Genomic DNA, 129,145 nt, shown 5'->3' on the forward strand with positions numbered 1-129,145 from the left:
TTTAAGGACTGTACAACCAAATACTAACATGAACATGAAATACAGAAATAAATAATACTTGAACATAAACGCAATTGAATCAAACCACAGACAATTGGTTTAGATTATTTCTAACTGAACCAATGAAAAATCAGCACAGACAATCCCAGCACAATAACTAACCTTTTTCAAATCTGCATCCTTGCAGGCTTTCTCCCAGCAGTCACCTACCGCTGTAAGTAAGTACAGTAAGCGTATGGCAATATTGAAGCAAAATAGGTGTGCAGACAACGACGGTTGAAAATGAAAGCCACTATGCATCAAGAAACAACTTTTTGTTTAATCTGTAAAGCATAATAATAAGAAGAAGAAGAATCTGAAATTTGAGGTTGATTTTGCTCATGGCGATGTACTGCTGGACGGTACAGCGATGGGAGTAAACCAGGTGAAGTCCTTCACCAAGTCTGCCCAGAGTCGGTCTTTTGTGGAGAAGCTTTATGAGAAGCCATTGCATCGTGTGTACAAGCAATGTGTGGAACAGAATAGCAATCCCACAGACTCCTTCGCCTGGATGAAGTCTGCTGGTCTCAAATGTGAAACTGAGGGCTCTCTTTTTGCTGCTCAGGACCAGTCACTTTACAGAGACTGTTCAACACCTTGTCAGTGGATGCCCTTCCTTGGCACAAACAGAATATCTTAAGAGACATGATGGCATAGCTCGTTGCTATTATTATCGTCTTCGCCATTCCTGTGGCTTTGCCTCCGAGGTCCATCCATGGTACGACCCTGAACATGTCCAGGACGTCATGGAAAATGATGCTTTCAAACTTCTGTGGAATAGGCCCATATACAGCCTGAGAAGAATTCCTGCCAACAAACCTGATCTTGTCCTTTTAATTGAATTTTCTGTCCCTTTTGACAGCAACGTGTTTGGCAAGATTCAGGAAAGGCATTCTAAATATGCGGACCTCGCCTTTGAAATGACTCGCTTGCATCCCAAGTACTCTGCCGTTAGGCTCCCCATTGTTCTCGGTGCCCTTGGTTTGGTACCTCCCGATCTCTTGGGGCAGATCAGGAGAGTGCCCGGGTTTTCCCCTGGGAGAACAGCCCTTCTGATACTCTGAGTAATGCAGAAGGCTGCAGTGTCGGGGAGCCTTCATATTCTCCGGAAAGTTCTTGGTGGGTTCGACTAGGCAGCGTTTTCTGGGAGAAGTCCCATTCGCTGTCTGGACTGCGTGTAGAGGGGGCAAGGGCCCTGAGCTGATGATGAGCCTTACTAGCCTGACTGTGCCATGATAACCCGAACCCTCTCTGCTGCATATTATCTTTAATCTGTAAAATAATCAGCTGCTATTACTACTACTACGACTTGCATGGTTCCTATCAAGTATGTTTGTTTCATAGTCTGTTGAAACTGTTGCTGCTACAACTACCACTATTACTACGGCGACAACAATTACTACGACTACTTTCGCCACTACTGCTATTAATAATAACGATGATAATAACCGTGCATACAACGTATTAGGTTTAAGAAGGGTTTATGATGACTATAAATGCATTCGCAGAGCATTTCCAATGAGTTCCGTTGAATAGCTAGTATGTGAATTATCATGACGAATATACGATCGATGAGAGCTTGTATACGGATTTAAACATGGCATGTATCAAACCTTGGAACAGAAAGTAATATGGTATTGCTTAAGCCTGACAATCAAACCCAAGTGCGCACTGGGAACAGACACATAACCCACTGACCTATACCAACTCCCCTCGCGGCATACGAAAATGACATATTAAGTGAAAGTTGTCTACATTGTGAGGAATTACCGTTTAATCCCACAAACTAGCTAACGTCATAACTCGCCCAGATATATCGTAGATTAATGTCTCATTTCTCGTGTAAGCAGCCGATTCCATTCTAGCCTCGGGCCGTGCAAGTCTCGGATCCAGATGAAGTAGCTTAATTTTACAATAGCGACAAAACCTGGCCTGTTTATATTCCGATCACGCTGAGCGAGCGTGGGTTTCGTCCGTGACAACTATCCGAAAGCTCAAGAAATTTAACAGAGAACAATTTATTAGACTATATTTGCTGAAGATAATGTGTCCTTTTCGACATGTTACTTGCGGTAGAGTGTCTGAAAGCTTATAAATGCATCAACATACTGGTACATGCTAGTGATGTGCTGTCTGAACAAACGTTAGTCGCATTTATCCGACGTATCATAGGCAATTCTCGGGTTTCGTTTCCCATTAAAATAGTAAATAAATAATAAAGATGAGTTTAATCATGTAAAAAATATATTTTGCAAATGAACATCTGTCTCAGATGAAGCTCTAAAATGCACGGACAGATGAGACCTGTATTTTTAACTAATTCTTGCTTTTGTAAATGAGTATTTTTACAAGAATGATGAAATGCGTAGTGTAATCCTTTTCAGATTGCTAGCAGATGCAACAGTATCTAGCTGTTTGTGTCGTAATGTCCCTAGCTTGATGAGAAGATCATGTATTCCAAGAATTTAAACAGACACAAAGCTCACCTATCTTGTTCCTGGAACAAATGTAATAGATTTTGAATTACATAATGAAAGGGTTAACAGAATTTGTGTGCTTTGTATTCTGTGACAACCATTATGGTATCCGATGCATTGTAACAATAAGCAACACAACGTTGGGTTTACAGATCTTACGTAAGACGCGACCAAATAGCACACCGAAATACACGCCTCCAATTGAATCATACTGGCCATTTCATCCGTAGATTGCCTCAAAAATATCACGTTCGCTATACAACGAATACCGTTGGATGGACTATTATGCTTCGACGTGAAAGTGGCTATAATGTTTTTAAGAACGGAGGTGCACATTTGCCACTTGCTGATGATTCGGAATCCATCACGCGGACACATTTTGTCTCAGTCACACCACAAACCTTAACTCGCGGCAAACGGTGTATTTTGGGAAAATGCTTCTCACCACCAAGAGCTAAGCTTCCACGTAATTTAATCACGCCTTAAATGTACCGCAATTTTCTTTTATTATTTGGGGGTAAAATGTATTCAATTTCATACATTAATCACAGCATAGCAAATACTATGGCGGTAGACATATATTCTTTCCGAATCCTCCCGTTTAATTGTATTACATATGAATAAGTCATGAGTATCTGAACCAACACTCAGTCGAATACACTACAGAATATTTAACATGACGCAGTCATCGGATCACAGGCTTGTTCAAATCTTTACTCGCACTTGGGAACAGACACAGGTGTCGATTTGGTGTTAATGGCGTTAGACACGTTCGTCCTCTCTGGCAAACACGGCTTGCCTCCATCAACTCCACCGGAGTGAGCAGAGACTGACGCACTCGACAACAATTAGTGGCTAATAACGGGGAGGACAGGGTTGGTGGAGGACGGAGAAGAACAAATGGCGGGAAATTGGTTCAGCTGTCGTCTGCTGGTCAAGTTCCGCACTGTAATGCTGGCAACTAAGGGATCGATTTCTGATTTGGGGTCGCACTACTGAATCTGTCATCCTGTATTGTTGAAACAGAACGCCGGACAGACTTGCCTTCCTTTCAGGTGACAAACGATAACACGTGAACACGTCCACCGATTGATGTTGTTTTCCTGGAGCGGGTCTGTGATGCAGTGCTGGGATGAACAGACGTCAGACAGCTTGGCAAGTCGACAGGCCTTCAGCCACTGGTGACTGTGGCTGGAATTTACTGATTATCAAGCTGTAGGGTATTGCCCTTTAGTTTGATAAGTAACCAAGTATTGGTTGACAGTCATGAAGAACGAACGCTTTAACCACTCGGCCATCAACTCGCCTTTCATCCACGTAGTCACCATGTCTGGTCTGCCATTGGTCAGTCAAACTGATCCCCTTTGGGCTACCTGGGAAGAAATATGCACCAGTACATCATGGTTGTTTCATGAGCTGGCAAAATCGAGCATCGAGTGCTTACAATGTGTATCCTAGCTATGCGCGTGTGAAATCTGGTCTAAAGATTGCTCAAGGATCCCTAACAGAAAACTACGTCAAAAATGACCATAGACCTTAAGAAGAAATATTTACAAAACATTTTAACATATATCTCAGTAACAAACGTCCATTAATGATGTTCAGAGATCTCCATTAGTCGTCCATGAATAGTGTTCACAAATCTCTACAACGAACACCAACTGAGGGTGTTCATATACCTACAGTTTAATGTGTTTAATGACCTCTAAAAATGTAAAACCAACGAGGGTGTGAATAGATCTGTTGAGTCAATACCATTAAGATATATCTATATGGATTGAATCAAACTCCATCAGAAGTTTTCATGCATTTCTACAAGCAAAACTAATTACATGGATCTGTTGTAGAAATAGATTTCTGGAGGGAACACTCATTGGAGCCCCCTTTAGGGGAGTGAGCACCCACTGAAGGTGTCTCGTGGTATCAAGGGGTGGTGTGTGTGTGTGTGTGTGTGTGTGTGTGTGTGTGTGTGTGTGTGTGTGTGTGTGTGTGTGTGTGTGTGTGTGTGTGTGTGTGTGTGTGTGTGCCAACGGCAGCGATCTGTATATTATTCAGTCCAGACCAGACAAACCTGTGATCAACATCCTGAGCATCGACCTCTCATTAAACGGCAATCATGGGTTGTTGAAGATCCATTCTAACCCGGATCTTCACGGATACCATAGAACTGCTGTTGTAATACCGATTAAAAGAGTTCACAGACCTTAACATCCCTGAGACTTGTTCCATATGGATAGAAGAAGCAAATATACCAAGTGTTTATAGGTCTCTATATGCAAAATCAATTAGAGGTTTACATATATGCCTTGGAGGAACGCCCATTAAATGTGTGCATACATCACTGGAATGAATATCCATTAACAGATGATAAAACTCGCTAAAAACAACCACCCATTAAAAGATGCTCATTGATCTCTGGAACGAAGACCAGTGAAAGGTTAACACACACATCCATAATGAACATCCTCTAAATATTGCATACACATCTAGAAGGTACACCCATTTAAGGGTTGCATATTTTGCTCATAGCAGCCCTTGTTAAAATGTGTTGATAGACATTGAGAACCAAAACCAATTAAAGTTCGTCATAGGTGTTTAGAAGAAACGACCATTAAAACGTGTACATAGATATTTAGATATTATATATTCTAAGATGCTTAGCGCTTAGAACAATCGAAAAAAATACATTATCAGACAATAAAGGTATAGTTTTTTGATGACGTAACAATTGAATGACGTTATCCCGTCACTGCGCCATTCTAGTGTGCCCCCTCGTAATCGAACCATTTTACATTACGTCACAGTGTAAGCGACGTCACGATGCATGTCAGTTGTCTTCGCCTCGTACAGCCTCCTACAGTAAACTACTGCGTTGCACCCCGTTTCTTGGTTTGCAGTTGCTTCACTCACCTAACATCACTGGTGGAAACATTACGTTTATGTTTTCTGACGTTTTAAATGTCTCAATTCGACTCGCAAGTTTTCAGCGACACGATAACGTTCGCAATGTTTACATTCCCACAATGCAATCGTGGAATGTCGCTAGACTACTCAGCTTCGTCTGGATGTACTGATCTAAACATACGTTGGTAGTAGAAATGCGACGTTCACATGGTTTACGTTAATCACAGATGTAATTAAAATACTTTAGAGAAGATATTTAATCCGAACGTAAACCGTCATGAAACTGTTTATCATTTGTTTTTCTGGTAACGTTCGTCTTAACGTAGGGGGGGCAGACACATCAATAGAACAGCGCGCCAGCTAGCCCTGTGCGAGGATTCTTAATTTAGGTCACCGACACCGTCGTTTGTTTTCTGCCATAAATTAATCGTAATTATCCTTAGAAAGTATTAAATTTGGCATCTTAGAAAAGAAATACAGTTCGCTCTACCCCCATGTATAGTGTAATAAAACACACTTTCTCCCTGAACTATTATGACGTTAAAGCACTCGGACGCAAGCGTCCTCGTGCTTTAACTATAATAGTTCAGGGCAAAAGTGTGTTTTATTACACTATCCATGGGGGTAGAGCGAACTGTATTTCCTTAATTAAAAGAACACCCATTAAAGGTTTACATAGATGAAGAAACCTGAAGGAACACATACTAAAGCTCGACACAGACATATTAAAGGAAACCCTATCAATGTTTTACTAGAACAAACATCCGCAGAAGGTTTACATAGATACCTAGAACATGCAATAAAGGTTGAACTTTACATATGACTCTAGATGGAACACACATTAAAGGTTAATATATATTTTAATGAGAAGGAAGACCATCAGTGATGTACGTGTTTTACACTGCAGCCAGCATCGTCACAATAGTCTGTCGCCCTGTGCCTGAATTATAATATCTTCCCTCCCGTCCATCTCTGTCTGATAAAGCAATTCATAAAGAAAGTCAAGATTTTCCTCAGGTTCTGAATCTAGCAGTTAGATTGGGTTCTTTTCATATGTAATCACGACGCAATTTTTAATAACAAAGGAAAATAAATGCATTACATAAAACAGGGCAACATACAGATCTTTGTCCTTACTATAAGAAGACAGCAGTGACGATGCTTCTGGACACAAGTGATAATTAGCGCAAACTAGAGCATAACATTCATTTGCTGAAGACAAAGAATGCTCTCCTTGTATTCAAGCATTGCGTGAGAATCACTAAACGTGTCTTGTGCTTCCATTATTAACGATGGAAATTGTAAGGTTATTATGTGTTGAAACGTAACAATGTTCGTCATAGAATCACGAAAAACCGTCAATTTAATATCTTTATGGGGAAGTAAAACATATGTGGGCCCATAAAAATCTCCTCAGCAGACAGTGATCAATGAGAACCTGTGCTCTTGTCTCAGGTTCTCAACATGTTATTTCCGGAATTCTTCTGAATTATGGACAACTTCTGCGAAACAGGGGATCTTTCCATCCGACGGAGCTTCAAATAGAATTATTTTCATCTCTCAGATATGCTTTTTGGCAAAGAAGAAATATTGTTGCAACGTGAAAATCGACTGACAAATAAATACAATACGCTTGAACTCATTTTCGGCACATACAATCAATACATCTAGGCTGGTGCATAACGGTGAATCTATACCCATATATCATTTGAGAAAGTGCTTACAGAATCTAACATAAGAACTAAAGCAGCTGAAAACCTCTTGGCAGATGACAATCTATTACATGACGTCACTGCACGTGCATACCGTGCTATTCCGTCGACGCCAAGCGTACTATGGACACCAGGCGTGACGTGGGTTATTGACAGAAATAAAATACCAAGGAATCATATTTTCTATGATAGTCCAAATGGCATTTTTCTGTAAACCGATCTTGTCATGCTAATCCATTGGCGAATTCCACCATCTTGATTGAATGGATCATTCTTTGTGCAGTGGTCGCTTAGAAGTGCCACCGTGGCGCCTATTATGGTATCAGCCCTGCCTGGTAATTTGATGAGTTTGGAGATGTTGCTGATGGTGCTAATGACAACGGAGATGCTGCCAAGATGGAGATGTGAAAACATAGAGTACAAAAGTGTTAACTCTATAAACTGCTGTCTTACGCTCGAAGAGTCAATTTCCAAAACGGTGTTAATGTGCTTTTGAACGCCACCTTGGACAAAACATATTTGATCAGTTCTAACTGACGTGAAATGAGCTAATAACGCCCGGGTCACGTCATTAGAAGTACAGTTATTTTACAGCAGATATTATGTAAATGAAAGAAGCATGACAGAGTTTTCACATCTTTACCGAGCTGTAAAGGATCAGGTACACAAGTCATCTAAAATTTATGTACAAACATTCATGAAATATTCTGTCAAGGTTTGAACTTTATCATGAATATTTTACACACGTTAGGTATCTTTATTACTATTTTAGATTTTCGGCTATCAAAATTCATTTTCTGCATGTAGGGGGTAATGTAATAATATTTATGAATGAGATGTTTCCTCTCTTTAATGACCTGTTCCTCAGACATGAAGTCCATTGCCAATGTCACACAGTTGATGAAGTGGACATTTTCTCTCAACTATTGGTATTTTTTCTCCACATGCCTGTGTCAAATGGTAAATTGTGCTTGGACCTTCTGAAGTTAAGGGGGCGGTGGGGTAGCCTAGTGGTTAAAGCGTTCACTCGTCACGCCTAAGACATGGGTTCGATTCGCCACATTGGCACAATGTGTAAAGCCCATTTCTGGTGTCCCCCGGCGTGATATTGCTGGAATATTGCTAAAAGACGCGTAAAAATAAACTCGCTCTGAAGTTAAGCAAAGTTCTCCAAACGATACCATCTGCATATGTATTTGGGGCATGTTTGGCAGATACAAACTTAAGTTTGACCTTACAAAGATACGGTGTTGACACACAACTTAACGAATCACGAACTCAACTTAAATTGGATTGATCGCATTCGAATTGCATGGTGTAACATATCTAACATTGAGCTTTTTTTAACAAGGCAGAAAAAACAGGCCAAATTACGTTCACCGAGTGTGTGTGTGTGCCTGCGTGCGTGCGTGTGTGTGTGCGCGTGCATGCATGCGGATGTATGTGTATATGGAGCGCGGTCACTCAATACAAATATCCATATATGTGTACAAGTTAGTCTATTCAAGGTGCAGTACGAGCCTACCGGGTGCTTATTGATGTGATGTATGCAATCCCTGTGATACCTGCATTATATACATCACCAATTATCACGAGATGTAAGTGTATATTTTCCATTCAGTTTAGTCAACTCGGGTGATATTGTTAAGTTCAATGAGCAGCAACTGATAATAACCGTGTCTAGATGTCAGTCTATGTCCTCTGTCCATTGTCTAGACTTGGTAATGAACACAAGGTATGCGGTAGTATATACCTAGTATATAGTCCTAGGTCGTCGTGTCATCTGAGACACAAATTGCCTGTCTGTCTCTCAGACACTAGAATGATTTGGGAAGTCAAGATGGCCTCAGCTGTAGGGAAATAAGGATTGTTCGGGACTCCATTTGGATTTATTTTGTAGATACATGTTTTTTATACCGGTACATTTTTAAATAAGATATCTATATTTTTATATAATCTGCAAAATAATACACCCAAAAGTGGTTTTCCAATGATTACTTTATGCATTATATGAACAATCAACAGAGCATAATAAATTGTTCAAATTTGCCAACTTGTCGTTGTCAAACTGAGCGAGGTTCATCATGACACAATGAAACAATCGAATACCAGGGTGAAGGTCATCTCTTGTCAATATGTTGTATGGCTCCTATGACAGTTCAGAATTTCCTGACATCGTCGCCTTATGGAACTCAGGGCTCCAGATTAGTTTTCAACATCAGGAGTACGTACTCCACATTTTTTCAATACAGGAGTACTGGAAAACAATAAGAGTACATTTAGAGTACTGAATGGAATTTAATGGAGTATCAGTAATCTTGTGTTTCGTTTCATATATGCACCACAACATTGCTATGCTTAAGTAAAAAGGTCAAAAAACAATAAAACAATAATGTTTCAGAAAAATACGTCTGTAAATGATTCTAAGACCGTACACCATTGCCGTGGTGCGTATCTTCTACGTTTTCTAAATTATTTCCTACCGCATCGTGCATATTTTTGTATCCGTACATACGCCGATACTGCCCTTATCTGGAGCCCTGCTAGAACCAATCAGATTAGGACGTTTGTCCTTACAGTGCCTGAGCCAACTGACGTGATGGCAGATGTTGATAAAACATCATATAAATGTTCGAATGGGTTTAGATCAGGAAGCCTTGAGGGCATGTCAGTACATGGATGTTGTAGTTCCTCAAAACAGCCGTTGTCAGTCTTGCCGAGTTAGGTCGGGCGTTGTGTTGCTTGTTGTTTGTTACAATGGGAAGGACGTGTGGTGGAAGAATTTCATCTGTGTAACGTCGTACCGTTAAATTGCCCTGGACGTGTACCGAATATGTTCTACCGGTATGGGGGATAACGGGCTACATCATTACACTCTTGCCACCAAACATTTCCACTTCCTTTATGCTGTTTCGATCCTACGACGTCTATAAAAAAGTCTTCTGTCTGAAGGGAGAAGCATAAAACGCGACTCGTCTATAAACCAAACAGGTCTCCATAGCTGCTGTGGCCATACTCTGTGTCATTTACACCATTGACGTCGTAGCCGACGATGCTGATCAGTCAAAATGACGTATCGAACTGGTCGTCTCTGGCGAATGCCTGCGGCGCCTAGACGGGTGATCTCTGTCTCTGCTGAAATCCTACGCAATCCTGGTATTGCCCCAGCTGTAGATATGGTCGTGGCGAGTCTATCACGTAAGTGAAGAACCCGTATATTAATCTGTTCTGCGCTACAATGCGCTGTGACACAATGTCGACCAGATCTGGGTAGTGGTCACGTAGGGGTCCCCTGCGTCTGACAACGGTGCCATGACCCTGTAATGTAGACTCGCACAAGTCTCTAAGGTAAAAATTGATGGTTTAAGTGATAATTTCTAAAACAAATAATAAACAACAGACTGGGGTCCTTGTCCGCTTATCTAGACTTGCCTCTTCGAGGCATATAATTACTATACACCCATGGGCATAGCGTTCAGTATAGCCTTGGAGTAAGGCTACCCTGTAATTGTGCTTGACCATAAGTGGAAAAATAAGTGTGCATGCAGTCGGTCGATGCCGTTGTTACGTTGAGATTCTGTCAGTCATGGCACGTTTTCACTTTTCACCTGACCGCCTCCGTGGTGTAGCGGTTAGAGCGTCCACCCGCAGAGCGGAAGGTCGCGGGTTCGATCCCCGGCCGCGTCATACCAAATGCCAATGGGCTCGGCATTAATGGGCTCGGAGTCAGTATCTCAGTAAGCGGCATGGTATCTCAGTAAGCTAGCACTATAAAAACCAGCTTAAGTCTGGGCTAGTACAAGCAGCTACACGCACACGCATGCACGTCGTCATATGAGCGAAATATTCCAAAGTGCGACGTTAAACTCCAATTTCACCTCACCTCACCTCACTTTTCACCTGTTGTACAATTGTGATGACAGACAACTAAAAACCCATCATCTTCAACCAACAATTTATGTCGCATGTTCATTTCACGTTTGTGTGTTTCGCGTTTTCCTCACTTATTCGGTATTTTTGGCCGGACTTTATTCTGCCCGAGCAAATCACTCCCGACGCATGCGGACTTGAGAAATTCATATTTGGTGTTCATTTTGAGATTTATTTCTTCTTTTGCCTTTGTGTTGTTGTTTTTTTCTTAATTGCAGAGTGTATCTTACTAAATAAGATAACTATATTTCTATATATATAATGTCAGTGTACCGAATATCGGCCTATTACCGTGGGTTCCAAACCATAATGTTGGCACCTAGTTCGGCTACAGTATCGATGAAAATGCTAAGAAACAATTCTAAACACCCGTTCTTAAATTTTTCCACAGTAAATATATGGCGGGGTGTCGCCCAGTAGTAGAAGCCCCCATTGTGCATACGTGCATTCCTTGACTGTCCTCTGGAGCGGTGGGGTAGCCTTGTGGTTAAAGCGTTTGGTCGTCACGCCGAAAACTCGGGTTCGATTCCCCTTATGGGTACAATGCGTTAAGCCCAATACTTTTTCCCCGCCGTGATATTGCTGGAAAATTGCTAAAAGCGGCGTAAAACCATACTCACTCACCCACTCACTCACTCACTCACTCACGACTGTTCTCCGGTGAAGCGACCGTGAAGATCCGGGGTAGAATAGGTCTTCAGCAACCCATGCTTGCCACAAAAGGCGACTATGCTTGTGGTAAGAGGCGACTAACGGGCTCGGGTGGTCAGGCTCGCTGATTTGGTTGACACTTGTCATCGGTTCCCAATTGCGCAGATCGATGCTCATGATGTTGATCACTGGATTGTCTGGTCCAGACTCGATTATTTACAGACCGCCGTCATATAGCTGGAATATTGCTGAGTGCGGCGTAAAACTAAACTCACTCACTCACTCAGGTGAAGCGCCAGCGCAGCATATTCCGGGAACCGGGCTGAGATTTTGTCAGGCAAACTGATCGATGTGGTATAAGGGACGTAACTCTAAATTACAACATGATCAACTGTGGTTCAATTTATGTACGTATCATCTCTCTTGTCGAGTCGTTATCACAGCTCACAGCTAAAGATATTGGCAGGCTGAGTTTTCAGGTATAACCAATATATATACTAATAACATTTAGATGATTTCTATCCACTGTAATTATGTAAAGTCATTGCTCTGGCTCAATGTTGACTATTTGTGGTGAGGTCATTGGTGGGACAGAGTCACCGAAATGGGGTCAGACCAACGGTATACGTGTGTGTGTGTGTGTGTGTGTGAGAGAGAGAGAGAGAGAGAGAGAGAGAGAGAGAGAGAGAGAGAGAGAGAGAGAGAGAGAGAGAGAGAGAGAGAGAGAGAGAGAGAGAGAGAGAGAGAGAGAGAGAGAGAGAGAGAGAGAGAGAGAGAGAGAGAGAGAGAGAGAGAGAGAGAGAGAGAGATGCACATAATTCCACAGAGTCTTCTCAAGGTAAAATGTAATATCCTGGAATAATCTTTAATAAGGGCATTTGTAATGCACTGAAGTCTGCACCACAGAGGGGCACACTCAAAGCGCTAACAATTATTCATACCCCGGATAAACCAATCTGCCAGTGAGGTGCTGCAAGCATGTATTTTCTTCTATGACGTCAAACCATCGTAAAAGAGAGGTCATACACGATATAATGATAAGGGGCATAACTCCGTTATGGCGTAATACTAGGTCAATGTAACTCAGATCACTTTGAGAAAATGTGTTGTGGATAATGGACGCTATGTTTTCGTTATTTTATATTCATGAGGTGAACCTCACTATTCCAATTCAAAGTTCCCCAATGTGAACGGATGCGCTTTGGTAGTTTCCACAATTTATAAGAAAAGATGACAGCGATATTACATGTGAAAAGCACGAAAAAGCGATTTGAATGGCCTTATCAATATATAAGTTAGTTCTTAGATTCCCATATTCTCCTGTTTGTGTAGATGTAATTTGACTAATTTTGCATCGTTATTACCAGAGTACTAGCCATATCTTCAAAATGTAACGAAATTGCTGAAAATAATACAACATTTTAGTTGGCGTCATGCGCTTTATTTTATGCATTTTTCGCGGCGTTGGAAAAGCAGCTGACATTGATATGCTGATTAGAATATATCTCACTTAATTTCCATTCATTGTATAAAGGTCTAGACTTCTATGTCAGAATTAACATTCTTTAGACAAAACATAAAATGACTGATTTTTCATTTTAAATAGTGTCCTGAATATATCAACAATTAGACAGTTTGACAGCGTATCTTATTGTGACCAAACGCAGCACCTGTTTGGCATCAATTTAGCGTAAATAAAAAATAATATTTCCACAACACCGAATATTTTGTCTGGGATAAAATTTTGTTTGTTTATGATTATGAAGCTATTTCTCTTCATACATTATGCAATGAAAGATGCATAAAGATAGCTTTTATATATGGAACTATATATTAGAATATGGATATAAGATTTTGTCGAATTAACACATGAGATGGTATTTTTGGTTATTTTTCAACAATTTTTCCTATAAGTAGTTAGAGTTTGATATCCTGTCATCACAATATTATTTAATCGAATATGAATTGAATATATTATCGAAAACAATGATAGAGAATCATAAAACGTTGCCAACAAGCTGGCACCTTGCTGATCTATATGCATCATTCTTTTTGTCTATAAAAGCGACACAAAATTATGCAGTGAACAAGACAATTCCTTTTAATATGTGTGCATATACATTTCATACCATATATAAATCATTGTCATTAATATTATCAGTTTAGCATATAAGGTTGAATTATATCACCCGTTCATTAACCTGTTCATATGAAATTGCAATATTAGTCCAAATAAATTGAATATTGTACATCATAGGAACTAAAGTAATTGCAGTTATGGCTACGTTTGATCTTCTAACACTTGTGTAAAGGTTTAAAATGGTGTATTGCAATAAATATGTCAATTTCTTATGTAAATATGATTCAAACAATCAAAAACTTTCAAAGAATAAAACACCGTAAACCCTAAATGCATGTATGATATGATATTGAACAAGGCTAAATGTAGATACTGAAGTCAGTTTCATGAAAAGTATCGAACTATCCGCAAAAATATACATCATAATACTGGCAGTGTAATCGGAAGGATATGGCGATTATGTTTACTCTTGTTCAACCGACCTTCACCTCAAAGAAATTGCCTAATATGTACAACAATGTTGACGTATGACATCACTACCGCTAACCGATTTCTTACAAAATGGTAGCACTTTGCTGACAAAGGGTACACAAGGATTTTCTTGAGGGACCCTTCCACTGATTCAGGGATCGTTTGTACATAAATATGAGAGATGTAAGTAATCAGAATGATTCTGACTATCTGTGTATTGTTATATGTTTTTATCGTTTTTTCACTATCGAAGAGAAAAGGACAGAAATGCAGATAATTACCGTTGTCGATTCTCGCGTGATTTGAAACGTCCAGTCATGGCGTCCAGCTGCACTGCCACGGAAACTTTGACAATTTCTTATGAATTATCAAATCATTGCATTGTATCTATTTATAATTTCCTATTTCTTGCTCACGATACTCTTTCCATGTATATTCTAAAGAGGGTATTGAGCCATTGTGCAAGCAATGAATAGGCGGATGAATGTTGAAAAATTTCAGAAAATGCTGCGCAGTGTAAAATCCGAATTTGTCATTGTTTACATTTCACACAAGCGCAGTCTTTCAAGCACAGCGTTAAGTTTTTCACACCCAATATGTTTCGATCTCACTTTATCTAGACAGTTATTATTGGTGACACAGACCAGTTTCAAATTGATTCTAAAATGTATGGGGAATTCAGTGATGCATTTTTTGAAGCTGAATATGAAATATCATCATTGATGTAATAGAAGTCTCAATACCGGCCTTAAGCAAAGCGTGATTTTGTAAACACTATCAATATGGCCGAAAGCTCTCACGGTGTTAGAGTGTAAGTGCATTTTGAAAACAACCCAACCGATTCTAGATTCATCGGCAGCGTTTCAGAATTATAATTAGAAATCATGTAAAACTGATATCAGTGATCATAAATATCTTATTTTTGATTTAATAGTCATGTGACCGGGTACCAAGACCACACGCCACAACCAATAAAATATGTCAGTGAATTGTTTATATATATGGAAGTTTAATGGTATTTCACCATTTAAAAGTATAATTGCCCCAAGTTTAACGCATGCTTCGGAAATGTGGCGATTTGAAAATGCAAATCTTATTTAAAACATGCATGAAAATATATATCAAAATGTCAACATTTTTCAAACTTCATTATCATTTTATCTCGCTACCCACTAAAATAGAAAAATCCATAAACCCATCCCAAAAATACTGCTACATTATGAGCATGTGTTTTTCACTCAAGATATATCTATTAGAGCTTTGGTTAGAGGCTGGACCTTTATTTGGTCTCGGTGACTAACGGCTGTATCACATTTCATTTATTTTGGGGGCAGTGGGGTAGCCAAGTGGTTAAAGCGTTGGCTCGTCATGCCGAAGACCAGGGTTCTAATCCCCACATGGGTACAATGTGTGAAGCACATTTCTGGTGTCCCCCGCCTTGATGTTGCTGGAATATTGCTAAATGCGGCGTAAAACCATACTCAGTTCATTTATTTTGAAAGATTCAACGACATAAGAATTCATGTTTGAAAAAAGCTGATTATATTTTTGTTTGTTTTTGTCAGTTTGATGTCCAGAACTTTAAGCACAATGGTTACAATATGCAAGAACCTGTCCAGCACCATCACCCTAAATGACGGGAAGTCCATGCCTATGTTTGGTCTGGGGATGTACCTCAGCAAATCGGGCTCTGGTGGCAGTGCTGAGAAGGCTGTCACTCATGCACTGAAAAATGGGTACAAGTTGATTGACACTGCTGAATTTTATGGGTAAGATCTACACCGAAAACTTTGTGACAGTTATCTGTCAATATCTATAAATGTTTATCAATGTCTGTCTGTCTGTCTGTGTCTGGATGGATAGATGTTTATTGAATTTAGACTTTGTTTTAATTTTTTTAAATCCATTCAAAATAACATGATGGTAGTTATCCTAATTTGACTAATACCTACAGTAAAGTCTTTTCTGGTCATATTCACCTAACAGCAAATTATGTCAAATTACCATGTCAGAATCAGTTGCATGTACAAGGGAGGATATAATCCTAGATCATTCTTTCATAGTTTCATGGGGGTGGTGAGGTAGCCAGGTGTTTAAAGCGTTTGCCCATCACGCCAAAGGCCTGGGTTCACTTCCCCACATGGGTGCAAAGTATGAAACCCATTTCATGTGTCCCCTGCCGTGATATTGCTGGAATATTTCTAAAAGCAAAACGTCAAAGCTTCAAATAGAAGGAATCAGGTAATATGGCAATCTTTTGTTGTGGACATTGCAAACTCATTATTCAGAAAATATTTTTAGTTTTTCATGATTTTGTTCACTAAATGTATTTGTAACAGAGGTTGCCGTTTCACCAGGATGAACTTATTTACGTTGTTTTTTTAACATATTTGAGGGACATCTTATATCTTAGGAATGAAAGTGATGTTGGCCGAGGCATCAAGGCATCTGGACTTAAAAGAGAAGATTATTTTGTTGTCACAAAAGTCTGGACCAATGGAGCAGATGTGTGTCGTTCTGCATTCACAACAAGTCTTGAGAAGTAAGTTTGGGAAGCTGATGATCTTTTGTACTCGCAAGAACTGCCTTGTATCAGGATTATTGTATGATACAATATATCATCATGTAATGATATCTTATTTTATCATATATTTCTCAATCGTTATTTGAGAATAATTCACAACAAGGGACCCTTCATCCAGACCATCTGCCCGGAGAGCGGAAGGTCGCGGGTTCAATCCCCGACCGCGTCTTACCAAAAGACGTTAAAATATGGTACTTGTTGGTCCCTGCCTGGCGCTCGGCATTAATGGGTACAACAAGGACTGGTCGGCTCGGAGTCAGTATAATGTGTCTGAGTGGGGTATTCATGCTTCACTGCGGCATGGTATCTCAGTGGGCTAGCACAATAAAACCAGCTTCAGTCTGGGCTAGTACAAGCAGCCGCACTTACACATACACATGCACGTCGCATATGAGCGAAATATTCTCAAGCACGGCGTTAAACCCACTTTCACCTCACCTCACCTCACCTCATCCAGACCAGTTCATTATGTTATTATTCACTAAAGTGATGTCGGAAATAGAAAAAACCTGATTTGTCGCAGTTATATCTACCATTTATGTAGTTAATATGTCAAAGTCTGAAATATCTGTCAAACTAAGTTCAGCTTAACTACAGTCTGGGTGGTAAGGAGATAGGAAACGTAGAAAAAGGACTTTACTGAGGAGAGATTAGTGCAGAAATGAGGAATGCGGTTTTTTTCGAAGTCCAAAGCGACTTATTTGGAACAGACCATGACTTTATGCAAATTATTGAGCGATGATATTGAATTACAAAAGACACTTTTTAAATGCCCATTTCAAAATTAAACTTAGCTTCATTATATACGATAGCTGACGTAAACAATGATAACTTTAATACTGAAACTATTAAGGATGTAGCTACCATGGAGTCCATCACTATAAAAAGAAACAGGTAGGAGGGGTCGTCTCAAACGGTGTGTGAGGACGGGTGTCACAGACGGTGGTTGGGATCAGGCTGGAGGATAGAGATATCAGCTGAGATAAGATAATCCTTTAGGGGAAATAAACTGGGGAAGCAAATGGCATGTCAAAACAATTTACAAACAACATCCAGTCCTATCAGGTGGTCATGCCACCAATATATTTTTAGACATTTAATACGATGGCTGATTTAAGCTTTTCTATAGGTATCCTACTCTTTTACATATCTCAACATAAACTTTATGAAAGAAAGACACATAAGACATTAATCAATAGATGAGACATATTCAACACACATGAGAAAGCATAAAATATCTTAGAGATGACCCCTTGTGCCTGTTGGCAGCACATGCATTTCATGCCAGGTGAGTCGATGGCCCGTCGTCATACCTGGCTGAGCGACCTAATTGCCATCTGTAGTCTGATCTATTGTTTTCAGCAGCTATTGGTATTTTTTCTAAGTTTTGCCCGATTTTACGAGTAAACATGTTTTTCTGGATGTCCTATTACGCATTGCACTGAACGCCCAGTTAGGTCGATGTTGGTTAATTCAACATATGGTATTTGCAATTGTGTAAATTTTATGGAAACGGAGTAACAGCCTAAAAGCATTTTTTTTCTATTTCCGACAGTAATTTAGTTAAAACACAAAAAACAGGACAGTCATTGATGTCTGTTGTAAATGAAAAAAGGAGTCCATTTTGTTCAGCATGTTTATGTGAAAATCGTTCGTATGTTTTACTTTGATCATTATTTGTTTTTCCCATGTTTGTGCAGATTGGATATTGGTTATGTTGATCTATACCTTATCCACTCTCCTGGGCAGGGGAAGATAGTGGAAACCTATAAAACCATGATGGATTTTCAGAAACAGGGACTTGTCAAGTGAGTCACCCTACTGTTACTATTCGTTCATTTGTTCATTTGTTCGTTTCGTTTCAGTTTGTTCGTTCGTTCTTTCAAATGCCATCCCGAACATTATTCCAGTCAATCAGTTACAACTAAGGTAATCTGTTAGCCATCCATAGGTCTACAGTGATCTCTTAATCCCTGGTGATTTAAGAGAGTAGCTTCCCTTTAAGCTTAGGGTGGTCAGGCTCTATGATTTGATATATTGCGTGTCAAAGAGTCCCAAAGGAGGGAATGTTTCGCTTTCTACCTAATCACCGCTTCGCCTGATTGAGACTTGATATTAACTGACTGCTATGATGTCAAATATTGCCAATTGAAACACTGTATTATACTATTCACACTTTGCTAAGGATCAAATCATGGATTCAACAGACAACTATGATGTGGGGTCAAATTTGGTTTAAATATCTAAACTTATAGTAAGCATGGATCCGAGGTTTCAGTATGTCACTGCATCTTGTGGATCCCATACATGCTACTGACAGGTGTTGTGTACTTGTCAATGACTCGTTCCATGATTTGCAAAATGGTTGATTGGTGCCATGAAAACCATTTTTATGGTTTTTCTTGTATCAAGTGCATAAGGTTAGATTACAGTGACTCTTTGCCAAAAGAAAGGGTTACCATATTATTATTTATCCAGTTTCAAAATATGAATCTACGTTTAAGTAAAGTTGTGAATTTTTGTGATCCTTAGCAAAGTGTGAGTAGTATATATTCACTCATTCACATCAACTATCAGATCGATTGGTGTGTCCAACTTTGGAGTGCATCACCTCGAAGGAATGAAAGCTGCAGGTTTGCCAACGCCGACAGTCAACCAGATCGAGCTTCACCCATGGATGAAGAAGAAGGACATTGTCCAGTACTGTCAGGCCAACAATATTACTGTCATGGGTTACTCGCCCTTGGTGAAAGGTCAACGATTTAATGAGCCATGTTTGGTGGAAGTTGCTAAGAGGTATGGAGTGTTTATATTATTTTCCAATATTGTTTAAGTTGATGTGATACATGTATTTTCCCTGTATTTCAGGTGAAATGACGTGTATGATCACCAATGTGATCCATTGGTGTTCATTTTCTATCTCTGCCCAAACAACACAACTAGTTCTGATAATGACACTAATGATACACTTGGTCGAGATACAGTATATGAAGACTCAACTGCAAGGAGAGTTGGTCCATGTAAATATAAGCCCGAAGAAACATGGCTCCTGACAGAAAGCTTACTTGAGAATGCTTGTACATACTGGCAGTAAATAGCATTTCACAATACATTTTCATAAATTTTCATGTTTGGTTGGTTTGTTTGTTGTTAAACACCGCACTCAGCAATATTCCAGCTATAAGGTGGTGGACTGAAAATAATCGAGTCTGGACCAAACAATCCAGTGATCAACAGCATTCGCATCAGTTTACGCAGTTGGGATACAATGACATGTGTCAACCAAGTCAGCAAGTCGGACCGCCCAATCCCATTGGTTGCCTCATACGACAAGCATGGGTTACTGAAGATCAAACCTAACCCGGATCTTCGACAAGCATGGGTTACTGAAGATCCTACCTAACCCGGATCTTCGACAAGCATGGGTTACTGAAGATCCTACCTAACCCGGATCTTCACAGGTCTCTAGTTCAGTGTAACACATATGAAGTCACATATTGCATATTAAGTCATGTATCAATATAAAGCAATACACACATATTAGTGTGTTACACTGTTTCAAGTTCAGTGTAATACACTGATATGTTTGTATTACTTTATATTGATACATGACTTAATAGTACAAGTGACATAGTGTGGTGATGCCCTAAATGACACCCTGAGTCCTGATAGGGTTAAACACCACTTACTATGTATTACTATGCATTACTATGTATTACTATGCATTACTATGTGTTACTAAGTATTTCCATATCCTATAGCTATTTATGTAAGTCACATCCTGTATATATTGTTGAAATACAATGTAACACACTCATTATAAATGTAGACATCAAAACTACTTGTGAAATAGATGACTGTTGAAACAGCTGACAATTATCTCTACTTTAGGCATCACATGCTGTGAAACAGTAGTTCTCACTATCTAGAATGACTGTGTGTTCCCTGACCAATTTGGCATCAGAAGAGTTTAGGCAATAGAGGCAATAGAGAAAGTCCAATCATCTTATTTTAAACGCTTTTTACAGGTTGGGAAGTTTGCTTCAAATAAGGCCATTTTAGGCGATACTGGGCGTTATCCTCTTTTCATTCTCAGCCAAGTTAGAGTGGTTAAATATTGGTGTAAATTACTAAAGATGAAACGACAACGATATCCTTAACACTGCTATAATTTATTAAAAACTCTTGATGATAATGGTAAGACCAGTTGTAACTGAGTTTCAAATGTTAGATCTTTGCTGTTTACTTGTGGGTATTCTTTTGTTTGGATTGAGCAAGACTTTGGTGATGAAGAGTTATTTCTATTTTCATTAAAACAAAGATTACAAGATATGTATTATCACACCTGGCACAATAGTATTTCATCTTCATCCTTTTTATGTCATTATAATTCGATTAAGTCAGCTATGGAACCAGAGAAATATTTGACATCATTAGAAAATAAGGATTTGATAAGAGCCATGTGTAAATTTAGACTTCCCCTACACAATTTTAATGTCAATTTTTCCAGAAGGTATAAACAAGACGATATTGATCAAATTAAATGTGCAAACTGTAAGTTGGGTTTTATTGAAGATGAATTCCATGTATTATTAGTCTGTGATAAATATAAAGATCTGAGAGAGAAATATCTTCCACATATTGAACATGTCCATAAAAACAATATGTTAATGGTAAATTTATTAAACTCTCAAAATCCTCTTGTTAAACATGCAGTTGCAACATTGTTAAAACATATATTTATTGCTAGATAACTATTTCAATTTGTGCTCACGTGACATTATAAATACATTATATATTAACTGTAAAATGGGCCATAGGCCGTATATTACCGAATAAAGTGTCTGTCTGTCTAATACACACATATTAGTGTGGATGAGAGCAATTCACATGCAGATGGTTCCCAAAGTGACATGGAAGTTCAGAATGTATGACGGTAAACAAGTGGCGTTCCATGTTTTTGAATCATAAAAGACTATATATCGGTGATGTTTCAGGTTGGGCAGGACAACGGCCGAAGTTCTAATCCGGTACAGTGTTCAGATGGGTTATATCACTATCCCTAAGTCTGAGAAACCTGAGAGAATATCGGGAAATACCTCGGTCTTTGAGTGGGAGATTCCACAGTCGGACATGGATGTCTTGGTAAATATCTGCACAATATACTCAAGTTCTGGACCCTGTCTAAAGTATGGGAGCAAACATGACCACTTTTGGAGACTGACCAAGGTCCAAGGCTTGGACCACGACAAAAATGGAAATATCATGGATGATTAGTGTCAAGAATAGTTAATTTAAAAAATTGATTAATAATCGTTATAAGTATCACAGACAAAATTCGAATTATCTGTGGTAATATACAGTAATGTATTTGTCAGCCATTGTGCTACTTCCCACAAGTCAGAACTATAGGCTTCGATTATGTTGGAGATATATCATTCAGAATAATGGTGGATAGATATTATTTGACAGGTCTTTACTGACAAGTGAAAAGAAACAAAGGACAGAATATACCTAGGAACTCAAGTTAGTCTATTTTTGAATGAGTTGAGATTTATAGTCACATCGGCAGTATTTCAGCCTTTTTGTGACCATTTTCTGGAGATCACACTCCTGGTTTACATGACTGATTTTTCAAAGTGAAATCATTTTCTTAGTTGACACAAGGGGCGGTGGGTAGCCTAATGGTTAAAGCGTTGGCTCGTCACGCCGAAGACCCGGGTTTCGAATCCCCACATGGGCACAATGTGTGAAGCCCATTTCTGGTGTCCCCCGCCGTGATGTTGCTGGAATATTGCTAAAAGCAGTGTAAAACCAAACTCAGTCAGTCAGTAGTTGACACAAATGAAAATACCTCTGTGATATCAAGTATTGCACTATTATGCAGGTTTTTTCTTTGTAAGACTGAGAACTTATAAATCAACAGATCTTCTTCATACATGACCATTGGCTAGTGATGAGTTTTTATCTACTGCAATCATTGTCATACAAAATTGTATGTATTCATTGTATGTTTCATTGATGAAACTTATTTGTGGTTTACATTACTGTACATTACAATATCATTAACATTATCAGTGTTTTATTTCAGTTTTCTTTGATGCAGTGGTATACTTATATTTACAAGACAAAATAACATACTAAGAAAGTGCCCTTGGATTTGTATGATAGGTATAGGATATTCTATCTGAGAGACAGATAATTCTTCATTTATTCAGATTATGAATTTACCACAATGTATTTATCATTCACTGATCATAAATAAGATATTGTCATGGTAACTGGCCATGAAGTCCTTACGAACCATTAGCTCACTTTCATACCCAATCCACCATTTAATTTCAATTTGTTTGCTTTAGTCTGAACAAGTTATATTTATAGATGAAACATAATGTGTTAGTCATTTCTTTCCAAATATGAATTGACAGAGTCATCACCTATACCCTGTACTGAAGATTCTGTGATCTAATTTACAGAATTCATTTCCTGAGAGTTCCTGCACATGGAATCCGTGTCTGTTTCCATGGAATGGATGATTGAAGCAAAGATGCAAACAGTTTTGGGGGATATTGTAAGCCTGTCCCTCTTGAACTACCTACAGAGTAATACCTACCAGAAGTCACTGCAACAGTTCTCCTTCAGAAGATCCTATAAACAGCTTCCTATGCCATATATACAAGGGTTTTAATTCTCTACACGTTTTCTTCTTTTGCTTAATTCTTATACTCCTGTTATGGTCAGTGTTTTTCCTGATGCGAGTCAGCCAACTTACTCCAGTTTTGATGCTCTTATTAATATTGATTTTTTATATTTCTCTGACTGTGTTATTGTTATGAGACTTTTTATATCTCTTGTGAGGAACTTGTCTTAGTATTAGAGGATCAGAAACTGTGACTGCAAAGTCTTGTGTGATAAATGGAGAGAAAAAATTGAACATTTTAAGAGATGTTTTATTGTACTTGAATGTAAATCTCATCCCTATCAGGTAACTGTACCTCACACCTCTAATATGCTGACTATAACAGAGATCAGTTTGTCAATCTCAGTCCTTGTTACAGAATAATCTTAGCCCTATATTTGTTGGAGTAAGTGAGTATGGTTTTATGGCGCTTTTAGAAATATTCCAGCAATATCACAACGGGGGACACCAGAAAATGGGCTTCACACATTGTACCCATGTTTGGAATTGAACCCTGGTCTTCGACGTGGCAAGCCAATGGTCTTTAACCACTGGGCTACCTCGCCGTTGCTATATATTGGTTGGAAGTACTGGAGTTTTGGTCACTTCAGAACTGAGAGGTGGGATGGCCTAATGTGTGTAATACCTCCAGTGATTGTTTAAGGGACATATCCTTTTCCAGTATATCACAGATGACTAGCTAACTTCTCCTCCAGATGTTGCAATATGCCCCTGTTTATCTTTAACAATCACTGGAGGTATTACACACATTAGGCCATGGTGCGAGGGCCCCTTACAACACAATCTCAGTTCTAAAGTGACCAAAACTCCAGTAATCATAGTTGTTCACTGATAACATTTATATGAGAAATATAATTAAACTACAGTGGAAACCTGATAAGTAAACTTTCAAGGGACTCGCCAAAATTGTTTACTTATCAGGTATTTTACTTATCCAAACTTATAAAACCTGCAACTTTTGGAATGATGTTACCAACTTATCAGGGTAACCAATTCAGTGTATTGTCAACTGCTTGAAGCCAGCAAGCTGTAAGTAGGATGTTTGTTTGATTCCTGCATGCTTGACACCCTGATTTAAGATACTGTTTTCTAACCGTGAGAGAAGTTTAGTTTAAAAGCGGTATTGTTTACTTATCGAGTTTAGTTAACCAGACTCTAATAGTGATAAACTATCATATGATCAGTTATATATTTACTCTGTTTGGAATATTAATATTTCCTATGCTTGACACCTGATTTAAGATCTTCTAAGCAAAAGAGTCATCATATGATGGCGTCACCCTTGAGGGGTCACAAATGCATTCAGTTGTTGCATAATTCAGTAGGTTTTTGTTTGTTTGTTGTTTAACGCCGCACTCAACAATTTTCCAGCTATATGGCGAACTAATTCTTTACCGGATCTTCAGTAGAAAATCAGTAGAAATAGTTGAGATCCCTGTTATTGATGTACATTGGTGCTGTCATGACACAACCAAACACAGGTTTACAAGCATTTGCATGTCATGCCTCTGTCCATGAAACGGATCTTATTGGCTTAACCTAGTCATTGTGCACCAGGATCTTTCAGTCTTAATTTATTAGACCATTTTTATGTCATCAAAACATGATCCTTAGCACACTATCCTTCCCTCAAGGATATGAGGTGAGGTGAAATTGGGTTTAACATCGTGCGTGAGAGTATTTCACTCATATGACGACGTGCGTGCGTGTGTATGTGTATGTGAGGCTGCTTGTACTAGCCCAGACTGGAGCTGGTTTTATAGTGTAAGCCCACTGAGATACCATGCCGCAGTGAAGCATGAATACCCCACTCAGACACATTAATGCCAAGCGCCAGGCAGGGACCAACAAGTACCATATTTTAACATCTTTTGGTATGACACGGTCTGGGATCAAACCCGCGACCTTCGGCTCTGTAGGAGCTTAACCCACTAACATGCTCAAGGATATGAACATCTGAATGACCAATTTTGAGCCAACTGGACTATTTGCCTGTTTGTCATGCATCATCAGAACCTCATAAATCACTGTGCCAATGGTGTGTTATTTGTAGTTAAACATGCCAAAAGTAGCCCATACTAAATATTTTTGGGTCATGATTGTGATGCTGAACACCCACAATCAGCAGATCAGTAAACTGACACTTTTTCAATTTTTCCAGATATGTATAGAAAATATATCCTCTCACAAATACTGCAAACTCGTGCTTATTTCTTGAAAGATTTTATTAGCATTATATGAAGTCCTCCCCATTAATCCAGTGACATTTGATAAAACAACACAATGCGTCACAAGACACAAACAATAACTGATAGGAGACATGGGTCGGGAGCAGCTCATTGTCTGCAGGTTAGCTGAGGCACCATGTTCCTGCCACTGACGATGACAACCAGTCTCATGGGATCTTCACATTTGATCCATGTTGATCAGGCACAAATTGACATCACAAGGCATACACCAAGACCTGTGTAACATGTCTTACTTTATAAATGGAAACTGAATTTATAAATGATGATGTACATTAACACCTGCATACACAATGAGTCTAATAATAACTAGTCCATAGCATATTTTGTACTTGCAGTGTATTCAACTGATTAGGGAGCAATTAGATACATATATATGTGTAATCCTTACAGACGTTTACTTCAATCAGGACAAGTGGCTGCTGAGCAGTTGCTTCAGTGTTTAGTTTCTGGTATATTGTGGGCAAAACTTTGCATTGTGATTTAATATTGTTTTCTCAGGTGATGTGGTTGAGGAATATCTGTGTGGCTGATGTGAGTGCATAACAGCAGGATTCAAGTCCTTCCTGAACAAAGTGTTCTAAAAAAAAAAATGCAACTGAGTGTATCAATTTTGATTCAAAATGGCAAGATATATATATATATGTGCATAAGTTATGGAAAAAGCAAGAAGGATTTTTCTGATGTGTGAAATATTGGCAAATGTATTTATCTTGACCGAATTATAATGTATACACATACAGGTATACAGACTTCCCATCTTACGACTAGTATGTAACCATCTCAACAGTTATTTTCCCAAGTCACACAGTATCAAATAATGCCAGTTCTTAAACTCAGGTAGTCCAAAAACACCTGTATCACCAAAAAGTTAAAGCCATAATTGGAAAGAAACCACTAATTGCACACTACAGGTAATAACAAAATATATATACCAACGACCAAGATCGATAATGAAATAGAATTCACAGAAGTGGAAGGTTTGGGGTTGTATAAGTCTTGCTTAGTGAAAGAGACAATACGATAAGCAGCTTAGACATTGATTGGGAGTTTATTCAGAAAACAAATCATTCTGAAAATATTCAAACTTTATCTTTAGTGCTGATGAGGAAACAAAGTACATCAAACCAAAGCAACCGTGGATATTTGATACCTGTTTTCTTGCTCAATAAATACCTCGCTCTTTGAATATATACAAATGAGTTGCTGGAAAATCAGTGTTTTCATCACTATATCCTAGCAAAGAACAACCTGGGAGAGTACACAGACAGAGATTGTTACCTTAAAGGCTCCAGCATCCATCTAGTGTCTCAACAAGGAAATTATGTGTTCATTATGTCCAAGATGGGGTCAATGAATTCAGTACTCAAACTACACTTGTATGGAGTGAAGTGAAACAAAAGAATATTGACAGAGACAGGAAAGATAGAATCACACATTTGAGTAGTTTCACAGAAACACACATTAGCAATCAGACAGTTGGTGTCACGGATCACATATTGGGGTAAGGATCACACAGTTAAGTGGCTTCAGGCTACAGTATGTACACCGGACTATTATGACCAAACCTTTTTAAGTATTCTGATTTGAGACCAGATGCCTTCAACAGTAACGTTCTCTGAATGTTTTACATGTGATGGCATATTTAAGTATATATATATTTAAACAGACATTATCTACATTAGTTTCTCAGACATATCATTTGATATTGACAGTACCTACATCGACTGTACTACTACTTTGGCCTTTCAACAATTGCTTGCATTGCCCCATTTAAATGTTATATGTACAAAACAAATGTTCAACAGTAATAGGTAGTTTATGACTGATTATGATAGGTAACTTGGCATTAAACAAAGCATGTGTAGGACTACATCACTTCACACCATAGTATGAAATCCTCCATTGTCCAGTGTTATACTGCCATTCTATTAGAAATACTGACATATTTTCTCACCAAAAGCTTCGTTTCAAAAGTGATGTCACAACTGCATTCATTGTTACAGACATGGTACAGAATTTCTCTCACTCATGAGATTGCAATCAACCATCTTTTGAAATGAATATCTAAACAGAAGTTCATGAATAGAACCTCATACAATTGAGCCCTGTGCACTTGTAATTGCATAAGATGAGTATGAGACAAAGTTCTTAGTACTAAGATAGGGTGAAGTCCCAGACTATCTAGCATCCCTAGTTTACTTGGAGGTGATGTACAACAGTGTTAGTAAATGCTTGTTTCAATAATGAAAGAGTCAGTGAGTGAGAGTTTAGTCTTACGCTGATTTTAGCAATATTCAAGCTATATCACAGCTAGGGAACACCAGAAATGGGTTTCGCATGACGAGCGAACGCTTTAACCACTAGGCTACCCTTCTGCCCCCAATAATGAAATAACAGTAGAACTGAACTAAAGAACAATAGCATTGTCGTATATATTTATGGAAATAAAATTGACACATCATGAACTGGACAACCGAGGATGTGCATAAATACACAGATAACATAATTACAAGAATACAATGCCATGTTGATGTTGCATTGAGCTGACACAAGGTATAACACCCACCAATATAACCTGGAGTCTCAATATGACGATAGACATTAATCTGTTCTTACTCAGCAATGACGTTCAAGAACACTGCATGATTTCTTCAGAAAGGATAAATGTGCTGCTGCAAACAAAGAAATGTTTCGTTCCTTGAAGCAGACATGCCTGATGTTTTGCTAATAAGAATAAAAGCAAGTTCAGTGCAAAAATCCATTACTGAAGCATCACTTTCTTTATAATCACCAATGAAATCGAAGGAAACAATGGCAAACTATCTCAATCTCATTGTATTTCTTGAACATACATAACTGATTACAAAAACATGTTTCAACTGCAATAGAACTGCTAACAAAGCAGCGACATTGTCTGACCTGAATAACAAACAGCGTAACAATATGATCCCATGTTCATTGTTCATGCAACAAAAGGTAAAACAATATACACTACTAATCCATATCATCACAACAAAAGGATCCCTTACAACGTCAGGTGAAAATCATTTTATAAAACAGGAAGAGCCATTTGAAGAACTCAGAATATATCCTTAAATAACAGACAATACAAGTCTGCTGGATTTCGGCAATTGTTTCCTCTTGATGCGCACTTATTCGTTTTATACTTTAATTTGACTTCGAAAAACGCATAAGATTTATGATGAAATAACAACATTGACGTAACCATGAACTGGGGTAATCAAACATCATGATTGACAGATTGAATTTCAAAACAATATAATAAATACCATATTTATTTCGCATACATTTCTAACGCTAATGGGACTGTGAAGTGTCAACCAGCTCTGAGAGAAGGGAACTAACCTTTGTGTAAAAAAAAGCAACTACAGCTGCTAACAATTTCTGGTTGGGTGTAACTTCTGTATTCTATCTGAACTGTAAAGTCAACTCCAGATAAGACAAACTTCAATAGTTGGGACAATTACTTGAATAAAACACAGTTTGTCAATGTGAAGGGTGACTTAGATAAACATGGGTACGTTTTTACACTATCTTCAATATTCCAGGCATGAGAAGAATTGGCTTCAACAAAGTTTCCATGTGGGGATTCAAACCTGGGTTTTCAGACTAGCAAACACTTTACCCTTCACAGTACCCTGCCACCCTTTACTGCACTTTACTGAGGTCCCTTCAAGTTCGTTACATCTGGAGTTGAAACAGCAGGATCTGGTTGTTTCGGATAGAATTACATCAACATGATAAACAGAAACACAGTGAACACTGTACAGAGGGACACATAAATCATTAAATATGAATCCCCAATTCGTACATACACATTCAGAAGAATATATACACCCAAACAGGTTCACTCCACTTTCATACAGACATATAAAATCAGCTTTTCATTTTGAATGAGATTTTTATGATCTATAGCTCATCTTTGAGTATAGTATATCTGTTGCTTGAGGGGGCAAGCTTTCTAAATGTTGATTCCGGAGGCGATGTTGGTTTTTTAAGAGGTGGTACTCCACCACTAACTGTATCCTTTGGTACATGTTTTGCATCTCCAGGCTGCTCCTGCAAACAAATCACACAAAAATTAGCCCAGGCAGCCATCGTATTGTGTAAATCGACAAAAAAGGGTAAAAATATGTAGTACCGGTATTTGTCATATAAATGACAAATGACAGATTCCTATAGCACAAGTATCTTTGTAGGATCATCTTCCATTGTTAAAGATGGCAAAGTGTAAGCTTCCCGTGTAAGCTTGCAGGGGAGACAACTCCTACATATACTCACATTAACAATCTGGGCTGGTGTAGCCTCTGTGGGGTCAGGCCCATGGTGAAACTCTCGGTGAAGTTTCCCAGAATGAAGATCTTCAATGAACTTTTTAAGAAGGCCTGGCTTACTATAAAACAAAACGTCACTTCAAGAATTAGTAAAATAACACAACCATCAGGGCAGATGATGGCATGATGCTGACAGGCAGCAGGCTAAGAGCTTGAGCCTCCCAATATCCATATTTTTTCCAATTTTATATTCAGTTTATACTAAAGAAAAGAAACACTGGCCCTGTTCTTGCCATGATACTTAGCACTGGAGCAAAAGACATGCTGTATTACATCACATGTAATGCCTTTATCTGCCTTTTCATTATCAACAAAGAAACACGACAATACCATTGAACAGTTCATTCAACAACAAAGTCACCTGTCTTTCATGAAAGAACGTTTTGAATTTTACATCAATTACAATTCAAATATAGGTAAGTATGTGTTTGAGATGCTGTACAGTGACTGATGTTAAATGACATAATTAGCAATATTCCATCTATAAGATGGCAGCCTGAAAAATAGTCATGTATGGACTGGACATTTCACTGATTGAAAGATCCCTTGCAAGATCTGATGTCATCAGGGTAAAAAGGCACATCAAGCCTCACCATCTGAACTGAACTATTAAGATGCCAAGTAAAGGAAACTGAGAGCCTATTCTATCCTGTAATCTCTGCTGAGGTGAAATAGAGTGAAATATTTGAGTCATACAAGGGATGAAGAATCTGAAATCTGTACATACTCTAAATCCTTAGTTACATCATGGGGGAAGATGTACATGTGCCTGAAACTGTCAATGGCGAGGACCGGCAGGTCACTCAGAGTCTTGCCAATATGGTGGAGAGGGTGGGTGAATTTACTCCCATCAGCCGTCAGGAAATTAACATTTGCTGAAAAACAAATCAATGTCATGTGATTGCCAAACACAAGCACAGAAACAAACATATGAAGTTATAAGAAATTAGAAAACATCATAAACACCAGTGTATGAAATAAGGACCCTTCGACCGCCCAAGACTGGCTAGATTTCTGCCGGACGGTCTAATTTTACAGCTAGCCAGCCCAATGAACGGGTGAAAAAATATATTCAGATAACGTGTCCACTGGCACTGTCTACTTAGTATTTAAGAAGGACTGGTTAAATATCTTCTGGGCTGGTAAGTTTTTGAAGTTACCAGTCCAGATATCTAGCTGAGTTTTTGGCTTATTTCATACACTGCAAACACCGAATATTTTTTACCACATTTACATGACATCATATGATTACTATCACTTGTGGCCATTTAAACCTCTGGACAACAGAAAATTTTAGAATATTATTTGAACTGTTATTTGAAACCAGATAAGTAACCATGTAGATAATAACCTTTCTCATGCAACAGCTGTGTAGAAACTTCATGAGTAAACTTTTCCACCACACCATGGTCATCAGGGTTATGGAACAGTATCAGGAATGGTAAACCCTCCTCTGTTAATTCCTGACAAAGCAGATCATACACATTCATAAAACAGAAACAATAATAACCAAAAATTGATAAAGGCAAGTTTATTAAAAGAATCGGTACCAGAAATAAACTGTTGTAATATATATACACATAACAAGAAAACAGCATCATAATCTCATAAGAGTACAAAATTCTTTTCAGCTATTTGTGTTGTTTATGTATTCAGCTACATTCCAGCTTTATGACAGCAGTCTGTTAATAATCAAGACTGGACCAGACAATGTAGTGAATAATATGAACACCTATCTACATATGATAGGCCATGAACCAAGTCAAACAGTTTGATCAAGTGATCCTCTCAGCTCTTACTACCAACATTGTTGCAGGCGATTTGTATTCTTCCCCAGAATCCCTAAAAGTAAACACTTTTTGAACAGTATTCCAACTCAATTTCCCCTCATCAAATGGATGACATTTATCTGACTAGGTCAGCAGCTATAAAATTACAAACCTCTGCATTTTCAAAAGTAATCTCCCTGACAAGGGGCACACACTTGTCCTGGATCCACACTTTGAGATTATCAAAATCGGTCAGGCTTCCCATGAACATCATGTCTTGTTTGCCAGTCTGAAGGGACAAGAAAACAGTTATAAAACATTGTTCCACAGTCTCAGCATTGTGGGTGTAAAGTGAAGAAAATGCCCTCACTAATTACTGCCTTTGCACACATGATGATAATAAAAGAAAGTCTTAAAATCTGTTCTCTTCAAAGTCAAACAGGTCCGATTTATAGAAAGAAAGAGTGACAGAGGCAGCCAGGAGAGACAATAGATTCAGGAGCTTGCTGATCAGCCAGGATACCAAAGGTCTCCATGGCGACAGCTGGGATGTGTTCCGGTGAGGGTTTTCTTTGAAGCTGGAAACAGGTCAGACAGAAACACATCTCCCAGGTGACAACAAAAGTGGGCTCAAACAATTTGCAATTACCACTCTGCCATGAAACATTCCTCACAGGATATAATGGGTTTCAAGCTTCATCATGACATTTGTGGGAGGGGAATTTGACTTGCTGGGCATTAAAACTTCACATAGGTGCACAGTAATTGGGTTACTTTTACCCTTGTTTGGGTTGGCAATTCACTGTTAAGGTATCTCAGAATACTCACACCAGGTGGTTTGAACACAACACGGTCTCCAGCAGTCCTCTCAGCCTCAGATGCTGGGCTGTAACAATCACATGAACCATGTCTAACTTGTCTACGCGATCAAGTTTAATGATAAAGCAATAAATGTTTTTGCACTTATAATGCCTGGAGTGGATAGTCGACCTATCCCCAGGTATTAGAGATATTCTTCATAGCCCAATTCATGGGGCCCAGTCCGGTATACAGGACCCCACAATTCTCCACACCACAGGACCTATCCTCCTCAAAAACAATGTGCCCCACCCTATTTCAGACCAAAGAAACTCACCCTTCTCCAGTCCATGGAGTCCCATCATTTCACAGCCCATTGAGCCCAGCCTTTCACACAGATGTAACTAACACCCATTCTGATACCACATCTATATTACATATATAGAATTTCAACATAACATGCATAGAGGCCTATAAATATTTCAGCACCTCTTTCTCCACTGACTTACCCAAACAGTGCATGAAATTTGCAGTCATCTCTGAAGGAACTTGCAACTCTGGCATATGTCTTGTATGTGTCAGAGTTCTTAGCTTCGAAATAACCCACCACATGCCTCTTTTTGTTCTGAAACAGATGATTTACATGATTAATAAACTGACAGTCGGTGGAAACATCAGTATTGATATATTAACTAAAACGTATCAATATATTGTTTAATAAAACATTTCATAAATCTATGCAAATTCAAATGCATGTATCACCGCTTTTTTGAATGCACAAAATATTCTGACTATTGAAAACATCTCTCAAAGAAGTTACATTCATATATATCCACTTTCACTAAAGGATACAAGGAATATTTTGGGTAATACAAGCAACTTCATACACTCCACATAAGCCAAATTACACTCCTTTCGAAGTTTACACTTGTGTTGTCATTTCCTGTGATGAGGTTACTCACATTTAGTTCCTCCAAGGATTCGATGTCTGTGTGCTCCTCTGCAGGGTCGGTCAACTGATCCTTGATGAACTGAGCAAGTGAGTCAGCTGACCTCTGACCCCTATATTCTTTCTTCACAACTTCACCATTACGGAAAAGTTTTAAAGTTGGATATTTGTTGATTCTATATGATTGAGCAATATTCGCTGAAAACAAAACAGAAAACAATACATTATTTGCCCGAAAAAAATAATCATGGTTTTGATGGAAAAAGTTTGAGTATTTGAACAGGATTTGAAAACACTTCCAAGAACATGCTCTGAAAAACCATATTGGAGGAGTCATAACATGCTTACATCATGCATCAACACATATCATGAGGGGTGGTGGGGTAGCCTAGTGGTTAAAGCGTTGGCTCATTATACCGAAGACACAGGTTCGATTCCCACATGGGTACAATGTGTGAAGCCTATTTCCGGGGTCCCCCACCATGATATTGCTGAAATATTGCTAAAAGTGGCTTAAAACTATACTTGCTCACATATCATGATACTTGCATCAGTCACAACAAAAAGAGGATGTTGCTTCCAGCCCATTTGTATTTTACTTGCACATCTGGTGAATTTAGGTTTGCCTTGACACTAACTCAGATCTAACAATTATCAGTTATCATAAAACATGGTAACAGGGGTGCAAATAACCCATTGCCTGACGTCCGAGTCCAGTGTTTTTTTCTGTTGGGCAAGCAAATTTGTATATCACACTGTACTGGTGTCCAGTTAACTTTCCAACGTTAATTATGTTGTTTATCTAAAAAATCAACAAGAAAACATCCGGTATAGTGGAAAAATTATCAGGGCAAGTGATTTTACATGTGCCACTGTACCGGAGTACACTAGCAATTTTAAAGTTATTTCCACCCCTGGGTAAACATTATTGTGAAAATCCATACAGAATTAAAATATGAATCATCATAAAGTCCTCATTTATTACTAAGCATGCTAACACAGTGTATAGTTCAGCCAGTAATATTCCACCTGATCACAACTGGTCTTGTCTGGTCAGTGTGAACTGTAATGCTGGGTATACACAATTTGCTAACAATTTGATCCATTCAACATGTCTGAGTAACAATGCTCGACTCACTTTCACGATCACAGTCTACTTTTCCAAAAACAACTCTGCCAGGCATCTGAAAAAGGAATCCCATACAAAGGTTATAGTTTGTTATTTCCTAAATCTCTCGGTTTACATCCTATTTACACCGGAGACTACACTGAGGCAGGAAAACCTTGATATATGAATGCTTAAAAAAAGGAGACAGTGTAAGTGTTGTGTTTTTATCTTGATGTCAAATTTTAAAATCTAAAATAGAGATACACACACTGATCATGTTAATAAGATGAAATTGTGAAAACTTATCAAAGTTGTACACATACTTCATCGTGCTGTACATAAGGAACTAAGAAGGAAGTTGGTGGATTATAACAACTTGATACAAGCAGGAAGGGATGGTTAACATGGTTCATCAGATAAGCAGTGTGTTCAGTTATTATTGTTGATTTATAAACTTACAGGAACTGCCTTTAACTTTTTGATGAAGCAATAAATAGTTGATACATTCTGGGCTTATTTTCAGGGACAAGGACTAGCAAACCAAACTGATACAGAAAGTTATTACAGTTCGAGTGAGGGGTCTAATGGGTATCCTCCCGGTTTACTCTCATTCTGCCTACAGACATAATAAAAATGAAGGCAGAATGAGAAAAATCAGGCCACCTCTAATTTAGAAATGGGCTTGGTATTTTGTTTCAATCCGTGAATTCATCAATTAGGGGTGACCAGCATGGCCCAATTAATTAGTGTGCTATTTTTATCTGCATTTGGGAGGTATGTGTTATGGGAGTAAACCGTTTAATGCCAACTTTACCATGTTCACTGTCAGATATACATGGTATAAACCTTGAAGGGCTACTTACAGGAAATGCCTCCCTCACTTTGTTAGAGGCTTCTTCAAACACAGGCGTCAACATCTGACTGAATCGGCACCTGCAATGTATTTGGTTCATCTAAAAGTCGTGTAATACTCTACAAATTTCATAGATAAGAACCGATGCAATATCAAATGTGGATGACATTCTGTTGAGATTTCTATAATCACTACATCTAGCAGACTTCAATCAAGTGACAGGCCGTGATTAATTGTAATGGATTGTACTATTCATTGATTCAAAGTCATTCTCCTCATAGTATTTCTGAAACTAACAAGAACTCATATCAGACAGTACTCATGTAACAAAACAACTGAACACATTCATGTATTTCACAAAGTGAATTTATACAAATACAAAAGGCTGGAGCGAAGCAAGTATCAGTTTACGAGCTAATAATCTCCAGCCTCTTCAAAGAGTCATATTATATTGATGTCGAGATGTATCAGATAGGTATTGATAGTTTTACACACGAGAGACAGTTTATTGTAATCTCACCTCATTGCAATTGATATGAACACTACACAAATGGATACACAACATCTAGAACTGTGATGAGCTATTCTTGAGTATTGAGAGACTTTCATTAAAATAACGGACATAAACATAGCTATATTTTAATGTTTCATGTACCTGATAATAATACAAAGTATGTTTGAAACCAGGGATCTAACAGGTGGCGTACAAGAAAGATTGTCCTCTATTCAGAACTATTCAGAATAAAGTAGCAGGTTTTGTCAAAAAGGCAGGTCAACATGGTCTAGAAACATCTGATTTCATCCATTTTCCCTGTGTCAGCAAAATAATCAAACCAGATGACTAATTTTTCATTGTATACCAATAACTGAACTCTGTCCATAAAAAAACAGTGTTCCCTATACAATTCACAGCTGTATGTGAACAGACTGTTGCATCAGCTGAGGTGTTATTCAGCATCAAAACAAGTCAATGCTTTTAACACACCATGATTCATTGTCAATGACAGACTGTTTCAATATATAATGAAACAGCAGAATATTTGGAACCATTGTTATTAACCATGATGGTAAATTTAGTGCATATGTAAGTATGCATACTGAAAGGAGCACATCTGGTCATAAGACACAGTGCCACTTACATTAAAAGGTTTTGAATAAATCCTAAGTTGTATCAAAATCCTCTACTGCAGTACCTTTATATAAATCTGTAATGAAAACATGACACCTGAAACTCTGACTATCTCCAGACTGGAGGACCAAGAACAAGATGGAATTGGAAATACATCCAATAATGTAACGTTTTGTCTCCATGACACGAGTTGCATGTAATTGATAAGATTTTCATTGCTACTACTCTCCAAAGTCTCATCTCAGTTCAAACACCTGTTATTGTCAACACCTGCTGCATTAATATTCCACAATGAATTCATTGACAGCCTTATCAGCTATATCAGGATACAATGTCAGGTTTGTAGACAATGGATTCCACACAAATGAGCCAGTATCTTCTTAAAACATCTTTTAGATTTTCATAACTGAGAGGACAACATGGCATTTTATTAAATTGCATTTTGCTGGTATGTGAAGCAAATCTAAAACTATGGACTACCAATCTAACTGGAGAGTGGGTGACAGTTTGAAGGATATGGAGATTGTGCCCACACATATTAATACAGGATTCCAAACAAATGCCCAAGGCAGGCAGACTTTGGAAAAGGTCATAGTCATGTTCATACATTCAGGGTTACTTTAACTTTGTCCTTTACCACTTCCTTCAATGCAACACTGTATTTTCTCTTTGGTGGTCATGTTATCATTGAAACACTAGTCACCTAACAACATTTACAACTGGGAACATTTTAATTCCAACAGGCAGAACCCAGCTAATAGCATATGCTGGAAGCTGTACTTGAGAAAATATGATGACACAAAAAGCTAGAGTTAAACAGTTCCTAAGTGAGCAAATAAATTACAACTGACTAATGTGAGGTATACTTTACATCATGGGACATAATATCTTCCTGGAGTGATATATTTTGAGATGATGTCACTGAAAGGCTGTAACTACTTCCTAATACTTACCAGTCAGCATAGAAATTCACGAACACTATTTCATGTGTGCCTGAAAAACAATAAATAGATTGACCTTTATACTAAGAATATCATACAATATCACAAACAGTAATGTATCTGAATATATGTACTTCACTAATGATACACCATTGCTCAACTTTGATGGTAAACCCCACTACTTTCATTTCCATGAGGCAGGTTTTATTAATCATACTGTATACAGATCTCACTACCCCAACTATTTCACACATGTTGAATAAACCTAAATTTAGAGGAGTCATTTGATTTCTATTAAAAAATAATGTTATTTCCTTAAGTGTCACAAATACATGTTCTTGACACGTTACTTTATTACAACTGAGAAAACTAGCAATCTAGGACTTTTTTAAAAGAAAGTCTATGAACATGATGAACAAATTAAACATGTTCCTAGTTGTAAAAGAACCAACCAACCAACCAACCATCAGACTAATTAAAAAGAATTAATTATATAAATGTATTCTGCTCTTCAGTACAATTACATTTTGCATACAAATGTGCATCAGTAGTGGCAAGAATATAGAATGAACCATGCAAAGTGCAACACAACTTCAGGACCCTGCTGAGGAAGGTTGCCACTTGACATGATGTAACCTTGGTTACTCACCTAAAATGCTGTTGACATTGCCGTCATTGAGGGGCTGGACCTCTGTCTTGACAACACTCACCAGCTGGAAAATACACATGCTAACATTAACACATACACAAAGGTTGGAATTTGGACGGAAACTGCAGGGGAAAATGTATCCCAGCTATTATTGTATCCAACAAGAAGGCAGTTTGAAAATGTTACTTATAACAAAAAATGGGGATTTTTTTTTCAAAGTTAGTGATTAACTTGACTGATGATGGTCTTCTCATTGGTCAATATTTGGACCCAAGACATTGAAGGTTGGTAAAATTTCATCAGTTGGAAATGAAAAATCCAAGCTAATCATTTAGATATAGTGAGTGAGTGAGTTTAGCTTTACGCCGCACTCAGCAATATTCCAGCTATAAAGCGGCAGTCTGTAAATAATCGAGTCTGGACCAGACAATCCAGTGATCAGCAGCACGAGCATCGATCTGCGCAATTGGGAACCGATGACGTGTCAAGCAAGCCAGCGAGCCTCACCACCCGATCCCGTTAGTCGCCTCTTATGACAAGCATGGGTTACTGAAGGTTCATTCTAACCTAGACTTTCACGGGTCATTTAGATATAGTAATGCCTAAATTTTGCAAATGTGACTTATAACTTACAGCCAGAATAACCAACAATGAGATGAGGTTTTTGAACATGTTACTTTATTGCAGGTATGTAATCATGGTGACGACTTTACTGGTGTGACTTATGGAATACATGTGATTTGTTGCGTAGTAATATGTACATGAAACACTGAAAGTGAAACCATAACTGCATACATGACACAATCAATATTTAGTATGTCAAATACAAACTTTTAGTAAATAAAATGCCAAAATTTCTCTAAAAGAAAAAGAAATTTGGGCAGGAATCATGCAAAAGACAAACTGCATTGGACAGTTCCATTTAGCAAACTTTAGGAATATTTTCGCTATGTTTAAGAAATTCTTTTCGATCATCATCATAGTGTAAAAAGAACGACATTTTGAAGGAGAGTGAATATCTTACGTAACAGTCTTTTCACTGGGACTGGGACAAATGCACTGAGGTGAGTTTGATGGGTAATGAATATGAATATTTATTTATGGACACTTTCTGTTTAATATCAAGGAATTGAAATAACAAACGTAATGTAATCACTTATGCAGAAACATTTCAATGATGTGTTTTGAAAAGCAAAAACACAACAAAGCTACTTCTAACCCAATGACAGAAGGGGCCTTGGCAAAAAGAGTGAGTGAGTGAGTTTAATTTTACGCCGCACTCAGCATAGCATCAATCTGCGTAATTGGGAACCGATGATATGTGTCAACCAAGTCAGCGAGCCTGACCATCTGATCCCATTAGTCGCCTCTTACGACAAGCATGGCTTACTGAAGATCAATTCTAACCCGGACTTTCATGGGTCCTTGGCAAAATGACACTGCATCACTTGTATGTATTCCATTCTGTATATCTCACTTTGATAAATAACAGATGTCTTCCAAGTACAAAACACTCTTTTATTCAAGACCACAAATAACATACTGATTTCATGATCATGATGAAATAATGTGGTTCAAGACCATATTACTGACTGAAAAACTTTGGCATTCTTACATTCAAACTGTCATCGTGTTTTTAATGGCAGACATGTATCAATACTTTATAACATGATTAATAACAATAGGTCACAGCAGTCACGGTAGTTTAAAGTCAATTATCATTCATAACTGAGACTACCCACTGAGTATCAGTTGATTACAAGTGCTGATAACTGGCATTCCACACTCCCACCTGAACATTACAGCCTGCACTACTTGATGCCAATAACCAGCTGGTAATGTTCAGTTATGGGATTTTGTTTATATATCTTGATGTCAAACCTAGATATAGGATAATCTCATCAATACTTAGCACAGACTTCACAAGTACCAATACTTATACTTAATATGTTATATGGTACCACTGTAAAAGCCTCATAACCATCATTTCCATTACAACTGTCTGTTAAAGCTTTATAAAGAACCAAATATATCTCAGAAACCCTAAACTGGACAGAATGCATGTAATATCTACTTTTTTAACGATGAAACACAATCTCAGGATTACAAAATTAACACACTCCTCCTTGTCCAATAGTAGGACAGGTGTTCGTCCACATTTCCTTGTGGCTTAACACTTTCACCATACCAGTTCATTTGTTGTCAGATATTGAAAACTAATTATGGATCATATTGGTTGTATAGATAAACGACAAATGTCGATGTCATGTGTACGAGTATGACACTAGCATAAATTAACTGAGCATGAAACTTGGTCCAGAATACATATACAATAGAGACTACTTTCATTGCCACTCTGGCTAGTGACATTCAGCTTAATGCCAGAGGCACTAATAAACCTAAACGGACAGTTCAATATATACTTAACATAATGTCCTTGAGGCTAATCTACACTCTGTTTGAACTTCCTGAGATTCGACAGAGAGTGATAGCTTTTTCTCAGGAACTTGGCACATAGAGAGATGACAGTGAGTGCTTATCAATATTACAAAGACATATTTCATCATCTGGCCAAACCCAGCCTTCATCCAAAGGGTCAGACAGAATTTAACATTTTAACCAAGTCTCTTGAAAATCATTAATACTTCAGAATAGTAACTAAAATAAACACCACAAACATTTGACTTTAATGTTTACAAATACATTTTAGCAGTTTCCTTGATCATGCCTGCATTGATTCTACAATAAAAGAAATAAGGAAAACTGTATGAGCCCAGGTCAGCCATATCCATGCATCAACGAAAAGGACCAGCATTAATTCTAAACTGTCCAAATGTGGGCCAATGAACTGCAGAAATATGGACCAAACAAGGTGTGATAGACTGCTGATAATATACAGACCAATCCACAGCAATACATTCCATATTTGAAGACTTCCAATTTCACTAATAATTTAAAAGAAAAGCACATGTTTTTGTCCTAATACTACCATGGTCATTAATATATTTACAAGTATCATGTTAAAACTGTCAATGACACATGCACTATTATGGTCCATTTTAGAGGAAATCTCCATCATATCAGATCATATCGTTAACTGCCCCTGCACCAATGATCTGAGGACATACCAAAGAAAAAGCACCATTTGGAAACATAATAAGCAAGATTGGCCGAATGGTGCCTACTGAACCTTTCAAACCTAAGCAGGTTCCTGGAGGTTTGTTTTGGTTGCATTTGAATCAAAATTGGTCAAAAGTCTTTAACTTTTAACATTAGGGTTATGACAAAGACACCCTGATTTTCATACATAATTTTGTACACAGCCTAAATTTCATGGATGCTTATTTCACTGTCATCTACTGGTCATAACAACTCTTATTTATTGGATATTAGTGGATTTTTCATTATTGATCAACCTCACCAGTGGGATGTCGGATGTGTCGTATTCATGGTGTTTATAAAAATCACTATAATGTTCATCCTGTTTCTTTTGTTATGTATAGACCAACAATCAACACATGAAGTAACTTAATCCATAAATCCAATTCATCACAGATGAAACTATATATTACCACTGAACCAGAACCCATGAACTTTGTAACAGTGATACTAAATCAATATTCATCTCCATGAAGGCAACATGTGGCCTACACTTGCTGACAGAAAATGTTCAAGCCAGTAAAGTGAGACCCACAGCGAAGTATTATACATTCTATTGACACATAAAGAAAGAGTTGTTGTTCCACTTACATGTATACCCTTGGTTAATTATTGTAAATCATTGTTTGTGACAAAAACAGTCCTGACAGAAAAATATTCACCAAAGTTCCAAACACAACAAAACTTCACAGGAATTCTCCATGACAGTTGCAGGATTTTGAAAGAGACGGTCTATGGTACCCTGTTTTGAAACAAAATGTTATTGGAACCACAACATATATTTTGAGCTTAGATTTGTTTGAAACTAATAAAATTGAATTTTAAATGGGCCTGAACATAATAACAGTGAGTGTAAATTGAGTGAAATAGAAATGGTCACACAAAGCCAAATTTTGCCTAATACACATGATTACAACACATAATGTATTTCATATCCAAGACAAGTGCCTCCTACTTTGCCTAAAGGCAAGTATGGCAGCTTAATTAACTGCCTCTAGCAACTTAGTCATGGATGAGACCACAAATCTGATAACCAAGATCAAAATCATCTCCCTGATACACTTATCTTACACTTGATACCCTCTCTTATTGTTATTTATGTGGAAGGTGATGCCAAATCTTTCAAACACTTCATAAATAACTGAATCAGTAGCTATGACCACAGTTCTGACTAGAAGGCTTTTAACATCAAAGGGTAAACAGATTTTAACCTGAGTGAGGCAGCAGTTGGTTACATACACAATCTTACAATCTAGTACCCATCTTTCAGCCAAGATTTCTCAAATTATAACTTTCCATATGGTATTAATGGTATGAATATACTTTTCTGAATGTGACACTATAATTTTGAACAAGTAGACCAGTATCATTTCCTGTTCTCATGTCCTATCTTTGCCCAGATCTTGCAATGTTCAAATAATCCCAGTAAAATGTATTTCCCAAGTATGCAGTATGGACATGATGGAGTACCCAACTGGTATCAGTGCAACAACAAGATTAAGTTTCATGTTATCAATGGGACCCTGTATTATCGCGGTAGTTAATGTTTTCGCCATCGGGATTATGAACGGCTACTGACATTTAGCATTTTATATATATTTTCAGTTGACTGATGTTTAATCTTCATTTCTGTCACAAATTATGTGACACATCGTCGCAACTCATTTAATATCAATTTATCATTGCGGCAATTCAGATTGTCTCGTTTCTACCGGAAATTGAAGCAACTCTCTATTATCGTGGTATTGCTATTTTCTTACTATGGCACGCGGTACAAGCAGATGACACCGTGAAACGTTTACTAAGACAAGTAACGAATCTAAATAGTTTGATCATTAAAAAATATTTAGGAATTTCATTCACATTAGTAATATCATCATGTTTTTTACCCAAACATCTGAAACTTCTATTCATTTGGATACAAGGTAACAATACATTACAAACTATTGGTTTTCCACCTTAAAATGTACCATACAAGTTGCTGCCATGTGTAGAGTAAAGATGCATAACATGTCACTTCCTGTTATATTATTAGCACGGAAAATATGCAAATGACCTTATAGTTGTCGCAGGATTACTCTTGATGAAGTAAGTTTTGATTCATGCTAGATGTAATGGCAGTAGGGATCATACTAGTTTCAAAATGTTCTAGAACTTACTGAAAAGATGAATGCTTTAATACTTCTACAATTAGACATGACATTCCAATGAAATAAATAACTTTTTCAATAGCGATGAATTTATTTTACATAAGTTGCATATGTAAACAGCCGATGCGGGGCGTGGTGTTTCTGTTTTCTCGATGTTTTCGCGTCTGCGATAATAGAGAGCCCGCAATAATAGAGAGTCCCAGTATATACCTTCCACTCCGTTTCAACAGGTGTTTTCAAACACACCCAAGCATGAAGGGCAAATAGTGTCACATGCTCTTGATACAAGTACAAATGATAATGAAACATAAGAACATAAGTGCATAGTCATATTTGCACAAGCACATATGTGACATTCTGGATATACATGATAAATTATTGATGCTATGGCTTGCTGTAGACATCAAGGCGTTTGATAACTTGTCACACTAAACGGGAATATAGGCATGTTGAAATTAAGAATGACCTCCATTTTTAGCAATGTCGGATGAAATGATAATTTAAAGAAACTATCACAACTGTGAAGTATATATTTAAGATACTAAATATAGAACCATGAACTTCAAAGTGCAAATATTCATTATTTATTTTGTGATAAATTCAAAGAGGAAATTATCACCGATCAACGCATGCTTCTGATAAGAGAGCCAAGTCATCCAATTCACAAAATTAAACTTTATAAAGTTATAAAAAAGTATTTGCAACATGGTAAACCAGTCATTAAAATAGGACATGCCTAGGAAACAGAGAATGTCACGTTTTAGTCAGTTTGTTGACAGAGCGACAGGAGCAGATTTCGCGCGTGCAATCAATCAAATGCAATATTTACTTACCCATGCAAATAGGATGCACAAGAGGTTCGTTGATTGTCTTCGTATCAACGATTTCATCGTTGCAATTATCGGCTGCAGACGTAAATACCCACACACCGGTAACCAGATGCTTTCCACACCTGAGTCCAAACAAATATGGCTGAGTGTGTGCGTGTAATCTCGCGCAGATACTATATTCTACATGACAGATTCCGTTAAACGAGAACCTTCTCAAAGCGCGAAATTTGAAAGTATGAAGTTTTGCGTTGACAAGCTGCTGTCCTCGCATACTGTTGCCGAAATTGAAGATTTGGGGCATCCTCACCTTTACAATGCATTTCTTATGCTTGGTTCGAAACAAATTTACGTTTTCGTTTATCTATCTTTACACGCTGCGTTTAACGAGTGGGCGTGACTGAATTTTAACAAAGACGGAGCATCCAGGTAAAGTGCACCAAACAGAACTTTATGTATGAAACACAGAAATATTTTGTGGATGAATACCCTCTATACAGATGTTGAAAACAGTGTTCGAAATTATGTTTATTACTTGCATTTTGCTGAGTGATTGTCTGAAATAATGCGCGACAATGATTTAAACAAAATAGAGACTACTTAAGTCTTAGATGTTTGATTGGCATTTTAGAAGATGCTATTTGATGAACATAGAGGCTTTTCTGGGTTTCATCTTCTTTTTATTGTTTGGTACTACGTTTCAGGGCTTGTTCTGGCCCCATCATCAGGTAGAACTAAAGAACAGTCGTCACTGTTCTTTAGTTCTACCTGATGATGGGGCCAGGGCACTTCTGTTTATTGTCTCCCCTAGGTACTATTACTTGTATCCATCGCGAACAAAATTTAATTAATTGTGAGCAACAAAAAATTATTACTCATCCAATCACTAAACATCCTGCGATATATTTGTAAAAAGAAACCCGCCCGTTTAATGTATCATATAAGCATTAAAATGGCATAACATTTGCCCCACCTGTCCTCCGCTAAAAGGGGCGGTGGTGTAGTCTAGTGGTTAAAGCGCTAGCGTTCGCTCGTCACGCCAAAGACCCTCGTTCGATTCCCCACATGGGTGCAAAGTTTGAAGCCCATTTCTGGTGTCCCACGCCGTGATATTGCTGAAATATTGCTAAAAGCGGCTTAAAACTATACTTGCTCACATATAATGATACTTGCATCAGTCAGGATATGATATGTATCATGTTTCTCAGTTCTGCACTCTTGCTTGTCAACGGTACCAGAATCTGTATCGAAACGTCAGAATCACGAAATAAAGTAGTTGTTATCAATAAAAAAATGTTCTATATTGTACGTCCCAACTTCTAAAATGCCACTCAAACAAGTCGCCGTGATATTGTTGGAATATTGCTAAAGGCAGCGTAAAACTAAATTCACTCGCTCGTTCTATTTCGTGTCATCTCCTGTATTGTTCTCTTGACTATGTTGCATCTGAGTAAAATTCTCGTCCTTGTTATGTGAGGCTTAGTAAAGTAATTTACCTTGTAAGTATGTATCTGTTTTACTCACAGCCCCGTACTGCCCCGATCAACCTGGCGGATACCATAACGACCCGGGGAACCACGGAGTACATCTCCAACGAAAATGGGTAAACACTACCTGAGCATTTCTACTGTATTTGACTGACCCGTACCCAAAGTCGGACAATCCGTACCCAGATCTGAATTATCTGTACCCAAAAATATCTTTAAAGTGAAATGTCCGAAATCAATCTGCTATGACCGTTATAGCCCGTAAAACGACAGAATATACATTGTATGTTTCAAATTATTTATTCAGCACTAAAGTCTCATGAATTCTAATCTGCATTTTCAAAGCAATATATTCAGAACACTGTTCAGTATAGATTACAAACATTCATCTATTTTACATTCATTAGCTTCCTTCATTGTGATGATTTATGTAGGTGAACTTATCTTTTGCCTTTATGAATGCATTATGTATTTTACATTTTAAAATGTTTTACTAAGCCTTTTGATGTCTCATAGGCCTTTAGGCTGAGTGCTGCACCGTTATCACCCTGTAGTGTTTGTGTGGACTACAGTGGGACCTGTTAGGTGCTAGACCCGTGAAGATCCGGGGTAGAATAGGTCTTCAGCAACCCATGCTTGCCAGAAAAGGCGACTATGCTTGTCGTAAGAGGCGACTAACGGGATCGGGTGGTCGGGCTCGCTGTCTTGGTTGACACATGTCATTGGTTCCCAATTGCGCAGATCGATGCTCATGCTGTTGATCACTGGATTGTCTGGTCCAGACTCGATTATTTACAGACCGCCGCCATATAGCTGGAATATTGCTGAGTGCGGCGTACAGCTAAACTCACTCACTCATTAGGCTGAGTGCCTGTATAATATATACGCCAGTTAGCTTTTCAAGACCTGTTGGACTCAGACTGTATATACAGCGCATGTGACATCTAAATAAAATCTTCTTCTTCTGAAAACCAACTATATCCAATAGCTATATATGGTTATGAATGGGGTCCTATTCAAAATGGCCACACGTCAAAATGGCCACTAAAAAAGGTCAAAATGGCCACAAACCCCTAGTCAAAATGGCCACCCCAAAAAGTCAAAATGGCCATACAAAAAGTCAAAATGGCCACAGATTATTTTTTATATTTTTTTAATACTCATAACATTTTCGCTTGTTGTATTATGTGATATCAAGGTGTAAAAATGACAAAAGAAGTTATATCAGACAAAACTTGATGTTTATTACACATCAACAAATAACAAGACAGATAAATGTAGTTTCTTTCTTCATGTACATGCACTTTTGTATTGTTATATTTATATTTCCGGTTATAAGTTTAGCCCCCAAACATACCATTCTGCTTTTAATAACATTTACAAGTGGGAATCTACCAAACTGGCCATATACCTTAAAGGTCACATGCAACGTAAAATACCACTTTGCAGATTCTGATACCAATCGGTATGGACTTACCGAGACAAATCATCAAAAATGCAAATTCAACTAATAAAGTTGAAAAATAACGCGATGAAAAAACCTCGCGAAATCGAAGTTCAAACGATTCACTAATTTTCCCCCAGCGCTGTATATTCAGGTAATATGGGTGGTGATGGGTGGGGATTGGGCGGAAGTCTTTCCAAATGATTGGCAACGGGTCCACTTAAAAAATGTCAAAGAGCAAAGTATGGACGTTTCGAGGAAATCATTAAAATTGAATAAAATAATGAATAAAATCAACAGTTTTCAATAAAGTTGTCAAACGTACATCTAAGTTACTATTTCCATTTTTTTCGTGCGATCATGTTATGTAAGTCAAGTGACATCTCGGCTTTCGTCACCTCGATCTTTATGCTCGGACACGATGTTTAATGAGAAAACATTTGCATAAAGAATATTTGTCACAGGTCACCACCTAGCACGATACGTCCAGTAAGTTCCATAAGTTACGTATATATGACGATTTGATGCTTAACACGTTCAGAAAAGCATTATTGTACCCAAATATAAACAGAAGAATGTTCTGTTTCCTTTTTTCACTTTGAAAGAAGCTATACAATGCACAATGGTTACTCACATATACTGTGATTCAATTTGAAGGTAAAAGAATATTACCAAGTGGACAGATCTCAATAACTGTTCTTTCACAATATATCTCAATACGTATCGCAATACAGAAGAGTGTATCGCAATATATCGCAATACGAAATTTGGGGCAATACACAGCCCTAGCATCTTGCCCTCATCTTCACTTGTGACTCCTGAAGTTTACCAGACTCTATGGGATGGGAGGTTAGGTCCATTCTCCCCTTTTCTGCTTGTTCACAATAAACATATAACCATTTACATGTATGTATCTTCCACCACGAGAAGTAGGAAGAAATTTATTGTGCATTTGCCATAACTGAAGTTGTGGAAATGATGATGAAAACTGTCAGTTCCAACATTATTATAGCATGCAAGTTTATGTAAGAAATTGAATAGCTCACTACTAATGAATTGAGTGAACTAAACTCACTCACTAACCCGCTGGTTCACATGTCAACCCGCTTGTACAAATGTCATATTTCGTTGCCTGGGTGGACACATTTTACATTTTGTAGAAAACCAGTGTCTTAATCCCTTAAAACCGTTTTCACAACATCAAATACCAAAGGGTTTTTACTTCGACCCTAAAGGTCGAACTTACGGGACTACCCCGGATGGGAGTGTGGGGAAGACCCCTTAGTAAAGGTGTCCTGGTCAATTATTGTCATGTTATCAAAACACTGCCCAATGATCAAAGGGTTTTTAAATAACCATGCATGGCCATTTTGACTTTTTCTTTGGCCATTTTGACTTTTTGGTATGGCCATTTTGACTAGGGGTTGTGGCCATTTTGACTTTTTTGTGTGGCCAGTTTGACTAGGGTCAGTGTGGCCATTTTGTCGTGTGGCCATTTTGACCTGTTCCCTATGAATGAACCCAATTTGCATGATGCTGTTCTCACTTGCTGCTATGTTGACACGGTGAAATTGCACTGATGGCATTTTTCAAACATTATCATTTATAAATCATCTAAACATAATTTGAACGATATTTCATTCATTTGAATATACCTTCACTAACAATTCAGTGTAAAATGAGGTCGCACAGTTTCTTCGGAGGCATTTCAAGAAGGTGTTATATAATGATTAGTTGTACAACAAATATTATTATTCTGATCTCGTAAAAGAGAGAAAAATAATCACGTTAACGCTACAAGGAAGTAATTTCGAAGTTTTACTAAGAATCTTACAACCTCCATTAGGAATTATGCCCATGATACATAGACAATACGAAGAAAAATATATTTTGGTAACTCTCGCGGTGTGTACTTCCGCTCATACATGCGCACTTCGTCGCATAGCTGGTAGCAGAAATGTTTTGATGGAAACCAATTTGACATCTGCGGAAACAAAATTTTATCATGTGACAGCTAAATACCTAATGTGCCTTCATGCAGACTGGATTTTCTGTACCATCCACAGATTAACATATCCACAAGTTTCAGAAACCTGTTATAAAGAAAAGGTAACAACAAATGCTATATTTTGGGGCACGTGTTATAAATAATTGAATGCAAGTAGACAGGTCGCAGACCGCATTGAATGAAAACATTGGGGCTGTGAATAAAAGTGTTGCTTATGAAAGCGTAGCTGAATAGCCTCGCTTCTATATTAGGCATAAAGAGGGACGTGCCTCTGAACACTTTTATTAGTGTCATTACTCTAATGTGTCAAATATTTTTGTGACTGATATACCTATACAGTGAATTGTGAACGTGACTGACGAAGACTTCTGGTATCCTAAGTATTATCAGTGTATGACATAAGCCATAAACCCAGCCAGACAGTATCAACCTAGGTGTCAACAACGCAACATAATTTCTGCTCTTGATGTTGGGGAAAGAGTTCCTTACGTACCTAACACACACACCCCCCCCCCGCCTATTTTATAAGGTACTTTTCATTACGAAGGAATTCTTACCCAGGGTGGGTTGCATCACACAAACATTGTAGATACTCAGATAATGCCTAAGTGTTTACAATGTAGTTGTCTTCAATAAGTCAGTGACATATTTTGCAATTGTTCATGTGATAATCAAGACAACCATGGATGTTCTTGAGCATAAAAATTACATAACACATTGGTAATTATCAGGTTTGTCAGTTAAACATGTTTTTCATGAGTGTTTACTGTTATAGCACTGGATGTTGAAAAAGCAAAGTGGAATAACTGGTAGTCTGAAACCAGATGAACACACAAGTAATCTAACTATAAATGAATTCTGAAGCATCAAAATGTGTATTGAATCTTTCAGAGTGAGTTGTGATGTCGTTGTTCAAGATCCGGGACTGGTGGTCCACTACAGTGGGAGAAGATGAAGAGTTTGACCAGGGATGTCTGTGTGTGGCAAACATTGACAACAGCAGTGATGGCATAGGTCAGTAGTTACAGTGGTAGATTTTAAAGAGGTACTGGGGTTCTTTTAAGCTGCTGATATGACATGTTAGACCTCCTAACATGCCCTTGTCTAAGCATGAGGTTATGCCTGTGAGGCGCCAGACAGATAACAGTCATATGGCCATCTTATCCTACCGGGTACCCAGTCGCTGCTAGGTGAACAGAGGCAATTTTGAATAAACTCATTTGTCTGAGGTGAGACCACATGCGTCACATCTACTTCGTTGTGGATGCATAATACAGAGCTGCAGCCCTAGTAGTAGTATGGTGATCTACCTTCAGTTGTTGGCAATATATAGCCAGTTTTTATATTGTATTGTCTTCTGTAAGGCCTAAAAAATAAAGGCCTGATAAAGTCGACATGATGGCTGCAAGCTTGTTTCAATGAACAATTACACATTGATAAATGTGTTATTAGTTTGTACTTTACTTCTAAAAAAAAATATTTTTTAAATAAATCCTACCTACCTACCCTACATTTTAAAGAGGTGTATTTGGAACCACAACATTTTTTATTTGGCCTAATTAAAATGTTTTAGATTTGCATACTAGTTTTATATTCATATCTGTGATATTTGGGTTGTTTTTACTGTCCTTCGCTGACAGGTTTTTATAATTTACCTTTAATTGTTATGAAATTAATACTTGTTTTTAGTCATGATATGGCTGAAATATTGCCGATGTGACTTAGTTAAGTTAAAATCTCAACTCACTCACGTACTCTGAGCTGCAGCCAAACTGATATGTGTTGATTAGTGTATACATGACTTGAATGTGTAATGTGCGAACATCCCTTCAGTGAATTCAAGTAAATGAACTTATGATAGCAAAGTTTGTCAGTGAAATGTTGATCTGGCAATCCATTATCACTTGACATGATGATTTACCATTTAGTTTAAATTGTATATTCTGTTCTGTTATTAATTGTTGTGTATGCTGAAATTTTGTTTACTCTGTATTTTCTCTTACACAAAGCTGGAAGTAGAATTCAGTTTCATCCATTTGTTTTACCAATTTATCTATAATTCAAAATTTTATAATGGTAAGAAATACCCAAGAATATATCCTGAAAGAATTTTGATGAACTGATCGGATGAACCTTTCCAGAAATAATCTATTTAATATCAAGTTATGAATGTAAAAAAATATTTTTGAAAGCAATTATAACCGTAAGTATAGCACATGGGGAAATTGTTCAATATATTTTAGCTCGAGGAAGTAAATGATAAAAAATGCATATATAGTAATGCATATAAATTTCCTGGAGTATTTAAGATAAATTCAGTCATTACTTGGAACGAACTTGTAGTGCTTATGAAATGTAAATTTAATGACACAGACAAAACCAACCTTTTGCAAAATATTGTTAATGCAAACAAGTGTTCCAAAATTGTTTGTGATCGATTGTGAGAAAACACGATTGATTGCTTGGTCGTTTAGTCACTGCGACCAATCTTCGATTATTTCAATTAATCGGACCACCGCTAGTTGCCAGGATCAGTTTGTCAAGAGTTCAGACCCCCAAATTTCCCCTGAGTTGGGGGGTGGTAGGGTACCCTAATGTTTAAAGTGTCCGCTCATTATGCCGAAAACCCGGGTTCGATTCCCTACATAGGTACAATGTGTGAAGCCCATTTCTGCTGTGATATTGCTGGAATATTGCTAAAAGCGGCCTATAACCATACTCACTCCCCTGATTGATGACAGCAAAGTCCTTATTTGTCATTTTAGTGGTGCTACACATGTACCACAGAAACATAAACAATCCTGAAAAGCTGACTTGTAGGACCAGGGTGGGTTTTCAAGCTCATGTTTATCACCCAACCTGTGCCATGTTTGGCTTGTGTGTTGCCAGTCAGATTGAAGCCTCCAACCTTTTTATTTCAAACCTTATGGTTGAATGTAAACAAATAAATACAAGAGATTTAGCATGTTAAGTTGTTGACTGGTCGTAGACATTTATAAACATTTCACATATGCAACATAGGATTATTCTTTCTTTAACTGAGTACAAATATGTATTTTGTGTGGTCATGTGTTGTCATACATATCATTACATATCATATTGAAGACCATGTTATATGGTGCATCAGTGTTTTGGTAAGTCGTATCACCTGCATGTGACCCAAACAGTGATAACTCTTCAGACTAGTCACATCAGGCTGTAATGCAATGATATGATGCTGATACTGTAGTAATGCACATGTATAATTATACATGCTTTCCTTCAGCAAGCTCTTGGTCTGTAACAATACACATTGTTAACTAGTGCACAATCTAGTTAGTGGCGTTGCACACAGTGTGCCATTAGCAAAATAAGAAAACAAAATTTGTGTCATGCAGCATGTCATTTGCTATCGTGAAAATAACCATCAAGCAATTGAACTGAATTTAATATATTAGCAAACACTGGTTTGATAACATGTGAGTGAATGAGTATGGTTTTATGCCACTTTTAGCAATATTCCAATAATATCAAAGGTGGGGAACAAAAGACCAGAAATGGGCGTTAGACGAATTCCTGCGTCCTGTATGCATAAAAATTGACAATGGACGCAACAAAATTTATAAGGCGTCCACAGGGACACAGAAAAAGCCTAAATATTTTTTGTAAAAAATTTGTTCAAGTAACAATAAGTTATCACTGAGTCTGCTACTAGCCAGGTTATGGTATTTGCAGTTTAATTACTGTAACAATGTGATGATCATGATACTTGATACAATAACAGAAGCTGGATTACAACAATACATCACTGTTCATTAGAGATGCTTAGTAATGATTATATATTTGCAGATAAGATCATTTTGGGCAGTTACAATGGCATTCTACGGATCTTCAATCCAAGTCCAACAAAAGGCGAGTCAGGATGGAGCGGGTATAAGGCCGAGGATGTTATGCTGGAACATGCGTTCCCCAACCCAATACTCCAGGTGGAGGCGGGCAAGTTCTCATCGTGAGTACTGGGAATGTCTTATGTTTGCTAGTAGTACTTGTATGCTTTTCTGTAAACTGCAAGACCTGGGTGTATCAAACTAAGCGAGCATAGCGTTGAGGTGATTGTAACTCCCATACCTTAACATAGACTTACAACAGTCATTGTGCTATGGTTATTTTGTACAATGGGACCCAGTTGTGAAAGAGTGGGGACGGGGTGCAGATGGCCAAGTCAACGAGGGCAGCGCAATTTGCTCTGCAGAGTTGCTTCCCTTGGGCACACTGTATAGCTGTGATAATGGATTTGGACCGTGGTTCACCCATCTGTGTTTTCACGTTTGTCTGCACCAAACCTGTGCTCATGAGTTTCACCAAAATGTTAAACATCAGAGACCTGCATCACTTTGGTTTTTTCTACCTCATTAAGTTGACATGCTGTGATACAAGTCTCATAAATGGTTGTAAGCGTGACCTATTAAGTACCTGTTAACCTTGATACAACAGGTATTTTTGTTGAAGATTAATATTATTAACACAGATTTAGGTACTGTGAAGTGTTGTTTTACATTATTTGTGTGTTAAACTGATGCAGTGTAAATTCCCTTATTACATTTGTTTTAACAGCTTGAGCTATGACATAATGTAAGGTGAATAGTGTGTTGAAAGAAATTAAACTAAACTCTTATTTATATATAATTTTGATTTATGAATAAGCTGTCATAGATAAGTACATGTACTCTTGAAACAGGTGAGCAAAAACTTTTATGATCTGTCTTCATGACAAGTCTAATTCTCGGAACCTCTTTACAATTACCGGTTATAGCTGCTTACAGATTCATTTTGTCGTGGCATGTTTATTTTATTTTAGAGAGTGAAGTAAATATAATGTAACAAATGCAGTTGTTTCATTCATTTTGCAGTGGATCTGAAAATCTGACATTAGCCATTCTCCATCCAAGAAAGATATCAGTGCTTGGTGTGTCAGGTGAGAAATATTACAAAAGTTCTTTTCTAACCCTGCCAACTCCTAGCAGTCGCTCCTGTGAAGATCCGGCTTAGACCTGGTCTTCAGTAGTCCATGCTTGTCTTAAGAGGCGACTAACAGGTTCAGGTGGTCAGGCTCGCTGACTTAGTTGACACGTGTCATGGTATCCCATCGATGCTCGTGCTGTTCATCACTGGAGTGTCTGGCCCAGACTTGATTATTTATAGACCACTGCCATATAGCTGGAATTTTGCTGAGTGCGACGTTAAACAACAAACCAACCAACCAATTTAGCAGTTGGTATCTATATCAATTATCATTTATGCATTAATTATGGGTGAGAATGGTACCAGTGTTTGTTATATGAAGTGACCGACATGGAGTGGGTGGTGATGATGGGTGACAACTGCCTGGTGACTGGTCATGCTGTCCAACACTGGTATACAAGCCATCATGATGTTTTGGAATATTGTTGACGATGGGATAAACATTATTCCCTCCAGAGCAATATTCAATCTAATAAGCATTGCATTCTTTTCCATTGACAGCAATCTCTGGCAGTGTTGGACACGGGAGCCATTATCAGATACAGCTACTGTATGAACACAGTCTACAGAGGACGGCTTTCAACTTCTGTTTTGGGCCGTTTGGTGGAGTAAAGGGTGAGCAGTACATTCATCTAGTCTGTTGGAGAAAATGTTCTATACACTATTATTACTATCAGTTATTGCAAATACCCGTGAAGGTCCGGGCTAGAATATTGATCTTCAGTAACCCATGCTTGTCGTAAGAGGCGACTAATGGGATCGGGTGGTGAAGCTCGCTGACTTGGTTGACACATGTCATCGGTTCCCAATTGCGCAGATTGATGCTCATGCTGTTGATCACTGGATTGTCTGGTCCAGACTCGATTATTTACAGACCGCCGCCATATAGCTGGAATATTGCTGACTCACTCACAACTCACATAGAGTTGATGGTCAGTGTGTTGACCCCTGTGTCAAACCAATTGTTACCCTGCCTTGACTTCAGCATTAAGGGGATACATCAAGGACCGGTCAGCTCTGAGTTAGTATTATGTGTCTGAGTTGGGTATCCTTGTAAAGCTATGACATCTTAGTGGGCTAACATCATCAAACAGGTGGAAGTCTGGACTCAAACAAAAAGCCCTCCACACATGTATGCCTCATCTCTATGTAGGTCAAGTTAAACATTAGTCAAACCCTAGTTTAATCCTATTTTACCTCACAGACTAATATCAAGGATATAAAATCTGTCATTCTTTTTCATTGAGATCTTCCTTGGGGTACATATATGCATTTTCTGTACAATAAATAAAAACCTTTTTATTTACTATACGGCCCCACCAACACGTGAGGTTACCTCCCCTACCACGAATGCGTGGCCAACCAGGTAAGCCCCCTAGACCGAATCATCATTCCTTCTGCTGTCACGCAACGTGTAACACGTGCTGTGCCTTGACTGAGTTGAATATGTCTGAGACATTGAATTCTGTATGTATTGTGTCTTTATTTTGTTCCAAAGGGAACGCCTTTCTTATTGACTATGCAGTTGTTCAGGTCTTATTTATTGTGACTTGTAATTGTAATTGCGCTATTTTCCTCATGGTTTACGTTAAATTGCTATTCCATGGCGGGAGTTTTAGCGTTGGTAAACTTGCTTATTAAAACATTGTTTCATTTAGCATTCTTCTTTTCACATATTTTCAATGTTTTTACGTGTTGTGGTGTACTTATTTATACCTAAAGCTCGTAAGAGAAGGGTGGCTGACTTCCTCATTTTCAAGGAGCTTAGAGAGGCGGGTGGTGACCCCACTGCAGAGGTTCCTCCCTCCAAGGCAAATCGGGCTAAGCATACGTCTAAACATACACAGGAAAAGTCTGTGTCTAATCAGCCTTCTTTTGATATGTCGATTATCAATCAATTGTTTCAGCAACACATAGATTCTATGAAATCCCTCCTTCATGAGTCGGTGGATGGGCTTCGCTAGGAGTTTCTCGCTGGCCCTGGAGGTGGGGCAGCGGGTCCGGGTGTGGGATCGCCGGGCTTGGCTCGATCTTTTAGCATTGAGACCGCCGTTGATCCTTTGCCTTTGGCTTCGTGTCTGGCCGTCTCAGCTCCGGAATAAGGAGGGTTCGTGCCCAGTCAATCTGTCTGTCTTGGCTAGTGGTCCGTTGAGCAACCACAGGGTTCTGCGAGCTCCAACCACTCAAGCGCCCTTGTGCTCGGAGGCCACTATTCCGCTAGTGAGCCTCCCAGAGTCTTGGGACCGGGGCCCTGTTCAGTGAGTGGCGTCCGGAAGGGAGAGTCTGCTGGGTTCCATCTTTCCTCTGGCGTCCTCGGGGCGGTCTTCGACCAGGTCGGTTGTAGGGTCCTCTCTTCGGGGGGATCCCGACTCTGGCTCGGGTTCAGAGGCCAAAACCAAGGAGGTTCAGAGGCAGAAGAACCAAGGAGGTCAGCCTTACGGGAGGTCCGCCAATGCATTGCAGAATCAGGCCGGTGCTGCAGGAGGAGGGCTCGACAGAGTTCCACCTACGCAGGTTATCGCCCCTCGGTAGACTACTCAGACTATTCTCCACGTTCTGCCAACGCTGGTACAGGATTATTATTATTATTATTATGCGATATCTATATAGCGCACATATCCAGGCAACTAATGCTTGCTCAAGGCGCTGGTATCTTTTCCCTCGATCATTGGAGTCAATCTCAACGGCACATCGTGTTATCAATCTCAACTCCCTTGCTCACTGGTTCACATCTCCGTTTTGACTTACCTGAATTAGTTAAATGGTACCAGTTGGGGGATGACTCGCTTTTCCAGGAACCGGTGGTGGACAAGTGCATCTATACTTCAGTTACCCTGGGGGGAGGCTCGGCTTCCTTGTTGGCAGCTCCGGCAGCCAAGCAGGGTTGGTTCCACCATTTCCCCACTCGAGGGCCCCTCTGCGGGCTGCATACCGGAGCTATGAGGAGGTATTCCAAAATGCTAGCCAACAGATTCGGGTAGCGGTTCATGGCGCATATCTTTCCTCACTACAAAGATCCGTCATGGAAACGATTGCGATTGGCGGCGTCTGAGGTCATGTGCACAGCTGTGGCAATTGCACCGAAGGTGGCTTTCTACCTCTAGGTATTCGGTGGCTACACAGCAGACCTTTCTGACCCTTCCGTTTAGCCTGGGCGCGACTCTGTTTACGGGGATGCAGCAGGTCATACGGGAGGCTACAACTGCAGCTACCTCCTTCAAAAATTCGGTGGTGGGATGTCTGCCCCAACCTCCCATTAGACGTGCCAGTTCCTCAGTTGGGTCTGTCCCTGCCGGTTTTGCAGGGGACCACTCACGCACTTCTGCGCCCGACATTCCAGTGGGTGGCCGCCTCTCTCTCTTCCAGCCCGAATGGGAGACGGCTGCAAACAATCCTTGGGTGCTGTCCACCATTGCTGTCTGACACTTACCACTTTGAAACGAGGTTTGCAGGGTTTACCGGCATAAGGCGCACTCCGGTGCCGTCCTGTCAGGTCAAGGCGGGGATTCTGTGCGACGAAGTCTAGGCTTTGCTGGACAAGTCCGCCATAGAGCGTGTTCCACCAGGAGAGGAAATGTCGGGTCTGTACTCCACATACTTCCTCGTCCCGAAGAAAGACGGAGGCTTCTGTCCCATATTCAACCTCAAGGGGTTAAATCACATCATAGAGGTTCCATCCTTCAAGATGGAGCAACTTCGCTTAGTGATCTCCTCTGTTCAGAGGGGCGGTCGGGTAGCCTAGTGATTAAAGCGTTGGCTTGTCACGCCGAATCCCCACATGGGTACAATGTGTGAAGCCCATTTCTGGTGTCCCCCGCCGTGATGTTGCTGGAATATTGCTAAAAGCGGCGTAAAACCAAACTCAGTCACTCAGTCCTCTGTTCAGCCCGGTGATTGGCTAACGTCAATCGACCTAAAGGATGCGTATCTTCATGTATCAATACACCCCTCGTTCAAGAGTTACCTTCGGTTCTCTTACAACGGGGTTTGTTATCAGTTCCGGGTGCTCCCCTTTGGCATATCTACTGCTCCCAGGGTGTTCACCGAACTCTTGTTAGTGCCAGCCACATTAGCAAGGTCGCAGGGACGGCATTGTCATCCTTACCTCAATGACTGGTTGCTGCGGGCACTAACTCAACCAGCTAGTCAGGATTCTACACACACAGTGCTAGATATTCTTGTTGGACTAGGGTGAACTTCCTCCTCTCACCCATCCTTCAACATCGGGGATCACTACCACGTGTGCTCACCTTCAAGGTTTATATCAAACGAATGCTGGGTACCCAGCTGTACTGCTGTTAAGGTGGCGGGAAGGCTGGGCTTCCTGCCAGTAAACAATCTATCTCTCGCAGGCTTGTTTCCGTTATTTGTGCAGCTTATCAGGAAAGGGTAAGGTTCCCCCCTGTGAGGGCAGTCGCTACGTCGAAGAGATTTGCTGCGCCGCTATTTGGAGTCTGCCAAATACTTTTATCCAACACTACCAACTTGACATGCATTTTAGAGAACGTGCTCGGTTTGGTCGGTCTGTTCTGTCCAGTGGGCAGTGTCCTGCCACCCTGACTGAGTGAGTCTCGTTTCATTGGTCTGGTTCTGCGTTTGATTGCAATTATCGATTATCCACTGAAGGCTTCTATCACTCATCACAAAATTTATCTCCTGTCAGAATTGACTGTGTTTGTTATGTGTTGGCCCTTTCGGTGCTCCTACGCTATTTATCATTATGTGGGTGGGGCGTTTACACATTATTACTTGTGTTCTCAAGTATTAACACGATTTATCGGATCTCAGTACATTCCTCCCTTACGGGTCACCTCCCAGCATGCCTCATTTCGAGTTGCGGTCATGTGACCAGGTGAGTGTTATGGCGTTAGTAACGATTTGTTTACGATATCGCTATTGTTTGTACCGTAACAGAATTCCCATCTGCCTAGTCTTCAGTCTTTGGGAGTATGTACCCCAAGGAAGATCTCTATGAAAAAGAATTAGCTTAACCTGTAGAGGTTTCCAATTCTTTGAAGAGAATCTTCCTTGGGGTAGGGCCTCCCACCTCCCCGCAATTCTGTTCACTGACTTTTTCCCGTCAGCAGAAGGAATGATGATTCGGGCTAGGGTGCTTACCTGGTTGGCCACGCATGCGTCATAGGGGAGGTAACCCCATGTGGTGGGGGGACCGTATAGAAACTACAAAAAGCCTTTTTATTTATTGAACAATCTTTTATTAAAACATTGATACAACTGTCACATGACATTTTCAGTCTCAGAAAATGAATATATGTACCCCAAGGAAGATACTCTTCAAAGAATTGGAAACCTCTACAGGTTTAGCGAAATTTGCACTAGGTTCTTCAGTGCTCTAATCTCTTTCAGGACGTGTGGGGCGGTGGGGTAGCCTAGTGGTTAAAGCGTTCGCTTGTCATGCCAAAGAGCTGTGTTCAATTCCCCACATGGGTATACTGTGTGAAGCCCATTTCTGGTGTCCCTGGCCGTGATATTGCTGGAATATTGCTAAAAGCGGCCTAAAACTAAACTCACTTACTCGCTCACTTTCAGGACGTGATTTTCTGTGTGTGCAATCAATGGATGGAACGGTATCAATCTTTGAGCAAGAGAGTTTTGCATTCAGCCGCTTCCTCCCCTGGCGCCTTGTTGCCAGGACCTATCAAGTACATCTCTCGCACAGACAGCTTCATCACTGTGTCCTCCATGAGACAGGTGGAGAGCTACAAGTGAGTCAGAGATGTACTGGAGTTGTGATATATTGATTTGCCTTGAGTAAAAACTAAAATAGATTACAGAAGCATGGGTTTCATGTATCAACAGCTGTTGGCATCAAGGTTTTTTTCGCTTTATATTTTGACTTAGCTAATTTTAAGAGAAGTTGCTGTTGAATTTTATCATGTTTATAGTTAATTATCCATATGAGTTCATAAATCAATTCACTGGATGTTGTGTTATTCCTCTTTTCTTTCTAACTGTGTACTGAAAGAAATGTATGTATTTGTATTTTACATTATACAAATGTTTGTGGGCATTAGAGTGTTTCAAGTTTGTTGAAATGTTAACAAAACCACAATCCCAAAATCTGTTGCCCAGGTACCAGGTGCTGGCTGTGGCAAGTGACTCCAGCAGCAAGGAGGAGTCTCAGAACCTCAAGTCTGGCAAGAAAGTTGCAGTAAGTAACCTTGGTAACACTCATCTCTTCACCTGGACTAAGGCCAGTGGTTATCTGTGCAGATTACATGTTCAGTGTACTGAAGACCCAGGATTGATTCAAGACTAACATGAACTCAGTATCTGGACAGTGTTTGGTATCCTAGCTTTGATTTTACTACAACAGCTGCAATTTACTCAGTGTTTGGCTTCCTGTGGTTTCATTTTGCACCCAGTCAAAAGCCAGTCTACAGTGGCAGTAGTCAACTTTTACAGTGTTGATGGCATTAATATACAAAATATTAAATCAAAATTTTGATGCTGGGTTTTCCATTCTATTTGACTGAAGACCAGCTTAAGGTCATAACAGGTGTAAAGAAATATGGAGAGTGGCTCTGATGTCCCTAGCTGGATAGTGTGTCCTGTATCACATGGTTAGCAACTGCTATAATCTCTAAAGCCAATAATATCAACAAGTTATGGCATTGTAGTGTACCTTTCATACAGAACATGCATATGGGTAAATGGTAAAGTCAGAAACTTTGGTGGTGTTGGCCTGTTTGCCATTTTGTGTACTGCTGTGTTGCCATGTTGCTTAGGTACATTTTGTGTGTTTCAGATGGACTGGGCTTTCAACATTGGAGAGCAGGCTATTGACATATCTGTGATATCATTCCAGCAAGCTCCACCATGTGTGATGGTGCTAGGTATGTGTGGTGATGTTCAGAATCTGAGGTTCTTGAGCTGAAGACATACAAATATTTGTTAAAAAACAATTTGGGTTTGGTACTTGTTGAAAGTTAGATTTTCAGTGGAAGTTTGAAATGTTAAGTGGTGCAAGATGTCAGTCATCTGAACATTTCCAAATACTTTGATAGCAATATTCCATAATCTGCAGTGGACCCAAGTGTCCCAGAAATCTAAGGCACTGCTATTCCCTGTGTAGAATCGCATTCCTCAGTTGGGTCAAGAATCCTACAAGCATCAGTTTCGAATCCCATATTCATCCTTATTATGATTCTTGAATTTTCATCACCATACCCTCTCATGGGTTTCACCAAAGCTTTAAACATTCAAGACCTGCATCAGTTCTGGCTTTCAAGCCACAATATGCAGGCATGTTGTGATGTACCTGGAATACAGCAAGATTGTGTTAATCCCAAGTCACTGACACTTGGTGGACACATGTCATCATATCCCAGTTGTGTAGAACGATGCTCATGCTGTTAATCCCTGGATTGTCTGGTCCAGACTCGATTATTTACAGACTGCTGGAATATTGCTGAGTGCAGCGTAAAACTAAACTCACTCACTCACTCACTCACTCACTCACTCACTCACTCACTCGTTCACTTGATGCTATTCTAAACTGTATGGGCATTTGTGTTTTTCAGGGGAAAGGAATTTGTTCTGTCTGACAGACAATGGAAAGTTGCGCTACATGAAGAAGTTTGAATTTGATCCAGCTTGTTTTGTGCCTTACACCTCAAGTAAGTAAACAGTGAATGTTGTTAGACATTTTCATTGAAGATAATGATGATGAATGCTGCATAACTATCTGACTTATCAATTCTGAGATCAAGTACATTATTTGGGTTACTTGTTTCTCGCAGTTCTATAGAACTGTACTTTAATTTCATAAGTCACATAATTTTGTCATGGTTAAGGCTAAAAGAATACCTGACATGTTTCTGGGTTTTTTTGTTTTTTATGCGGGACATTTATAGAATTAATCTGTTTGTAATCTTGATCTCCTTTCCCAAAGGGTTGTTAGGGTAGTCTAGTGGTTAATGCGTCTGCTTGTCATGCTGAAGACCTGGGTTTGATTCTCCACATGGGTACAATGTGTGAAGCCCATTTCTGGTGTCCCTGCTGTGATATTGCTGGAATATTGCTAAAAGCAGCGTAAAACCCAACTCACTCACTAACTCATCATGCTCAATGGCAAGGTACCCACTTACCGAGGAGTCATCTAAGGCTGGATGCTTATAGTGAGGTCATCATCTGTCTTCGGGTTTGGCATTATACCCACTCTCCTTGCCCACAGATGAACTAAGACATTCAGAAATTTTAGGTTGTGGTCAACAGATGGATAACTCAAGAATACAGAGAAACATAGAGTTGAGTTTTAGAGAAATTGGGCGTTTTTTATTCAGTAACAGAAGGGACCATCAGCTACATTGTGGGAACACATACCTCGTCTCTGATGATCTACCAAGATGTCACCCTCAAGTGGGCAGCCAAGATGGAGCACATGCCTGTTCATGTATGTACAGGAAACATGAAGTAAGTAGGAAAATGCAATCAGTACATCACAAAGTAGAGAGGGAGGATGGTCTTCATATGTGCAGTAAGGCATTCAGAGCATGAATTATTTGACAGTGATTTCAAACACAAGAAATGAAGGATTATTTCTCTCTAGTGAATTAATGCTGTAAATGTGTCTCGTTGAGCATGGACAGAGAGACATAATCCATAATGGCTGGTGTCGATTACTGATATTACCTGACTGGGTGAAATTTATGAATCTACGGTAAACACAAATAAGTTAAGGTTAAAATAGTTAAGACAAATACACCATATATATATACTGCATCACTGATATAACAATGATTAACAAATAGATTCACTGTGGCGATGACAAAACTTTATGGATGATCAACTTCTTTATTTTCACAATAGCGGCGTTGTGGTATTGCTCCTTATACCGTTGGGTTGAAAATCTTATAAGAAGCTATACCAAAACATTGCTATTGTGAAAATAAAGAAGTTGATCATCCATAAAGTTTTGTCATCTCTATACCACCAACTTCTAGAATGCCACTCAAACAAATTACACTGTGGCTTCCAGTTGAATCAATCTAAATTAGGTATTAGTTTAGCATTTCAAGTGTTAAGCTGGGTTCCCATTTTCGGATGACACTGTTTTATTGTTTGTAAAGGTTCATCAATGAGCTGTTTGTATTTGTTTCAATGTACATGTGTCAGTTCATAGTCTTTGCTGAAAGGATAACTGTTGTGGGGATGACCTACAAAGTTTCACACAAGACAAAAAGTGATTAACCCACCATTTGTTGTTACTCATGGTGAGAACTCCCGGCGTACCCCATCCTGTTGTAAGAGCTGACAGTCATGTCAAATGAGGTTAAGCTGGTTACATTGTGTGACCAAGCTGATGGTATATGATCTTGTGCCGACACATTGGATCATTGCTCGTTGTGTTGGTTGCCTTTGGTTTGTCTGGTCCAGACTCGATAAATTATAGATTCCATAGATACATTCTTCTTCATAGAGATCGTCCTTGGGGTACATATTATGCATTTTCCACGCTGAAAATGTCCTGTGACAGTTGTATCAATGTTTTTTTAATAAAAGATTGTACAATAAATAAACTTTTTTATTTATTATACGGCCCCCACCTCGTGGAGTTACCTCCCGTTGAGCATGCGCACCCACTGGGTAATCACCTAGGCCCGTATCATCATTCCTTCTGCTGTCACTCACATGTGTAGACGTGTTAGATGTGTTGAGCAGCGCTGTACTCTCCAAGAGAACTTGAAAGAGCTATGTCTGAGACAACACCACCTGTATGTATGGTCTTTATTTTACATACATACATACATACACATACATACATACAAATATTTGTAAAGCGCTTTTTATCAATCTAATTGCTCAAAAGAGCTATCTGAGTCCACTTTATCCATGTGCAGAGGTGAATAGGTGCGTCTTGAGTCCACTTTTAAAATTTGACAGTTCTGTTTCGGAACGAAGGATGGATGGTAAATTGTTCCAGAGGAAGGGTCCTGCTCTAGAAAAAGACCTGTCCCCATATGACTTAGTTCTAGTTTGTGGTATTTCAAGGAGAGACTGGTCCCTTGAGCGGAGTGATCTAGTTGGGTGATATGGTGTAAGGAGATCCGAGAGGTATTTTGGAGCTAGACCGTTTAGACACTTGAAAACAAGGAGCAGGATTTTGTAGTCAATTCTGAAGCGAATTGGAAGCCAATGTAGGGTTTTGAGGGCAGGAGAGATGTGTTCAGTCCTTTTAATTTGACAGATCAATCGTGCGGCTGAATTTTGTGCCTTCTGTAGCCTGTAGAGGACTTGTTTTGGCACACCAGACAGCAAAGAGTTACAATAATCCAAGCGGGATGTTACATATGCTTGAACTAGAGCTTGTGCAGATTTCACATCCAAGTATCGACGGATCAAACCAATGTTGCGCAGATGGAAATAACATTGGCGACAGATATTGCGAACATGGGGTTCCTTGAAAGGAACAGTAAAGCTTCGCGGTCGGTTGTTTCATAATTGTGACTTTGTATTAATTATTTTACGCTCACTTTCCCATGGTTTACGCACATGTTGCTCTGCCATGGCGGGAAGTTTAGCGTGCCACGTGGTTGTAATATTGCGTATTGAACCAATTATTGCTTCCCGTGGTAGCCTTCACGTATTTTTCAATGTTTTCTACGTGTATCTTTGCTGCTGGTCCGCTGTTAGCTCCATTCAGGCATTTTCCTCCTGTTCGGTCTGTGGGCAAAGCATACACAGGGCCGACCGCCATGATAAATGCATCGTGTGTTTGGAGAAAACGGATCATATCTCGGAAACCTGTGAGATTTGCATGGGCTTTTCCCCCCGGGCCCAGAAGAGAAGGGCGGTGGATTTTCTCTTTTACAGAGAAATGCGTGAGGCGGGAGGGGAACTGACCCAGGTCCCCCCGTCCAAAGCGAAAAAGCCTCGCAGTAAGGGCCGAAAGTCGCGTAGCCAGTCGCCTTCTCCCGCTCCTAGTAGCGGTTTTGATATGTCGTTAATAACTCAGTTGTTCCAGCAGCACGTGGACTCGATGAAGTCCCTCGTTCATGAGTCGGTTGGAGGGCTCCGGCAGGAGTTCCTCGCCCACTCTGCGCGGGGGACGGAGAGTCTGGGGATGGGATCGCCGAGCCCGGCTCGATCCCTCGGCCTTGAGGCGTCTGTAGATCCGTTGCCTCTGGCTTCGGATCCGGACGCCTCGGCTGCCCCGGAGGGGGAGGGTTCGCTCCCAGTCCCCCTCTCGGAGTTGGCGCAGGGTCCGTTGAGGATTCCTGAGGTTCCGGTCCCTGCGCCGTCCCGCCCCATGAGAGCGGAGGCAACAGTTCTGCCTGGTCTGCCTCCAGCGTCTCGGGACCGGGGTCTGTGCGAGTTGGCAGGTGCTGATGCGGGGCGCTCTGTCTGCTCCTCCCTCTCTTCTGTGCCTGGTGCTAGGCCGCCCACCGGGTTGGGGTTCGGGTCCTCGCGAGGAGACCCAGCCTCGGACTCGGGCTCAGGCGCCGAGTCCATGGATACTGGGGAGGTTGAGGAGCAGGAGGGTGCCTTCCGTTTTTCGTCGGCTTTGCGGGAGGTCCTACAACGCATTGCCAAGTTCCTACCCCAGGCCGCGGTGCCTGCCAGCCGCTCGGACTCGTCTGAGTTCTGCCTGCCAGGCGAGGCGTTTGCCCCTTGGCAGCCTACGCAGACGCTGCTCCGTATTCTTCCATCGTTGGTCCAGGACGTGGTCGATCCCCTCCTGTCTGGGTCTCGCCTCCGTTTCGACTTGCCTGAGCTTGTCCGGAGGTACCAGCTGGGGGAGGATTCCCTGTTAAGCTGTTCCAATGGTGGATGAGTGCGTGTTTACTTCGGTCGCCTTGTGGGGAGGCTCGGCTTCCTCCGGAGCAGCTCCGGCTGCTCGGCAAGGGCGGTTAACACCACCGTTTGCCCTCGCGGGCGCCCCCCTACAGTATGCGTATCGGACCTACGAGGAGGTCTACCGGAACGCTATGCAGCAGGTGCGGGCGTGGTCCATGAGGCCTACCTCTCCTCAATCCAGAGGTCGGCCCTGGAGGCGGAGGGCATGCTGGAGACGCCCTCCGCATGTCGTGCTACTCCGTCAGTTATCGGAAGTTCAGGCACACCTGCGCGACGCCACTCCTTGCGCGTCAGCTGCATCGACGGTGATGTGCGCAGTCATGGGGATCGCCAAGCTGTGGCTGTCGACGCCTCGGTACTTTCGGCAGCTACACAGCAGACCTTGTTGGCCCTTCCCTACCGTCTGGGGCGGCAGCTGTTTCCTGGGGCCCAGCAGGTCATACGGGAGGCTGCCGCTGCAGCTACCTCCTTCAAGGACTCTAAGGCCTTGTTGGAGCACCCAGCGGGCTTCGCCCGGGCTCCGTTCCACCTTCCTCCGCCGGGTGCAGCCTACACCCGAAGTCCGGCTGGCTGGCCCGGCCGCTTGGCAGAGGTAGGCGGGAGAACCGGTCCGCCAAAGGGTAAGGGCAAAGAGCAGTCCTCTTCGACTAGCTCCTAGCCTTTTTCGTGGCTGCAGGACTGCCCGACCTCCTGTTAACCCATCAGGCTGTAGACCCAGCCGTGTGTCACTCCCAGTCAGCTCCTGCTGCTTCGGGACCACGCCGACGCCGCTCTTACCCAACGTCCCAGTGGGAGGCCGCCTCTCTCTATTCCTGCCGGAGTGGGAGAAGGCTACAAACAACACTTGGGTGCTGTCCACCGTCAGTGTCGGCCATTTACCACTGGCGAAGGTCCGTCCTGACTTCACCGGCATACGCCGCGACTCCGGTGCCGTCATGTCAGGCAAGAGCGGACATATTGCGCAGCGACGAAGTCCAGGCTTTGCTGGACAAGTCCGCAATCGAAAGCGATACCACCGGAGAGGAACAGGGCGGATTTTACTCCACGTACTTCCTCTCCCGAAGAAAGAGGCGGGTTCCGTCCGATTCTCAACCTCAAGGGGTTGAATTGCATGCTCGAAATTACCATCCTTCAAGATGGAGACACTGCGCCGGTGATCTCCTCTGTTCAGCCCGGGCGATTGGCTCACGTCAATCGACCTCAAGGATCGTGATTATCTGCATGTGCCCATACATCCATCGCTCAAGCAGTACCTTCGGTTCTCTTTACGACGGGATGTGTTACCAATTCACGGTGCTCCCCTTCAGCATATCCACTGCCCCAAGGGTGTTCACCAAGCTCATGTTAGTCCCGCTACCCTCGGCCGCGCCAAAGGAAGGCGTTGTTACCCTTACCTCGACGACTGGTTGCTCGGTGCACTGACACAGCCAGCGAGCCTAGATTCTACTCACAAGGTGAACAAACGTTCAGTACGAGGATAGGCTCGCTGGTGTTCAGATAGGGGATTGCAGATCCCTTTTCTGCGGATTTAGTCCGAAGTTTTGGAGTTTTGCAAGCCCGCTTTGGAAGAAGGCCTGGCAACACGACCATTGCGTGGCTACTCCACCGCTATTTCCACTTTTCACACACCCCTGTCGATGGTGCTCTTCTGGGGCAGCACCCTCTCATTACCAGTGCTTATTAGCTGCGTGACCCGACCTGCTGTCAGGCTTAAACCAGCCCACCTTGGTTTGTCAATTGTGCTCCGATTGGTTGTCGGTCCCACTTTCTCACACCTATCGGGCTATTTCCATTCAGTTGGAAGGCTGTTTTTCTGGTGGCGGTAGCATCTTGATTTACATCTATGTCGTCCGACCCGGCTGACTGGTTTCACACTGATCGTGTCAGTATTCCTCGGATATGTACCCAGCCGATCCAGGCTTCCATGTGACAGCTCCTATCGAACTTCCCACTCTTACCCAGCCTTCCACATCGGGGACCTCTGCAACGAAAGCACTCACCCGTTGGATGTCCGTGAAGACTCTCAAGGTCTATATCAAACTTAACGCAGAGGGGATCCGTAGACAGGTACCAAGCTGTTCTGTTGGTACGGTGGCGGGAAGGCTGGTGTGCCGGGCGAGCAAGCAGACTTTGTCTCGCTGGCTAGTTTCGCGGGTATCTGTGCTGCTTTATCGGGCTAAGGGCAAGCCTCCCCCTGAGGGGTTTAAGGCTCACTTTCGGTCAGGGCAGTAGCCGCGATCGCTTTTGCATCGGCACTCCCCCATTGAAGAGATCTGCTCTGCCGCTATTTGGAGCCGGCTAACACGTTTATACGGCATTATCGGCTCGATATGCATTCCCGTAATCGCGGCGAGCTTTGGCCGTTCGGTTCTCTCCAGTGGACAGTGTCCTGCCACCCTGACCAGAGGAGGGCGGCGATTTTCTCTTTACAGAGAAATGCGTGAGGCGGGAGGGAACTGACCCGGGTCCCCCGCCCAAAGCGAAAAAGCCTCGCAGTAAGGGGCGAAAAGTCGTAGCCAGTCGCCTTCTCCCAGCCCTAGTAGCCGGTTTTGATATGTCGCTAATAACTCAGTTGTTCCAGCAGCACGTGGACTCAGTCCCTCGTTCATGAGTCAGCTGGAGGGCTCCGGCAGGGAGCTTCTGCGCCCACTCTGGCGCCGGGGGCGGAGAGTCTGGGGTGGGATCGCTGAGCCCGGCTCGATCCCTCGCCTTGAGGCGTCTGTAGATCCGCTTTGCCTCTGGTGGATCCAGACGCATTCGCTGCCCCGAGGAGGGGAGGGTTCAAGCCCCAGTCCCTCTTCGAGTTGGGCCAGGGTCCGTTGAGGATTCCTGGGTTCCGTCCCCGCGCCTCGCCCCGCCCCATGAGAGCGGAGGCACCAGTTCTGCCTGGGTCTGCCTCCAGCGCCTCGGGACCGGGTCTGTGCGAAGTTGGCGAGGTGCTGACGCTGGGGCTGCTCTGTCTGCTCCTCCTCTTCTGTGCCTGGTCAGGGACCGGGTTGGGGTTCGGGTCCTCGCGAGGAGACCCTTTGCTCGACTCGGGCTCGGAAGCCGAGTCCATGGATACTGGGAGGTTGAGGAGGGTGTCTTCCGCTTTTCGCCGGCTTTGCGGGAGGTCTGCAACGCATTGCCGCAGTTCCTACCCCAGTCAGCGGTTGCCAGCGGCGCCGGACTCTCTGAGTTCCGCACTTCGCCAGGCGAAGGCGTTTTGCCCCTGGCACCTTCACGACGCTGCTCCGCATTCTTCGATGTTGGTCCAGGGCGTGGTCGATCCCCGTCTGGGTCTCGCCTCCGTTTCGGTTTGCCTGAGCTTGTCCGGAGGGTGCCAGCTGGGAGGATTCCCCTGTTCAGTTCGGATGGTGGATGAGTGCTGTGTTTCACTCTGGTCGCCTTTGGGGGAGGCTCGGCTTCTTTCCGGAGAAAGCTCGCTGCTCGGCAAGGGTTGTTAACACCACCGCTTTGCGCGTTGGCCCCTGGCGCAAGCGCCTCCGGACCTACGAGGAGGTCTAGGAACGGTTATGCAGCAGTGTGACGTGGTCAATGAGGCCTACCTCTCCTCGATCCAGAGATCGGCCCTGGAGGCGGAGGGGCATGCTGGAGGCGCTTCTCCGCGAAGCAAGCTACTCCGTCAGATCGGAAGTTCAGGCACTTTCTCCTCTGGTCAGCTGCGCCGACGGTGATTGTCAGGATGCTGAAGCTGTTTATCGCCCGGGCTCGGGAGCTACACAGCAGACCTTGTTGCGCCTTCCTCCGCCTGGGAGCTGGCGCCCGCACTGGGGCCCAGGGATGGTCATCAGCAGGCTGCCGCTGCAGTTACCTCCTTCCTGGACTCTAAGGTTGTTGGAGCACCAGGTGGCTTCAGCCTCAGCTGTTCCACCTTCCTCCGACCCGGGTGCAGCCTACACCCGAAGTCCGCTGGCTGGCTTCGCCGAGAGGTAGGCGGAGGAACCGGGTCCGGCCAAGGGTAAGGGCAAAGAGCAGTCCTCTTCGCTAGCTCCTAGCCTTCGGCAGGTCTGCCCCGACCTCCCGTTAACCCATCAGGCTGTGACCCAGCCATGTGTCACTCCCAGTCAGCTTCTGCTACTCGGGCACCGCTCTTACCCAATGTGGGGCGAGGCTGCCTCTCTATTCCTATTGAGGAGAAGGCTGACAAACAACACTTGGGTGCTGTCCACCGCCAGTGTCGGCCATTTACCACTGTGGAAGCGAGGTCCGCCCTCTTCACCGGGCATAACCGCGCTCCAGTGCCGCATGTCAGGCAAGCGGACATATTGGCACGAAGTTCAGGCTTTGCTGGACAAGGCAATCCGATACCACCGGGAGAGGAACAGGCGGGATTTTTACTCCACGCACTTCCTCGCCCCGAAGAAAGACGGGTTTCCGTCCCCATTCTCTCAGGTTGAATTCATGCTCGGTACCATCCTTCAAGATGGAGACACCGCGCCGGTGATCTCCTTCTGTTCAGCCTCGGCATTCTCACGCCAATCGAATACTCAGGAACGGAGCATGTCCACATCCATCGCTCAAGGTACCCGGCCCTCATTTATGACGGGTGGTTACCAATTCACGGGTGCCCCCCTTCATACATCCACTGCCCCAAAGGGTGTTCACCAAGCTCATGTTAGTCAGCCTCACAAGGAAGGCGTTGTTACCGACGCGACTGGTTGCTCGCAGGCCAGCGCAGCCTAGATTCTACTCACAAGGTGAACAAACGTTCAGTACGAGGAATTCCTGAATGTTCAGATAGGGGATTGCAGCAGTTTTGGAGTTTTTGCAAGCCCGCTTGGAAGAAGGCCTGGCTAAGCCGACCATTCGCGGGCTACTCCACCGCTATTTCCACTTTTCACACCCCTGTCGATGGTGCTCTTCTGGGGCAGCACCCTCGCATACAGTGCTTATTAGCTGGCGCTGATCGGGTTCGACCTGCTGTCAGGCTAACCAGCCCACCTTGGGATTTGTCAATTTGTGCTCGATTGGTTGTCCGGTCCCACTTTCTCACACCTATCGGCTATTTCCATTCAGTTGTAAACTTGGAAGGCTATTTTTCTGGTGGCGGTAACATCTGGGCGTAGGGTCGGCGATTTACATGCTATGTCAGTCCGACCCGGGCGCTGACTGTGTTTCACACTGATCGTGTCAGTATTCGCCTCCGGATAATGCATCACCCGAAGGTCGATCACGCTTTCCATGTGACAGCTCCTATCGAACTTCCCACTCTTACCCAGCCTTCCACATCGGGACCTCTGCAACGAGCACTCACCCATTGGATGTCCGTAAGACTCTCAAGGTCTATATCAAACTAACGCAGGGGATCCGCACGGGTACCCAGCTGTTCTGTTGTTACGGTGGCAGGAAGGCTGGTGTGCCGGGCGAGCAAGCAGACTTTGTCTCGCTGGCTAGTTTCGTGTATCTGTGCTGCTTATCAGGCTAAGGGCAAGCCTCCCCCTGAGGGGTTGAAGGCTCACTCGGTCAGGGCAGTAGCCGCGATCAAAAGCTTTTGCATCGGCACTCCACATTGAAGAGATCTGCTCTGCCGCTATTTGGAGCCGCCTAGCACGCTTATTCGGCATTATCAGCTCGACACGCATTCCCGTAATCGTATGAAGCTTTGGCCGCTCTGTTCTCTCCAGTGGACAGTGTCCTGCCACCCTGACCGAAAGTGAGTCTTGGTTCATTGGTTTTGTTGACGCTGCTGTTCAATACTGAGTTTTATTGACCTATCCGCTATTGGGAGCTAAATAACCTCATTTCGATCCTCTCCGGAGTATTTAGGTCAATTGTGAGCGTTTTGACATTCCCCACGGTGCTCACTAATCGACACAAGGTGGGTGGGGCTTTGTTTACATTTTCGCACCATGTGCGAAGTTACTATGCTTAACCTTTGAGGTCGCTCTCGAAAGTACAATCCTCCCTGTCAGTTCCCTCCCATAATGCCTCTCTCGAAGCTTAAAACTGGGACATGTGACAGGTGAGTGTTATGGCTGCCTGTTACATTATTCCATTAACAATAGCTATTTGTATGTGCTTGGACAGAATTCCCTCCTCCCTGGCCTCCGGTCTTTGGGAATCTGTGGTTATGCATAATATGTACCCCAAGGACGATCTCTATGAAGAAGAATTAACCAAACCTGAAGAGGTTTTCAATTCTTCGAAGAGAGTCGTCCTTGGGGTAGGGCCTCCCGCCTCCCACCTCCCCGCAATTCTGTTCACTGATTTATTCAGCAGAAGGAATGATGATACAGGCCTAGGTGATTACCCAGTTGGTGCGCATGCGTAACGGGAGGTAACTCCACGAGGTAGGGGCCGTATAATAAATAAAAGAGTTTATTTATTGTACAATCTTTTATTAAAAAAACATTGATACAACTGTCACAGGACATTTTCAGCGTGGAAAATGCATAATATGTACCCCAAGGACGACTCTCTTCGAAGAATTGAAAACCTCTTCAGGTTTGGTTAAGTTTCTGACTGCAGAGTTAAACAACATTGACATATTAGGAATCTCTAAAATGTGTATAGCTATATCAACTATAATATTGCATCAAATATGCTTATGCATAGAAGCTGACATCCAGGAGCTAATATGTTCAGGTATAAAGCTCTTGACAAGTTGTCTTTTTCCTCTGCTCCAGAGATTTGAAGGGTGTGGTGGTGTCCCTCAGTGACTCGGGGCGGCTGGAATGTGGGTACCTGGGGACAGATCCTGCAATATTTGTCCCTCCCACAGTGGAGGCGAGAGAAATTAACTATGCCGACATGGATGTAGAGATGAGGAGATTACAAAAGAAAATCAAAGATAATGCTCATAAATCTGGTGAGAAGTTTTCCTCACCTCCTGTGAAAATTACTCACTTTTGTCTGCGCGTATCTTCTTGGAACATACTTTCTTCTCTGTTAGAATTACCTACCTCATTCCTCTGGAATTACTCACCATTGTCCAATAAGATTAAAAGTCACCTCTGGCCTCTGGGAATTACCTGTGAGAATGCATCACCTCTTTCCAATGGGAACAAGTCACTTCTATCCTGTAGGTATAAGTATCCTCTATCCTCTGGGAATTATCTCTGGCCTCTGGGAATTACCTGTGAGAATGCATAACCTCTTTCCAATGGGAACAAGTCACCTTTGTGGCTGGTGATATTGATGACTACTGTAGATAAATGCATAAACTCACCAAAACCATGATGTTGACATAATCACCATTTGTGTGTTGCAGTGATAGTGCCAAACCTGAAGACAGATGATGACCTCACTATAACCGTCCATGTAAATCCAGCCTTAGATGACTCCTCGGTAAGTGGGTACCTTGCCATTGAGCATGATAAGTGAGTGAGTGAGTTGGGTTTTACACCGCTTTTAGCAATATTTCGGCAATATCACAGCAGGGGACACCAAAAATGGGCTTCACACATTGTACCCATGTGGAGAATCGAACCCCACCGCACCTTGAGCATGATGAGGTCAAATGGTGGGTCATGTACCTAGTTTTCTGCTTATTCAACCTTGATAATTTGAAGACATACAGACACTTGTAGAGAACAAATATTATTTGTATTTTATTGTTACCAAGACCACAAAGGAAAAGAAGTCTTTCATACTCAGCAAGTGTGACTTGTATTTCATTGATAACAACACCAGTAAGGAGAAAAGGGCTTTGATACTCAAGGTATCAACGTTGTAAAATACAGCGATAAAAATTGTAAAATACTTTCTGTCCAGCTGCAAACTTTCCAGACTCATTGTTGGGTTGTTTTATAACACATTTCTTGATTATTCTCACTTTAAGATGGCGACAGGGATGGAGATTGAAAATGAAGACATTGTGCCTTCCATAACAGCAAGAGTAAGTATAGGGAATACAACATAATGTTCAAAGAATTGAAACAAGTAATAGTCTTAAGTTTGCTTAGGCAACTTGCAATATCACCAGTTCATCCATTTTAAGATATAAAATAATATAAACTGTTTATATTAAAGACAAATGTATGATAGTCATCAGTATCATATTTTTTGTTACTCAGATCCAGCTGAAATCTCGACTTCTCTTAGATAACATTAGAATGCAGATTCACACTAACTGGCCCCTAGCTGCCAACCAAACATCTTTCACAGTTCCTTCAGTGGGTGAGTGTTCCTGTAAACATAACATGGATATTTCTTAGATTTAAGATCATAGCAGGAACCTAGCACACCATAATTGTATGAGATGACATGCCAAGGCATTTACTGATTCAATTGATTCTGATTCTAGCTGATTGCTATTGTAATTCTTTTTCATAAGACTCCTCTTTGGGGCACTTATAAGCATTTTAATGTCCATTTAAAATTCCTACGACAATTGTAACTATATTTTGAATAAATATAATATTTCTATAATATTTCTTCCGTGTGTGAAGTATTTGTAATGGGCATTCAATTGAAAAGTGGGTATTACATTTGGCTGAATGTGCTTTCAAGATAACACTGATTTTCTTGCAGACCCCAATAAACCTACAGAGTGTTTCTGTGCCTTCTTCATGCGAGGTGCTGGCCTTCCTGCCAACCTCTCTGCAGAAGTATCAGCCAGATACACCAGCGCCTCAGGTAGGGTACCCTTGCAGGGTGCATTTCATGGTAACTAATAATCACGGTGGGAGGAGTATGTACACATTCAAAGACTGTATGCCCTCAGAAAACATTACAAATACAATGCTAATGCTGAGCGGTGTTCAAACTGATCCCTGTAATGTTGTGGATATTAATTGGGGAATCCCTGTATACTGTAGGAGAAATATACAAGTAACCCTATGAAGTCCCTTAATTCTTAAAACTGAGAAGGATTTAAAGTAAAACAATGTTTTCATTCAGATTGAGCCAAGTCAGCATGGTTCATTATTCATTAAGTAACCTTGGGTTTGCCTGGAAAGATTAGATTAACCACATGATGCTGTGATATGACTTATATACAGTGTATGTGACAGTATTTACTTGTTAATTAGTTGTCACATCAATCTGAAACTGATCATGGATTCCAAATCAACTCAAACTCAGGCTGTAATTTCACATCCATAGGAGGAGTGATTGATGTACTGACTCTCTCAGATGTTAGAGGTGACATTTCTTATACATTGATTCAACCACCTCTGCTTCTCCAGGGGCACCACGAGTCAGCACAGCTAAGCTGAAGCTGCCCTTCAACCTGGTTGTGAAGCCAGTGTTCCCGGTCAAAGTTGCTGTCCACAAGTTGACAATAGACACCAACAAGCCACCTGTCAATCTCAATGAACTTTTCCCAGGTCAGTCTGAATAACTGTTAGATTCTTATACTGTACCCATTTTTGGTTCTGATTTTCTGTTCGTCACAATATGCTGTGACGATAAATTTTAACTCACTCACTCTGATTTTCTGTTGACATTTGCACAACTTAATGATTGTATTTTATATTGGTCAGTCATCATTCTGCGACAGAGATGGTGCACCATAGCTTTTTATTCACAACCAGTATGTGCTTGAGGGTAAAAGGAAGCAGGACACTGCTACAGTTTCACATCTGTCTGTCCCAGAATAATGTGTGTATTTATTGTTGTCTGATAACTTCGTTTGTTGCCTATTGTGGACTTGATCAGTGACAACGCCGTCAAGAGTTGTTTCCTTAGATAGCTGAATGCCTCGCTTATGATCTCAAATTCAAGATGTAAGTAACTATGATCCTTCATTGGCAACAAGCTGTGCTCGTGGATTTTAACTAAGTGGTATGTGTTTGAGTCTTCAGCCTTTATCAAGAATGTAAAGGGATTATTCACAGATAATTTATGATTAACAGTGAAATGTTAAAGGATTATGCCACACTCAGCAGTATTCCAACTATATGGTGGCAGTCTGTAAATAATCAAGTCTGGGCCAGATAGCCCAGTGATTCACAGCATGAGCATCTATCGAGGCAATTGGGATGTGTCTCATATGTCAACCAAGTCAGCCAGCCTGACCACCTGATCCCTTTAGTCGCCTCTTACGACAAGCATGAGTTACCAAAGATAAATTCTAACTCGGATCTTCACGGGTTTGATTAATATGTTGTTGCACTGTTCTAGATCTGCTAGGAGAGAATGCAGGAGGACAGGGGGCTGCTCTTGGCTTCCAGTTCTATGGAGGACCTGTTGTTACTGTTCTTGCCTCAAAAACATCACGTGAGTCTTCTCAGTTTTTTAGCTCAGAAGTCAAACCCCTTACAAGATGTTAATGGTATTCAGGTAAACATATGATGAAGGGTTCTGGGACTCATAATCAATATTTCTGGGGCATTTATGCCCAGTATTTCTCCATCAAGTGTGAATTCACACAGACCCCATGCTAATAATGTGAGCCTGTTTACAACTCTCAGAAGTCAAAGGAGCCCAGTGCATATAAAGTCTTCGAACCAGTCACATATTGACAATGTAGTTGGTCATAAATGACAACATCAAGAGATGGATAATTCTTTTTAATAGATATTGTTATAAGATTGATCATTTCACTTTTATTAAGAATCATTGATTTTACTCTGCCCATGTGATTTATACATTGTGTTGGATATGAGACTGAGTCTTCTTGTATGCAAGTACAGTGTTTTGCAACTAAAGTGAAATTTGCTGACAAATGGTATTATGACCATAACATCAGATACAAACATTTTGCCTTTATTTATTTTGTTGCATGGTAATTTCAGAACGATACAGATTACAGTGTGACCAAATTGAAGCGCTATGGCTGCCAATGAGGGAGTTAGCTGGTCGACTTAGCAACCACTTTAATCGTGCCAAAGACTTTAAGGTTTTCTTTGATGGAGCTTTGCCGCTTCAGGAGTACTTTAATTTGGTGGATGTTCACTTTGAGGTGAGGCCCATACATGTAGCTGTCTTACTGTCTTGTTAGGAAGAAATATCGCACATGAATTCTAAGGGTGAAACGTTATGCTCTTACCACAGTACGGTACGTATTGTGGTACATGGGGTTCAGTCCGTTTCGGTGATATAATCATTATGCACAAAATTAACAACAACAAAAGCCAAACCTTACATTGGTTCATAACATGGAAGAAAAAAAACTTAGTCTTTGTTATTTTGAATAAACAAAACTGTCATTTTATGACTAGATTGAAATGACAGTACGAAAACCGAAAATACAATTTTTTTTGATTGCATTACGGTATACCAAACTGAAGGCAAAATACTGAGGTTCTACTAATACCACGGTATACTGTTTCACCCCTAATGAATTCCAAAAGTTCTTGCATGCTCTAGTGTGATTATGTTGACTTAGCATTAAACTAATGCTGCAACATTCTTTGCCTGTCAAGTGTCAGACTATTCTGGTTTGAAACACTAGCATTACTGATGTCAGAGAGGTTCATACTTGAACTTTAACATAATCAATTTTTCTAGTTTCGGTTGAGTGCTGAGAAATGTAAGGAGGTTCTGGAGCAGAGAGCTCAGCAGTTCCGGATGATTCAGAAGAGACTGCTCACCAAGTTCAAGGACAAAACACCATCACCACTACAGAACCTGGACACTCTCTTGGAGGGGACTTTCAGACAGGTGAGTGTTTCTCGTTGTCAGAGGAGTAGGAGAGAAGCATGACATGGTCTGTAAATAATCAAATCTGGACCAGACAATTCAGTGATCAACAGTATGATCATTGATAGGGCTCCAGATCATTTATATAAAATAAGCACGATAACGGTGAAATAATTTAGAAAACGAGCAGATGAGCAATGGTGTACGGTCTTAGAATCATTTACAGGATCTGAAAACGATTGTTTTATTCTTTATTGACCTGTTTACACAAGAGTAGCAATGTTGTGGTGCATCTATGAAACTTAAACGCTAAGAACTGATACTCCATTAAATTCCAGGTTACTGAAAATAGAAAACATAATTCTAAAACTGATCATGAAAAATTATCTGGAGCCCTGTATGATGAAACAGCCATGCAAAGCTCTTATTCCCACTGGCTCTTATGAACAGCCATGCAAAGCTCTTATTCCCACTGGCTCTTATCACAGTGCCTACATGTTCAAAACAGCAGTAAACACATGGAACTGCATTTACATGTATATGTTTGTTTTGTTTTCTCGCTTAAAGCTGAGATGCCTTAATACAACTGAAATACTGTTCAAACTATTTAGATGAAACTCACTCACTGATTGTTTTGTACAGATCATGGCTTTAGCAGACGGTGTGGAGGAGAACAGACGGGCCCAGGAGGTAGCAGCCACAAACCTCAGCTCAGCTACACACTTGCTCAACTTCCTCATCAAGATCTGGACAGACATGACAGATGATGAATTCCAGGTCTTAGAGTCAGCAATATCCCCCATAGTGAATGATAGCGAACAACAGGTGAGATGATGTCTCCTGTCTTTAAGTTCTGTGAACTGAGAATATCCATAAGTGAGTTACTTGTTATGCTTATTTGGAATGAGCATTAGCTTGTCTTTAAGAATGCTCAGGTTTAATTTTAACATAGGTACGATGTGTGCAGCCCAATTTTGTCCCCACTGTAGTGATATGGTAAATATTGGAAAATTACTGAAAGTGGCCTCTAACCCTGTTCACTCAATCACTAACTTGAACACTAGGTTGTAAATTGTCGATCCCTGCATGGATTACAGGGATAAGAAGTACCATTATGTAAACATTCTTGACTTGCCTCTGTGTTATTATGGTGTGAAGCCCATTTTTGGTGTCCCCCACCGTGATATTGCTGTAATATTGCTAAAAGTGGCGATATAAACTAAACTCTCTCACTCACACTATGTTATGCCCTGATGTCTCTTTAGATTTCAAGTGGCAAGACTTTGTACATTAAATATGTACTGAGTGGTTTTATCTTGTGGGGGTGACAGAGGGTTGTAGACTGAAGATATGTTCTGGGTGGTTTTGCAGGGATGGCAGGAGATGGTAGATGCAGCAGTGACGCATCTGCTGCGGACAGCTCTGGCAAAGTCAGCAAAGGACCAGACAGTGAACCCTTCCCCACTCACTGTACCACAGGACACAACCAAAGTGAAGAAACACATAGCACTACTCTGTGATAGACTTGGGAAAGGTGCACGACTTATTGAAGGGTTGGCAGGTAAGTCAGTACAAGAAAATTCAACAAAGCATGACGGTCAGGTTTAAAAAGTGCTTCGATCAATTCTCTCAATGTCAGTTCAGTCCAGACTAGATTATTTCCAGACCTCTGTCAGGTAGCTGGAATACTGCTGAGTGTGGTGTGGATCAATGTATCTATCTGTCAAATCACTTCAATGAAATATTAAAATACAGAGGCTAAATTGGTTGACCGAGGCATCGCAATTTACTATGAAGGATTATCATGCCCCGATCCGCTCTTTTTCGGTTGATATCTCAGATGTTTCTTGATATGGCTCCTAGTTCTCTCTGCACCAAAACTATCTGCAAAAATTAGTAAATTCATGAGGCTGTTCCACGTGAGACTTTTTCCCATTTTGAGCTAACACACAGTGAAATGACTGATAGGAGCCTCAAGGTTATGTAAACCACCCATAATCACTGGATATGATGAAAAAATACTTCAACATTTATTAACAGTTTTTCCAGTAGAGTGTAATATCATGTGTCAGTAGGTCTTACATTGCCAAGTGTAATTATGTTAGATTTTGGATTCAAGAGTTGATAAAATTTGTGAAGGATGATATATACATTCTTCAATGTAGACCGGAAAGAGCGGAAAATTAAGCTGCCTCCATCAAACAAGAGCATAACAGAAAATGGAGATACAGATTCCTTGATAGGCGACACATCTGTACTGGACTCTGTTGTCAACACCAAGTACAAAGACAAGAAGAAGAAGAGGAAGCACAAGCGAGATGCACCGATGCAAAATGGCCGGACACTCAATGATCTAGAGCCGATGGGACTGCCAGCCATGGACAAACCTGATGCAGGTAGGCTTACATACTGTGCCTAGATCTTGACACATTGCTGGATTCAAGGTTACAGTTTTCAGTACCACTTTGAGATTCAGGGCATTTGTCATACAGAGCATGACTCACTTGCATTATTAGGATTTGCTACAGTGTACGAACATTATCATCTTTCATCTTATATATCTACTGAATATAACCACATTTTGTTTTCATCAAATTCAGTTTACAGTTCATTATGATATCACATCTCAGAGGCCCAGATAAGCTGAAAATTGGACGAACTTGGCGTATCCGGTAAAATATGCATAGAAATGAAATTTCCAATTACATTGAAAATAATTGTTAGCGCACTCATTACGCATTTAAAATGTTGGATACGCAAAAAGTTTAAAACAAATGCGTACGGAATATATTTATGAAAATTGCTTGCGTAATGAAAAAGACATCGATTGCTATCAAGTTGTACTGTTAGTATAGGACTAGTGTTGTACTGTCAGTATAGGATGAGTGCTTTTTTATGAAATCATGTCCATTATATTTAACTTGCTTTTGATTAGATAAGGCAGAACATACCTGCTTAGTAAACTTACTCAATGACATAATACTTAGGTGAGTAATATGACTGAAATACGCACATATTTGAAAGCAGTGGGTAGTGGAAAATGAAATACCCACTCAAAATTCATAATACCCACTCCAAAAAATTACAGTGGGTACAGTACCCACATGAGCTAAATCTTATCTGGAGCTCTGACATCTTGCTTGTGAATCACATTTCAAAATGGGATCCAATTTTTAAATTAGATATAGGTTAATATAAAAATAACATTAGTAATGAATTACTAAATGTAACCCTAGAAGTACCGAGTTAGAATTGGTCCTCACTCACCATGCTTGTCATAAGAGGTGACTAACTGGATCGGGTGGTCAGGCTCGCTGACTTGGTTGACACATATCATTGTATCCCAACTGCGTAGATCATTGATCATAATGTAGATCACTGGATTGTCTGGTTCAGACTCAGTTATTTGCAGACCACCACCATATGATATAGCTGGAATATTGCTGAGTGTAGCGTTAAACACCAGCCAAACCAATCCTAGTCATGAATGTAAAATTCCTTCCATATTTGCACATTTCAGGTTAATTGCATTTTCACAGAGAATATGTGTCTGAAAGTTTCTTGTTCCCTTACTGGAGACATTTGATACTTGCTTGGTTTGGATATCGGAAACTGATGGATCAGACCCCAGAGGTTTTAGAATGTTACAAAGGAGTTTATAAGAGGTCCTTTCATGGGCAGTTGCAGGGCTAACTGCATAAGCCAGTTAGTGTGGTATAGATGGTAAAGCTGAGAAAACACACCTCTGTGTTGGCAGGCATGTCTGACAGCAAGAAACAACAACACATTGAAGACATGGTGCCTGACCTGGGAGATATGGATGGACCAAACATCAGCAATGGCAATGACAGCAATGAGGTCGTCTATGCTTTGTGAAGATTTCAACTGTAAGTATAGCAAGTAGTGTGTTAAAGTGGTTGCCATGGTTACATGAATGGAATATGTACATATAGTCAATTAGGAAATAAACATAATGTATTTATTGCAGAAAAATTTGAGAATATTAAAGTTAAACATTAAGCAATGCAGGACGACATTCTTATTCAAGCTTTGTTGTCAATAACTTTGTAGTACAGCTGATTTGATAACCACCAGAACTATCTGTCTCACTCACTGTCTGTAGGTAGTTTTGAATAATCATATCAACAGTAGTTTGTAACCAACCTTGTTATAACCTCATCAAGTACTGTACTAATCTAAGAATATATTACACATTGAAGAATATGTTTCAGTCCAAGATTGATATTCTGATTGTGTCAAATCAGCTGTTTCAGTCCGAGATTGATATTCTGATTGTGTCAAATCAGCTGTTTCAGTCCGAGATTGTTATTCTGATTGTGTCAAGTCAGTTGGTTCAGTCCGAGATTGTTATTCTGATTGTGTCAAATCAGCTGTTTCAGTCCGAGATTGTTATTCTGATTGTTCGAAAATTAAATGGAATGGAGATCAGTTGGGGTGCTTCAGGTGCTAGGTAGCCTGTGTTTTGCACCTGGAAAACCTAAAACAAACAGCCCTTTGACTCTGCGCACTGACTTTAAGCCAGCATTTCTTAACGTTGAATGACTCAATATAAGAATTCACATCAGTCTGAAACTGTGGCTATGTGAATCTTGTATATTTTATGAGTGTTTTGAAAGGTTACTGTTCATACCCAAGTTATTCCCCTTGGTCTGTACTTGAACATGTCTTGTCTGTATGTTTTGGGTATAACCAACCATGAGATATATGTTAGCATCTCAGCATGTAAAGCTCTTGGGTCCTCTAAATAAAGCAAAGACATCAGTCATCTTCTCACTCTTTGATGTATCATTCGAAATGCTCATCTTTGAAATCAGATTGAAAGTCTTTCTTTGGTTGTCATTGTGAACTACCACATCAGGCCTACCAAAGAAAACTTTGCCACTGTGCAGAAAAACGCAGAAAAGCCCACATTAATCGTGGAAATAGCAACATAAACATAATACCTCACTACTGAAACAGTAAAAACTGCAACGAAAGACTAGGAAACTGCAACATTTATATAATCAGCAAACTTTGACCTCTACTGTGCATGCGCATTGCGATCCTCACTTCTGTCCAATTTCCGAGCAACTGTGAATGGCCTCGCGTAGAAAAAGTATTATATATGTCGAAATAATTGCTGTCAATCATTTCAGACGAATGGAAAGTACACTAAACAAGTGTGCACACAACTATCATGATGATAAATGCCAAATAACACAACAGAATTACTTAAAAAGGGAATGTATCTTCTGTCCAAGCTGGAAAATGTCAACATGCGGCCGAGACTTCCTCTTCCATGTGCGCATGCGTGTTTTTATGCAGTTTTAGCGATTTAAAGTTGCCGTTTTTACTGTTTCAGTAGCGAGGTATTATGTTTATGTTGCTACTTCCACGATTAATGTGGGCTTTTCTGCGTTTTTCTGCACAGTGACAAAGTTTTCTTTGGTAGGCCTGCACATGCACCATCTTTTTCAGTGATATGTTCCAGAGAAAATAATAAATACTCACTAACATCTGCACTAAGTCTCTTCATACAGATGCCTTTTTTTCTTAACTCTTTTATACAAGGATAATAATTGTGGAATGCAATGGGATGGATTTCGCTTTGTAAGCATATAAGTGAAATGAAGCATGTTGCCACATGTTTATGATTAATGTGTGTTGTGTTAGTAATTGGAAACCATGGAAACCATAATTATTAATTATAACTGAAACTGTTTAAAAGTACACCTTAAGACCATGGGATGTGTTTTCAACTCGACCAGTATGGTGTTAAATTCTCCCAGTGGCACTCTAAAACAAAGAATTTAAATTAGATTCACTTTAGCCTGTTATGTATGACTAGACATCTCTTTGTATGAAATCTAGAACTGTCCCCAACATACGAGAGATAAACAGTTTAGGCATATAGTCAGAGCTATCCATGGTTACTGGCTGAGCATTCAGACACGGTAATAGGTCTTAATACTACTGCCAGTGTTAACAAAGTACACAGACATGGTTAACAGTGTTATGCATATTGTCCAGTTAACAGTCTGTTAACTTTTGTATTCACAAAGCATACATGGTTCACATGATTAACAGTCAAAGGGTGCTGACATGGTTACCATTAAGAGCATACAGACAGGATTAACAGTCAGATCATACAGGTATGGTTACCATTAAGAGCATACAGACAGGATTAACAGTCATACAGGTATGGATAAAGGTATGGTTAACAGTCAGATCATACAGGTATGGTTAACAGTCAGAGCATACAGACAGGATTAACAGTCAGAGCATACAGGTATGGTTACCATTAAGAGCATACAGACAGGATTAACAGTCAGAGCATACAGGTATGGTTACCAGTCAGAGCATACAGACAGGATTAACAGTCAGAGCATACAGGTATGGTTAACAGTCAGATCATACAGGTATGGTTAACAGTCAGATCATACAGGTATGGTTAACAGTCAGTACATACAGGTATGATTAACAGTCAGAGCATACAGGTATGGTTAACAGTCAGATCATACACAGGGACAGGATTAACAGTCAGAGAGCATACAGGTATGGTTAACATTAAGAGCAAGACACAGACAGGATTAACAGTCAGAGACAGATTTAACAGCAAGAACATACAGGTATGGTTAACAGTCAGATCATACAAGAGCGTGCAGACAGAGACAGGATTAACAGTCAGATCATACAGGTATGGTTAACAGTCAGATCATACACAGGTAACAGCAAGAACATACAGACAGTTAACAGTAAGATCATACAGCAAGAACATACAGGTATGAGTAACAGTCAGATCATACAGGTATGAGTAACAGTCAGATCATACAGGTATGGTTAACAGTCAGATCATACAGGTATGGTTAACAGTCAGATCATACAGGTATGAGTAACAGTCAGAGAATACAGACAAGGTCAACAGTCAAAGGGTACAGACAGGGTCAACAGTAAGAGCATACATACAGGTTAACAAAGCACACAGAAAGGGTTCAGACAAGAGTGACAGTAAGAACATAGGGGCAGGGTTAACAGCAAGAACATACAGGCAAGGTTAACAGCAAGAACATACAGACAGATTTAACAGCAAGAACATACAGGCAGGGTTAACAGCAAGAACATACAGACAGATTTAACAGCAAGAACATACAGGCAAGTTAACAGCAAGAACATACAGCCTACAGACAGATTTAACAAGAACATACACAGCAAGAACAGGTTAACAGCAAGAACATACAGATAAGAACAGGCAATTTAACAAGAACAACAGACAGATTTAACAGCAAGAACATACAGGCAGAGGCAAGGTTAACAGTTAACACAGGCAAGGTTAACAGCAAGAACATACAGACAAAGAACAGTTTAACAGACAAGAACATACAGACAGGGTTAACAGCAAGAAAGAACATACAGGCAGGCAGGTTAACAGCAAGAACATACAGGCAAGGTTAACAGTAAGAACATACAGACAGATGTAACAGCAAGAACATACAGGCAGGGTTAACAGCAAGAACATACAGATTTAACAGCAAGAACATACAGGCAAGGTTAACAGCAAGAACATACAGGCAAGGTTAACAGCAAGAACATACAGACAGATTTAACAGCAAGAACATACAGGCAGGGTTAACAGCAAGAACATACAGGCAGGGTTAACAGTAAGAACATACAGACAGATTTAACAGCAAGAACAGATTTAACAGCAAGAACATACAGGCAGGGTTAACAGCAAGAACATACAGGCAAGGTTAACAGCAAGAACATACAGACAGATTTAACAGAACATACAAGGGAACATACAGGCAGGGTTAACAGAACATACAGGCAGGGGAACATACACAGGTTTAACAGGTTAACAAACAAGAAACATTTAGACAGAGGTTAACAGCAAGAACATACAGGCAAGGTTAACAGCAAGAACATACAGACAGATTTAACAGTAAGAACATACAGGCAGGGGTTAACAGAAAAGCAACACAGGCAGGGTTAACAGCAAGAACATACAGGCAGGGTCAACAGAGCATACAGGCAGGGTAACAGCAAGAACAGAGCATACAGGCAGGGTTAACAGTAATAGTATACGGGCAGGGTGAACAGTTTAACTGTCAAAGGGACAGACAAGGGTAACAGGAAGAGCATACGGGCAGGGTTATCAGAGTTAACAATTTGCGTGAACAGAGAGTACTGACTGTTAACTGAGTATACAGTCAGTGTGTACAGATAGGGTCAACAGACAGAGTTAATTGCCTGGGCAATGGGGGTTAACAATTCTAGTGTACATGACATAGTAAACAGAGCATACAGATAGAGTTAATGTTCAGAACATAGAGTCAGAGTCTGGACAGCCAGGCCTAACAATCAGCATACAGTAGGGGCTAAACAGTGTGAGAACAGGCTGCGCTAACAGTACTAGTTTACTTCCGCTGTGAACCACTTTTGATTGTCATAAATATAAATGGGTAATATGCATTTACAGTCATGACGTACGTGAGAGAAGATATGATCAGTTGCAAAAGAAGTAATGGGGCATGTTCATCGGAAAAGTTAATTCATGTTGTGATTCCATGAAATTATCCCACACGCTTATCACATGATTTGATCTCAGATACCATGACGTCTGCTTGCAATTCAAAACACATTTTGGGATGAAAGATTTAGAAAGCCGAGGAACTGCTATTAAGTGATAATTTTCTTTTTATTATGCAACAGGAAGTATTTCTCATGAAGCCTATCATTGCACCTCGAGTTAGGATAATTCAAGAGAAAGTCCCAGCACCTAAAATCTGTAAATCTCTTCACTCTTTATATCAAGACTATAATTCATGGCAAAGAAACAAGGCTTGTCCTGAGCAGGTAAAGCCATCTTTTCACCACAAAACTATCTTAATTTGATCTGTAACCCTTGTGCAGTACACAACTTCTAACTTAGAAGGCTACACGAGTGCAAATTCTATTCATATGTCCACTTATCGTCCATTGTTAGTCATTATACATTGAAAGGATAATCAATTAGAATTCCTGCAATAACTGGCCTTCTAGCCTGAATTAGCCTAATCTCCCATTAGATGGGCAGATGAATGGATCACTTCAGCTCTTAAACAGTTCAGATAAAAAAAAACTTGCCCGGCTCCCTGACAGAATAAGTTTCCCAGTGGGAGTAAAACTGATACTGTTAATTTGAACCACAATTGAAGTCTTTCTTCCTATTGTACATTTGTCACTACTCAGACCTGTACTTAGCTCCTTAAATTTCTCCATTCCCAAGGTTCGAGTTTCCCGGCTTGTAACCCGATACTCCAGTCTGTAGAAGTTAATTACAGTTTTCTGACATGCAAGTCCCTCTCGGAAACAGCACCGGGATCACAATTGTGTGAACACGAGTCAGCGACGCCCACTAAATCTTGCTAATTCTGGGGTACAGTTACCCGCAAATGTTTTTGCATGACATCGCTAAAACCTGTAACATTTTGTAGGGTAACCTTCTCTTGTTGATGTCTGTGATAAGGGACAGGTTACTGTGTTTTGAGATGGAATCAACAGGTTGTTATGGCAGTAGGTATAGTAAGGCTCTCTCTGCTGATCTTAGGATAGGGTGTTTATGTGTTCTGGGTTCTTTTCACTCAAATTTTATCATGATTTCACTTTAAATAAAAACTTTTAAAAAAACTCCTACATGTTTTGAACAGGAGAGAATGTTGGTATGCAGTGTTTTTTTCTGATCCGTGTTTTATATAAAAAAAAAGAAGACAAATTCCATTTCCATGGTGACCATTAGTGTTAATATGGTTGCCACTTTGGGGAATCTTCAAAGCCATTTTTGTTTCAGGTTCAGACTGACAGACTGATTTTTAACTTGATATCTGTTTTATTTGTGCCAGAATTAGTTTTTATGCCTTTCATGACCTTGTTTATAGTGTATTTGAAAAGGCCTACATCACTTTGGGATTTCCTCCACCATTAAACTGACGTGCTGTGATAAAACTGGAATACAGCTCTAAGTGGCCTTATACCGTACTAACTTGAGCAATTAGACAGTAAAGTTCCACCAAAATTACAGTTTAATGGGCAAAAGGGAATTAACGCCTTTCGAAATGATATAAAACCAGTCAATCCTGTCTCTTCACGACTGATTCCCGGCCAGTTGTTGCCGCGACAACCTGTGACATGTAGAGATGGAGCCAAGCTTAAACTGTTCCCTGGTCCAAATTCATTCAAGAACATTTTTTATTACTAAACATCTCGAACAAGCATTTTGTTGTTGTGATTTTATGTTCTCTAACTACCCATGAAGTTTGCTGCCATTAGGATTTTCATTCAGCTGTACTTCAAGACAACTCTAGTACATGAAGTCATTTTGTAGATTTGATTTGGAATCAGGTTCTGTAATTAAACGTCATGTAAATAAATCATAAGTAATCAAATTTTTTTCATCATGACATAGATGAGAGTTTTATTCTAAAAGATTTCCAGGAATATATGTCTTAATACTATACTAAGTGACATGTTATTTTTAGAAACTATATATAACATTGTACTGGAAATGAGTGCTCAATAGTCGAACATGTGTAATTCTGTAAACATACAAGTATACAAAGAGATCAAATGCAATTATATTATTTATACAGTGACATTGTTCCATACAGGTATCTATGAAAGTGAAAGAGATAAAAAAAAGATATAACATCATTGATGCTTTTGTGTGAATTTACAGAACTGTGAAATATTGCAACTTTAATGACATGGTCTTATGAAGTTCAAAATGAGTTTTATTGTAATCATCTGATCATTGTCTAAACAAACTGGATATAGTCACTGTCAGCTGTGGAATGTGAACATGGTGAATCAAACACAGATCTGAATGCCATGAATGCTCACCGTCATAATTATTCTGGTATTATAGAGATAAAACACTTTAATGAATTAGTTTCAACTTTTAAGATGAAAAAAGTGTAATTGGTAACTAGCCTGAAATTAGTGTATTGCTCTTTAATTAAAATCTGAATGTCTGAAATTGAAGAAATTGGTGCCTTTTCTCTGGGCACAAGATTGATCTGGTAGCCTGAATTGGTGGTAGTGCTCTTTTGTTTTCTGAGCAGAATTTCACTATTTCTTCTGAACCAAAAAAAATAGATAGATCTGGTGGTGTTTGCCTTTGGTAGTTTGGAAGTCTGAATTCAAATTTTTGGCGTTTCAATGGCAACAAGTTTGACTTAGCCTGAAATTGGTGATAGTGCTGCTTTCTGGAGCAGAACTCCAAAAAGCCTTTCAATACTCTTTCCACTTTTCTATATACAAAATATTTGTTCATTTCAGAGACTAGCTGTTAGTCTAATAGAAGGGGTGTTGGGTAATAAACATGAACCATGCACAAACATGTATATTACAAATATGAAAATGGATTCTTCGTGATTCCCAATTCCAATATTTCAACATTGTTTCATGATGTGTACTTGAAGACACCTGCCTTTATATACCTAAAATCGGCGTAAAACTAAAAACTCACTCACATGAGGACAATCGATTGTTATAACCTGTTTCTTGATAATTTCTTAAACAATTTTTTGATTTTTTTTAGTCACCTTTTAATGATTCAATCAGTAAAGATGTCTGCGTGTAAATACACAATTTTCTGAGCCATCGTTTCATGGCAGTTATAGCCTTCACATTTTTCTTATCACCTAGCTGCTGTACTGAAATGAAGGCATATAGACTAATTGGCAATAATATGACCTACCTTTGGATGTGTGAAATATATATGTGTAACTCAGATATCAAGGGTAACAATTAGGGAAATGTCAAGACACAAACTAGAAGGAACAGTCAACTGATCCAACTGCTCGCTTTGGACTGCCAGTGGTTTACTATTATGATATAAGAAGTTGCAGGGCTCCAGATAATTTTTCTACATCAGGAGTATGTACCCCTTATTTTTTCAATATAGGAGTACTGGAAAAACTTAAGAGTACATTTAGAGTACTGAATGGAATTAAATGGCGTATCAGTAATCTTGTGTTTCGTTTCATATATGCACCACACCATTGCTAGTCTTGTGTATACAGGTCAATAAACAATAAAACAATACTTTTTCAGATGAATACGTCTGTAAATGAATCTTAGATCATACACTATTGCTGTGGTGTGTATCTGCTACGTTTTCAAAATTATTTCCTACTGTATCATGCATATTTTTTATCTGTACATATGTCGATATGGCCCTTATCTGGAGCCCTGATATAAGCAGTTGTCATCCTTCATGTATCATAGAACATCTATTTGAGCACATGACAATAGATATATCATTATTGAGGCAAAACGATATACTGCCCATCAACCAAAGCCAATATTACCAGTAAGGATGAACCTTGGACCAGCTGGTTATTAGCGGGTTTGTGAAAACAATTATATTGAGAGAAAAAATCATCTATCCCTTGCATATGCATGAATCAAAAGTTTGTCAGAGCTGGCAAATATCTATAACTGTTGTTGAATTTAATTTGATATGATAAATGCAAATAAGTTAAATATCCCTAATGTGTGGCAGATCAGTTTTCAGTGACAGAGATTTTGAGACTTTCATTAAAAAAGTAGAAGCCATATGAACCAACTGAGCACACCATCCAAACAGAAACAGCAAGTAACCTTCCAAAGTTTAGATGATACAATCACATGACATTCCTTGTCTGTTTCAAGGATCATAAACATTCAGCGACTTTTGCACCCTAGGTTATGACAGAATGTCTGGAGTGGTCAGATGTTATAAAGTTAGTATTTTGGAGATAATCCATTGATATGATCCTTGAGGTATTCTAAAGGATACACAGAAGGGGTTCAAGACAACAATTATTGCCATGACTATCAAATGCCATTGAAGGAACTTTTAGAATGTAATTAACAAATCATTTGTCTTTTGTATGCGAGTAAATAGAGACTTTAAGACTTTTTAATGGTAGATTACATGTGTATTATATTTCTCTATCAAAAGATTTGAGCTTGTTGGAATTTCTCAGTATGTGAGTGTGTTGAAGAAGGAGGAGGCATTGTTGTGCAAAATTGGTTTTGGTGTTTACAGTTTTGTTAGTAAGACAGGTAGCCCTCATTTGATGTCACTTGTATAATCATTGACATGGACCTTCAGCAAGTGTAAATGCAGCAGAAACAATCTTCCACAGGATCATTTTTCTCTCTTAACTGTAGGTGAAACAGTTGTTTGATTGCTGTTGGGAATGTTTGTGAAGTAGTGGTTTACTGTGGAGAAAAGGTTAAATAAGTGGAGAGAATAACCTTGTGGTTATGATGAAAATGACCACCATTAAACAACGTGTTATGGATCCCCCTGGCGAACTTGTCCTTGGTGGAGACATGGCAGAAAACTGGAGAAGGTGGAAGGGCACTTTTTGTTGTATCTGGAAACATTGTCGGAGAAAGATGATGATACTCAAACTAATACTCTCTTGAATGCCATCGGGAATGAGGCACTTAATGTCTACCACAGCTTCCACTGGGACAGAGAAGGGGACATGGAAAGGGTGAGTAAAATCCTGGAGAAGTTTGACTCCTACTGTTACCCCCACACCAGCGTGATGTACGAGAGGTACTTGTTCAACATGCGTTGTCAACAAGAAGGGGAGAACATTGATAATTATGTGGCTGAACTGAGAAACATGGCTCGGTCATGCGAGTTCGGAACATTGACAGAAAACCTGATCCGTGACCGTGTAATCTGTGGTATCCTTGATGACAAGGTGAGAAGCAAGTTGTTGAGGGAGGAGGACCTCTACCTAGGGAAAGCTATTGAGATCTGTCGGGTTGGGGAACAAATGGCCAGCAATGCCAACCTTCTCATGGCCTACAGCCCTATGTCCACTGATGACCTTCACTGTGAAGACAGCAAGGTCAGTCCAAGGGATGACATACTGGGCCATGTTACTGAGAGCAGACCTCAGGAGAACAAGACCGTCTGCCACAACTGTGATGGCAAGCATAAGAGGTATGAACACTGCCCGGCATTCGGCCTTGTGTGTCGGATCTGCAACAAGCGAAACCACTTTGCCAAAGTATGCAGAAGACAGATTCTCAGACAGCGTATGATGAGGAAGCCAAGAAGTCCTCCTTGAATTGATATATTTACTACAGACACCTTTGAGATTTATTTCATGTGCCAGGGAAACACAAAACTGGATATCAAGGGTTATGAAAACCATTGGGTGATGGTGGTCATGTTATTCTATGACTGGCAGTTTGTTCTCTATCAAGTGTGACTCAAAGTGTTTAGGCAATTCTAGCAGTATGTACTATATCCAAGGATTTGTTTGCCTATTAGCAACAGATTTTTTATCAATGTAATTGAAGGTTTTATCCAAGACATCATATATCTGAATGATATACCTGAAGCTTTATGTTCATCGATTGCTCACTGCATCTGTATATGAACTCACTGGAAATTGACATAAGGTGTGACATAAGCTATTCTTGTGCAAGAAGATTACTACATAGTCCATGAAATATCCAAATGACCAGCTGACAATAAAAGTGTATATTATTTGTTTGATTGATGACCAGTTTGGTTTTGACAAGAAAGACTTGTACAAAGTGGAGTTTTCTCAAGGGAAGTGGAATATGCTGAATGAACTCTGTATCCTTAAAGGTATTTCTGTTATGTGTGAATATATTATCACTATTATATAGATTGGAAGATAGATCATGAGCATTTGTCAAAATTCCAAGTGCTATTACAGCATATATGAAATTTGCTTGCTATTCAAGAATGTCAGTAAGTCACAATTTATGACTGTGTTATACCATAATCTGTAATGTTGAGTTTGTTATTTTGAAATAAATAATATTTGCATCTTTGATTGATGTTCAGTACAGACCATACTCGTTATTCAAAGCTACTGAAAAGATGGCATCAATACTTTAATGAATCATATGCAAGTTGGTTTGATTACAGTAGGGGCGATGGGGGAGCCTAATGGTTAAAGTGTCCGCTCGTCACGCAGAAGACCTGGGTTTGATTCCCCACATGGGTACAATGTGTGAAGCCCATTTCTGGTGTCCCCTGCTGTGATATTGCTGGAATATTGCTAAAAGCGGCGTAAAACCATGCTCACTCACTCATTCATTACAGTATTGTAGATGTTGAGTAAATATTCATGGTTAGACTTCGTCACTAATCCAGAAACAAGAGAAAATATGAAACCGTGAGATAGGATAAGGATATAAATATACAATTTATAGTCAAATTTTCAAGTTTCTCTTGAAATCAAGTTATTTTACAGAAATTAGTTTAGAATGTGCAGTTGACTAGTTGGATTTAGTGTGTTCATTGTTTTGCACCAATGTATATAAGTCTTGTTTGTAGTAGCTAAAACCTTCAGTGTATTATGGGAATATTTTCCTACAAGGATAGAATTATGTGGGCCTGTGAGACATTGAGTAATGTCTTGTATAGCTTGTACCGGGGTATGTACCTTTGTGTGTGGCCAAACACATCAGCAAGTCACCTGCATTATGACTTATTTTGCTGAACCTCGAAAACAGCTTTGTTTCCTTTAACTGAATGGAAGATTCGTGCAAGTCATTGCAGTTGTCATGACAAAGTAACATTTGTTATTGGGCCTTATTCACATTTGACAAAGTTAAACCAGCCTTTTCTCTCCAAGGAGATCCTAATCTTATGTGAAAACTACAGTAAAGGTCCTTGATTCAGCCTCCTATAGAATTCTCCAAAGCGTAGCATTGTGATAACCACAGATTACAGAGGGGAAGGTGATATTGCGTAGGGACCCACTAGGCCAGGTCTCTAGGTAACTCTTTACAGCTTAAGTATTACAACATAATTATGATAATGGTTGCACTAAGTATCACACCAGTGATGGGGCTTTTGAATGTTTTTTATTACCTCTCAACTAGACTTTAAAGAGAGGGGGTTCATCTTTGTGTAAAAAAATAAAATATGACAAGATATTCCTAATGTAGTACCAGAGCCATAAAGATTATTTTAGATATTTATTAACATTTTTTCTATGATGCAAAAATATCTTCAACTTTTTATGTAGTGTTAAGAATATTTTTGACAATGGAATTGTATGTTGGTCATTAATGCTTAAAATTTGGGGGAAAGGACAATTAAGGAAAGACATAAGCATCATTTAAGAGCTGCAAGCTAAGCGACAAAGCTGCACTTTCACCTGCAAGTATCAGTACATCTTTGCAACCACAGCTCTAATTTCATTAGATGGGACCCTTGTATATGCTTACTTTATGATGTATCTGGCAAAATCCGAGTGGTAAAGCAATAGTTTTTTTTACATATTTCTGTTTTTCACTTTGTGGTTGGTTAATCTGTAAAATAATACTTGATCTGGTCTCATTAAAAAATAAGGACAATGGTGGTGGTCTCATTTGAGTTTACAGAAAAAAAATATCAAAATGAACCCATCTATTTGTACTTGATTCAGGTAAACTCTCAAGCATCAAGCACATTTTTAGAGTTTATTTCCTTGTTCACACTTCTCCAAATGCTGTCAATAATCTTTTAATACTACATACCAAAACGCCTATATCATGGACCGGTATCTCTTGAACTACTAAAAACATCAGGAATCCCTATACTGGTAAGATCTACAACCCTACTGAGCTAGACATCCCTCATTATGCCTGACCTTTCCATGGGTTGTTGCTTTTTATGAAATAATTACTTTTTTGGTCACACTAGCATGTATGTACATGAAAGAACACATATTTGCCTAATGTTGATGCCCGTCTTATGTTAAAATATATCCCAACGTGCCTCAAGACAGGGCTTACAAATGGGCAAGGCAAGGAAGATGATCATCATAATTTACTGCCTCGTTCTGACTGGTTAAGTGTCTTCAAAGTGGTGTCAATGATAGGCCTACAATGACGATCATATCTCTCATGATTTAAGGTGATCAGGGATCCCCTCTTTTGCTGCAATTTCTATTCAGGTCACTATACACCTGCATCTTATCACAATCCATCTTGCGTCATGTAAGCTGTGATCGACAGTGTGCCCTCTTTTCTCCCACTCTTGGTTAACTATGTGGACAAAAATGTATCATTAAGGCTTAAAAATTGTTTGGACTCTTGTGGAAGCTTTGTTGAAGGTGTGATTGTAAGATTTGAATGAAAACATTGACGCATTCTGTGGAGATGTAGGGAAAACTGCTTTGTTGTTGGATTGGATGCATTTTTTGTCCCATCAATTCATGTTTGCTGGTTATGTGTGGCCTGTATGTTGTGATAACTAGATGTTTAGAAGCATCAAAGGCCTCATCACATGCTTTGCCAGGATCTCCATGGTTCATGTTAGCATAATTGCTATAAAAGTTATTTGAAGTACACCCAATTTGTTAAATACAGGATATGCCAGTAAAATTACCTAATGGACTGCTTTGTATTTAAAAGAAATATTCTGTATGAAGGGTTATTAATGTTAGTTTGTTATGTTAAACCAACTTATATCCTATGACAGGATTGTGCTGATGGAACATAGAGCTAGTCTGAACAGGGCACTTTTTTCCCCTTGGGTATTACAAATATAGTATATGTTCAGACACATGCTGTTGGGTAGGTTGCTAGATGTATCATGGAATAATAATTCATACCAAATTCATTATTCATTATTACCACTACAAGAAATATATTACGATTCAGATATTAGGAAAATATAAATATAGAATATTAGTAAAAGCTTAGAGAAAGACTCCAGTCAAAAGTTGTAAAACTCATCTCACAGACATATTATTATATTCAAGATAAAATCCTAGCCTAAGGTATTGAGGATTCAAGCTGTTAGCAATCCTTTTAGTAATTCAGAGTTATGACCAACGGATCTACCACTCAGCAGGATAATGCTGCTCGTTGGAAGGCTAATGGGGTTGGAGCAGGTACTCTCGGCTCTCCCACATGTATGTCTTGTGCATTTGTTTGTCATGTACTCAAAGAAGTTTGAACTCAACTATGCCTTCATCTTCATCAGCACACTTCATCTTAATTATGAGCTAATTCCCCAGTTGACGGTGCAGATCGTGGAATAATAATTCATACCAAATTCATTATTCATTATTACCACTACAAGAAATATATTAGGATTCAGATATTAGGGAAAATATAAATATAGAATATTAGTAAATGCTTAGGGAAGACTCCAGTCAAAAGTTGTAAAACTCATCTCACAGACATATTATTGAAAAAGGTATAAATTACGGCTACACAATTTCACAGATATTCAAGATAAAATCCTAGCCTAAGGTATTGAGGATTCAAGCTGTTAGCAATCCTTTCAGTAATTCAGAGTTATGACCAGACGATTAAATGCATCTATTGTAATCCAAGCACCTGTAATTGACACATCAGATAAGGCTCGTTCAGATCTAGCCCAGGGTAAGCATCCAAGCATCCAGTAAAAGTGCCATCGAGATTAGTGCCAGTTAAAATAGGATTAACAGGATTAAGAGTGATTGCCCTGTCTGGTCATTGAAGGACACACCCCATTTTGTATATTCTGTATTTGATAGGCTAATGTAGAGTTTACACCCATTTTTTGTATCAGTCAACCAATCATAATCTCTTTATTGTTTTAATTGTAGATAAAAGTCTCTATCTTCATTTGTCCATCAGTAGGGTTTAGACTCCTAACACAGGTCAGCTCTAGCCCTCAGCCCAGAGGGTTGTACCGACTCTCTGTGTCCACCCCATGTTACTCCATTCTTGTAAATAAAATTGTGATTAGCTCTTGTGACTTCAAGACCCTTATCATTATAGATGTGTCGGTTCATCATCTCCCAACTTTTGTACAATGTATGAAGCGACCGCCTCCGTGGTGTAGTGGTTAGAGCGTCCGCCCGGAGAGCGGAAGGTCGTTGGTTCGATCCCCGACCGCGTCATACCAAAAGACGTTAAAATATGGTACTTGTTGGTCCCTGCCTGGCGCTCGGCATTAATGGGTACAACAAGGACTGGTCGGCTCGGAGTCAGTATAATGTGTCTGAATGGGGTATCCATACTTCACTGCGGCATGGTATCTCAGTGGTCTAGCTCTATAAAACCAGCTTAAGTCTGGGCTAGTACAAGCAGCCACACATACACACACGTGCGCATGCACGTCGTCATGTGAGCGAAATATTCTCAAGCACGACGTTAAATCCAATTTCACCTCACCTCACCTCACAATGTATGAAGCTAGTGTAAAACCTGACCCACTCACTCCATCAGACACTTTCAAACCTTCATGCTGTGGACTTTTATTAGATAAGCTTACTTCAGGCTAGTCTGAACTTCTGACTAGTGGCAGATGTTGCTAATGTTACAAACTAGTGGTACAGTGTAATCATGAAACATAACAAAACTGTGAAAGATAACATTCTACCATTTTTTAGTTTAATGTCTTGATCAAGATGTAAAATCTTTGAAACAAATAATTGTCAAGAAATGGAATCTGCTCATAGGGTTTTAGCGGTTCACCTCTTAAATAATCCTTGAATAATCTGTCAGCACCTTAAAGATGCCTATGAATTTACCAAAGCACCGGGTAATTGTCTGGAGCCTGCTTCACTTTGGGATTTCCTTGCATATGGCACTGACACGTCATGATCTGGTTGAAATAATGTTATTGAACCCAGTTCACTCACTCCTTCTAGAACACAGCATAGATGTGTATGCGTGATTCCCCACCAGGTAGGTTGGACAGAGAAAGAGTTAACCAGACGGACAGTTTGAGTGACTTAATATGTGTGTGAAACTGGTGTCACTGACTTGTGAGTAATGTCTTGAGCAGGGTATGCATGTAAGCGTGTTAGACAGTCATCATACACGGGGTCCAACTCATGACCCGGGCACGCCACCCGATAGTCTTTGAGGTAGATCGGGAACTGTGCAGCCGGAGGGAGAAGGGAGCGATTGGGCAGCATGAAGAGTTGCACAAGGGAGACAACAAAAGGCGCACATAATCTGAAACTCAGGGAGCAGATGAGGTCTGTGAGGGGAGATCAGATGTGCTAGTCTGGAGGTGTAGATTCCCCTGATACCACAGCAATTAAGATGGTATTGTTATCTCTCATTTGGGGGGATGGGAAAAAGCCATGTTCTGCGAATGGAGTGACAACACTGGAAGTGTGGATTTATGTGTAGAGATCGTAGGCGATAATTTGTGAGGGAAGTTCTATCACGAGCAGGACCTGAAAGACTGATACTTCGCCTGACTGCCCCCATGATGTTTTAAGTGGTGGGCGCACTGTGTTTAATACCCTGTAGTCATTCACCATGTTCTAGCCATACACTTAGTTGAAAAAAGTCAACCGCAACATATGAGCAACTGTATTCAATTCTCAGTTTCTCCATGAATGAGGGAAGGCAGATGGAAAATTTCAAGTAGTAAAATGTAATACTATGTTTCCAAGTCTGCACCCTCCTTGATGGGGTTTGTGATGAGAGGTATTCATCGTGATCACTCAGTCCTCCCATTTCATGCAAAGGGAAACTTTCACAGCCCTGTACATAGTTGCACATTTCGTCTCATAATCAATCACAAGCTCCAGCGTAAATTGAGCGGGATGGTGTTTGGTGATGCAGTATTATGCCATTCAAGATTAGGACTTGCTTTCTTTAGTTGCTAGAAGTACATAAGTAAGTATTGAGAAAAGTCAGTGAAACAGTTAGGATGTCTGAAGATAGATATGTGCGGAAGTCAATGGAACTTACAGTTATTGTGGTGATGCGTTCATATGGATCATCTTCGGGAGTGGTTTGAAAAGGGAGAAAATTACTTTCTGCACCATTTCTGTTCTTTTTAATTTTAAATGTTCAAGATTGAGAAGCATGTCTTTTGGAGTGTCGCTTATCCTTAATGCTCATACCATATTTGCCGTATTTAGTGTCCAGCACCCCAGACTTCAGCACCCCTAGACCAATGGTCATGCTGTTGATCACTGGATTGCCTGGTCCAGACTTGGTTATTTACACATATAGCTGGAATATAGCTGGAATATTGCAGAGTGTGGCTTAAAAACTAAACTCACTCACTCCTTCTGCACTGCTTCTGTTTTCTCTGTTTGTTGTTTTTGTTTTTATAAATATGATAGCCTCGTAATTGTCATTGAAGAAGCTTCATCAACATGAAAAGAGAGTCTTGTTCATAACTGTTCAATCTGTGTTTTGTATTAGGTGCATCTATCAACTTTTCTAAGCAGCAACTCAGTTTATTGTGGCAAATACGGTAACTGTAAATCATTATGTGAGAAATCAAATCGTAACCATGTGCATTCAAACTACCAGCTTTTGTAAAGTCATGCAGATATGAATAACTTTGGCCCATAATAAAGATGTTTTTAACAAATTTCATTGCCAAGAGTTGTCGTAATCAAGATCTCATTCTGGACCTTATGGACCGCTAAATTTCATATTTGGGGAAAACCTGAAAATAATTTTCTTCTAATTATTGAAACTGTTTATACATTTCACAACTGCACTGTTTTGTTTAACATTTCCAATGTTTTAACTTCCAGTAGTATAACTTAAGATTTGTGAAAGTCATCTGCTTAAAATAAGAGCATGGCCTTCCCCAAAGCTGGTCTTATAAATAGAGGCAGATGATTTGTCACTGACTTACTGGACATTTGACAATTCTATATTTTTTTGTGCTTTTAAGAATTCTGTATTTTTAGTGCATTTAAGATGTAACTTTGTACTCCATGTTCTTGAGTGAATGAGTGAGTGAGTTGGTTTAGTTTTACGCCGCACTCAGCAATATTCCAGCTATATGGCAGCGGTCTGTAAATAATCGAGTCTGGGCCAACCATGTTCTTGAATGTACAGTTGTCTTTATGCAATATGTCAAACAACTTAGATGAAATGTTATATTTTCCTGTAGGTTGAGGTAGCCATCAAGATATGTAACAGGGTATCATCGGAATACTTGTTGTATGAGTCACAGGAAATCCTGTAAGACTCCTTTGAATTATGTCCCAGCTACAAGTTCAGATGGGCTCACAAAAGATGATATGATTAACTGAACTTCATAGGGTGAACTGAATTTGTGTGGTACCTTTAGGTATCTTCACCCATTGAATAATCTATGACCACACATAACTTTGGTTTAATTGATTATTTAAGTGTTACAGTTTTGTTTCATTTTGCTAGCAAACTGTTTTTGTCATTAACATGTAAAACTGCAGACAGATAAGTGTATTCAGTGATACTAATGAGCAGGGGTGATGTAGAACAACAGGAAACCCAACTCTATTGTCAGCCAATCAGGAACACATAGACCTCATAAAATACCAGGATGTCATTCGTTACATACCATACATGTCAGAGGTCACATACCAGGATGTCATAGGTCACATACCAGTTGCCATAGGTCACATACCAGGATGTCACAGGTCACATACCATGGATGTCATAGGCCACATACCATGCATGTCATAGGTCACATACCAGGATGTCATTGGTCACATACCAGGATGTCATTGGCCACATACCATGATGTCATAGGTCACATACCATGATGTCATAGGTCACATACCAGGATGTCATTGGCCACATACAAGGATGTCATAGGTCGCATACCATGCATGTCATAGCTCACATACCAGAATGTCATAGGTCACATACCAGGATGTCATTGGTCACATACCCGGATGTCATAGGTCACATACCATGCATGTCATATGTCATAGGTCACATACCAGGATGTCATAGGTCACATACCAGGATGTCATTGGCCACATACCAGGATGTCATAGGTCACATACCGGGATGTCATTGGTCACATACCAGGATGTCATTGGCCACATACCAGGATGTCATAGGTCACATACCATGATGTCATAGGTCGCATACCAGGATGTCATAGGTCACATACCAGGATGTCATTGGCCACATACCAAGGATGTCATAGGTCACATACCAGGATGTCATTGGCCACATACAAGGATGTCATAGGTCGCATACCATGCATGTCATAGGTCACATACCAGAATGACATTGGTCACATACCAGGATGTCATTGGTCACATACCCGGATGTCATAGGTCACATACCATGCATGTCATAGGTCACATACCAGAATGTCATAGGTCACATACCAGGATGTCATAGGTCACATACCGGGATGTCATTGGTCACATACCAGGATGTCATTGGCCACATACCAGGATGTCATTGGCCACATACTATGCATGTCATAGGCCACATACCAGGATGTCATAGGTCACATACCAGAATGTCATAGGTCACATACCAGGATGTCATTGGCCACATACCAGGATGTCATAGGTCACATACTATACATGATGTCATAGGTCACATACCATGCATGTCATAGGTCACATACCAGGATGTCAAAGGTCACATACCAGGATGTCATAGGTCATGTACCAGCATACCAGAATGCCATAGGCCACATACCAGAATGTCACAGGTCATTCAGGATATGCTGATGGCATTTTGATATGAACTAATAGATGTAGCACTTCAAATCCCTTATGATAGGCTCACATATCAGTATTCTCTGTATCCATTTTGTGACACTTTCAGTAAAATTACTTGTGAAAGTATTGTTACCTTTTGGTGGTGGGGAATGTTTCAATTTTTGGCAACATTCGGCTATACACTTGTCTAGACTGAAGAAGCTAAACTGTTTGGTATGTTACTTGTGATGAGGTCATATTTGGTTGAAGTCATGGTATTTATACAGAGAGTATCTGAATATCAACACTGACATCATCCTTTGTTGAGTGACTACATACGCAGATGAGCTAGAGTGACATGCCTTTCTTTTTTAGACGATTGCATACACTGCAATATTTTTATGAAGTTGGCGCTGAAATACTGCCACAGATGTTTTGCTGCTTCAATGAATGGAGCTAAAGACAACTGCACCAGTCAGTCTGTGCCATTCAAGCACACCAACTGATCTATCACTACATTCTGGTGTGGAAATATCATGGCATAGTAGTTGAGTAATATCAGACAATGATATGAACTAACTCAGAAGATATACAGTGTTCAGCAATACACTGGTGCTTTGGGCAAATGCTTGTATAATTTAATCAGGACCAGTGGTACAATTGCAGTGTTCATCTATACAGCTCAAGTTTCCCAATTAACAGCAAGAGTTGCTCAACAAACAAGAGCTCAAGTTGCCAAACACACATGAGCTTGAGTTGCCCATCAAGCAAGAGCTTGAGTTGCCCAACAAACATGAGCATGGGTTGCCCAACTAGCAAGAACTTTAGTTGCCCAACAAGCAAGAGCTTGAGTTGCCCAACAAGCAAGAGCATGGGTTGCCCAACAAACATGAGCATGGGTTGCCCAACAAACATGAGCATGGGTTGCCCAACTAGCAAGAACTTTAGTTGCCCATCAAGCAAGAGCTTTAGTTGCCCAACAAGCAAGAGCATGGGTTGCCCAACAAACATGAGCATGGGTTGCCCAACAAACAAGAGATCGCGTTACCCAAGAAACAATAGTTTGAGTTGCCCAATAAGCAAGTTTTAGTTGCACATTGATTGCTAATCATACCACGAGACATCATTACACATATTTTCCAGTGAATGTTATATTCTGGGTCTGATGGTAACCTGAAACCTTCACATTAAAACATCACTTACAATTGTGAAAGGGACATGCTAACAGGCCCAGTGGACAGTCTGCCTCTGGCCTTTGCCTTCAGTGAATATGTAGTACATGTCACCTGTCATCTCAATTTTGATCTGGCGTGTCTCTATTTGTTTCAGGTGATAGATGTGGATGCTTGACTTCACCTCAAAGAATATGTGCCAAGATAGGAAGTGTCCACACAAAGAGCAGAATGGTTATAGTGACAGCTTATGATCTCATCAGATTATTGTGATAGAGTGGATGGTTTGTGATGAAGATTTTGTCCTGTGGCCACATTATTTCATTAACCACAAACCTAACCAAGTCTGTTTTACTGAAAGCTTGCATGTGGTTTCCTTACTAGACTGGAAAAAATGTAATATGTGCTGATATTAAAAGTACAACTTGTGCATTCATCGCATATTAGAAATCCAATGCCACTTGCCCAGTTATTAAGTGAACTGACATTAAAGGACTTGATTTTCAAACTGGTGAGCACAGTTTTAGAAAATCTTTCCACCTTAGCAGGACAAGGATTTGAAAATGTTAGCCATTTGTATAAATCTATGTCTTAGTATGCAAGATTTGCATCTGTGGGTACCCAGGAGCTTTGTGGTATCTGGATACACAGCTTCTCCTTGTAGCAATAAAGCACATCTCAATTTCATGGCATTGTAAAATGGCAATACACATGAAATTCAAATCTGTACTATTTTTACAGATAATCATTTTAGAGGTGAACAGGACATTGTTATAGTCTTATGTGGTGCACTTCATGTAGATCTTCTAAATGAAAGTCTCAAATATTTGTTATTCATTTGCTGCAATGATCATGTTTAATATATTGGCAGGACCAAACTTGAAACTTGAGGTAATCAATAATCTGTTTGTGACTTCAATAGTTCTTGGAGATATGGACCCATTTTTTCATGTATACATGGGTTTTTTTAAAAATACTAGAATATAATAATGATTACTACTCCGATAAGGATAAATGGCCTACTGTCAGCTTGTGATCATGATGCCCTGTAAATTCAAGATGATTAGATCAGTAATGATGTAAAAACAGGAAATAAAATTCAAATTTGATTGATAGATATATAAAAGGTTCATTATTTCAAACTCCTTTATCTTAATCAGTCTTTTTAAAGAGCATTGAAATTGGACCATCATCGTTAGCAATGTCATTACTCTGAGAAAGAAGCATTGATGATTTCACCGACATTTTCTTTATAACAAGCTGTGTAATTTATCACATGCCAAGATTCTGATCTGAATCTTGCTACAGAGATATCCGTCCAGAATTTGAGTACATTACATGTTCATACCATACTGATGTGGGTTTTAAGTTACTAATGTTCTCATTGTGCTCGTTGATTTTGTATTTTTTCTAAAGGTGATGTTAGAAGATAATGACAATGTTATCTTTATGATATTTTGGATCCAATTACACAATGTATATGATTTGTTTGAATATTTTTGCTGTCACAAAACTCACCTTTTATAGGTTCCTTTTTGTACTATGAAATGGTTTTTGCTATTTTGAGGGTTTTTTAAAATTATTTTGTAGACTCTCATTCCTCTATGTTCTGCTACAAATTGCTAATGGCTATGACACGTGTATATATTGATCACTGGATGTACATTTTGTACATGTCACAATTTTATTATATTTAAAGTTGGAGTGTATTTTCATATGTCATTTATTGCTGTCGGTTGTAAAATCTTGTAAATACGGTACATTTTGTGTGTATTTTTGTGTCAGAAATGTTTATGAACGGAGCTTACTTGTAAACAGATGGTGAAGCAGGGTCTATGATGGAACATTTGTTTCAGATGACTGGTTGTTGATGAACATGTCTGTAGGTCTTCAGATGTTTGTGATGCTTGTATCCAGTCCCACATCCACACTATCAAATGTCTTATACCAAGTCCTCTGATCATATTTCGTTTATGCAACCAACATCACTATTGGTGACTGGTTTGAATACATTCTAACTTTGGTTTATTCAAGTTCAAGGTCACCAGACTACATCCTGTGCATTTTCAAATGTCTGTTATAAAGAATCTCCACATTTTGGTAATACGTGTAATACTTTCAAATGTTTCATGCCATTTTATGTGTTCCTTATTAAGTGCATAATCTGTGACAGTGCAATGAGTATTGCTCTGATTATGATCGGGATAAATATTATGAATATTTTATCATAACTTTTCTCTTTATCAAAGATGAAATAGTTTTGGAATTGTGCATAAGAATCATATGTAACTTTCTTAAGTTGAACATTGGATGGAGGTGTTATATATTTTCCATAAGTTCCTATTGATAGTCATGAACTATGTATGTTAGTATGTCATGTATTGTTCACAAGTGTGCAGTTTGTCTTTGCACATGCAACAGTTGTGTATAACTTCTTTGAGTGGCATTTTAGAATTTGGGAAGTACAATATGAACAAACTTTATGGATTACAACTTCTTATATTTTGTGACTGTGACGTTTAGATACAGATTCTTGTACGGCTGTCAAGCAGAAATGACAAGGGTACAAGAATCAGTATCAAAATGTCGCACTCACAAAATAAAAAGTTAATATCCATAAAGTTTGTTCATAGAGAAGTAGTGTAGTATTTTCCACAGAAATACTGGTGTTTGGTTTGTTAACCTACACAATCTAAGGCAAACGTCTGTGAAATGATAGAACAGATTTCAGTTTCTGATTTACTTTTACAAAGAAATAGAATTACAAGAAAGGTTATACTTACAGAAAAGTATTTTAAGAGTGAGTAGGTATATTGTTGCTTTGAACAGAATTATGGTTGTATCACAGGCTCAACTTTATGTTTAGGAGAGGCCAACAGATCTTTCAAAATACATTCAAATGTTTGTGTTATGCCTTACCAATCAGTATTTAAAAACAACAGTAAATATACAGTGCATCACAAACGCATTGATGTTAGGGGAGTTAGTTAATGTGATACAATACAATAGGATTGAAGTTACCTGGGTAGGAGTGAATGTAAGTATGTCTTTATGACGCAAGTATCTTCCCAGTTTCGGTTTAAGGTGCCAGTTATATTCTCTGAAAAATGATACGACAGATGACATCAGTCTATTGTTTGGCCACTTAAGCAACTTTATTGCTTAATTGTAAATTACGACCTAACCAGGCTTGTTTATGTGACAAAATACTGTGTTGGTAATGCAAGTCCTAAAAGAGTATGTTTGCATATTGCAACATGTGTATGTACACTTGTGCAGAACTGTGAATGATGTATCAGAATATGTTCATGTTTGTGTGAAGACAGTTATCTGGTTGTTGTTTTTTAAACAAACAGAATGTAACAAACAGTTATGTTATGTCTGTGGTAAGAAACAGGTTATTTTGTTATCCAACGGCAAGAAAAATGAGTTCCCAAAGGATTATGCCACACTGAAATACCAGGTCTGGGAATCTGTGAAGTAAATACATGTATGCGGTAATTTTAGAAACCAGCTGAGGTTTTATATGGATCTTCATAGATATATGAATGTGCTATGTATAGATGGCATCTAAATTATAGATTATAACGCTGCTATTACAATCACACATTTATGAAACTATTGCCTTTGCAGAAAGGTCACAATGAAGTTACATCTGTGGATCATATCCGGTTGTCTGTCATATATGGGCTGACAGTGATATTGCTATATTCTGTCCCACAATGTCTTCACCTAAAGATAATCTTATTCAGTCCTATGTTTAAAGAAAATATTTATTTTGAATTGTTCTACATGTAGATATCATAACGAATGTTATGTGTGACTTCTGCCGTCCATCACTTGAACGTCTGTCCATAACTTCAGGACATTTTGTTCATGTACTGAATAAAACTGTTATACACATTTCTCATTTTCATTGCTGTCCTTCAGTTATTCCATGTGTATCTACGGTGTCGGTCCCTGTCAGAATTGGTGTCAGGTAGGTCATACTTATAGGACCGTAGAACGGGTCGTCAGGCCCAGATACATAGGTTCCATTATGTCTGGTCACATGCATAGACGCTCATGCGTTCAGTCACTCGATTTTTAAACGCCTCCTCTATCGGTTGGTTCACCCATTTTGTTCTGGGGAGCTAGGGGTGGTCAGCAATTTTGTACATTAAAAATATGTTTAAAATTATGCTTACAAATTATGGGAGGGGGGTCATTGATTTTGTACATGACATGCAGGGGGGTCACTTATTTTGTACATAAATTTCAGGGAGGGGGGGGGGTCATTCACATTGTACATGCTTCTCCATTAAAATCATCACCACACACACACACACACACACACACACACACACACACACACACCTGTCCATTATGAACGGTCCCGTAATAGTCTGGCTTTACAGAGAAATATGTTTGACTGCTGGAATCCGTCATGGCCCTAGCGAAGCTATGTTTCATCTAAGACTTCCAAATTTGACCAAAATGATGTTCGATGCAGTTACCTATGTCAGCATGCCAAATGTAGCCCCTTTTTCCAACCCGCACCTCATATGTTTAAGTGAAACGATTGCCTCTATGCGTTTGTGGCGAGCTCCCCAGTGTGGTGGAGTAATGGATTTCTTATGACTATGGAAATGGTCGTCTTCCTGTTACTTCCTATGACCCGAGCCGGGTGTCACCTGTCCTCTAATCAGAATCCGCTCAGATATGTCGAACTCGCATGACGGCGGTTTATGCTTTAGTAACATAACTCGACCTAAGTCATCCATATCTCTCAATGATTTTACTCCTCTCTTGTGCCACCTCTATGCGTTCTGAATCTGACAAGATTTTCATACGACTGCGCACTTGAGGTCTTCAACCTTAACATGTGACCGACATAAGCGACAGATTACCCAAGGTCTTCTGTTTCTCCTAAATTCCCTGACCCCTCGCCGGTGTTCCTTTAATGTCCCGCCAACCCCTTTAATTCCACGTTATTTGGGGGCAATATATTTACGTGGGGCGACAGCGAGTCTCCTGTCGGTAACGTTGAAACATCAGTGTCAAAGTTTGAGAGTGTTCGCTCCCTACAGAGACCCGGCCGTCGTTCAAGACACGACTATCGTCAGTAGACATCTCAACGATACAGAAATCTTGTTAAAATTTGCCGACTTGCTATGGCAGATAATCAGACACAAAAGCATATGAGTTTGTGTGTATGTGGTATGTACTTATGTGTATTTGTGTGATGCGTCCATGTTGTATTTGAATTAGTCTCGTATTAGTTTAAGTGAGAAAGCAAAAACTTTCTAGGGATTTCACGTAATGATAATATTCGGTGTATGCAAATGGATTTTATGCAATAGTAATCTTCTATGCATGCCCATCATAAATATGGTGCTATTGTGTAACTCATCGTCTGAATCATCAAAATGCAGCAACAGCCGAATAATACAAACAGAAAGAAACACACATGATCGACGAAGCACTAAAAGGTGGAGTGGTTATTATTATTTAAGACTAGATCTCTTATAGCAACTTCGGCGTCATATCACCACTAAATAAAGCACAATGGAACAACGTCGGCGAATGGAATCACTGTTCCATCCAAAAGTGTTGAAAATTACACTAAATGTAAAAATGTTTGACTTATTTACCGGTTTTCTTTAAATTGTCATTACTAGCATGTCATTTGGCTGATTATATTCAATCTTAATACATACAACACAAAGTAAAAAGTTCGTTATTGTACACATTTATCATTGTCTTATCTTTAAAACCATCGTATGATCTACAGCCAAATCGAGAAAGTGTTACTCTTACTTTGTGAAAGATAAGGTTCTGCTTTTTTAAAATAAAGTGTACTATTCAGCTTTTTCTAGAATTGGGTAAACTGCCATGCCGTTTTGAGATGTACATGTCTTTTAAGGCCCATGTTAAACGCCTTATCAACATCTGTAGCTAGTATACGTGTTGTAACTAAATATACACATGACCGTTAATTAAGCACAACCTGAAACTAAGGGCAATTTTAAAACTTTTAGCTCAAACAGTCGATCATACTAGAATGCACATGTAAAGCACGTGCTTCACCCAATCTATAAAATGCAGTGGGTCGCAGGTTCATGTGCTGCGAACGCGCCTAATACATTGGGGTATATATTTCAAAATTGCAGTGTGTGCAGTCTGAACTGATATAAAAATGACAGTACATGTATCTTTCCAGTAAAATCCTAATGCTCTTGCCTCAACAAATCTGATAAAAATATATGAATTGGACCTACTTTTGAAATCAAATACTTTAATCCAATCATGTGTAACATTCAATTGTATCCCGGGCTGTTTAGTTGGGCTATCTGTCTCCTTAAACACAGAAGTTCCTAAGCGGGTCCACAACACTTTATTCGGCGTCAAATATGCAATTACATGATAGTACAGCAATTGTATGGTATGTACAGTACATGTATGGTCACTCATCCACAATATATAGCTTCCGTGACCAACCAGCCATTTGCTGCTGGCCTACACATGGCTTTGCTTTTAACTGCACTGTAAAGATTTAGATATACTACTTTTACTTAACTTAGTGATTTTTGTTTTACGCCGCACTCAGCACTATTCCAGCTATATGGTGGCGGTCTGTAAATAATCGAGTCTGGACCAGACAATCCAGTGATCAACAGCATGAGCATCGATCTGCGCAATTGGGAACCGATGACATGTGTCACCCAAGCCAGCGAGCCTGACCACCCGATCCCGTTAGTCGCCTCTTAAGACAAGATTGGGTTACTGAAGATCAACTCTATCCCGGACCTTCACGGGTGACTTAACTCAGGAATACACGAACATATCTATATCCCCTTTAAAACCTACATCCCGCCAAATTGCCAACAATAATAGTCAAAAACTCTGAGATTGATTTACTATACAGTGGACTCTGAATTATCCGACAATCTGTTTATTCCGACATATATTTTTGGGCCCCGACAGCGTTCTGCTATATTATCATCATATTAATATTGAATTATCTGACATCTGTACATTCAGAATTCCGACACCATTTTCTGGTAACAATGACACTATCACGCTGTACAATCCGACACCCTCTCCCTATATTAGACTAAAATAGCCAATCAACCTGTCAATGGATACAATGGAGGACTTTTTCATGAAAGTGTGAATGTGATTGTGAGTGGGTAGTCCGCATGGTATGTACATTGTACTGAAGAGAATAAATACCAATGATACATGTGTATGTAAATACTGATTTTGTTTTTTTTCCCTTTATTCACCAAGTAAATAGCTATCAAACATTAATTTCATGAAGCCAGTTACAATGTATGGTACTGTTTGAAAAGTATTCAAGCAACGAGACAGTGAATTATCCGATACGCTGTATAATTCGACATGTTCCCCCGGTCCCAGTGAGTGTCGGATTATACAGCTTCCACTGTACCTACTGAAATTATTTTGGTGTGCAATGTATTGTTTACTTATTTATAGATAGAAGAAGACAAGTATTCTAGAACTTTTCGTTTACAATGATAGTTTCCTTTCTTGATAAGCAACCACCATTCTTAAAAGTAGACACTTCAGAGATCGATTTCCCATAAGATTAGGCAGATCGATCAGGCACCGTAAGAGCCCAAATCTATTCTGATGAACTCTTATAGCCTACAGAATTCTCGGGATCTTGACATGGACAAGTATCACAGTTTGGAATATGTCATCTGTCATTGTGCTTTTGGATGAGCTATTTCAGTAGAATGGGCGGTTTTACGAATGTGTTTATCTCACATACTATTTTTTTACATTTTTTATTCACTTCACTTGGATACACTTTGTATGAAACAATCCGTGGACATAGTTTTGTAATGATATATTATGAGAAATGGCATGTCACTTTGTTTCAATTTCACTGGGAAATAAATATGTAAAACTGGAACAAACGCAGATACACTTGAGTAGAACTATTTCATTGTCATAATCACAGAACATTTTGGAGCCTAATCCATTTTCTCTCAAATAAATTCATATTGAAATTGTTTCTGGCAATATATTTCTCAATGTCATACACATCTTTTAATAACCCTTTATATGTGGTGAAACTTGGTTTCACACCCTTGATATTCCTGACAAAAAAATGTGGCGCTTGGCTAGTATGATCATGTGGTTGAGCAAGGGGTCGCTATTCGCACAAAATAGTATATCTTGAGCTGAGAGTACGAATGTTCTCTGCAGGACACAATTAACAAAACCGGTGAATTCTTTCCAGAATAATCTAATGATGGGACTTTCAATATATACATGATAAATATTCTCACTTACGTCAGACGATATACATATGTCATTATCAACTAGTTTCATTTTAATGTATAAATAACTCTATTAATAAATTTGTATTGAAAATCCAAAAAGCTTTGGGTCTTTAATGGTTAGTCTATATTGCACAAATATGGTCTTCCAATCGATATGATCGTTTACTTCACTTTCCCATTTATCGCATACGTTAGAAAATTGGATTTCGATATGAGACTCGTAAACTAATCTATATCCTTTAGTCGGTATAATAAGATCATTCCATGGGGAACTTATCGATACTTTTGTTATGTTTGGGTGTCCAGCAGTTTGAATGACTTCTTTCCATTTTGGGGGAATACTGACGATGACACGATTTATGTCAAGTACTGTGCCCTTAATATCAAATTTTGTTTTAAGTTCTGCAAATGAGAGTACCTCTTGGTCATTGAAAATGTCTTTAATATTAACAATTCCTTGTTTGAACCAGTTATTGATTATCAAATATGTGTTGCAAAACTGGTGATTTAACCAGAGAGGTTGCATAACAATGTCGTTTATGTTGATATGATTCACTACATATCCCTTTATATATCTATGACAGGCATCAAGTGCATCTTTATCTCACATACTTCCCGCTATCTTATTATTGAATCCTGAGAATGAATCAACTTACCCGCTTTTCTACATATCGTGTCGAGTTGTTGCCATTTCGTGTCTTGTTATCGCTATATCGTGTCTTGTTATCGTCATGTCGTGTCGTGTTATCGCTATTTCATCTTTGGCTATATCGCAATATCGCTATATCGTGTCGCCATATCGCAATATCGTGTCGTACTATCGCTTTGTCGCGATATCGCCTAGATTTCTTCAGGGCGATAAAGCGATGGGTCTGAATGAGCCACCATAGAAATGACAGTGGTTAAGAGTATTTTTCCAAGAGTCAGGTAATACATGTAGTAAATATTCATAATCTAAAAAAGTGCCTTTGATACCATATAATTCTTTTAAAGAATCCATTGACAATAATCCAGTTTCATCACAAATATCCCTAATATTTATAATCCCTTTATCTGCCCAGTTCTTTAATGAAGTTTAATGAATTTTAAAATTATGATTAAAACCATAATGGTTGATAGAATTTCATTAATGTTATTAGGGTCAATACAATGGTTTTGTGGAATAGTTGCCATGCTTTTTAGCACATCACGCCAAAAAGGATTTTCAATCTTAAAGTAAGTTTCAGAATTTGCTCCAAAATTAAATATGTCTCTTTAAAAGGTATATTGCATGGATTATTCTTATCACCTCTTTTGAAATACTGTCTTAAAGTAGATAATTTCAAAGCGTCTATAAATGTTTTTGCATCAATCGGCCTCAAACCTCCTTCTTCATAGTTTTTTAAATACATTCCTTTTTATTTTATCATTCTTGTCATTTCCAAATAAATTTTAAAAACACTTTGTCAAGGGACATGATAAATTCTGCTGGTGGGTTTGGCAAGGAAATTTGAAAATGGACCAATCTTGGAGGACATAGAGTTTTTCATTACTGTTATTTTACCGATAAGTGTTAAATTTCTTTTTCCAAGATGCTAAGGAGTCTATTAATTCCCTCCAGTCTCTTTTTTGTGTTGATTACCCATAAGTCTTTAAGATCTGGTGTAAATTTAATACCTAGCACATCAAATTCACCAGTTACCCATTCAATTTTCAGATCATTACATATTTTTATCCATAGATTTAGCTTTGGATCCAATCCAGATTGCTTTTGATTTGTATAAATTAATATTCATTATCATTGATGACAATACCTTTGATGTTTTCATTATTTCTTATCATGCAAACCGAGAATCTCAGCCACAAAAGGAAAAGATATGGGGATAGTGGGTCTCCCTGTCTACATCCCCTTTCATTTGCAAAGAACTCGGATAGATTACCATGTTGGATAACACAAGATGTTGTCTCATAGGTTAATATATTTATCCATCTTATCATTTCAGGGCCAAATTCAAGTTTATGTAAAACCAGGTTGATAAAATCTTTTGAAACAGTGTCAAACGCTTTTTCAAAGTCAATCAGAATCAGCAAACCAGGAATGTTTTGTTTCTTTGTTTCAAACATTATATCATATAACAATCTTGTGTTTTCAAATTTATAGTCCTACCCGGTATAAAACCAGTTTGGTTAGGGTGAATAAGTTCATCTAAAGTAGTTTTTAATCTATGTGCAATGCAGGAGCTGATAATTTTATAAATAGCATTAAGTAAAGCGGATTGGCCTCCAATTCTTAAGTAATGTTCTATCTTTTTTTGATAATACACACCTTTTCATATTCAAAGACATTTCCTTTTTGTTGATACTTCTTTTAATAAATCCTATAGATCCAAATTTTTAATTCTTTCCAAAATGTTTAAAGAAATCAATAGGAAATCCATCAATCCCTGGGCTTTTATTATTCTTCATCCTGCAAACAGTATTGCTTTAATTTCATCCAAACTGATTTCTCTTTCAAGATAATCTCTTAGTGTTTTTGTTTAAAAGTTGGAGTTTAATATCCCTTTAAGCAGTCTTCTTCCTTATATCGTTCCTGAGAGGCATAGAGAATTTTTATAAAATAGTTTTACTTCATTCAGTATTGATTTGCTGTCAGTGATTTCGTTCTTATCATTAGTTATTATCTTATTAATTGTTTTTTTTTGAAATTCCTATTTTCTAGATGGCAGAAATATTTTGAAGGTTTTTCTCCTTCTTCATACCAAAGAATTCGATTTCGTGTATTTGTATTCCTTTCATTTCCTCACTTTTAATTTCTTCCATTTCTTTCTTATAGTTTGATAGTTCATTCAAAAAAGTTCTTCGTTAATGTTTTGGAAGTTTTTCGAAATGGTATCTTCGACCTGTTTTATTTTAATTCTAGTTCTTCTGTATGTTTTACCTTTGTTTTCTTTATGTAGGATGAAAAAGATATGGTCTTTCCTCGGATTTTCATTAATAATGTTTCTAGAAATAAGGAGTTGGAAATTGTAAGTTTAATATTTTCAGTGTTTTTAAAGTTATCTATTTTTTCTGTTGAGTATTCCTGAACAGTGTCATTTAAAATAGTTCTGACTAAGTTTCCATATTCAGGATTTAACAACAAGGAATTATTAAACTTCCAGTACCCATGTCCTCGTTCCTGGCTTAAAGCGTTTGAAAAAGTTAACGTTATTGTTGAGTGGTCACTTTTATAGCCTGGCAAAATATCTGAATCCAAGGTTATATCAAATATATCTTCTGATACAATAAAGAAATCAAATCTGGCTTGTTGTCTTGGATGTTTTTCCACCAGGTATTTTCTACATTTATCATTCAAATTCCTCCAGACATCAATCAGATTATAAGATTCGATAAATTATAATACAGTATTTCTTGATTTTGGGTTGTTTACATGCTTATAATTCTCAAGATCAATTGTAGGATCAATCACCAAATTCCAGTCTCCAACAATTACCATAGAATCATTCTCAAAATTCAGAATACTTTCAAATAGATTAATGTAAAAATGATGGTCATCGTTATTAGGACCATAGAGATTAGTCAGTGTCAGTCTTTTATCCTCTACGGTTATATCAGTGATTATATAATTGCCATTTTCATCTATTAAAAGGTCCTGTGTATTTTGAGATCAATATCGTTGTTAAAAAGAATGGCCACTCCTCTGGAATTAGATTTAAGAATGAGGAAGTTAGTCTGGGGGAGAGTGGGGATTAAGTGCAGTGCAGTGAGAGAATAGCTGTGAGTTCTGCAGTATTTATTGTGGTGTGGTTTGTATAGTGGAGGTTGGTTGTAATAGGGGTTTTGTTGGACATGAATGCCTATACCAGTGGTTTTGTTTTGGTTGATTGAAGCATCTGAGTATATATGAGTGTGGGTTGGGTAGCTGTTGTTGATGTAGTTGTTTGTGATGTTTGTTATAGTGGATTTGTTGGTGTCTTTTGGTAGCTGATGGAGGATGTTATCTAGGTTAGTGTCTGTGATGGGTGGGGGTTTGTCGTGAATGTAGCTTGTAATGGGAGGTGTATGTTGTATGTCGTTTAGTTGTTGTGAGTGTAGCAGTTTGTAGAGGTTGGTGATGCATGAGGCTCTTAAAGGGTTGAGTTTGAATTTTTTAAGTGTTGATTTCTTTATGTTGTTGTATTTGTGTGTAACGAGTTTAAATAGTGGATTGTGTTGGGCCCCAGCCCAGTAAGTGAGTGTTGTTTGGTTGATTCTTTGTGTGATTGAAGTGGTGCCTGAGAGTAGAAGGAGTGTGTTTAGGGAGGTACCACTCCTCGTGCCTAGGGCTAGTTTTAGGGCTTTGTATTGTATAGAGTTTAAATTTTTGGAGGTTGCAGGGGAGAGGAGTGGAGGACCGGGGCGGCGTAGTCCAACTTAGGCAGTATAAGCGTTTTGTATATGTTGATGAGTGTGTGTTTGTCGGCACCCCAGTCTGTGCCGCTGATGGCTCGCATTAAGTTGAGATCTTTTTGACAAGAGTTGACCAAGTTATGAATGTGGGGTGTCCATGTCATATGATGGTCGAAAGTTACTCCTAAGACTTCGCTTCCTTTTTGAATTCAATTTTTTTATTATTTAGGTGCAGTTTGGGTGTGTAATTTTGCATTCTTTGAGTTTTGAAAAGTATGCCCACAGTTTTTTTTAACATATATGAGGAACCCCATTGCTGGGGCCCAATTTTGAATGTGGTTAAGCATTCTTTTACATTTAATAGAGACTTGTTTAATAGAGGTGGAAAGAGGTCAGAAGGAGATATCGTCTGCAAATTTAGCTTTGGAAATTTCCGGCCATTTTTCTGGGAATGTATCATTAATCATGAAGTTAAAAAGTGTTGGAGATAATATGCTGCCCTGGGGGTCCCATTTTCTAGGGGATGGGGGTCCGAAAGGGTGTTGTGAGATTTGAGGGTTATGAATCTATTGTTTAGGAAGGAGTGAATGAAATTTAAAATTCTGCCGTGTATGGCATTGTTTTGGAGCTTTTGTAGTAGGCCGTTGTGCCAAACCATGTCAAATGCCTTACTAAAGTCAATGAAAATGGCCATAGTGTATTGTTTTTGAGCATGGGCTACTTTCATATCTTGTTCTAAATGTAAACTGTGGTCCAAGGTGTGCTGGTTTTGAGTAAAGCCACTCTGGTCGTCCTTTATTAATTTTTTTGAATTTATAAGATGTTTGAGCCTGTTGTTAATGATACTTTCTAGGGTTTTACATAAATGGGAAGTGAGAGAAATAGGGCAATAAGAGTCAGGCTCATTGCTGGGTTTTCCTGGTTTGAGGATTGGTACCACCCTGGCTGTTTCCATGTGTTTGGTATAGTACCTGATGTCCAGATATGATTAAAGAGAGTAAGTGTTACGTTTTGCATGTTTGGTGTGAGTTTGTTGAGTATAGTGTATGTAATGGTATCTGGACCCGGGGCTGAGGCTGTCTGTTTGTTTCTGAGTGCAGATTGGAGTTCGTGTATGTTTATGATTTTGTTTATTGGTAGGTCTGTATGGTGTGGTTGTGGGGTGTATGCAGGATGGTTTTTTATGGTGTTTTGGACGGAGGGTGGGTAGTTGGCGGAGCTGCTTACGGCCAAAGGTGGACAACAAATTCATTAGCTCTGTCTTTGTTTGTGGCTAAGTCCGGAAAGTTTGGAGAAACGGTTTTTTTGGAGATGCCCTTAATGGCCTTAAATTTATTCCACATGGTTCTGGAGTTTCGATTTGTTAGCCTAAGGGTAGAACAAAATATTTTCCAGTGGTCATTTTTTCTGCCTTGATTAATGTCTTGGTTTTGTTTCTTAGTTGTTTTGCCAAATGTAATTTGGAATGGTCCCTTTTTGATTGATTAAGGGCCCTTTTTCTTGCCTTTCTGGCATTAATGATTTCTGTGCTCCACCAGGGGACTGTTCTTTTTGTGCACGGTTGTACCAGAAAGTGGGCATGCATTTTTCTGAGATGTCTAATATGGTGTTAGTGAGATTTGTGTTGACTATGTACATCAACCCCATCCATTGTATATACGTCCACCTGGCTTCCTATAAGTTCTAATTTAGTCCTTGTATATAACCCTTCTGGCTTCCAATCAACTTGCTCAATCTCTTATGTATACAAGCGTTGTACATCAACCTCATTTATTGTATAAACAACTCATTCCCTATCTACTGTAATAACAACTCATGTATGTATTCTCTCAATTTGTTACTCATGTATCACTTGCTTGACAACGACTTTAGAACCTATGTCGAAACGTCGCCTCCACAGAATAAAAGAAGTTGTATAACCATAATAATTCAATTTGTCATTATTCTTCATCAACTCAACTTCTAAAATGCCCATGTAAGAAATAATTCAATTGGTTGGTGTGATTAAGTTGGTTAAGACAATTCGTATCCAGTCATGTCATAAAATATGTAATTCCCTTATTTACATCATAAAATGAACGTTTCCGTTATTATAACGATATGACTATTGCATACGTGCAAATTGCATGCCAAAGGAAAGTCTACATCTGTATTAGATATTCTCTAGCGTCAAGTCATACAACGCCATTCATGGGCTGAAAACCATTTAATACTATCCAGACATTACGAATGGCGACTGAGCTCCCGTTTGTAGTCGATCATGCGCAGCCAGCCCTGAATTGTGGGTAATATCGCTTTCTCGCTTTCTCGCTCTATCGCTTTCTTGCTTTCTCGCTCTATCGGTTTCTCGCGCAATGATATCGCTTTTACGTCTCGTGCTATCGCTTATACCAACATTGGTGGTATATTGAGAATAAAAGTAAATAAAGTAAAAGCTACAGCCAGACGTCATCGCATAGGTTTTGATAAGCTGATTGGTGACACGTGTAGTTAACCTTTCGTAACATTTTCCAGGGTAGGACTTGAAACTCGTTCAATATATGGATTTATCTACCTGTATTATCTTGTTTATAATTTGGTCAACTCATGTCAAAACGATTCAAATCGAATGAGAGCAATAGGTGACGTTCACTGGGATGCAGACAAATAAAGACATCTACAAAACATTTATCATGCTCACACTGGAGTGAGTCGCTCCCGTCCTTCTCTATCCCCTACCAATTATGATAAACTAAACTCTTTACAATATAAAAGCCCCAACCCACCCCACCCCAAATGTCATAGGTGTAAAGACTAGTACCTACTACCTAGTAGTTACTAGAAGAAACCAAATTACTCTAAACTACCAGGTGAACAAAAAGGCAACCTTAAATTCAGAATAAACCCTTTAAAACATTTCTATCCAGCCACACATTACAGTTTATGCTCGATTATCCAGACTTACTCACAATGTCAAGGTGACACACCGCACGTTTCACAACCAACACATAAACACCGTACCCTGCCTACCCAGCCCTACTTTTTAACATTTAACCCCTTTTCATCTATTTAGTAGACTCCTTATTAGTTTATCAGCAACAGTTTAACTGTTCTGCACAATAAGTCACAAAATAGCATACACTACTTACTTAGTTGAACTTCTACGCAATCAACTTCCCAACCCTCTTACGTCCAACTTCTCAACTCCCCATCTAAACTAAATTTATACAGGTGTTTTATGATATAGTGCTTTATTCCCCAAGTAATAATTTTATTACGGTTTTGTTAAAACACCTACCACGTCAGTCGATGAATTATGGCACTGTCTCAAGTCGATGGTTGGGATATAGGGACAGACAGAGATATAAGTATATGTACACAAGCCATTCTTGTAGAAGTATGGGAGACTATGGCACATTCATTTAGAACAATATGTTTTTCACATAGTAGTAGAAATAAATATGTTTGAAATATGCACACATAAAAAGACCAGATGAAGTCACAGGGTGTATAAAATTCCATCACTGATACAATGAAGTCCGATGTCGAGAGAGAATATAATATAGGATTTTGGCAACGTTAAATCACATGGGGAGTTGGTTTGGTTTATTGTTTAACACCGCACTCGGCACTGTACCAGCTATATGATGGCGGTCTGTAAATAATCGAGTCTGGACCAGACAAGCCAGTGATCAACATCATGAACATCGATCTACGCAGTTGGGTTACGATGACATGTGTCAACCAAGTCAGCGAGCCTAACCACCCGATCCCGTTAGTCACCTTTTACGTGTGAGATGTAAACATGAGGCGGATGGTCCCTTTAAGTATTGCGATACTCGTGCATCACACACGTGACACGGTGAGCCAATCACGTCAGAGTATTGTTAGCGGGTCGTCCGTGTTGCATGTGTGCATCAGTCTCGTCTTGTCTTCTGTCCTGTCCAGTCGTCGTGGTGAATGTTTTGTGTGGCGGCCGGCCGCCTTGATTGTTATCCCTTACAACGACAAGCATGAGTTGCTGAAGATCAATCTAACCCGGATCTTCACGGGTAACATGGGGAGTAGGCAAATATGTAGCTTTAACCCAAGAAAAAACATTACTCGTAGAATAACTTAAGGAATTTATGGATGTCAACTTCTGTATTTATGGAACACGATGTTACGGAGTATATTCTTATTGCTTCATCAGGTGAATGAAGAAACTAGGAAACAGAAAGCTATATACGTACATTTAAAACAACAGTGATAAGATAACAAGGGAAGCCAGTTGTTAATTATTGCTAAATTGGTAGGGTGGATGGACAAATGGAAGCCAGGGATTGTTAATCCAGGAATGAATGATGAGATAACAATGGTGGCATTTAACAAAAGGAAATGACAATAAAGAAATGTAAGCCGGGAATTTATCCAGGCCTAATTAGTGATGTAACAATAATGGTTGTTATCCTTTTTACAGACTTTTAAAACACTCATTTATTTCAACGAAAACACACTCGGTTTCTGGAGTTATTGTTGGCTTATTGTTTGGACAAGTTAAAGGATTAATTACAAAATGCCACAGAATTTGAAAGCATGCATGTTCATTTTGTTTCTATAAGACTAAAACAAATGGCGATAAAGCCTTCTGTTGGATTAAATTATACGCAGGCAAGACGTTATGTGCTGACAGCTCAAGATTATGGGAAGTATCGCTTTCTCGCTTTAGCGCTCTATCACTTTCTCGCTCTATAGCTTTCTCGCTCTATCGCTTTCCCCATTGTTATATCGCTTTCTTGCTCTATCACTTCTCGCTCTATATATTTCTCGCTTTCTCGCCTTGTTATATCGCTTTTCGCTCTATCGCTTTCTCGCTTATCACTTTTCTCTCTTCTCTATTGCTTTCTCGCTTTCTTGCTTTCTCGCCATATTGCTGTCTCGCTGTATGTCATTCTTCGTCAATGATATCACTTTCTCATCTCGAGTTATCACTTTCTCGTCTCGTGCTATTGCTTTGTCGCTTTTTGTCTCCGAATTTTAAGGTAAGAAAGTGATGGCCCTAATGAGCCACCATAGTTTAGTACATACGATATCAGTAACCAAACTGTATGCAATAAAGTGAAAACAGAAATGTAGGCCCAGTTATTTTTCTGTCTATAGAAACTTTTGTAAATGGGCCCATATTTTGAAAAAAATAAGTAAAATTAAAAATCTTAGCATCTAAAAATGTGTTGACTGTAGTTATGCAACAGAACGAAAAACGACCTCGCAAACAAAACTGTAGGCATCAATGTAATCAGAAATATGGACCCACTTTTTAAAATTTATGTTCATTTTTCGATATTTCGAGTGGGCCCACCTTTTAAAATTAGACTGGTTAAATATATTCGTCTTATCTTTCAAAAATTACATTTGAAAACATTGTAAGTGATAAAAAACGAACACATGCGTAGAGATTGTATTCATTCAAAACAAAAGACGTTGCATTTTATTTTACCCAAACATGTGCAATGCTCAGAGCAGCTGTCACTTGGTAAGTGACAGCAGTAGCAATTATATAAATCGCCTCATGTGTTTCAGTTTTTCAGTGAAGTCATTCACTTATCGTTAGTGATAAAAATGCAGTTTAATCGAAATTATGTTTTAATTTGAAAGCAACAAAGAGTCAACCATTTGTCGTGATTAGATTATCATTATAATTGAGTGTAATTGTATTGATGGGAAGTTTAACATATTTCACGCCGAAGCTGACAAGACTCTTCACCCATATATACACGTTCAGTTAACGCAATATTCTCGAAACCCTTCCACGTCCCATTATGATTACGACACGATAATATTGCCGTAGAAAGCTCCAAGTAGAAATTCGGTGATTAGCATATGACGCCTATCGATGACATCAAATGTCAAACTGTCAACCAATGACGTGAACCGTTCCACGAAAGGATTACACACACGAATATTAATGACTTCATGACCAAGTTTCGCGGCACAAGTACTGGTGTCGTTTGCTATTGTTTTACTGTGTAGTAACTATTTCATGCATTTTGTATCAACAAGTGAAACTTAGATTGTATTTATGAGTATTGATTTCGTCAGATATCTGTCATATCTTGTCGATAGTGTTTCAAATGTTGTTTAGTTTCGAATGTGGGCCCACATTCGCATGTCCGATGTAGTGAGAGAGTAACCTCCCTTGACCCACGGATGATGGGGTTTCACATAATAGAGTGGGTATGGCTTGAAAGATGCCACTGATTTCGTATGTTTTGCATTATTTCCAGTTGGTACTGGTTACAGGACTCAGTGAGCAATCTTGGGGGGTTGGGGATGGGGGTTGGGTTATTATTCCTTACTTAGGTATTTCTATACACTTGCATCATTGTATTTATGGAGGTATATTGACTGTTGTGGATGACTAGCCTACCAAACCAGGTTTGGTTCAAGTCCCAAAGAACGTCGGTATCCCTCATAATTACATTGTCAAACGAGTGGAGAGTTACTGAACTATGGGGAATTCCTTTATATCCAAACATGATAACACTTATCTTCCCTTTTCGACGGTTCCATCATATGGCATTTGAGAAAGAATGATGTGTCAAATCACCAAAACGAACCATTACATATGTAGTTACTGACTCATTCTGACATTCTGATTCTGACATTACCCAGAATCACCAAAACGAACCATTACATGTGTAGTAACATACGGGCGGTTATGTAACATTGTGGTTATAGTGTTCGCTTGTGACCCTGAGGACATGTGTGAAGCCCATTTCCGGTGTCCCACGCCGCGATATTGCTGGTGTAGTGCTAACAGCGGCATAAAACTAAACTCACTCACTCACTCGTTGTCGTTACATAGATTGCTCTGTTAACCAAAAATATATCACACAGCTAGAAACTGCCGTGTGTGCCATCGTGAAATGAAACTGCATCGCGTCAAGAGGTAATTCCCTTCTTCACCGGCTCATCTAGTCTCCGTAAGATCCAAACACTCACCAAGAGTTCACATAACGTTTATGTTACACAATTTCCACTATCACCCAAGTCTGAGTTTCATTTTAGTTCCATTTGTACTTTGGCATTTTGTCGCGTTTGTAAAACCAAGCGACGTAACCCCGAATGATGCTTGGGACGGATGACGTCGGTACTCGGGACTATATAGTCTGAATGGATTGTTTTGTTATGATTCATGTAGCTGAAGTTATGATTGTATCAGCAAATATACCTACAATCCTGAGATGAATGGAAAGGTCGATGTGTACAGGATCTTGTTTCCTTTATTCTTCCATACTTGCTAAAAGAAACTTGAAGCCAATGCAAAGGACGTAAAGATAAGTCATTAATTCTGCAAGGATTCTGGAAACTAAAACAGTCAACCTGAATCTGTTCAGTTCATTAGTAGAGTAGGTTGATGTACAGAGTGATAGTGATTAAAACAATATCCAGAATGATTTACACAATAAATGACTTGATGTACACTCAGATGGTAATGGTGAGTTGAAGAGGGTAGGTGGATGTACACATTGATTGGTTGTGATTACAATACACAAAAGGGAGCATAGAAGCCAATTGGACGAAGTATGGGTGGATTACTGGTGATCTTTAATTAGGTGGTGATAGGCTGAGGAGATAAAATAACCTTGATCCCGGTTCATGGTGGGCTTGAAGGGTTGGATTTTATGTCTTCAAAACGTTTCCTAATCTTGTAGTCTGATCGGTTAGTTTCTAGGATGTGGATGTTGTCCCAAAGTTGGGGATGAGTTGCTGGTCTTCTAAAATGCCTCTCAAAGAAGTGCAAATACTAAAGAATAATACAAGGCAGGGTCAGAAGTGTCAAGCTCTTATTTAACAATAGAATTGTGCATGTGTAATGGACAACAAAGATTTGTTTGTCCACGACACCTATTAAGTCATAGCTGAACTCACAATTTGTTATAACAGATTTCCAACAGCCGTACATCGCTGCACCAGACACAGCCCACGTGGACAGGAGTGTGACGTTGTCCTGCTACAGTGTCTACTATATATATCCTGTTGAAGATGTAAAGGCGTCCATTAACTGGAGGAGGAACGGTTTGCCGCTAGACGAAAGCTCTGAATACAGTATAACACAGAGTCATGATTGGTGGCATGTGCAGGAATCATGACCACTAAGCTTCCAATAGGATTGTGTTTAGCGAAGCTTTATTCTATGATCACAGAGAAGGACGTTGAGAAAACCTCTCTAAAACCCATACTTTTCATTTTAATACAAAAGTACGTTGCTTTATCTCGTATTTAAATTTATCTGTTGTTTTAAATGATATATTTTACATAATTATGTCATACCTGAATATCCTGTTATTTTGCCTTACAAATACATGACCCTGCATATGCAGTTATAGGAAATTTACAGACTGAGCTACTTTCACACAATCTGCTGCAAGTACGGAAGTAAATCCAACATTTCGTAAATCACAACTTGCAGTTGTATCACACTCCATGTCTGTACAAGAACACTGCCCACAGCAAGATATTAAATACTGTACTTTGTACCTGAAAATTCGGGTCACCGATGACAAAACTTTCTAATTACCGGTATGACAGAATTGTATCCCTTAGGTTGGCAGGCAACTTGAATCCATGCCGCTTCATCTTTGGTATTCACGCGTCTTAGCTATTTTCAGTTGGAAGCAATACTATGAACAGATTTTAGAAACCCTTATGCTTTTCAAAAATGTTTTGAATAAAAAAATACTCTCGCTCTATAATTAGGGAAAACAAATGGAATATTTACTTCAGTAGCGATAGCAATGCGTAGAAATCTGGCAACAGGCACAAATAGGGCGAGACATTCTTCTCAAGAATAAAGTCACCTCTTTCTACTCTATGTCACGTATCTACTCTCTGTCAACTCTGTCAATGTACATATATGCCAACTAAGAAATGTACATGACTGAAGCACGTCCCAGCGTGGGATATATCGTTCCCTTGTTCAGAAGACATCTGTGTTTGTGATTTTGTAATTAACAACTGATTCTATAAGATTATTAAATTTCGCACAACAGAGAACACAGCTTGGAAGCGAATACACGAAAGATCACCAATACAATCTAATCCCCGATCGCGATCAAGATCAACTCTACTTGGACTATTTCAAGTTGAACGTTTGATCACTCGTCGTAGACACAAAGAGGTAAGGAATCGTTCTATGTGATTATTAGATTTAGTATCTTTATTAACACCAACAGTTCGTTAGCAGTGTTTTAATTGAATTAAGGGTGTATCAAATTAACAAATCCATTTTCAGTCCATATTATTACACCAAAATTTGCATGCGAATCATATATGCATCATTGACCCTTGATTGCGATACTCACATTCAATGCTACTATAAGATTGGTATTCGCGTAATACCAAATAATAATAATAATAATATAATAACATGAAATGTCGACTTTGCAATGAATTAACAGAGACTGTCCAACACCTTGTCAGTGGATGCCCTTCCTTGGCACAAACAGCATATCTTAAGCGACATGATGGCATGGCTCGTTGCTTTTACTATCGTCTCCATGTCTGTGGCTTTGACCCTGAGGTCCATCCATGGCACGACCCTGAACATGTCCAGGGCGTAATGGAAAATGATGCTTTCAGACTTCTGTGGTACAGGCCCATATACAGCCCTCAGAAGAATTCCAGCTAACAAAACCTTTTTTGATAAAGTTGTTATTTATGTCATTGAATTTTCCGTCCTTTTGACAGCAGTGTAATTGGCAAGATTAAAGCCAATTAAAATTTATTTATCGTCAGTCTCAATGTTTCTGTCCCTTTTGACAGCAATGACACTTATTGGCAGAAGATGTTGGGGAGCCTTCAGGAAAAGCATGATAAATATAAGGCACAAAGGGACCGGGTATCGCCTTTGAAAATGTAAAGGTATTGTTATTACAAAAAAATGAGCATTTTTGGCATCCTAAGTACACTGTCGTCAGTCTCCCCATCTGATACGTATCAGGTTTAACTGTGCACATTGATAAGACTTTATCAGCCATTTTTCGGTTAGAAATGTTGATAGAATGGAAAAAGAACACTTTTGAATTATTCACTCATGTCAGTCATTACATCTTACAATAACATTTGTTCGGTGATATATCTTTGTGTTATAAGATTCAGTTGCTATCACTTAATTACTGAAACGTGCCTTTACAATTACTTATGGTCAACTTGTTGTCGGAGTAATACTGTTGAAACATCATGCATGGCATAACCTTCAAGTCATCAAATGGATAACAATAACAGGGTCTTGTTTAAAGCAGAGCCAATATACCGATAGATTGTCCCTGGGAAACACAATCAAAGTTGATGCTATGGAAACACAGAAAATGTTTAAAGCATGTGTTGTTTTCTTAATGTTTAAATAAAACATCTGTGGTTTTCTTTAAGCTACCTTATACGTAGAAATTATCATAACAACACCACTCCTCTTGTTTGTTCACTACAACTAACTTTGACTACATCAGACAATTATGACCTGAATAACACAAGAATATTAGGACCAAGAACAACATCAATTCGGTAAGTGAATGTCTTATTCAGCTGACTGCATTTGCATGTCATCACACGTGAGAGCATGTTCTGTCCCTTGTGTTTTGTCAGTCAAATGTGATATAGTCAGAATGGGAGTGAACAATACATCGAAATGGGCGTAAATTAAGACAGAACAGGCGGTCATTGAAGCAATTGTTTTCATTACCGTAACAAAACAGAATGAATTACGTGAATACGGTTCCCGCACAAAAGCGGGATTAACGGCGGTATTTGTCTTAATTTGGTTTGACTGAAGTTCGATTTATTCATTGTTTGTCAGGTGGTTGATTTTTAAATAGATAGAAAAGCAATTACAGATCCATCTAATATACTTTGAAATCAGTTAGCACTGTGTAGTGTTGTTTTTACTTTGAGTAAAGTGAATCCACTCGTCGATTTGAAAACGTCTTGTGGTCAATGTGTAATGAGTGTGTGTTAATACATATTTTCCCCTCTGTTTAGGGTACAGAATATCTTGTCAAGTGGCAGGGGTATCCTACTGAGCAGTCGACCTGGGAACCGGCTCAGCACATTACAGCCAGCATCCGACACTAGATAGTCAACGAGAGACCTTTACCCGTGACGCCGGGGTGTCGTTTCAGTCAAGACTGAAGACTCGGGGCCTAAAGTTTTCAGTCCCGTGTCATTTAAACGTGTTTAGAGCCTTATTTAGGACTGACAGAGAAACTCTTCTAGGTAGAAAAGAGCTAGAACGTCTGTGTCTTCCACCTACTGGTGGTATAACATAGAGAAACACGGCGAAGGTACATGTGTTGTGTTTCCGGTCAGAGCGAAACCCTTCCTGAGACAAAGGACTAAGCAAACTGTGCATGATGGCCGAGTCACCAAGATAAGCATCTCTGTGGAGTCAGTTGTGTTTCAGGCTCGCACACGAGCTTGCACCTTGGACCTGAAATATGTACGATGTTTTGAACATTCACTGTGTTGAGTTGTTTGTTTCTTTGTCATTTTCATAATACTTTTAAGTTCTTGAAATATACCCAATTTCAGACAACCTGAGTAACTTACAATTGAGTAAGTTCAAGGACACTGTTTCTTTGAAAGGTGAACCAAGCCCATGTATCAACTCGAAATACCTTAAGAAAGATGATAAATTTGCAGCGTCTTTGCAAATGACAAATCTCTTCCTCAAAAACTTAAACAAAGCAAAAAGAAGGGTATGGCAATTTAACAATGGTCGATATCCTCAACTCTCAGCTTGCTTACATCAGGATTCACCTGAATGATAGACTAGAAAACAGGCTAGCTACCCAATGTGGAATTGTTTGTCGCAAACTGAAGAAACTGAAAAGAAGGGAAACAGAAAATCAAATGTGAGAAAGACATATACACCATGGCCGTGTTTGAAAGGGAGTTCGTGAAATCCTCAGAAATGAATAATGATGAACGTGAGTCACAATTGACTGAACAGTGGAAGTGGAAGCTCAGTGTGAGGAAATATGGTGCTCCTTAGCTGAAGACACTGTAAACACCCCAGTGGATAGTGATAGTCTTACCCAGCGACAGTCTAGACGACGACTCACACATATTCGGGAGAAGTCTGAGAAAACACTCAAGTTTTTGAAAGAATATGGGTTAACACCCAAACGGCTAACATTGTCAATTGGTAATGCTGTGGATATTACCATTTCATATGGCACAAGTAGCTACTCAAGCTACCAGAAGCTGAGAAGGAAACACTTCGCTCCTTAGTTGGTGTGCTGGACAGGTTTGGAGTGAGTTCTTCAGCGTATCACGAAATTGCTCAACTGTTCCCAACACTTCCATGAACTCATTCAGTTATTAGCATGAAGAATGACATGACATATACTACAGAAGTGAAGCGAGTTCCAGGGAATGTGCCAGAGGCCATGCTAAGCTTCAAGCATGAACTGCAGAAGAAGGCTGCACAGAAGCTAAAATGCGATCCTGATCTGAAGCGCGTCACGGTCCAGCTGACAGGCGATGGCACCCAAGTGAGCAGGGTAGCAAACTTTGTTCATCGTTTCAGCTGGTGGGCAGTTAAGAGACAATAGTCTCTTTAACTCTGAGCACATTAGCTATCGTGAACTGTAAAGAGGATTACGGTGCTCTGAAAGCAAGTCATCAGCCACTGATGGAAGAGGTAAACGATGTCATTAAGGCTGGATGTATTTCTGTTGGTGAACATTCTATTGCAACAGATGTTGTTTTTTGTTCTGACGTGAAAATGATATTAACCATGTTGGGCTTAGGAACCGCAACAGGACATTATGTATGCCCTGACAGGATGACGCAGATTGATGAGCTCAATCTTCTCTCTCAGAGTAACGGATGTCTTTGAGAGAAATCTCATCAATGAGGCAATCAGGCTGGACGAGTCCCTGTCGTTGCAAACGAAACCCAAGAGACACCTAGACGGCCTGATACGCTGTATCTGCAGCTGTGGGGTACCGTTCAAGGTATTGGAGGACAAAGACTCCAAGATGCTAAAATGGACAACCCTGTCAGGTCGTGACAAGAAAACACTTCTCCTCAGGACGCGTTGATGGGATCCTTGGTTCCGAGATTGAATCTACAGTATGTACACTGTGGACACTGTTTGCCGAATACCATGAACTCATCACTTCTGACGATGCATGCTTATCTGGCCATGCAGTGTTCGAAACTGCCAAGTCCTGGATCGAGACTTTTCTCTCCTTGGCTCCTCAATCTGGCGGGTATCAGAGGAGGAATATTACCCCTTACATACACTGCATGGTCTACAACATTCCTTACACGATTAACAGGTTTGGATCCCTAAGGCGATTCAGCTGCCAAGTTGTGGAGAAAACAATAATGAAATAAAACAGATTCACCAGAGAAAATCACAGAAATGGGATGCCACTTTTGACGCCTTAACCATTCAGAAGAGAATGGAAGACAAGACTCATTTTGCTAGAGAAAAGCGGCCTTACTGCAAAAGGCACCTTGAGTATAGGACGGAAGAAATTGTAGAGGCAAGACAAGCCAAAAGGGCTAAGATCGTGACAGAGATACACGAACAACCTTCAGCACAGAGTCAGAGTTACGGGACATGTTAAAATCACATGGTATTCATTCCAAGTCAAAGAGTAGAAAAGATTTCTTGGAAATAGTTAAAAATATATGGTAGATTTTTATGAGATAAGCTAAATGTGATGCACATATATTTTCATGATTTAGAAAAAGACATTCGACGTTTAAGTGTATGTACGCGTTTCTTGAATCTCAGCTCTGGATGAAATATATTTTTCTATTTTTGCTACATACCAAAACACACCTTTATACATGGTACAGGGATTTAAAATTACAGTGCCAATTTTGCTCTTTGTTATCTATGTACTACACACACACACACGCACACGCACACGCACACGCACATGCACATGTACACAGACACACTGCAAAGAACAGAGGTACAGATTCTCCTCTTATTTTTGTGGTTAATCGCATGCATGAGTGACCTGACCCATTTCTTTAATATACCATACGTATTTACCTCCCTTGAAATGGTCCTAACTATTTTATCAATGCTTCATTAATGGACACAAATTACCGCCCTTGAAACGGTCA

At 39.6% G+C, this 129,145-nt stretch overlaps 3 protein-coding genes and 2 long non-coding RNA genes across 6 annotated transcripts; 3 read left to right on the plus strand and 2 right to left on the minus strand.

The window, feature by feature from the left end:
* The first annotated feature begins 12,080 nt into the window (after positions 1-12,080).
* Positions 12,081-23,790, plus strand: LOC124264801 (glyoxal reductase-like). Of its 2 annotated transcripts, none has more exons than XM_046699591.1 (7): positions 12,081-12,192; positions 15,830-16,033; positions 16,678-16,806; positions 18,549-18,656; positions 19,426-19,644; positions 21,846-21,993; positions 23,325-23,790. In XM_046699591.1, the coding sequence occupies exons 2-7, from the start codon at positions 15,834-15,836 to the stop codon at positions 23,382-23,384; spliced, it is 864 nt and encodes a 287-aa protein (XP_046555547.1). In that variant the 5' UTR covers positions 12,081-12,192; positions 15,830-15,833; the 3' UTR covers positions 23,385-23,790. The 2 variants fall into 2 exon arrangements, with proteins under 2 accessions (XP_046555547.1, XP_046555546.1); XM_046699590.1 differs by having other exon boundaries at positions 12,111-12,164; positions 15,826-16,033.
* A 1,965-nt stretch (positions 23,791-25,755) lies between these two features.
* Positions 25,756-44,646, minus strand: LOC124264800 (endoplasmic reticulum resident protein 44-like). Its single transcript, XM_046699589.1, has 13 exons — positions 44,491-44,646; positions 38,349-38,412; positions 37,712-37,751; positions 35,640-35,709; positions 34,807-34,852; positions 33,682-33,866; positions 33,229-33,344; positions 32,750-32,807; positions 32,094-32,210; positions 31,504-31,615; positions 30,880-31,027; positions 30,100-30,211; positions 25,756-29,877 (listed from the first exon to the last, which is right to left on the minus strand). The coding sequence occupies exons 1-13, from the start codon at positions 44,545-44,547 to the stop codon at positions 29,728-29,730; spliced, it is 1,275 nt and encodes a 424-aa protein (XP_046555545.1). The 5' UTR covers positions 44,548-44,646; the 3' UTR covers positions 25,756-29,727.
* A 5,299-nt stretch (positions 44,647-49,945) lies between these two features.
* On the plus strand, positions 49,946-106,280 carry LOC124264796 (protein PTHB1-like). The gene is given in 25 exon segments (XM_046699586.1): positions 49,946-49,985; positions 50,315-50,437; positions 53,252-53,411; positions 54,313-54,377; positions 54,926-55,039; positions 59,975-60,057; positions 60,059-60,150; positions 60,518-60,596; positions 61,194-61,281; positions 61,969-62,064; positions 62,731-62,860; positions 72,874-73,055; positions 73,458-73,534; positions 74,028-74,084; positions 74,263-74,365; positions 74,720-74,824; positions 75,376-75,516; positions 76,313-76,408; positions 76,927-77,093; positions 77,642-77,794; positions 78,416-78,598; positions 79,145-79,334; positions 79,939-80,169; positions 81,531-81,660; positions 102,535-106,280. Coding segments are annotated over 23 exon segments (2,823 nt in total). The 5' UTR covers positions 49,946-49,985; positions 50,315-50,325; the 3' UTR covers positions 81,650-81,660; positions 102,535-106,280.
* A 10,064-nt stretch (positions 106,281-116,344) lies between these two features.
* Positions 116,345-123,127, minus strand: LOC124264798. The gene is made up of 3 exons (XR_006895251.1): positions 122,943-123,127; positions 116,904-116,905; positions 116,345-116,355 (listed from the first exon to the last, which is right to left on the minus strand). It is a non-coding gene; the product is annotated as an uncharacterized LOC124264798 (long non-coding RNA).
* Positions 123,128-123,984: 857 nt separating this feature from the next.
* On the plus strand, positions 123,985-126,510 carry LOC124264797. The gene is made up of 2 exons (XR_006895250.1): positions 123,985-124,178; positions 126,035-126,510. It is a non-coding gene; the product is annotated as an uncharacterized LOC124264797 (long non-coding RNA).
* The last annotated feature ends 2,635 nt before the right edge of the window (positions 126,511-129,145 follow it).

This window comes from Haliotis rubra, unplaced genomic scaffold, assembly GCF_003918875.1.
Source record: "Haliotis rubra isolate DU_JTF1 unplaced genomic scaffold, ASM391887v1 Scf943, whole genome shotgun sequence".
NCBI lineage: Eukaryota > Metazoa > Mollusca > Gastropoda > Lepetellida > Haliotidae > Haliotis > Haliotis rubra.

Bases quoted from the DNA above. Each gene is read 5' to 3' on its own strand.
- LOC124264800 (XM_046699589.1), bottom strand. From the start codon at position 44,547: ATGAAATCGTTGATACGAAGACAATCAACGAACCTCTTGTGCATCCTA. The intron at 35,710-37,711 runs GTAAGTATTAGG...AATACATTGCAG, and splicing joins GTGAATTTCTATGCTGACTG to GTGCCGATTCAGTCAGATGT. The intron at 34,853-35,639 runs GTAAGTAGCCCT...TTCCTTTTTCAG, and splicing joins AAGTGAGGGAGGCATTTCCT to ATGCCTGGCAGAGTTGTTTT.
- LOC124264801 (XM_046699590.1), top strand. From the start codon at position 12,119: ATGTACGTATCATCTCTCTTGTCGAGTCGTTATCACAGCTCACAGC. The intron at 16,034-16,677 runs GTAAGATCTACA...CTTATATCTTAG, and splicing joins GACACTGCTGAATTTTATGG to GAATGAAAGTGATGTTGGCC. The intron at 16,807-18,548 runs GTAAGTTTGGGA...ATGTTTGTGCAG, and splicing joins TTCACAACAAGTCTTGAGAA to ATTGGATATTGGTTATGTTG.